Source organism: Pseudopipra pipra, chromosome 9 (assembly GCF_036250125.1).
Source record: "Pseudopipra pipra isolate bDixPip1 chromosome 9, bDixPip1.hap1, whole genome shotgun sequence".
Classification (NCBI taxonomy): Eukaryota; Metazoa; Chordata; class Aves; order Passeriformes; family Pipridae; genus Pseudopipra; species Pseudopipra pipra.
In genome coordinates, this window is record NC_087557.1 from 10,927,099 (window position 1) to 11,071,277 (window position 144,179).

The following is a 144,179-nucleotide window of genomic DNA, read 5'->3' on the forward strand; positions in this document are numbered from 1 at the left end:
GGTCAAGTAGTTTTCCAATTTACAGTACAGTGACTTGTGGAGAAAGGCCACTCTTGCTTCCTTGTCATCCAAGGGTCTAATTGGAAAGGCATCTGTTTATAGTACAGTTGCTGCAACCTGTGAGGTTCCTATCACTGGTGCTCTGATACTCCTCTCTCACCGGTGCAGCCTGTTTCTGGGAGTTCAGAAGCAGACAGGCCTTTTCATCTGCTGGAACATTATTGTGTTTATCAAGGCTTGGCATACCAAGAACTCCATGTTTGAGGACAGATACTGGGAAGTTAGCTGACCGTATGGGATGAAAACAATTGACCTGATTCATGAACAAAATCAGAATTTGGATCTTCTGTGCATCACTGTCTTCTGTATATGCTGTTAGACTGGGCACATAGGGCAAGGCCTGACAAGATGGCACGAGGGAGCAACAGGTTCCTCCAAACTGAGCAAGTGGAGTGGAACTTGGCCCCTCAGGTCCTGATGCAGGAGGCAGAGCTGTAGTGGAGTGGAGAGCATGGACTGTGTGGGTTACCCAGCCAAGCCCTGGGACACAAGAGGAGTCACTTCCATCATTGCCCTGCAGTCTTCTGAGGCCAGCTCTGCTCTCCCAAACTTCCCACGGGAGGCACAGCTCTTCTTACCTGCTGTGACTCTTTCTGAGCCATTCAGCATGGAAAGGTAGCAAATGGCTAATGAAGAGCTTCTGATGGCTATTTGGAGGGTAATGATTAAGGAACACTTTAGGAAATAAATCTGGTCTTCAGCAACTCTTTATTTCAGCTTAGAGAAAGGAAAAGGCTGCACAGGAAGCTGTCTAAAGAAATGACACATTAAAGGAAAACATTTTGTGCTTGAATAAAAACCAGTATAACTTAGTAACATCTACATGATCATATTGGACACTGGTCTTTAGATCTCAGTCTGCAACCCTAATTTATATGAAAACATGCTCTGTTCTCTCCACGGATGTATTATGTCTCAGATGACAAATCCTGAAGTGGGAAAGGTAATGAGATGCTATTCCGGAATTACATATTTTGTATTTACAGAGATCTTCACTTTTTAATTTTTTTTTAACTGAGGTTAACTGACTTTTTCAAACAACTGAATAACTTATGTATTTTTTTTTTATTCTTGATAGATATAGATTAAATATGATACATGCTTTTCAAAACAATAGCTAGTTTGAATTAATTTTGATTGAGGACATTCAATTCTGTAAATAATTACTGTAATTTCATGTCATACTTTGGTGTTTTGTTACCTCAGGAAGTAGAAAAATTATGTCCTCATTTGGCCTTCACAATTATTTCCTGCCTTTTCTTTTGTGCCATCATAATGCTGCAGGATAGTCTCCCTGCTGCCATTTCTTGTAGTCAGTGAAGATGAGAAGCATTGTTATGCTAATGGTCCTTTCACCACAATATCTCTGAAGATTACAGTTGTGAATGATGCCCTCCTTAAAAAAAGTGCTGCTTCCCCTTCTGACCATCTAACTTGCCCTTAGCTATTTCTAAGGGGAACAGTATGATAATTGTTCACTGTATTCATTTTCCTATCAAAAGAAACATGATTGGTACCTTTTCTTTAAATGGCAAAAATTTTCATAAGATGCTATGTAATTGAAATTGCATATAAAAACATGTCAAAACCCCCCTGCTAATTGTGTCAAAAATCATTTCAGAGTGATGAGATGAGGAAATGATGCCTGCCATGGACCTTAAGTCACAGGGGATGTCTACGTAAGTAGGTAACTTGAGGTGTCAAACTGGTTTTAGTCTTTAACTTCCTGTAGAATGGCCTGTTACCAGAGTTTGTGACCTTAGAACCAGAATGACTTGCAAATGCAGGCCTTGCTTTTGCAATGCCTGGGATCCAGCCTATCTGCCATTTATCTCCTAAGGGACTTTGTGCATTGCCCTTGTAGGGTGGCTGGGATCTGGGGAGGATGGACAGGGTGCTTCCACAGGAGGAGCTGGTAGATGTGTTGCTGCACAGGCAGCTTTGGGAATGGGAAGGCTACAGCATGTGAGGATGGGATTTCAGTGGGGAATGTGGTCTTGGAGAAATGTAACATGGGTGTTTGATTCCAAACACCCTGGCCTATGGAGGACTGGGGGCTTCTAGCTTCATGCTTTGTTCAGTCAGTCTGAACACTAAATGTGGCTGAAAGACAATTAGATTCTGAAAACACATTCAAGTAAGGTGTATATGTTATGGGTGGAAATTTCCACCTGTGCTTTTGGTTATTGAGTTTATTATTTGCATCCAGTGAAGTCTTCAAGTGTGTCGGGGGAGGAATTACTAACCTGAAAAAGAAGGGCTGAACAAATCTTCTCTCTGTTTCAGTGGCAAAACTCAAACCAAAACCAAACCACTCCACCTCAAGCCAAAGAAAAAACTGCACAAACAGACCCAAGGAAACACCAAAAAAAGGTATAAACCAATCCTGCTCCCCCTGCCTCATCCTCATCCTGTGTCTGTTATTTCTTGTCCTGATGACAGCATTTCTGCCTGCTGGAAGTACCACTGAATGCTTTGTCATTTAGTGAGTAATCCTGGACCAAATTTTAGGCCGTGTTCAGGAAATGGACCACACAGGTGTCAAGTGAACCGGGGTGCCCTTTTCTGGACATGGGTGTAATTCCTACCTAGCTGGGAAAGAGGACTTGCTATACTGAGAGTCAGCAGTTTTACCCAGCTAGTTTATGAGGTCTAGTCTGTTCTATAGAGGCAGAATATACATTAGTATTAGATAAGCATTTTCTCGTATGCAGAGAATATTTGTTTATTTAATCTACTGTACATGCACACAGTTATATCTCTGGGTTTCTTTTGTAATTTTTTATATGGCCTCTTTTTTGCTGTGTAACAGCCTTCTTCAAACTATATTGCATCTTGCCTATGATCTATAAAGCTAAGAATTATGGAAAAATTCCCAGGGATCTGTAGACTTCTGAAAACTGAATCCTACTGTAGAAACTCAGTGAATTAAATTGCCCCAATGCCTGTGATTTTGAGAGTTTGTAAGCCTTCATTCTACAGAGGGGGAAAAAAATGACACATGAAGTAAGGAGAAATTGCTCAAGCTGAAGCCAGCAGAGCTGCTGTACTTTACCTATTGTTCTTCAAAAGATGTTTGATCCTTAGATAAAACACTTGTTAATACTTTCAAGAATTCAACATAACATCTTTAAAGATTTTCTCTTTTCTACAGTAAAAACCTAATAATATGTCATAATTTTACTTAAGTGTTAAACTTCTTTCAATATCTGGAGCTAACTATTCACCCTAGGCATTCAATAACAACAATGTAACACAGAAATCGGGAATCAGGGAGTAAGAGGAAGAAATAAGGCTGAGGAAAATGAGATGGAGGTTTAGCATCATTTCAGAGATTGGATTTAACTCTCTGACTCTCTGCTAGCAACATGAAAAAGATAATCTTTTTATGTCATTGATAGGCAAATTATGAGGAATGTGGAATGCAGGGCACAGAAAATAATTAGAAAAAGAATTAAAAGATGAAAATGTCCTTTTAGATATAAGGTCATATTATTGGATAAACTAAGGTTCTGAAAGCCTTATTTTCTCTTTTTCTTTCTTTTCATTTCTGTTTTTTTTTTAATCAGTTTGCCAGAAATGGAGCAAAGCAGAGCAAACAGAAAAGAGTGGAAGGGTGTTAATTGAGACCTGATAATTAAAGTGAAGCACAGTCAAAGAACAGATATTCTTCCAGCTTTCAGTATGAAAATGATGATAGGTGGCACCTATGGATGCTCAGCGCTGTTTTGATAACCCTGGGAAGCTGTAGTGAGAGCCTCAGTGACACACAAGTCTGTGCCTGACAAACACTAGCAGGTGGGGAGTTTCATAAAACTGATTTTTTAATTGATCTTTTTTCCATCTTTGCCTTGTTGTCTGGGCTGTTGATGGGTATGAAATGGAAAGGATGTACTCCCTTGGTGACAAAAAGTGTGGGTGAGCAGGCAGCGGTTCAGGGTAATGGCAACAGTGCCTTGTGCCAGTCACAACAGAGTGCTGAGAGATTAAATCAAAATAAATGCAAGCTAATTGAATGCAGTGATATAGGAGGTGAAATCAGAGCAGTATAAATTTAGGCTTAAGATGGGGATTACTATTTTACTTTTTGTCAGCTCTCTCTGGATTGCCAGCGTCAGGAGCTCTTTCAGTCAGAAATGAAAATAAAACAAAGAACCCACACTGAAAGACAACAAGTCACTTTCCTGTTTTGCTTTTATAACAAAACGGTTTTGCAAATGATTTGCAGAATTTTAGAAAAATAATATTTTGGGACAACTTATGCTGAACTGAAGTTGCTTGGATTTTCTCTATTTTTTTTGTTTTAAGTAAATCTGTAGGTATGTGTTGTGTTTTTCTGGACCTTGTATTTAAGAGAAGAACTTGAAGCAAGGGATGAAGGGTTTGATTTGAATATGAATGTCTGTCAGAGTCTTAGGAGCATGAAAGGGATAATTTTAGCAGCAGCTTTTGAATAGACTGGTTGGGTACTAGCTGAGATGTAAGTAGGCTAGACAGGCTATAGCTAAGATCAAGGATGAGGCAGGGGAAAAAACATGAAAGGCAGGTAAAATTCACCTGTGTGCAAAAAAGTATGTATGTATGACTTTCAGAAATATCCACATCCTCTTTTTTAAGTTTTATTGGAATACTAGGTTTTTTGGCAAACAGAAATTTCACTTAGGCAGTCAGGCTATATTTTATGGTATATATTTACATGCATGGTGCATTGAGGGGTCTGGTGAGGATCTGAAACACGGAGAAGGTTATCAGGGTTCTGTTCAGACATGTCACCAGATGAAGGAAGGTGATTTGTAGTAAAGATGAACTTTAGTATGTGGAGTCAGAGGTTATTGCAGGATACCCAAGAAAAGAGGAAAATACACACAACATTGTTTAGATCCAATGACAGATGTAAAGCAAAGATTTTGAAACTCTTTTTCAGATCTTATCCCTTCTTGTACTGTAGAAGTAAAATGTCAAAACAAATACAATGATTAGTGAAAAAGTGAAAACAATGAAAAGTGTGTAGCACTTTTCCCTCTTCTTTTGTAACAAATGCTTTTTAAATTCCACAATGATGACTTATTTTAGAAGAAAATACCATACAATGGAAGTTTAGTAGGCATAGCTTAACAGCGAAAAGGGGAGTGCACTGTAAAAGACTTAAAAAATGTTTCCAGCCAAACCATTTGGCAGATGAAATATTTTTCTCCACTGCTTCAAAATTTTCTGTCAGATGCACTTCACTTTTCTTGCTACACAGAAATTTTTATTATCTTTGATTTGAAAACAAACAAATAAAAACTTTTGTTTATTCACTTCCAGGTCTTACTTTCATTGTATAATGGGTGAAAACTGAAAGTATAAAATACTCTTTTTCTGATGAGTGCAAGTATTGAGATCTCTCAGTCCTCCAGTGAGAAAGTTCTGTGTATTAGGGATTTTTGTCTGTATGTCACTCTTGTTTCTCGGTAAGAAGACAGTCAAAAGTTTTACTGCTCAGAGGCTGAAGGCCTCATCCTTCTTCTGATCACAGTTTAATCCAAAGTGTTTTGGGAGTTGAACGTATGTTAACCATGTTTTTGTTTTGTTTGTTAAAACATTTAGACGATCTATTTACTGTGTTGGAAGTAACCAGTATCACTGCTTTTAGATCTTTTGGTGCAAAAGGAGGAATAAATAAAGACAAGGAAATAGGGGGAGTTTGCAGGCAGAGTAAAGAAGTGGAATTAGAACCATTCACTTTACTGGAATTTATTTGTTCCCATACATCTTCCTTTCAAAAAATGCTTGTGTGCAGATGTCAGGACAGTAAGTCTCAGTCAGATCTAGCAACAATTCCCCATATTTGGCCTTAGAGTCCATCAAGTGCCCTTGACAGCTTTTAGAAACTTTAAATAATTGTGAAGGAAAATTGAATCACCACTCACTAACATGGAATAAGAATGCTTCATTTTTGATGCACATTGCCCTATAGGTTTTGGAGCCATGTCTTTTCAATATGCTTTGTTTGACTTCTGGAGATATTCAACTGACTAAGAAAAATTCATACCACAGCCTAGAAAAAAGTATTCCTATTACACTCTTTGTTTTACAATTAGCCTTCATAGATTTTAGTAGCAGAAAAGTCATTTCTGCAGCTTAGATTAGGTTTCACATACTTGTCATGTTTAGACAGCAAGGTTTAAGTTATTACAGAGATGGGCAGTAGTATAAATCTTCTGGCAGTAACCTATTCTGGTGTATACCGTATATACTATATACATTTGCATTGTAATAACTCCTTTATTAATATCTGAGAAAATGAAAATTAAATCAGCATGATATCTGTTTAAAAAAAAGCGCAAGATTACTTCCTTCAAGGGTCTTTCATCACTTTTTTAGTAGCTTGAGATACAACGCAAGATGTGGATACTGTGTGTGGGGAAACAAAAAATATTTTGTCTCTTACTTGAATCTTCTTGGCTTTGATAACTGCAAAACTGAACAGGAGCTTTGGAGCTATATTGTTTGATGATATTTCCATAGCATTTGTGGCTGTCCAACTTTTTTGTGAAATGAAAGTCAGGAAATCTGACTGAATGCATTGTTAACTTTCAAGAGCCTACATTTTACTTCTGCAAATGCCCTGCGACATTTCAATCTTTAAGTATCCTTGTCATTAAACTTGGGCAGAAAGAGAAGGAACAGGAAAGGAACATAAAGGGTGACTGAGATTTAAAATTTCCCTGGAGAAGATGAGCAAGGTACTCTTTGGCCTGCCAGAAGCTGAAATCAGAAGAATGACTGTTTTTAACACGTTGGGTATGATTTAATTCCATCATCATCATCATCATCCAGATGGAAAACATGCTGACAGGCTTTGAGTTACCACTGACAGGATCAAAGGGCACTGGGATTACAGTGTGGTTAGCTGGCACAACAAGAGCACCTTTAATAACTAGCCATGTTACTAGTTTAGTGCATTAATTTGTGTGAAGAATTAGTATTGGCATTAATAATGGTATTTTAAATTATTTTTTTATGTCTGGCTTTCTGCTAGAGTGCTGTTTTTAGTATTGTATGTTAGGATTGCTCTTTTTATTACTATATTTTAGGGTCACATTCTGTCGTGTAATCATCCAGATGGGTGGAACTACAGGCAGAATTATTTGGCTTTTAATGCATAAATGAAAGACTTCCAGAAAAAATACTGAGCTCATGATATGATTCTCAATTATTAAGTACTGAGGAAAAGAAGGAAATAATATGTTAAAAATCAGTGTAGCCTTAGTGCTTTTGTATTTTTCTTAAGAAGGTTTTTTGTTTTCTCATGGTATTTCATATGTTCTTGTGGTTATATTGTGGTCTTCTTTTTCAGCTGCCCTAATATCCAGCTCCCTTATATTTTCCTCATTCTATAGATGCTCCAGGGAATATTCTGTTTCACAGCAATGCATGTGCCTCCCTGGCTGTACTGTGAAAAAAATGCATTATGATTTCTTTTGAAAAGTCCATGCATTTAAACATGTAATGAGGTCGAGGTGTTCTTTACGGATACTTTTATAGTGTCGTGTCCATGACCTGATATTTCCTAGAAGAGCGAAGCACACAGTTAACCATTTATTAGCTCTGCACGTGTATGCAGCAAGAGATTACAATCAGTCACCACATTATTAAAACAGTCTCAGCTGATCATTCAAGCCTTTTATTTGTACATAAAAATAAGACTGGAACATTTGTAGCTATCCTTCCCTAGACATCCTCCTCAGGTCTTCTGGCAGCCAGCAGTGCTCTGGGTTTTGGCCCTTGGCTTAGGGCTGTAATATTTCTGACCAGTTTATCTCACCTTTTCTTATGGTGCTATTTAAAAGCTGGTTCAACCATTTTGCCACCATTGTTAGTTTGCTGAACTAATCCTTTAATCCTATTCATAGTTTCTGTTAGAGGGTGAGGTCCTCATAATCCCTTTGGGAATTTTTTTTCCCTTTTATGATCTTGGCTGGTGTTCAGCCATTTATGAGTGGTTGCTAGCCATATATACGTAGTGAATTTTTAGCTAAATACAAAGGGAGTAATTGAAGGACTTTTGACTTCGAATTTGACTTTTCCATCAGTATGAGCTCAACAAGTCATGCTGCATGGCTTTTTTGTGACTGGTCCCTCAAACTGCACAGTTACATCTCCAGTAGTGGGAGGGTACGTATAATTTTAACGAGGGCTTGGAAATTTCTTCACAGATAGAAAGCAAAATATCAGAACTAGAGGATTTTAGGAGATACCATTTTTACATGTCGTATTACTACTTTGTTGGCAGCAGATCCAGTTTAAGTAAAAGTTCCCAGCTTCTTAGAACATATATGATTTTCTCTAACAGTGACTGAATTAAGAATCTGAAGCTTTGCCTCCCTGCCAGGCAAGCTAGGAGATCCTGATCAGTGTCGTTTACTGCCAAGAGGGAGGAAGCGGAGCTGACAGGAGCTCTCCCGACAGAACTGCTGGCCACCAGGACATGGACTGATGGTCTCTCTAAATACAGTCTTTTTTTTCTTTCAAGGAAATTCATTCTGAAATTTCAAGCTTCACTCTTTCTCCTTTTTCTAGCATGCAGACCATTGGCAGTGTTATATTTATTTTGAAATTTTGTTGTCTTGGCAGAGAATTCAAAAGTGTTTGCATGCCTCAGTGGACCAATGATAGACTAATGATGTGTAGCAACAGTAAATGTTTTTTTCTGCACTGCAGTCATGTTTCATAGGTGCCATGCTGGAAAATGAGATCGCTGTTTGCATCTACTCCTGTAGTTCAAGTTGTGGATATGCTATTCCCAAGAGAGGCAGCTCATACATAGAGTGGAGAGAGCCCAGGGACAGCCTGGCAGTTTTAGCATCACCATTTTTCCCATTGAAGTTGTTCTTTTACCTGGAAATGTATCTTGAACCATAACTATGATTGTGGATTGCACATACTTTGAGTGCCTGGCTGTGCTACAAGCTGTGGACAGCTCATCTTCAGATGATCTGATAAAATGGTGTTGCAACGGTGCTGCACAAGTCTTGCACTTTTCAACAACTAGGGGTCTAGAGATGCTGTGTTCAGCACAGAAACCTGAAGTCCTTCAACTGAATACACTCTGAAATCTGAGCTTTCTGGGTAGCACTATAGGAGGAAAAGCACCAAAAAAACCCAAACAAACAAACAAACAAAAAAAGGCCAGAAAATTTATTTTGCCAAAAGCTATACACGTGCAGAAAAACTTTGTACATATGCCTGGCACAGTGCATACCCTGCCTGCAAAACTTATTAGAATGAACAGCTGGTTAATGGAGATGTGTTTTTTCAAACTAAGCTTTAATGCCAATTAAAACCAGCACTGGCTTATTAAGAACAAAACTGCTACTTTTTCTAGAAAATTTTTGTCGTTCCATGGCAATCAAGAGAAAAGATAGAAAATATATAAAGCTGGCAGGTTATGAAAATTAAACAATGAAACATAGTTTTCTAAACCTCTGAAGAATTATAGTCTCAAAACTATCTTTAGTACTTGATTTTTGACCTACCTTTTTCTAATAGCTCTCTCAATTTTCTTAGAGCAGTTTTGCTTTTAAAAATATCTGAAAACTTGGTAGATATTAACATGTAAAAAAGTTCCTCCTTAGAACACAAAAATCTTGAATGATACATTATGAATGTATCATCACATTCCACTACATCATTACATTCCACTAATCAATTTTTTTTCCATTTCAGATAATGGCTTATGAGATTTTTAATTTGAAAACTTAGGACAATTTGAGCAAAAGAAACCCCCCCCCGAACTTGGAGCCATCGAGGTACATTGCTTCTGGCATAGAAAAGAGTGTAAAATACTGATACATTACAAATGATTTCACACTAAAGTCTGCACTGACTGTCCAAGAGCAGCAATTGTTTCAATTCCCTTATCTGGGCTGAGATCCCTGGGTACCAGACAAACAATCTGACCAAGGCATTGAGGCTGAATTTTTCACATGTGGGGAAAGGCTTCAACTTTTCCATTCCTATCTCATAGATCAAAAGAACTAGTTGAGCACCTCTCCATGCAAATTTTTTGAGTTGTTGAGTTGTAGTATTGTGAGTGTACCACAATGAAATTTCCCATTTTGTTTTTTTTGGGGTTTTTTTTATGACAGAAAGAATTAATGTTCTTTCAGTCTGAGTGCTTTGTGAGAAAACATGTATGTATGACACAGAGGGAGACCTGAAGGTCTCTGTTGTCTTCAGATAATGCTGGGGGGAGATCAGGTACAGTTGCATGAATTTTGTTGTTAACTGTCTAATCTTGTGGAAATATTAATTCAACCGGATTAAACATCTGATTGACTTTATCAGTCATGTGACATTTCAGGCTAGCCTTATGTTATAACTGCAGAAAGTCTGCCATGGAAGGTGACGCATGGATTAAGGATGGAAATGTGTTCTGTTCATCTCTCAGGCTTAATCCTCAACCTTAAATCTGTACCACATGATAATATTGCATGGCATGTGACATCTCCATTGGAATCCTGCTGAGGATGTAGCAAAGTGAGTATCCCACAATGTTACCCAGGAATAACAGTCACAGGGTCACTTTGGGTTATATTCTTCCATGTTTGTGTTTGAGGTCACAGAAATAATTGGAAAGCTTAGCTGCAGAGTATGGAGCATCCTCTGTAAGCATAGAATACAGATCTAAGCACTGTCTACAGAAACACCTAGATACCAGGGGGGTGTGTGTGTAAGAATAACTGCTTAATTATAGAACAATAACAAACACATCTGCAGGGAAACAGAATTCATTGCAGAGAAGTGTCACTGTGATATAATCTACATACGTTAATTGCTAGATAATATTTTATATTATGCAAATAACTAAACAAAATACAAACATGCTGTAGCCTTTTAACGAGGAGTTAAAGGCCTATGACACCTCATAGGAAATTCTGACAAACACTATTTAGAAGTGATTATGCCTCTATGCTATATTTTTTTAAATAGTTTCTATTATTAGGAAAATTTCAAAGGAACTGCAGTCTTTTTTCTCTGATGTCTAGTTTTCAGAAGCCTGCGTATAGCTTTCTGTGTGGCCAATCCAAAGTGAGCAAGAGTATGATTATTCAGGTAAGCTGTTATATATGTTGATTTTCAAAACTTTTAGTGATAAGCTGTTTGATTTTCTGCATTTCCCTTTTTCTTTTCATTTTTTTCCTCTGGTACATTAATCTTCTCCACTATACTTATGCTATAGCCCAACCACAGCCATTATATGTTCTAACAGACATAGCTCCTCTGGCAGTAGGCAACATTTCCACCAGTTTAATCTTCTGGATGCTTCTCAGATCTCACTAGAACAACATATGGAAATCATTCTACAACTAGCTATATTTTTTTGATACAAATTTCTAAAGAGAATGTGTTCCGTTTGAAACTTGAGACGAGGGGAAATAAGGAAAACAGAATATAATACAATATAGGGAAAGACACTTATCAAAAAACCTTATGATCTGGCTTCTAAGCTTCCCTGTTCTGATTCAGCAACTAGTTTTTTTTACATACAGCAAATCCTTTTACTGGATATTTCTTGTTCTTTAATGACTTCACTACAGGGGTTGATAGGAATGCATTCTCCAAAAATCCATTAACATGGTTCCTGAACATGGTCCAGGCATGTTAATCACCATTATTCTTCAAGAATGTCAGATGATTTAAGTTTACTATATGTGAATTTCATGTCTAAGAATTGATGAGTTCCTTATTTATACACAGGACTGGGTACCTTGCTGGAAATTATGGTACATTGTTAGTTTAAAAATCTGCTATAGAAAATGTGATAAAGATAAAGAAATCTCTTTAATGTTGGCAAAAACTTATATACAGAAATTAAAATTATAGTGTCATCTGTGCCTTTCTTCTCTAGATGATAGTACAATTCAAAGAAACATCCGCTTTTTTCTGTTATATGTCTTCTTTGACTCCAACACATGCATATTAAAGAGAAACTTCACATTTTTTGATGTGATTGCATCAGAAGAAAAGATATAGTATGATTGATGCCAGTGGGGTTTGACAAATAGCAACTGTACAGAAATTATACAAAAATTTCCTTCCATATTTCCTCTCAACTGTTCTGCCACTTTGATGAAATGGTAATCTCTCTAATCCATTTCTCCAGCTAGAAAAGTGTTTCAGAAACATACCCTTCCCTGCAGTTATTACCATGATGGAACATTTATTATCCAGCAAATGAGGCATCACATTCTCTGATAATTCTCCTAAAAAATCTTAGCGATAACTGCCCTTTATTGTGCATATCAATGATCAATTAAAATATAAAAAAAAGTATTGTATATTCTGAACAGGACAAAATGCAAACTGTTTCACTGATCAATACCCAGTGCAGAAATATGTGAAATCTTGTGTGGACAAATTTCTTCCCTGTGCTGGGGGGTGGTTTGACATACCACTCACGCCCTAAACTGTCAAGGCTGTGGGCTGGAGTCATGAAATATTGTTTTCACATACATGAGCCCTGGTAAATTTTACCTTGAAAAACATGTCTGTAAGGATTGTCGCTTTTGGGCCTGTGTGTTCCCAGGCTGTTATAGAAGAGTGAGAAACACAGCTATAAAAAATGTGTTACAAAAAACAATAAACAAACAAACTCAACCAAAAAATAAACAATATAAACAAAAAATCCATGCACAAACATCCCCACCCAAAACCAAAACAAAAACCCAAACAAAAAACATACCCAAACAAGATACTACAAAAATCATCAGTCTCTGTTACTTATTTGCTTTATTTCAAAAAAAGGTAGATCTCAAAGGCTAAATCCACATGGGAACTTCAAACCCCACCACACTGATTTAATAATAATATTTTTTGTTTAGTCGTTTATATTTTTGTTTAGTCAGCTTAAAACTAAAGGTATTAATGATAGTTTTTTTCTATGTATGAACACAGTGTTTTTTATAAAATGGCCTAAGAGTAAGATCAGAAAATATTTGCTGAGTGACATGGGTTGTTTACCTGTCTTTAATCTCATTTTATTTTGTGTATACACACACACATATATATCTATATGTGTACACACACACATATGTGTGTGTGTGTATCAGCTACATGCAAATGCAATCAAGTGTAAAACAGGTAGTGTTTTGATAACTTGGACCAATTTTTTTATTGGTTTCCTGAGAATATTATGTTCTCATATCCATATTGTTTCTGCCCTCTGCAAGTACCTTCAGAAATGTTTTTTGGCACTGTGTAGCTAAAAAAAACCTCACTGTGAATTATTGTTCTTTTCAAGAGAAATTTTCAAACATGGTTGAATATTATCTTGAAAATACAATTTTTGAAAAGTAATGATAAAAGTCTTTGTGGATTCTCTTCCTTCCTAAGTCTGATTTTTTAAAATAAATTTCAACTATACAGACCAATACAAAGCCATAATTACATAATGAGAAAATTTAAGTTATTTATTTTTTTAACGTTTGCTACTTCTCTTTCTTTCTTTAAGCTCCAAACAAAACAGCAATTTCTTTGCTTTTTTCTTAGCTAAGTCAGCAGGTTACATGATGTTATTTGTATTTTGCACACTTGCAGATTAATGTTTGAACACTGTTGCACCTCCTCTTCAACCACTATGTTAGGAACCAGCTTGCATTTCATACTTGCAAATATGTAATGTTTTTACAGAATAAATCATGGATGGAAGCAAGACCTGTTCCTGAAGAAATGTTTTATTCAACAAAACTTGCCCAACTTGAGCATTTTCCAGGTAAAGAATTTTTTTTTTTTTTTTTCAAAATGTTACCTGTTTGTGGAGTAAGTGACCTAAGAAAAGCCTGCTGAGTCAAAAGTGCTTTATCCCAGTGTCATTTGTGAGAAGGGAACAAAACCTAAAATAGTAGTTAGGTTGGAATCAAGCTTACCTGATAATGCCAAAAATTACATTTTACAGGAATATTTTTTATGGCAACCCCCCCACCCCACTCCCCCAATGATCTCAAATCCAAATAGTTACCATAGTAACTCATGTTATGGTATATTATTTATGGACATATTGCAACATAGAGAGTATTCATAATGTGTTGCTTTTTTCAGACCGTATGTTTCTGGTTGTTCACGTAACATTTGCACAGCTGAGTGAAAATGCCAGATCTTTTCATTTGTAGCAAGCTAACATTTCTCTATACTCTCAAAAAAGTGCAGAACGATGTATTTTTGAGATCACTGAACAAAAATAATAGTTTGTTTTTATTGTATTCAGATAATCAGTACAATACAGCAAAATAGTGCTGCTTTCTTTTTTTTCTCACTCCCCCATGTTTTAGGGGGTGAGGGGCAGGGGGGTTACACTGCAGCCACAAGTAGACCTGCTGATAGAAGGGAGTGGTGCTTCATAAGGAAACTCCGATTGAAACAAATGCAAAGAACACAAACAAAAGTATCACATGACTGGCTCTACCATAGTTTTCCATATATGATTTTTAGTAGTGTTACTTATGATGTGAACATGTAGATTAGTCTGTAAAAGGCAGATTAATTTTTTAGCCTGTGTTTATGAATTATCAAACTAATTTTAATCTTCAAGGATTATCTTCAGACATGTATTTATTGAAATAAGTACCTATGCATTTGGTAGAAGTAACTTTCTATGCTTTCTGCTCACATTTTGAGGCACAAAGAGCAGCTGGATACTTTACTGTTAAGGAATATTAATGAAACTGGGTCACCTGGTTTTGCCAATCCCAGCCAGAGGATTGTGGTAGGTGCTCTGTTTCTCTCTGCTCTCTTCTTTTCTATACAAATACTGTCTTAAAAAAATTGATAGATGTTGATATAACTGTATGTGAAAGAGTGCTATTGAATCAAAGGGAACAGTCTGGGAATCTGCACATCCAGGTCATTCTGAAATGTTTTGTCTGTGAAGCTGATCTCATATGTACACCAAATTGAATATTTGCATATAAATATTTAGTCACCTGAGGTGATTAATTTTACTTAACACTAATTTCTGTCATACAAAACAAGTTTTTCAAATGTGGTATTCCTCCCGCAAGTGCACTACTTCACAGACAGGAGCTTAGCTATCAGCTGATAGTCCCTTTTCTGTTTGTCATTGTTGTCGTTTGGCGCCTGTAACTATTTTGAACTCAATTTATGTCACTTACACATGAAGTGTGTGGCACCTAAATGCCATAAATCATGCATATGTATCATTGCTGGTGCAAATTTGCATCTGTAATTGTCTGTACTTAAAAACTGTCGTTGTTATGAGGCCTCGTTGGAGACTGGCTGAAGAACATGACACACTTCACCCATCCTCTACATCCAAATGACATTCTGTCCCATAATTTTTCTATTTGAAAGGTTATTAAAATGCTTTAAAAGAAAAATTAGGTAAAAATTGACATGGATGAAAGATAAATATTGTGTTTGCAAAGAGCATTTGTCAGCTTCCCTCTGCACTGCATTTTACTTCAGTTGTGAATGGACTTTTATGAAAATATATAAATATTTTATTGAAAACAGTCCTGTATCATTTACTACCCTGACCATGCAATTAGCCCACTAATGGACAAAAAATGGGTGTTTCCCCATAGAGATTTTATTTCCACCATCATTTACCTGGATCCTGCTACATTCTGTTGATAAATATTCTTATAATTCCTCAGTTTTTCATTGGGAAAAAAAAAGCAATAATCACTAGCCACTCTAGACATAAAGCTTCAAATACAGTGGTTGTGGCTGTACATATCTGAGATTTTCCTACTATGCTTATTTTTTTATATGAAGACAGTAAGTTCAGTCAGGTAAGGATGTATTTTTGCCCATCCACCGCCTGATTATTGATCCAGCTTCATTGCCAGAAACTCATATTTTCTGAGAGGGAGGGGAAAAAAAATCTTTATGTGTAATCCATGATTCTTTTGTTAAATTGTCTCTATGTGATAATTTAGTTGTAAATAATTCTAGTAAGTACAATCTTCTCACAATGGCAAAATATTTTTTTTCAGTCAAAACTGCTGATGTTTAAACAAATCTGGTTTGGGTACCGTGTATACAGTTGGAACTGTGGTCTGAGTGCTCGTGCACATGTCACAGGCTTTTAGTTCAATTATTTTGAAACACACTTGATTAGAATCCTTGAAGTGAAAATTTTACGTTGTCTCTCAGTTTTTTGTATCATTTTTTCAAAGTTTGCTCTTCCTACTCCAGTTACAGTCTTTGAAATAGTGTGTTTCTATAGCCAGCTGATAGAGTTTATGGTGATTTTGAAGTTGGGAGTACCTGCATTTATTTCTAGTATGTAGCTGGCTGTTGCCAGCTGGTCCTTTTTTCTCATGTGCTGATGAGTATTACTTATTTTTAACACCACTATTTTCTAAATGATAAGAGGAAGAAGAAAGAAATGGTGAGGGTAAACATCACTGGCTTCTTTGAGATTTTCTAATAGTAGAATATTAAAAGTTAAGGAAGGAAAGGTGAAGGGAAGGATTAAAAGAGGAAAAATAGAGCAAGTGAAAAAATTGAGTTGAAAGGAAACCCATCCACCCTCTGCATTATAATATTAGTGCTTCACACACTCCAAAAAGATAAAACAGAAAATTAAGCACTAGGTTTACAGTTCAACAAATGGAAATGAAAGTCATAAAGAAATTAGAAATTAAAATTATACTTTGGCTGTACATGTGTTTCCATTTTCAGTTGACTTCTGACACCTGACATATTTGCTTGTGCATTCACAAATAAACCATCTGCCAAGACCTTTTTTAAAGCCAGTTAACTTGTATGGCATTCAAGCTTTTAAGCCATCTCTAGGGTTCCATTTTGGGGTGCATTTTTTGGGGGGTGTGGGGAGGGCATAATAATTCTGTTTCCTGTAGTGAGCAGTGTTTCAGTCTTCATACAAAATTGCTGAGCTTCACTGACAGGAATGTTTCCAAAGGGATGTCACCACAAGAGGAACTCTTCAATATTCACTTCAATGTAAAATTGGAGAAACCTTAGCAGAGTTCATAGAGACCTTCCAGGTGACTCTTTCAAACTGTTGTTTTGCGTAAGTTAAAAGTACTCGTGCAAAAAAATGCTACAGAAAATGTTTAAGAAAGCACACTAATTCTCAAATGAAACTTGGTAGAAATGTTCAGCAGCTGGTGTACAATCTGAAAAAGGTTCTTTCCTTTATTAGAAACACATATTGTTGGCATTCCCATTACTGCCAGAAAAGGTTATGCTCATATGAAGCAAAGAGAAGGAAAGAAAGAAGATTAACAAGTTTTTCAGCTTTCCATTTCTATGAAATAATGTCTTTTGAAGAAAAACAAAACTAATGTTCATTGTATAAAGGGAAATGCCTTTTTTTTTTTTTTTGATTCATCTAGTCTCAAAATAGATTTTTGAACTTGTGAAGGGGTTTATTGTGGTATTTTGGAAAACTGAACGGTTCATTGAAGACAATTAGCTGAATGCTGGCCTTGTATGTTCGGGAGGGCAGGACACAACAAACAAACCAAAACCCCAAACCTTGAAGGTTCGAGGCTTAGGTTCCATTTTAATTGTTTGTGTAGTTCTGCCATTGTCATCTTGACCAATCTGGCAGGTGAACACCAATAGAGCTTCACTGACCTCAACTTTGTCATCTATAAATTCGTTACCAAATCTAAAGTTTGGAATTGCAAAAAGAAAACATGCCAGTAAAACATATGCCTTTTAAATTCTAAATAAGCAGATATACATTTAATTTCATTTTCTAATTTCTTCTTCCCTTTCCAGGTTGGGTTTTTGGGGTTTTTTTTGTGGTAGAAGTGATGAAAGTCCAAGTATAGTCAATGAAATTAATTACATGGCCTTAATAAGTTGTCTATACTGAACTAATTTTTGTGATACGAGTCCAGTTATGACATTCTAAAAATCATGGTATTTCTATGGTGCTGCTTCCTATGATATACAGAGCAGCTAATTTTTTGAACTTGAGACTAAATGAACCAACTGCAGTACAGATAAAGCCATGTCTCATATAGCCTCATTTTCCACTGAGTTAATCAACCTCATTACCTTTGTCACATATTTTCTGTTTGTCAGTTGATTACTAACCAGCACAAACATAAAGATTAGAATCAGTGCCATTATTCTTAGGGCTAAATTATATTTGCATAGGAAACTCCTTTATTGTCCCTCTGACACACAAAGACATCTGACTTTTCAGCATGGGGATTGTAAACACAAACTATAAACTGGGAGGACTCAGCGAGAGAGACAAGGAGGAGGATGGAGCCACGAGCCTGACCAGCTGTATTCCAGGAATGCTGTGACCACTAGTGGATATTTCGAAAGTTTAAGGAAGAGCATCCTTTCTTTAGGGTTGTCAAGTTCTTTCTGTGCCTCTAATGAGGTGGGATTACTTGCACTCCTGCCTAGTGTTATGCAGTCTCAGGACCCATAATTGAACCCCTCAAGGTTCAGTTTTATCTGAACATATTGTGAAGACAACTTATTTGAAATGCTACCCTTACCTTAATTTTGCTGCAGACCAGTTTTTTTCGTTGCAGCTACCTTCCACTCTGTTGTCAAATAATTTGTAGTTAGATTTGGGCCCAATCAGTTCAAATAGAGATGTCTTCCCTTAGTCACTTAGATCCAATTTAGCTACCTAGAAGAGTGACTCTTAGCATTAATCACTTAACTAATCAACATCTTTTCAGAGTGGCTGAATATGGATGGCAGATGGAATCTTCCTTCCTGAAAGCAGATGAGTTAGAATATTTTGGCCAATCTTATAAAATCCCAAAGTCACATTGTCTTCATTGGTAGCTAAGTTAAGAGAGACAGGAGATGAAGTTCTGTGACCTTTTGAAAACAGGCAATTACAGTTGCTGGGAAATTAGCATATATGAAATTTGTGTAGAGTTGCATAATTGAAGCTGTACGAATGGATTAACATTGATACTACCGTTCCCCTGCACATACCTTTAGCACAGATTAAATTTATTATAGATCTTCTGAAATGTTTTCTCAAATCTGTGTGCTAATCTGAGTGTTTTTTGTATTCTACCTTTAGTAGATAAAATGAAATATCAGGGTAAATAAAGTAATAAAATATTTATTCTAAGCTGTCGATGACAGCATCAACAATGTATTAGAAGCCAACCCCAGGAAGTACTGATTTCTATCTCATCTGCTTAATGTGAATCTAAAATAAGCCATTAAAAGGTAAGGGATATGTTAATAAAGTTAAGTCAGTGTAAAATTGGCATGAAAAGAAGATGAAGATGTAATATTGAACCACTGGTTCAGAGCAAAATACAATTCCGGTTAAATGCAAAAATTCTTATGGCTGATGAATAGCATCTGCTTCTGGATGCAAGTTATTCCTCTGGTCCTGTTCACACCAACTGTTGAGACACCCTTGTATTTTGTGTATCTTGAATATTCATGTCAGGGAGCTGAAAATATCTGGGTGCTAGAAATTTAAAAGAGCAGTTCTTAGGAGTTATGCCAGGAGTTCTGCAAGGTTGTTTAAAGTTATCATGCTATTCCTAGTATGCCTAATCATATTTTTTTAGCCAACTATACATGGCAATTTAATATGACTAGGCTCTATTGTCCTCTGCATGACAGGGCATGGGAAAGGGTTAAATCTCTCAGGTTGTGCTGCATGGATATAGGAAGTCACAAAACTGCAAATATATGTATTCATATAAATATGTATAATATGTATAAATTTAAATATTCATATCGTATGATATGAATTAACAGAATTTTAAGGTAAGAAAGCACAAGCTCCTGCATATCCAGCTGCCTCATCATTCCTTTTCCATCCTGGCTATCTTGAAATGGCTTTAGATATATAGATATACATATATATAGTCACAGAAGTAAAACCTCTATTGCACTGACTTCCTGCAGATTCCTCTTGTATATCATATACGTGCTTCTGTTTGACACTTCTATAACCTGATGCAAAATGTACTAGTTCCTGTAATTGGTTGATAGGTGGAGAAGCCACTGATTGATAGGTGGTCTGTCTTGACTGCTAGGAAGCACTTCATGTTCACGTTGCATAGCTCACATCTTTGTTTCCTGTATCACTGCATCATGATTATGATTCTAATTAGTTTTTTTTAATCACGATCAATACACCAAGGAGAAGCATCAGACAGCTAATATGATTTATTACAGATTCCAAGAGCATTTGTCTCAGATTTGGCATTTCTCCAGAATGGCCGTGCCCGCTTGACAGCAGCCTGTCAGTGCTGTTGTGATTGCTCTATGCAGTGACTTTAACTGCCAGCTTTTCCTGCAGGCTCACTGAGTGATCGATCAGCACTACAACTACAGCAATGTGGAATATTTTAACACTTGCCTATGGCCCTGTCAATTATGAAAGGGTGGGGTATCAATACATATTGCAATCTGGTGCTGTACCATTTAAGGCTCAAACAGAAGATAAAAAGTAAATGTTGGTGACCATCTTTACGTATATCTTTCTCTCTTTTGAAGCTTTTTTCCCTTATAACTGCTGTTTTACACATGGCTCTGGAGGAAGATCAAGAGCTGTCTTTGTAACATTAAGGATTCTTGAAGGTACCGTAAGTACTGAAGTAGTGGTAAAGAAATGCAGTAATGCTAAGGATTTTCATAAACTGTCTTTCAAATGTGGGAAGGCAAAGGTCAGGTGAGGTGATGGTTTATTATTATTAATGAATATAGAAGCAAGAGAGGATATTAAGGTTTTGTTCAAAACATACAATATTCTACAGCTGAGTTTCAAGGCATCTTCTTTTTCAGAACCTCTAATATAGGTGACTTGACCCTGGTTTTATTGATTAAACTTTTATTCTTCCCCAATGAATAATTTAAATTATGAGCTGTAGTCTGGCATGATTAGCAGGAGCCTATGAAAGATTTTAAAGTAATAGACTGTATACTTCTCCTACTGCATTGGATTCCTTCTGCATCATGCCACTCTGGATTGAAAACTTTATATGCAACTTGGTAACTTGTTTAGCAGTTCTCTTTCTTGAGAGACCTAATAAAACACCAAAATCTCTACTTTTCTCTGGAGAGTTGTTATGGAACTGGTTTTAGTTTCCTGCTTGCCATGTCAGTCTCCAGCCTTGCTGGAGTTTCTAAATTGTGCTCATAGTTTAGCTGACCTGACACAGGTCTATCAGCTGTGCTGCAGTAAAGCATTCCAACGACCTTTACATGTCCCTGAATGAGATGTGTGCCAGTCCTGTTGGATGGGCAGAAGGGCAAGGCTCCTGGTTCGCCCCAAAGACTATTGCAATAAGTAGTGTTACATCACAGGGAATTTTTATACAGAAGGAATGGGTAAACTTATATTGTAACCTGCATAGCACAAAAGGCTAATGTTGGTGACCTAATATTCTGACTTAAATCTGACCCTTAAAAGCAGTTCTGAGATTCTGTATTTGTCAAGAGTTAATTTGACATTGCACATAGCAGTCATTATACTCTCACTAAGGTTTCTTATCCTCAGATATTTTTTTTGGTTCACACTGATATACCACAACATTAATTTTTGAGTCCTGAAAACAATTGTAGATCAATGTGGTGACTGCATGACTGTATTACATATAAGAGACAGAAAGATATGTGCAGGTGACACTGAAAAGCAATCTCAAATAGTAAATGATATTTAGAAATATGACTTGGAAATATATTAAAAAACCAAACAGAAAAACAACAACAAAAAAAAAAAAAATTCAAAAAGTTTCCTTTCCACAAATCCATAAACAGGCACTCAGATCACAGAGCAAGGAAAGTAAAGGGCATGGTCTGCTGTCTCAGGCGTGCTTGGTTTCCCAGCCACGTGGAGGAGAAAGAGGAGGAAAAATAATTTCTTGGGACTGAAGTGCTGTTAAGTAGAGGAACCACTCCAATATTTTTTTCCTTCTCTTTATTTCAAATGATGATTGCATTTGGGTTGGTTATTTACATATATATTACAGTCTCTGCCCTATTACAAACTCTATATTTCTTAAATCCTTTGTGGAACACTTCCTTTAGAAAAACTTTTGAAATCTTTTATTGGACTGTTTTTCTAACCAAATAGAAGTATATATTTAATAAGAGTATATATTTAATGAAAATATAGTACATTTTTCCTGCAAGCTGTTTAATGCATGGGCATATTTCAAGCATTAGAACTTGGCAGTTTCCAGATGGATTCAGTTTTAATTCAGTCTTAAACAACATCTTGTTAAATATTTTTAGGCATTTTAGAACTTGCTGGTTTGGGGTAAAATCTGCTGCAGCAGAAAGCCATTTCAAAGAACAGTTATTAGGGTAATCCCAGTCTTAAAATTCTAGAATTGATCTGAAGATGGTATATTGAAGACAATATGCTTCAATAAATGTTTCCTGGGAAGAGAAATATTTTAAAAAGAAATTGTATCACACAAAGGTTAAGACAGGACAATCCTACCTCTACCCACCTAAAATTTAGGAGGCTAAAAAAACAAAAGGAATGGCATGTTCATGTCTGCTAACCTTCATAACACCTATAGTATTGCAGTATTCCATTTGCAAGGTTATCACTTTAGAACAGATTTCAGAGAATAACAAGCATCCATATTTTCATCAAATTGTCAGTCTAATATGAAATCAATTGTGATCTCAGAGGCTTTTATTTTTATTCATTGGAGGATTAGATACACAAGCCAGGTATTCTAGTGTGTGTATATGGGAAAGAGGATTATGCCTTAAGTGGGTCACAGCTGATACGAGGCATTAAAAGTACTGATGAGATCCAAAGATGTGGCTCTCTGGAAGCAGTGTGCTGACCACACTGTTTCTAGTGATGCTTCTCAAAGAATGTTTAGCAGTGCCTATCAGCTCAGCTTTTTTACAAGTTACTGTTTGCAGTGTAAGGCCTTATCTTCAATCTTTTCTGATGGCTCAGGTTTAGTGGTTTAAAACTTTCTGACAACCATTATCCTTCAGCAATTTTTATAGGGGAAGAAAGTCTCTGTCCTAAATTTCAGAGCGGGCCTATCCCATATCTCAGCTGTGATGGATAAGGTTTACACATCTATGAACTTGTGATAATACACATTTTAATTTATCTTCCTAAACCTTGGCAGACCTATAGGACAATTTCTTAATCATCTAGGGAAATAGCAGAAGACCTCCTTTCATTTGGAGCCTGGGGCTGTAAATTGTTCACTTTTCCCCAATGATCTGCAGTCACTGTGAAAATACTTAAAGAATGAAAAATAAAATACCACGCAGAGATAAAAATGTGGTTTATGGATTGAATTTGAACTTGTGATATTGGTTGTTATGTATATATAGATTTTTTTTTTAATCTTTAGTGCTGTAATGGACTATAAGTGCATTTGTACATTGAAGCTGTAAAAAAGAAATTGATCTCTTTTTACAATGATTTGGTGGTATTTTAATACATTTACATCTATTCCAGCTGTAGTAAAGACAAAGAAACAAATTCCGTGCTGCTTTTAGCTAGCGCATTTTTAGTACCTGAAGCTGAAGAGCCAAATGCAGTTCAAATGCAAGACATTGGATGATTTTTACTAGGAACAACATGGAATTGGATCTAAAATTATAACTTTAGCTGTAATGAACTTTATCTTTTCCTATATATTTGGGAATTTGGATGCAAACCAAAAACATGCCTGGATTATAGAAACGAAAGTCAAATTAAGGCAGTTAAATTTGAAGGATGAAGGTTAATAACTAAAATGTGCTTATTTTTAAGGGGGAAATTGTTTCTGGTGCAATGTTTAGATAAGTTTAGGGTAAAGGCACCACTTTCTAATTAAAATACTTGAAGTTAAAAACTTCAGCATTGCCTGTAGGTTCCTTACTGTGCCTGGGGACTTTTTCCACTTTCACTTGAACATGTGAGTTTCTGCTAGTGTCATCTGAGATTAATAAGCATTCTCATTAATTGGCATTAATTTCTCTGTCTTGTTTCTTCATGTTAGTAACTTCCTGCAAGCAACAATGGGTTGCTTTCATGGGTTTCAGGATAAAAATGACAGGTTTACATTGTCCTGCATCTGAAATGTAATGCTATGGTGAATAATTATTGTTTTGGTTTCATGATTTAGGCACGAAATAAAATAAAGTTGTTCAGTTTCTGGAGTAGGGAAGAGTTTTCTCTCATATTTTGAAGTGAAATTACCAAACCTTTGATCTAAAATTGATTTGTAGAATTATATGTTTTAAAAGTAAGTGTTTTAAAAATTTTCTCTTTTTCAGATGAAACTTATTAGTAAATTTGAGTATTTGCTGAATTAGGTAAATAATTTTAATATGTTCATGATTCTGGAGTTTTTTTGCAAACAAACCATTCATTTGAACAATTGTGATTATAGTATCAGATAATTTTGGTAGTCATGTTCGTTTCTGCCTGCAGGCTCATGCAGGATGTCCTCATCATAGTGACATCAACATTTTCCTCTGGACCCATCTTACCACATTAAAAATGTTCCTCACATCCCAGCATTGGCTTTGAAAATTCCATAAACCTAGAGCATTTCCCACATATATTTAGGCACTTGTGCAACCTTTTGGTATAAAAACTAGATTTTTAGATTTTATGTCAGCTTCCTTATATTGTGTGAGCTTAACTGTGTCAAAACTATGAATCTGTTAAACTGAAATGTTTTAGTGATCACCAGTAATAATAGATCTGAAGCATTTTTAAGGACACTGCATGTGACTTCTGTTCCCAGCCTCTTTGCACCAAATGGAATCATGTGGTGAAAGTGTTTCCTGACTGCTACAGCCGGGAGAATGTTTGTAGCCTAATCAGGTGGCAGAGGACATTGGTGAGATGTGATTATAAATACATTGATATCACTTACACAAACATGTTTTTATTGTGTCCAGGAGGAACGCAGTGGCTTATGGATTTTCTGATAGATGGGACTCTTCTCTGCCAGAAGGTGTTGACTAGATAGAATTAAAATATTTCAGGGAAAATGGTAGATTGGTAGAAAATGGCATTTCACCAAAGTTTTACTTTAAAAAAAAAAAATCAGAGTTCCAAATTAGTTCTGATCACTGTGATTATTCATACTAAGACCATGTCCCTTGGTAGCCCCAAAATAAGGTAACATTCACAACTCTTTCTTGGTAATTGCAGAAATCTTTCTAACTATGTGCAGCTTTCAGCTCTTTAGTCCAAAAATTCTCTTTGCCCTTGAGTATTTTGCTTTTGTTGCTGGTGATTCTTTTCATATAGTGAATGGAGGGAAAAACAAAATCCAAGATGTGGGAGTTTTTTTCCTGTTCATTAATAAACGATCTCTTTTGCCCACATTAATTGCTTTATATCTTTGAAAATCCCTGAGAATTAATATATTATTTTCTTCCTGCTTCTATCTCTGAATTTTTTATGTTCGTATCTGACAGAAAGAATCCACCTTGCCCAAACTCAGAACTGAAAATTATGAACTGCTACAGTGAAGTCTTACAGTTAAGACTTACCTTTAGGAGCAAGAAACAATTATACTATCTGTTGACTATTACAGGAAAGAAACAGCAATACGTCAACCATTTGTAGTCTACAGATGTTACTGGTTGAAATGACAGTGAGCTCCATGTAGCAATATACTGTGAAGAACTAGAAATCATAAAGTTTTTTAAATCATGGCTTTTTTTAACGTATTTTTAAAATAGCCTAGCTTTTTTAGTTAAAAAGTTATGATTTACTGTGTTAATAATTCAACCATTCTCACTTTTGAATATAATAGGTAGATATAAAAAGTGTATGAATATTATACCACTTTTTTTGGACCATATGTGTATGAAAGGAATTTTATTAGAAGCTAACCTAATTAAGTTATGTAATACCCATGAAAATGGTGTGAGTGGGGGAAAGGGATTTTGATTTATTGTTTCACTATATCAATTTAATTTCCCAAGCTATTCAGAGGGGGGAGGATGGGTTCTCATGTAGATTTCTAATTTCTGTCTATGATAAATTTGCTCTTAAGTCTGAATATGGGATACATGTTAAAACATTGATGGGGTGTGTTACTTAAACCCTGCTTCACATTTCTGCCTGTTTGTAATGGATCCTACTGGCCTCCAGAAGACTTGCACTAATTAATGAGTGTCAGCTGAGTGTATAGGAGACTGTACTTTTTGACTTCCTTGTTGAGCATAACTCCTTTAGGAAATTACTTTTAGGGAATATTTTTGTGAGAAGTTTTTGGCCAAATCATTTCAGCTGACTACGGGTTTCTACAAAACTGATGATGCCCTTTGGGAACGTAGTTTTCAGAATTGTTTTTATCTAGCCTTGAGAAATAGAGGACAAGCATCAGGAGAGGCAGTGACTTTCATGACCATTAAAACTTCCGTGAACCTTTTAGAAGGATTTGGACCCCAATCACAGAGTATTAACTTCAGGGGCAATTATGCAAATTTGCTTTATCATCTGAGATATTAGTTGCTAGTTCAGGTTCCCATGAGCCATGTAATCCCACTGCATGAACCTCCTTTCTCTTCCTCTCTGCCTTACTTCCCTTCCTGTAAAATCCAAATAGGAGCAGCCAGTTGTTAGATCTGTAAGGAGAACTAACCATAACTCCTTAAATGAAGATGTGCAGTGTTCCAATAAAGGGCAAGCAGCTGTTATGTGCTGATATATAAAGAACTTAAATGTGGAGAATATTGTTAGAAGAAAGCAGTGAATATAGCATTGCAGAGTCAAAGATCAGCATCATCAAAATATGAAACTGTGATGGCATTTGGGATTAGTGCACCCAGAACTCATGATCAGTTTTTGTGGTCCTCTCTATTGTTCTGTCTAAATACTTTCTAAAGGGAAGGAATGATGAACTTAGTATTTTTGAGTGTGTAGCATGAAAAAGTAGAAGGCTCATGGCAGGGATGGTTATCTTAGCCTATTATGTGAGAAATTATTCATAATATGTTCAAGAAATCTCAATATTATAATTCCTTGTTTTCTATGTTGTCTAGATATCCATGGAGTTTTCCAAATATTAGTATATTTCCTGTCACACAGGGCTGAGTATTGTCTTTGGGAAAAAGAAAAGCTCTTGTCATTTCAATAGGATAAACAGATTGACGTTTCTCCAAATTCAGGATATAGATGTTTACTGCAACTTTATTAATGCTCTCCTAGTGAATGATTTTGTTAGCTACAAATACCTCTAGGGTATTTTGGCTGAGTGGTGTAATCTCTAATATCCCTCTTATGGAGCAAGGAAGATGGACTCACAAACATTCCTGAAGCCAGCCATGACTGTGTTCCCATGGTTTTTGAACCATAGCTGGTAGATACTTTTGATAGCTAATAATAATAATGACTTCGGTAGAGTTGGCAGTCCTAAAATCTAATCTGAACAAAGTTTTTCCTTTCCAAAGTTACAAGAGGAAGAAAGATACTGAATGCATTAGTAAGTGCAAATGTTTTATTACTTTAAATTGTACTCTCGCAATGGGTAAATCCAATTTCATTACTATTTAGAAATATCTGTGCAAACTGCATTATGCTATATGAGAAAAGCAGTTAGCAATCATTCATTTTATGGTAAGAAAGGGGCACATAAATAATTTGTATTCATGTTAACTGAAGGACCATTTTCAGGGTTTTTCTTGAAGCAACAGCAACAAGTGTGCCTGTTGCCTGTTGTGTAAATCTCTAATATGCTTTCTTACGGTCACTTGTTTTGATTGAAGAGGAATTGCCAGAGCTGTGAAGGCAAAGTGAATGCTATTATAGAGAACGCTTTAAGCACAGAGAAAAGAATAAAAATTAAAGTCCTTATGTGAGCCCTTCGTACGTGAGGTCTGCCTATTACTTCTACAACAGTTGAGTGAGCATCCATGAGAGCCATTTATAATGTGTGTGGCTGCGTGTCGGCTCCAATGGCACACTCTGATGATGGGTTAATTGAATCGTGTCAGGGAGGGCAGTCCTGGCCATGTAAAGAGACTGACAGGATGATGGTAGCAGTCAGTACTTCATTACTTAGAAACAAAATCAGAAATTCTTCATCTTAAAGGCAGGAACTACTGAGCAGTTCAAGAGCAAACAGTTTAATGTGTGAGGGTATGAGGTAAGGGGCTTTTATGTGTAAAGAGCTTCACTTAACCCTGTGACAACATTTCACTCTAGATCTCTCTGTGGCATCAGAGCAGACAGGCCAGTCCTACCCTTGCATGTCCAAGGATCTTTCTCACTTTCTTTAAAAGCAACCTTTTTACTCTTCCTACATAAATCATTATCTTTATGGCACAATGTTTGTGAAAGCGAACAGCCATGTGTGTTGGGTGCAGGGGCCCAGGTGCTGGCCGTGGGGGCTGAGGGGTGGCTGCTGCCAGGGGAGACAAGGACTGGCTCCAGAACAGCCACACAGCCGGGCACCACTGAGCCCTCAGGCAAAGCTGGTGATGCCTCTCTGAAAGCATATCTAAGAAAGGGAAGAATGCCCCACAAGCAGTGAAGAGTGATGGGGAAAAAAGTGTGAGCTGAGTTTGGGTTTTCTGTCTTTGTTTTCACCTGTGGATTGAGTTCACTAGCTGAGGAATATTTTCTATAGTTAGCACTTCTCAGAGGAGAAAGTAAAAATCACACAGACTACAAGGTTCAAAATTAGGGGTTTTTTTGTTGGTTTTTTTTTCTTCTTTTTCCTGAATTAGAACATATTAGGTATAACTCCATATTTCTCATTTCACTGTTATTTCATTTTTTTGGTGAAAACCATTGGTTCTCTACAGGAAATTCCAGAAGCTGTGAATGCTGGGAAGTGCCCAGGAAGGTGAAGAAGATGCTTGAGTAATCTGGAATGAGTGCTGCCACACTTTATACCTGGATACTTAACCCCTCCATCTCAGATGTAGCCATACCCACCAAAGGAAAAATACCTCCTTTTCTGATCCTCTTAGCCATGGAAGCAGGTTTGGCTGTGAGGTAAGGTCACAACAACAGGCTGGGATTTTAAGTCTTGTCCAACAGGTACTCCTGGATAGTGCTGGTTATTCCATTGATGTCCTTTGCTGTCCCTTTTACTATTTCTTGTCGCATTTTTTTGTCAGCCTTGTACCTCCCTTTCTCTGCCCTGATCTCCTCCCAAAATAAACAACCTACAGCTAGATATTTCTCTGCCATTAGTCTCAGTTTGCTACATCTGAGTAATTTCTCATGGTATGTTCAGTTTTCTCTCACATGTCTCAAATTCAAAGATTTAAATATTCAGAAAAAGGAATAGGAAGAAATTTTCAGAAGCAATGACATAATTCCATTACACAAATGGAAGGTCAGATTTCATGACAGGCTTTGTCCCCTGCCAAGGAGTTATTTTACAAATCTTACTACTTATTTTACTGCTTTCATACATGCTGAGTTCTTCTGAAAATATGGTTTAAATGGTCTTTGGAGCATCCTTTATAATCCGTAGACTGTGGAACAGGAAACTTCTAGACTGAAAGTTTGAAAAGCCTGCTTTTACTATCATTTTCAGTAGTAGTGAATGTCAGTATTCAATCTTGACTTCCTCCAGCTGGCCAATACAAGTTTAGTTTCTTATCAGCTTTTCTATTTTTATAACTTATTGGATTTGGATGAGTATTTAAGATTACATGTGAATTTTTCCATTTTACCTTGCATTCAAGAAGCCATGCAATTTTTGTTACCTGTCCAGTTGTTAAGGGTTGTTCATTGAATCAGACTTTTGGAAATTACAGTTCATGTAAAGACGAAAGGATGGTATAATGCAAATAAGAAGCAGCACGATAGATTTTGAAAAACTTAGTTTTAACTTCCAAATGCCTCTATCTGGTGGTTGTTGGTGGTGATTTTTCCTTGACGGTTTGTTTATTTATTTAAGATTAGATTTAATTTTAGATTTGAGGCCCAGATCCAAATGATTTCTACCATAGCAGCCTCAAAACTTTCATCCTGAAGAGGATGAACTAATAATAGAACAAAATTCTAGTGGTATTTGCTTAGGCTGCTCTTTCCTCATCTGCGACTTACCAGCATTTACCAGGATTTACCACTGTTTAATGAGTGCTTTTGGTGAGGCCTGAAAGACAGAAGTTATCTGTATTCTCTAAGAAACTCATGCACTGACTATTTCTTCTTCTGTTTCTTTTGCTTTCTATAGGAAATAGTTTCAAATACTTTATGTCTTACCATGTGAATTTCTTTTCAATCCTCTGGTTATATTCTGAGCCCCCACATTTTTTCGATAACCTTTCTGTGATAAAGTGACCAGAACAGTGTTTGAATGACTAACAAAATCACTGATGTATTATCAGATATGCATAAGTTTTGATATTGCATTCTGTCCTACTCTTTGGACCACCTAACATATCTTTGCTCTATGATTTCTTTACCTATTGGAGAGAAACTTTCACTGAGCTCGCACAGTGATAATTCGACCCCTTTCTTGTGTTGATTTTTGAGATAAGAGAATTCTAATTGGTGTAAAATAAATTTAAATTTTTCTCTCTCTTATTCTACATTTCTGGACTTGCACCTTTCACTTCCATTGTGTGGCCTTTTCCTGGAAAATGAAGAGTCTATGATATCAAAACATTTCTCAAGATTACAGAGATTACATCAAAACCTTCCATAGGAGTCAGATCTGGCAGGAAATCTGGCCAGATTGCATAGTTTCTAGCCAGCCTTTTCAGCTGCCACAGTGCCAGTCTAGAGAACTGCCACGTAGCTCCTCCCAGACTCTTCAGGCTGTGCTGATCTTAGGAACATTTCCTTTGCAAGACTGGATGTTGCAAGTTCTGCTCTCCCAGGCTACCCCAGCTTTGGCTGTCCCAGCTGCAAGATAAGCTGACATCTCCCTTGTGGACCTGCACCTTACACTGCCATACAGAGGAGACTGACTCACATTGTGCCCACTGACACTCCATCTTACAGCATGTCCAGCAAACAGTATTCCAACACCAGTAATTCATTCCTCCTTTCTCTCCTACCTCCACAGTAAATTACTGACAGGTTTCTAAGGGATATTTTGAAGTAAAAGAAATCAACCACTTCAAATTGCTAAACAATTGGCCCTTTGAAAAAGCAGGTCTTTGGCATCACTGCAGTGCACACGTTCAGTTGGTGGAAGGATGTGCTGGGCTTTCAGTGGTTGTTTTGGGTCTGGAGTAGAAAACTGTTTGCAGGAAGTTTAAATCACTGCTCGTGCTGCTCTGGTAGTTCTGTAAAGAAATATCCTTTTTCTTGGTTAATGAAAACTAGCTTTTTCATGAAACCTATGAACCTTTGACAGGTTTCTTGGATGCCTCAATCTGGAAGATCACCTGGCTCTATTGTTGTGTTTCATGCCCTGAGAAATCTAAGGTTACAGAAACTATTTTACTAGTTGCATCTTACTTGATCATGATATGCCAGGTATTTCATTTCTCTTAATCAGCCTTATAATTGTTTGCTGGGCTCATATGTAAAACTTTCTCATATGTTGTATTGATATGTGTTATATGTCACATATAACTCCATAACTCTATATTTGCACAATTTTTAAAAACTAGAACACAGTATTCATTATTTCCCATTCCTCTGAAACAATGGCAGTTCAGTATAGCTGTTGATTGAATTACTAAGTTACTCTGCCCACGTGGGAGGATAGTGAAGGACCATCTTCCAGTTTTAAAAACGAAAAAGATAACTGTGCAAACACTTTTGGAAGGCAGAGGACTGCTGAGACTCTCGAGACATAATGCACAGGATAGGGCTCTCAAGCAGAATGACAGCGAGGAAAAGGTTTGCATAGGGAGAATGCCGTGAGTTATATTTGTGAGCCTTATGGGAATAGGTGAACAGGACCTTAAATACTTGTGAATAAATGTTCTCATGGGTTTCTTGCCTATTGCAAAGATATTTTATGTATTTCATTGTGCAAAAAGCTATGATATTGCTGGAGAACATCTATTAAGGAGGAGGGGGAGGTGTCATTTACAAAAAATATGAGCAAATGGACCAGCTTCTCATTTCTCTCTTGCTAAGACAGGAAGGTATCATAGAAATGCATCAGTCCACAAGCAGACTTGTGAAAATATCCCAAAGTAGTCAAATATTCTTTAGAGTCATTTGATGTTTATCTTACTTGAATTCTAGAGCTGTAGACTCTATATAGAATTTGTAGTTTTCGAATGACTGGGATAATGTGGGAAGTTTTGTAATTTTTCAGGCAAAATGTTGGAATTTTTGGTGGCATTTTAATCCCGGGAATGGAAACGTGAATTTTATTTAAGAGAATTCTTTTTGGCTTCGCACCATCAGGTTACAAAATTCAGCATGATACATTATGCTAGTAACAATGTTTAATACAACAGAGACAAAATCTATTGAATATATTTAACTGGCAGACATTTCAAGAAAACCACACAAAAAATTGCTACATATCTGGTGTGTGAGTTAGCCAGTTCTAGACTAGTTTTAGATTAATGTAATTAACATCACTGTCATACTTTTCACGATTGATTTTTCTAAGATTTTGAACCAGAAACTAAAACTAAAAATAAAAGAAGCATTCTATTACATTTCATATTAACTTGAAAGTCAGGTCTAATAGTTTACAAGTCAAATAGTCGCATGACTAGGTCTTGTTATCCTCCAACCATCTCATATTTTAATTGATTTGATTTTTTGGTGATAAATGTCTTGTGTCACATATATAGCACAAAGCAAAACAAAACATAATGCAATTTCATCAAGGATCTTTTGTAATTGCTTATCACACATGGCTGTACATGATAGATAGAAACAATAAAAGAATAAATGAAAAATATTGAAGCCAAACCATGTTAGAAAAATAGTATTTTGGCTGCTTCTGAAATGTAGATTTTTTTTTATTTTTTTTTTTTTTGCAGTATGCCCTGACCTGAACACTCAGAAAACATCAATCTCTTCAGGAATGCATTAGGAACTGTGGGATAGAATTGATAAAGAGCTTACTTTCCACAGATTTAAAATCAATAGTGGAGACTTAAAGGAATACAACTGCTGGCTGCTGCATAGGGTGTAAGGCACACTTCTGAGTGCCTGGAGCAAGGTCATCATATTTATCCAGTGAATTCTTGCTTTTCATCTTGTTTGTTTTATTGAGACAGTGTTAGGAGAGCAGGTATAAAGCATCTTTTTAACTTAATGAAAATACATTATCTAAAAAGTGGTATAGTTTAAGAATCAGGAAGTCATAAAAAACTAATTTTAAAAAATAATTATTTACATATAATATAAGAATTTAAGATTTGTGTTTCAGAAACAAACTTCAATTTGTACACCTGGATAGCTGCCCCAGATGTGCTTGGATGTGGTCCACCTGTAATAGGCCTTCATTCCTTCCTAAAACCCAGGTCATACAGATGTAACTTAAAAATGTATCTGCCATCCCTCTGTAGCCTCAGTTTTCTAGTATCAGTAGTTCACAAAATACTGTTACATATAGATGAATGACCAGTCCCTCACTTTCTGTAGTCTGTGATAACCCAGACCCCCCAGTAAACTGAAATGTTGTTGGCTACTATACTGTTGTCTCATCTTGTCCCACCTGGTGCTGGGGAACCATTTCTTTCCCTTTAAAGAGAACCTGAAAAAACCTTATAACAAAATGAGATGTTGAATACTGAAGTAGCTTTTCACAGTCTTGTAAAACTCTGTCCTTACCACTGAGCCATGCAGGCTGGAAGGCACCTTCAGACGTCTCTAGTCCAGCCTAGTCCAGAGTTTGACCATCTTCACTGTGAAAATGCTTTCTTATAAATCAAGGTTTCCTGTGTCCTAACTGATGTCTGCTGTCTCTCCTCCTAGTGATGTGTGCTTTTGTGATGAGTCTGAATCCATCTTTTCTACACTTCTCACTGGCTTGTGGAAGAGGGGTCTCCACACAGGCTCTTTTTAAGACTACATGAACCCATTTGTATCACTCCTTTCTCATGTGTCACGTGTTTCAGCCCCTAATTGTCTCGATGGCAGGGCTTACTGCTGTACATCATCACATTTTGGGTTTTTTTCAGTAGCAATAGAAATATGTTCTTTGTCTGTAAAAAAAGTCCTACTACTTCTAGTGTTTGAAATGTGTTCTTTGCATTGACAATATTTGGTATCACAGGTCAAAATGGAAAAACAGTTGTCAATTCTGACTCCAAGATGCAGGATATCTTTTAACAAATTTTCAGTGTCTGTGATAAACTCCAGACAATACTCCACGTGGCAGCCTAATACACTGATACAGACCCCTCATGAACACTTGTAGCAGCACATTTTTTATAAGGTTTTGTGGGATTTTCTTTGTTTACCTCATTTTTCTGACACTGTAAGATGTCTGGGTTACTATCATGTTAAGGCTTCCTTAATGTTGTCTATTCATGGGACATGTTTTCTGAGCTGGGGACCTGCTTCGCTGTGGCTTACAATTCCTGCAGACATTCTTAGCATTAATATGTGATGTTCCTAAACTACTGACAGAAAGGAAACTTATGTTTACCTGACCCCACTTCTTGTGCCTTAACTCTTATATTTCATTTGACATCTGATTTTGGTCTCAGTTATAAATACTAGTTGTTGTGTTCTCTCAGGTTCAGAAGTTGTCTTTAAGTAAGGGAGAGTGCAGAGTGATGGGTGCTCCACTATGATTGCCAATTGCTGGATCTGAACTGAAAACTATAGCTAAAACCATAACTAATTCTTATTAGCTACAGCTTAATTCAGCTAAAATGAGGACTTGTGCTCATAGACAATGTCTTTTATTGCTCCCTGAATTCCTAAAAGTAGGGAAGAAAAGGGTTTGAATATTGTAACTTTTGTCCAGCTTGAATACACAATAGCTGCTAAGAGAAGCTGTCACACCAGTACACTATTGTGAATCATTGTTTACCGTGGTAAAGTCCCATTTTCTTCCATTTCTGAAGCAATATAGTTTATTCTCTAACCACCAGTCAGTTGCTCTCCTTTATTCTTTCAGAGACTCTGCTTGTTCAAGACTAGTGACTGCTTTTAATGTTTGGAGTTTTGCTGTTTTGGAGGTTTTTATTGTTTATTGGGGGGGTTGTGTGTTTTTGTTTGTTTGGGGAATCATCTGTTTAAAACATGAGACCATTTAAAATGTATAAAGTTAAATAAAATGAACAGTTTAGACCCCTATCACCTAGCTTCACATTTTGATTGAGTTAGTTTGACTATTTGCATTCCATGAGCAGATCTGGTATTTTTTTTTCTCTGCTGTTTCCATTGCTCTTGTTAATTCTACTGCTTTGGGCCATGTTAAATTTGCTTTTGCCAGGAATCATCTTTGAAATCTCTCATTATTAACAGAGCATTCATTCTCTCAGTTTGTCCTCTAGGACATTTCTAAATAGGCAATTTTCTGTTAGACTTTTAGGCTGTCACATACACAGTTATTGTATCATACAGCTACACTATCATATTGCCTCTTCCTATAATGAAATATTTCACAATGATGTTAGGTTTGATATGTATTACTCTTTTACAACTATTTGCACATCTTCAGAGGTTTTATCTCCTATTTTTTGATGCTGCCACAAACTGCTTGAGACAGGATAAGTTTAACACTTTATACTTTATTTAGGAAAATTATTTGTTCTCTGTAATCTCATATGAGGAAAAACACTGGCCCAGGGTTTCTATATATTGCTGCCAGTCCTCATTTTCTGCATTGAACTATTCATTTTTCCTACAAACTACCACTCTTTTGTTTGTTTGTTTTTAGCATTTATATAAAGAAACCTTTAGTTTAAAAAAGCAAACTGTGCTTACATCAATGAAAAGAAATTCCTGCTCTATTTCAGCAGCATGAAAAATACAGTAGAGGAAAAAACTCTGTGTAATTAAACAGTAAACAGAGATGGAAATGGAGAATTACTACCTTATGTCTTGCTTTTTGTTCATTTCCTGAGACACTATTTGTTAGCTTTCTGGAATATTTTGTTCTGGGTGCTACAAGGTGGTTGACCAGTGCGCCTTTGGAGGAGGTATCCTTAAAATAATTTGTTTAATGACCCTTTTCCATCACTAATTGCAATTTGGAGGAGTCAACGTATAAATGATCTGGTTTTGAAATTAGTGCTCTAGTAGATCTTTTGATGATTTATATGTATTTTTTATGTCATTTTTTCAGCACAAACTAGAAAGTTGCTCTGCAGGGCTAGTATGTCTATTTATTTTCTCTTCTGCAAAAGTCTTTGAGGTAGATTTCAGCTTTTTTGAAGTAGTTCATGTTTTCTTTCTGTTCTGAGTGCAACCCATCAATTTGCTTGGAGCTATGAACGTCCATAGTTTTATTTTATAGGACAATACCAAGCATGAGTTGTGGAATATACTGCCTTTAGGTCTACCAACTTGTAGGCTCTAGAGCAGATAAATCATTACCAAAGCCCCCAGTCTGGTAGCTAAATGTAGTCCATGAATGACATCAGCTGAGATCCAGCTACAATTCTTACAGTCTCTAGACAACATCTAAAGAGCAAGAATGCCAACAGGAACTTTGTGCAATAATAACTGTTATTTGCTGCAAAATTTAGCATATGATTTCTCTGTTCATCCCAAATCCATTTGCTGTAAGGGTGTTATTTAGGAGCTGTCCAGATTAAATTATCTTTTCTGAACATGTAAGGGAAGCCTGAGATCTGGACTTTGGCTGGGAAAAGTTTTCTGTGTCACCTTTTCAACAAATTAAATATTTGAACTTGGGATATAACAGGGGCTGGATATACCTCTCAGTTCGCAGTTGCTATCAAGGCCAGTGCCATCTCGACAGGCCTGCTTTCATGCCCTAAACCAATCTGCTTGGTTGCTCAAATCTTATGTGACTTAAGAGAGCTCTTTGGGACTGGACTACAACCTTTGTTGACAATGCACCAGCCTAAATCTCTGTGATGCCTTCTCTGCCCCGCTCCACTGGAGATCTCAACTAACTTGTTTGGCTCCCTACCATAAAACAGAGACAGAGAAAAGTTCTCCTGCAGAAAGGTACTAATCTACTGATGGAAGCAGCTTGTTCTTTCATTTCTTTAAAAGTCATTTATATTAACCCCCTTGAAACTTCCATTTAACCCTTCCATTATCAACCCCTCTTCTGGCTCCCAGTCTCTCTTCTGTCTCATTTTCCTTCAGCTTAGCCTTTGGGGTCTTTTTTTTACTCCTAATTAATATGTAGGAGCATTTTAACTATTGTTAGTTTACCTTATTTTCATGAATTTTTTTCTGAGTTCAGTCTTACTTTGTAGCTTCAACTTAGAGAGAAGGCTCTTCAAATGAAAAGTCAGGATCAAAGGTCCCTAGCCTTTGTAAATTGAATTTCAAACCCTAGCAGTACTTACCTCAGTGTTTTTTTTTACACAAATTGCTTTTTATATTAATTTCTGGTATTTATAGACATCAATAGTTTATTCGTGCAGGGGTTAAGGAGAAGAGAGATCCTGAAAATTATGCAAATTGAGGGGTACTTTCAGATCTGCCAGATATAATCTGGTTGGAACTCCAGAGAAGCACAATAGAGCCACTACATTTGATTTAAGGTAGACACATAGCTGAAGAGGAAAGCTATTTTGTCAAAAGTCTAAGACTTTTTCCGTACAGCCTAATATAGTCGGGCATCAGACTCCTCTTGTATTTCTAAAGAAATCAAGTTCCTATGTCACTTAGACTTCTGTCATAATTCTAATCCGTTTTTTGTGTATCTTTTATCTAGTCATAGGTAATATATATTGCTGAAATATGGTAGGAAACATTCAATTCCTTTATTATTTATTAGAAAGAAATATTTCACTATTTAAATGATAAAATTTAAAAAGATCAAATCTAAACCAAAGCCAGCCTGTAGTTTAGCCACTTGCATGGGGAAAATCATTTAAAGTTATTTATATTTTATATTTCTCTGCTCAGCAGTTTTTGTGGGTTCAATATTTCAGTGATTTACGTGCAATAACCTTGGGCTGTTTTCCAGGATCTCCCAAAGGCCTTTTTAGTGACCTTGGGCAAGTTCATGGCAAATAAATAATAGGATTGAACCTAATATCCTTTACAAAGGAAACCAGTGTGGCTATAAGTATAAATGTTTATGTACTCATTTCAGATACTGCAGTGAAAGAGTTCTGTTGACCACAAAACAGCATTATTTATTGGCGTGGATAAGATTGAATGATGAAGATGCTAACACTATCTACTCAATCTGCATACTTGTTAGTGTGACATAAACACAACACTTCCCATCAAATACACTCTTCCTGATATGAATCAAGCTCTTTTATTACAGTGTTCTACACTATCATCAATCTGCCTCCCTGGCCTTGACTGCCAAATACAAAATGCTTGCTGATTTTCAGGAATGCCACTTGATAGCAATCTGCTCTTGGTTTAGAGTAATGGACTATCAGCAGAACACATACAAAAAAATATTTACAAGCATTTAGAATTGAATTTGGGGTCCTTACTTTGTACCAGAAATGCAATTCAGGTACGTGCTCCTGCAGTGAATGGGCTTGCACTAGGTATACACACAGAATTTGGACCTTCATTCATCATTAGAAATTAAGTAAAGTGTTTATAGAGAATCACTATATGAGGCTTAGTTTCACTATCAGACATGGGAGGATCTGTTGCAATTGAGGATTTTATCTCTCCTTGCACACTGCATGATACTTGTATTTTCTTTTTTTCTCTGTCTAAAATGTTGAACATTTTGGATAGGCAATCCATACCAATACAGGAAAACGTCATTGCTAGCCATAAAGAGATTAACAAGAACTCTAAATAATCAAAGAATTCTAAATAATCAATAAACCCTATTGAAGATAATAATCAATCCAGTTGGCAAATACTTTTGACACTAAAGATCAAGATAGGCAGTTTGGAGGTTTTAGTACCCCCCAAAAATAATCATTCTTCTCTTGCAGAATTCTACCAGAAAGCAAAAATCCTCTGTTTAATTGGCTTTATTACTGTTGTTTTATGTTAATGAATCCATGTGTCAGCCCCATAATCCCTTAAGCGACTATGTCCAGTGCTGTACACCAGGAGCTGAGCAATCAATGATCTTCACCTTGTGAAAAATCACAAAAAGTGTGTTATGTGTGGGAGGTGCAAAAAGTCAAGGTTTGAAATACAGAAGCAGCTGTTAACATCACACTTTCCTAGGTGTTTTGTGATGATAGGAAAGCTGACGCGCTGTGAGGTTGTTGGCTAGAAGGGTACAGTAGCGTGGAAGATCTATTTATGTTTAATGCAGACAGACACATTTAATTGGATACACTGAAAAAATTTAAGACACTGAAAAAATGTGAGAATTGTTGTGCATTTTGTGCTCAAATTGAAGGAAATCGATGCCAATAAGATCATTGCATCCTTTTTAAAGGAATTTCTTTTTTCTTGAATGAACTTAGGATTCTTTTGAAGTCAGAGACATTAAATTCTCCTCCTTTATGTAAAATGAAAAGGGTGGTCTTTCAATCTTGGTAGCAAAGCAGGACCTTAAAAATGCATAAATAACTTTCCCAATGAGTTTCCCAATGACTGACTGTGAGGAAATTACTGATACTCCCTGTGTCTGTTTTATTTGACTAGCAGGAAAATATTAAATTTATATCTAGCGTTACAAACTTCATCTGTTCAAAAAGCTTTGTTTTTATTGTGTGTGTAGTAAGGGATCCTCCCCTGCATTGGAGGGTATGCAGCAGCAAAGAAGGAAGAAAGCAAATCAATGTCTAGGAGAAAATAGGTAAGATTTAATTTAGATGCCTTAAATCCCATGTTGTGACATCTTCTTATTCTTCTTCCCCCGCTTGAACTCATGCATGGGCATTAACTTCTTGATGAAGCATTTTGTTTAAGATTTCAGGGACCACAGAGACCATAAATACTGATTTTTAGAAAAAAAAACTGGTGATAAAGTTGTATATCATCATATTTCCTCTTAGTATGTATGATCTTCTCACACTGGTTTGAAAAAAGTCGAAATAATTCAGTTCCTCTAAAGTATAAATTGCTGACAAAAAAACAAAATCAAGGACATCCATATCAGTACTTCAGTTGTTTTTGTTCTTGCACTGATGCAAACAAAAAGTGTTAAGCCATTTACAGTCTGCCCATGTGTGTCATTCCTAGTACAACAGACACCTGAAGGGTTTGATTTTAAAACACCATTTAGATGGGAATTATCTGTTGGTCTAAGGTTGTAGCTTTTGGTTTTAGTTTTCTCCTTAGGGGAAACAGAACATAAGTGACCAATGAGAAAGATCTGTTCTTCTGTTCAGAGAAGAGCTTCTCTGTTATGCTGCCAGTTCAATAGCTTGACTGTGTTTGTTTTATTATATATATTGCTATTTAATCACTGGATTCAGTTTTAATCTTTCATTGGTTCTTTTCCAGACAGTGCTTTGGAGCTGCTTATTAGCTCTATCCTTATAATCCTAGATTTTTTCTATTAAACTGTTAAATGGAAATTTAGCTTTAAGACTTGTGGGAATTCATGTTGGCTACAACTGTGTTATCTGTACAGCTGACTTTATATGATCCTTGATCCTAGTGGAGAATTGAGAGTTGAGAAAGGTGGATTAGGAGAGATGCTGGACAGCAAGCGTTCACAGCTAGAAAAGTGAGCATTTTATTTTAAATGCAGTTCTAATGGCAACTGGGTTCCTCCAATGTCAGGACAATGTGCAGCAGAGACAGCATACAGCAGACAGTGTAACTGCGTCTGATGGATGGAATTGGGGTCATTTAGGGAATTTCTTAACCTATTGTTAATCTTTCTGAATTGAGATTCTGCCATAAACATTATTAATTCAGTTAGCATTTTAGTTCAGATTGCAAGTGGAAATAATCCCACCACCTTTTAATTTAATGAAAAAGGAACTAACTGTTAGAAATCATAGAGGCACACTGAATAGACAAATTCCACTGGGAAGAAGGAAAAATTTTTCCGTGAGGGTCTTCATCGTGGGAAGACTTTGAAAGGAAAATGCATGTGAGAATAAAGTAGATCTAGGTGACTTCGAAGGTGATTTTGCCAAGTGCTGATGGGAGACTATGATGTGAACCTTTCTAAAGGCTGTGGTCTGGAGAAGTAAAATATTACTTCTTGTGGTGTTAGTCTTTATACTGTGGTGCTAATTAACCAAGTTCATCTGACTAGGATAACCAGGAGCAGTTCTCATGTTGGACATAGAGGGTCTGTCCTTACCAGGACTTTGTGACTCTATATAAATCAGAGTCCCATTTGGCTCAGCACTAAACATAAATGTGCTGGCACCAAACCCAACACCACAACACAGTGGGGCAGCAAGTGTTACTGCTGTTGAGAAATGTGAAGTGAACAAGTGAAGAAATGCCAGAGACACCACTCAATGTACTCACACAGGATTCAGATAGTGTTGTCACTGTTGGCTGTGTTAAAATGTTGGACTGATCTTTGAAGTATTTGAGCTTTTTCAGCTCAAAGAGTTAGTTAAGTAAGTTAGTTAACACGAATTTTCTTACTGAAGCTATTTTTTGCCTACCCCAATAAAAAGGCAACTCTTGAAACAGACACCTAGAATAGGCTAAAAAGATTTTCTGCTAAGGAGATTTAAGTTGTTCTGCAGTGCAGTCATGTATGTGACTACAGAAACTGCTAAGCAAACTGGATACTACCAGTATGATATTAGGCTGTACAGGACAAATTTATCCTTACTGACTTCTGTGTTGTCATGGATACATTGCCATTGGTACCTGAGCTAGATACTTTAAAACTAGCTCAGCTATGTCAGTTATATTGTGATTTCTGCAAAGTTTTGGTCTAGTCTGAAAGGGAGTAGAAAAGGGATCTTGTCTGGTGCTAGTTCCAAAGCAGCAAAAGTTCTACTTTCCTCCTTCTGTTACCTCTGATATTACTGGTTTAATAATGAGAAATGATTTTGTTGTAGAGCATTGTAGGGCACTTTTAGGGTAAGATTTTTCCTGTGGGACATTTATTTGCATTAGATATTGGACAATATTCTTGATGGAAGTGTACTTTTTTGATACTTTATTCCCCACACCTCTCTTATTCCACCAAATCTGAGCATAAATATTCTGGAGAAATATACTTTAAATATTTGTATTTATTACTGTAAATGGAAATCACAGAGCTAAATCCTCATGCACTGGACTAAATATTTACCCTTCTGTGTAGATTTTAAGTATATTCAAGGACAGAACAATAATTTTCAATGTTCAGAAACAGTAGAAAGTGCCATTAAAGAGCTATGGACATTTTCTTATTATTGAGTAGGAGAATTTGAAGCTAATATGAAAAATTGGAGTGGGTTCTAAAACATAAACATAAATATTTTGTGTCTTAAAATATTTCAGTGATCATGTTATAATGCTGTTAATTGCTTGGTTATCTATTAGTCCAGCCGACCTCTAGGAAGCCCTTTGTACATAGTATCACATGTTAAAAACCATTCAGCTTACTGGAACAGCCCCTGATTAAAGACTTAATAGTATAAAGGGTCCAAATGGACAAAAATGTAGGATATTAAATGAAACTAAAATGAAATAAAGTTTCTTGCCAAAGTCATAAATCTAGTCAGGTAAATAAGAAATGTGCTTGTCGCTTTTTACTCCCTGTCCAGCACCTAATACACAGACCCAGACAGCCATAGCTTAAACTGGGAGCCACTCAGGCAGACCAGAAGGAATTGCTTGGGTGCAGAATCACAATGACAGGGTTACATGGCTTCTAGATTTACAATGATCCTACTTCTGGCTTCCCAAACAGTGCAGGAAGGTCTGTGCCTTTCATCATCTCCGCATGTCTGTCCTTTACAAAATGGTGTCAGGAGAAGTCTCTGCACCAGCCCAGGGGCTACAGCCTGAACCCATGAGCACATCAGCAGGGCTTGGACCCACGGGCACCACAGAGCAGAGAGACACCTGACCATTTGCCAGGAAATGGGAGGCCAGGTCACCCCTGCACCCTAAAGGAGGAACTCCAATAGAGATCTAACTCGTACAAGAACTTCTTTCCCTTTGGTGGTATTTTGAAGATGACAGTGGGGAAAACATCAGCAAACTTTCCCCAGAGTGAGACTCCAATTCCCTCTGTTATAGTCTATCCTACCTGCTCTTGACAGGGTAGATCAGTGCTATTGCGTTTAGGGATAAATTACATAACTTTGCATATACCTGTGCTAGCAGATGTGGCTTTTTTTAATAGAAAAATTGACAAAAGGGCAAGTATTGACAAGACTAAAGTAGATTAAATATGGAATACCTTGCTGAGGTTTTAGCTCACTAAAACCAAAACTATGTCTCTGATTTACTAAGCCAGGAAAATAACTTATAGTTTACACTTGTTTTTCTCTTCCTTTTGAGACCCAGGGAGGCTAATACTTTTATAATAACTGTTTATTGAATGTCTCACTTCATGATCCTGACCTAAGCACTGAACAGGAGACCACTACAGGAAATTTATGCCTCAAACCAGCATAGTATCTCCAACTATTATTGAATTGTAGCACTACAATATAGCTCACAATAAAGCTTGTAACAGTGGCGAGTTCATTGCAGCTCTTTCTCTTCAAAGTCTCCTGCTACACTTTTAAATCAATTTCTAACAGGGAAACATTTTTTCCCAGGGCAGTAAGTAAAATGTTTATGGCAAGAAGACTCCTCTCTTGCCCCGCTGTGCCTGAGCAATCCAGGAATTGCAGTAGATCAGGAGTCCCTCGCTTCCCCTTTGAGGGAAAGGATGAGTGGGGATATACTCAATGGTGGCCTTGTCCACCACACAAATCCTCCTCCGGGCTAGATGACCCAGACTTAGAGTCCACACAAATATTTATACCTCTCAGTGGTGCCCTTAAAATCCATCCTACCATGGGCAGTAGAGCTGTATTTTGTGCCATGGGATGAAGTTTTTGTCAGTTACAATATAAAGAGGAAAGATTATATAATTAATAAAGATTTAATTTTATGGTTACAGTGGGATTTTTTTTTTAAAATAACAAACTACTAGCTGTCTTAAATCAAACTAGTAGTTGTAAAACCTGGGAATAGAGAGAAATTCAGATTCATCTTCAATTTCTCTAGTCTGATCCTATCTTAAATAAGCTTTAGTTTAATATCAGATCTGCCTCTGAAGCCAAACATAAAAAAAATCATAACAAAAACCTCATACAACACTTGTACATCTACAGTAACATGGAGCTAGTTTGCTAATAATGAAAATAGCTTGAGGGGTTTGGAGAGGTAAATTGTATTGGTAGCTAAGTGAAAAGTGACAGTATCTATTTTTATGACCAGATTTGCTCTGAATCAGGGAAAAACCTCTGATCTGTTTTAACGAGCTAGACTACAGATGTAATCTAAATAAATTACATTTCTTATTCATGTAAGGTTCTTTCTCTATAAGAAATTTAAAAGCCATATTTCTTCTGTATTATTATGTAGTGGCTGCTTACCAGGATCATAATTTTTTCTAACGCCAAAGAAAAAAATGAAGAAATTAGAGTTAGGCATATTCGTTAAAGGAAAGAGGTTGCTCAGTACAGATTAAATTTTTAGGGGATTTTGATGTTGCCTTTTAAGAGCATGCACAGATAATAATTCAGAACCTTGCAGTTCAGTTAGGTCTGATTGGTAGAAAGCATATTTGACCTTCAATGCAGTATCCTCAAAATCAAGTTGCTGCCAAACTTTGCAAAATCCAATTGCAAATCATGAAATTGTTAAGCTTTCTCATAACCAACTGATTTTTTTTTTTTACATTTGAAAAATGCTCTGTATAAAAAATGGATTATTTTTCTAAAACTATTTTTAAAATTACATTTGGAGGGAGAACTTAATCTCAAATATTTAAAGTGTAGTGTAATGAGAGCAACTGCAAGATAGTTACATTGAGAAGCGCTTTCTTATAATAACTGTGGGTATTTCTATGAGCTCTATCTATATTGCAAATGACATAAATAAAAAAGTAAATGCTATTCTTCCTCCTTTTTTATACTCTTTAAATGTTCCTTCAAATAAGATTAATTTAATTTGTTTCTATAAGAAAACTAGGCTATCAGGCTGGTGATTTAATGGATAAATGTCTGTTCAAATGATTAATTTTACCCTGGGACTTCAGTAAGGGCTCCAGCTCATTGTGCTCTGCAATAGTATAGTACATTTCATAGCTGTGGGCTTTGATGGAGAGCAGCCTGCCCTCTGCTCCAGAGAATGCCTCTCAGGGGAATGTTCACCACAGTACTTTAGATGATAACCACTTCCAGAAATTGTAATGGATGACAAAATAAACGGCAAGATAGTTTGACCCATGCCAGTTTGAAGGCTTTAAAATTACTGACCTTACTCTAAACTTACAGGTTTTTAGTTTTTTTACTTCCCTGTGTAGAAAATGGAATACGGGTGTGCTGTGATTTCTACCAGAAAGGCTTGCAGCAGGATGCCCTGTAGCTTCTGTGCAAGTAGAGTTTCTTACATAATGTGTTTCGGTGAAGGCAGAAATGTAGATCACTGCCGTGGAGTTGTTGCCACATGAGAGAGATCATGTGGTAGAGAGTTGGCTCTGCTTTTGGATGATTATAGAGTTTTGGCTTCTGTTACCATCTGCACAACCAAGAGCGACAAGTGTGAAGTGATGCCCTGTACACATTTTGAAGTTGACTTTAAACTTGCTTGTATAGACCAAGTTGTGTTGTCACAAGAATATACAGTGAAAGTCACCCTGCAATGAGACCATGCTCTGTGCTGCCATGGCTACATTGCTCATGTTATCTCTGTGAGCAGCTCTGACATGTCTGCTAATTTATAGACATAGAAGTGACTGGAGTGTTGAGACGTCTTTTGGGTTTTCCTTGGTGCACAATATGGGGACAGAATTACGTGAGATACACACATTTGCTTTACAGCAGTACTGAGAAATTTTGCTGACCTAGACATGAAATACGCTTTCTTGGTTTTTTTAATAAGATGCCATTAGAAAGCCAGTATTTCACTCATGCATAAAAATGTTACTAAAAAAGATGTCAGACTTTGTGATGTAGACAAATATCAGCCCGTCTCGACTGGATGTACAAAATTTATTGTTATTTTTTGACTTTAAGTGTCAACATCAAGTGCAAAGAGTTATTAAGAAAACAGTATCCATCAAATGTATCCATTCCTACCAAACTTTTCTATAATACCTTTACTGGCATTTACAGATTTTCATAGTGTGGCAGACATAATTCATTTCTGGGTTTAACCACTCCAAGTTAATGAGGTTGTTCTAAATTTGTGCTGATAAAATCTTTATACCACCTCATGCTGCAGTACATGTCTTATATAGTGTGCAGAGAGGTGGATGTATATACATTAGCTCAGCTTATTTATTTGTCTTTAGATTTATGGTGCATAAAGCTTAGGATCTAGTATTTTTAATACTTCAATAGTCTTAAAATGCCCATAACTATAAAGGTAAATGACCTATGAAATTATATACTTAGCATTTGTAAAGGAATAATATGTTTAGAGACCCAATGAAATAAATCTACCAACATAAGACTACTTCAGAGAATCTGATTTCCATGAAGTTATTTTTTCTACAGAATATCAGGAAAGCTAATTTAGTTAGACAAAAAGCCCATTAGAGGGATAAATGGGGGAGGGGGGAAAATATGCATATATTACTTGAATTAAACAAAGGCAGTGAAAAAAATTCCATTTGGCCAACCCAGCCAATATTTGATGTAATACAAATTACCAACAAAATTCACTCAGCAATGAAAATAATTTGGGATTTCTGAGTGTCTATAAATGCTTCTTTGAAAGTGAAAAAAAATTCAAAGTACTTGAAGTTTCCACTATTAAGTTATTTTATTTTCTTGTGTGCTAGCTTTTATTACTAAACTCAGATTTGTTTCGAAGCATTTAAAAATGCCGGAATTGGTGGGGGAGAGTGAAATATTTATACTTATGTCATCTGAGTATTTTTTTAGTAATTGCAAAAGTGGCAGTATCTAAGACATCAGTATGAAAGAAAGCTTTACATTAGTTTGAACAGTAATATAGCAAACAGCAACAAGACTAAAGTATATATGCTATAATAGATACAAAAAGCTCTTACATCTAGAGGTATCACTTCTGCCTAAGGTAGTTTCTGAAATGCAAATTTTGAAACTGGGGAGACACGCTAGGAAACTAACCTATAGGTCTGCTCTGGTTTTAAAATTTCCCTCTGACAACATTAGTTGACCACCTTCCAAGTCAGGTCGGACTAGGCAGGCAAGTCCTTATCCTGAGGGGTCACTCATGTGTCAGCTTCTTGCATTGCTGGGAATACCAAGGTCTGAGTTTACAATAATTTCACCAAAACAATTGAGGACTAGGAAATTCCATCACACTAAATATTATTCTTGTACATAAAGCTGGACATGTGCTTAATGCCTTTGAAAAAAAAACAAACTAAGTAGATGAAGCACAGGATTATATTACTTGACTTAGAGTAATTGACCTCCTGACTGTGTATTTTCAGAATTTATTGATACTTTCTATGTGTAAGCCACCCTAGTGAGACATGTCATCCATTTTGGGCCAACCAGTGCACATGCTTCTCTTTTAAGACTAATATTTCAGAATTAAATATCAGATCCAATTCAATAGTATATTCAATTCCAAATATGAACATACCCTCAGAGAGTGAGAATAGAGGGAAAGGTCAGATGATATCATCAGTTGCTAAGAACAGCTACAGGGTTTGAGAAGTAGGCTGAAGAGAAGGCAATGTTACTTGAACAGGAGCCAAAATTCTGCACTGTGGTGAAAAATTTTTCTTTAAGTTCTGAGTACGTTATTTCCATTTTGTAAGGATCTTTGAGGATTGCACCATCCAGCTTTCAGGGATTAAAAGCAACAGCAGCCTTTTTAATTGTTAGAAATGCTGGTGTTAAGCTTCAAAGGAATAAGACCTATAAAGACGTGATCAAATGGTTAATTAAGATATATGTTTGCTCTCATCCTTCATTTAGAGAAGGAAAATGTTGTAATGAGATGTATTCCTGAATGGTGTAGCTATTATGTTATCTGCAATTATGTAGTAAGATTTGATATTTCAGGCCTATTCAGATATCTTTCAGGGTTTTTCAATACAAAAGCAGTTTAGTCCCTCAATGTATCTAATAAAGTGAATTCATTGAGATGATGTGTTGAAGATTAAAGAACTAAATCTTGCAATTATTGCAGTCATAAAACATGCTATGTAATAAAACTGAGAAGCATTTTATAGAATGATTTAGCACATTTGGTAGTCAGTGGAAAGAAACAAATGAGATTGGTCCTAATGGACTTTACTTGAAAATCAAGGAAGTCAAAGTGAGTTACGAAATCAGGGTGAACAAGGCACGTAACAGCCTTAAATCTCTGAACATGTCTATAATGCAATGCAGATGCTTGCAAGCATTTCTGAGGTAAAATTGGCAAAGTAAGCTCTTGACTGTGCGAGCCGTGTATCAGCACACCCCTGAGCTAAGCGACCCACTGAGCAACATGCTGGGGAGTCAGGTGCCATCTTTTCCTGAAGAAAACAGTTCACCTTAGGACATGTATCTGTATAGGAGTCTGTGCTTGAGCTCTGTGGACAGACCATCTTGGACATCACCACACAGCTCTCCATCCTGCCATGACAGGTATTCCCTTGGTTTCCAAGTTTTATGCAAACTTCCAAAGAATAAAAGATTCTATATATTCTCCACAGTGTTTATTCATTTCACATAGTAGCTTTCACTACTCTCACTGCCATTCCTCTTGGCAGCTCTTTTTAAAAATGTAACCTACTCAATTGCCATCTTTCATTATAATCCCAAATTTATAAATAGAAGAAAATGACTGCTTTAAAAAAAATCAAAGCACTTGGCTGACTATCAGGATGTGTTATTACAAATCTCTTTGTGTGCTGTGAAAGGGCTTGTCTTTTCCTTCCAAATGCTAGTCTAATTTTCATAATAATGATTTTAGCTTTGCCTTCCTTTTTAAAAACAGCGTTAAATTAAAAAATGAGTATGTTCCAGCGGTCAAATCTATTGGTGGCAAAACATACTTATTGTTAATGGGAGTATAACCTTGTTAAAGGCTGAGTGAAAACTAAATGATGTCCTTACAAAGAGAAAAATAATGCAGCTTGTTTCTGGCATAAGTAGGGGGAGGGGAAAAGAGGGGAAGTGTGAGCTATAAACAAATCTGTGCGATGGAGGCAAGCTTGGTGTCTAACAGGATAACTGTCTTATGTACAGAAATGACAGCAGGAGTAGTGACTGATAGAACTGAATGATTGGCAGAAGGGAGGCTGCTGTGGTGACTCTTGAAAAAGCAGTTTTCTTCCATAATCTGTGCTCTTCAGTATCCTTGGCTAAGGAAATAAATCAATGCATGCTTCCTAAACTGTATAACCATGGTTTTTCTAAATGGGAACCTAGCCTTTGAATATCCCTATGCACAGTAAGGGAGAACCTTTCTCTTGGTAGTAAATCACACAGTTAAAAAATTTTTGAATTTGGTATGCAGAAAAATGATTCTTAGGTGTTGGAAGATGAACTTTCATTGGAACTACGCTGATTTACATGAACTGGCAACCAGGACTTTAACTTCAGCAGCAATGGAAAACAATAATAGATGTGTCAAAAAATAAATTATAAACAATCATAGTAATTTCAGATTTCCTATCTGAAGTTAAAGCAAGTATATAAAATAGCAGTGAGCTAAAAATATTTGTTTCCCATAGATTTCAAAATGACCCTGTGGTGAGATTGATTTTTATTTTTAATGGAAAAGAGGTATAATGAGGGAGAATTTTTAAATTAATATTTTTAATTAACATTTCCATCTTTACAGAAAAGAGGGAGTGTGTAAAGAAGTGTTAAAAATTAAGTATGTGGACATCGAAGGAAGTAACCCTAACTTTTAAATATGTAGTCAAATCTGACCGAATCACAGATGAATTCTAGCTGTGGATTTTCTTTTCAATTATTCACTTAATGTATGGGGGTTTAGGTGGTGACCAGTGGTAAAAATTTGTATTGCTTGTGTACATCTGCCCAGTATGAAAGATGGCAGATACCTTGTTTCCATACAGGGGCGATGAATGGTTCACAACCGATTGCACATGAGTGGGCAGAGGGGTGGGAAGGGATGCTGGGCCACCTGCAGGGCTGCCTTTGGCATTCCTCTGACCACAGCTTGAAGTTGTGCTGCTGGAACACCCAACAAGCAGCACCTAATCATGCTTGCCCATGGGAGTGTTTTAAGGTGAGGCTAGAGAGCAAAAACTGTTACACATAAGTAAACCTCCAAAAGAAACATTTCTTGGGCTTTTTGGCAAACTATACACTAGCATGTAGGAGCTCAGTGTTTAAAGGGAGAGTTGTATCAGTATCTAAGGAAATAGTCAGCATAACTGGATATCATCATTGCTATGACAACAATTTTTTCCAGATCAGTGGAGAAAATGCTTCTTCCAAACTTGTGTCTCTAAGTTGTAAGTAGACTTATTTATCCTGTTTTATTTCCTCCTGTATTCTCAATGTAATTAACAATGAAGCCTGTAAAGAGCACTTGTAAAGAACATAGTATAACAATTGGTGAAGTAAGTGGGCTCAGCAGTTCATATATTGACACAGTGAATTCAATAGAAAACTAATTAATAATAATAATAATAATTAAAAAAAATAGTAGTTTACCCTCTATGGCTTCTTTCATCAAAGAAGCTCAAAGAGCTTTGCAAATATTAATTAAGCCTCAGAACACACTGATAAGCGTCTCTCTCTTCTTCTCATTTTCTCCCTGTAACTAATATTAATTTCTGGATTAAAGTGAATCAGACCTACTAATCAAGAAGAACTGAAAGGTAAAAATATCCCACCCTGTTTTAAGATCATCCACAGAGTCAAGGCCTGCACAGGTGAAACCAAGTGCTGCATTTGATGCTATGCAAAATAACCTGTGCACCTGCCTCTGCACTCTAATATTTATGAAATTTTACTTTGGTTCACAGTGTGTACAGACATCTAATCAGATTTTTTAATCAATATATAATCCTTTCCTAATCAGTAAACTGTATTGATTGTTCTTACTACTACATTTACAGTTTAACGCACAGATTTAGTCAAAGTGAATTTTTTTTAATTCTAATTTTAAGAAAGTATTCCCCAAAGCTTAATAAATAGTTCATATATTCTAGTGTGCAGAAGGCTGGTCTAGGATCTTGAGATCTAATCCTATTTGCAAATGCTTGAATTGTAGCTTTGGAAAAATATTTTAATCTTATTACTTCAATTTCCTGCTTTGGAGAAGAGATAAATAGTATTTGTTTATTTTCAGGGTTTCCAGAAGGATTATTTAAATGTTGTTTTAAAGACAGTGTAGCTGAGTGCACTGTCTCAGAACAGGAATAAGGCAATTATCTGTTTATTGAGGCATTTATTTTTTTATTCCCTAATTTTATGAACTTGGCCTGGCTGATCTGGGCCATTCTATAGAAGATAAGATTTTGATGAGAATTTTTTTCTACAACCTTATCAGAAGCTTCTGCTTCCTGGTCTCACTTTAATCACCTAGAAGAATGCAAAAACCTTAATTATTTTTCAGTGTAAAGTCAAACCTTGTCAGGCTTTTATAGCAAGTACACAATGCCATTTCCCAGGTGCTGTTTTCTTTGGTTCTTGGAATACCAGTTCCTGTTTCACATTGCTGTTCCTCACCTCATAATCCCTTTGTATTGTTGGGCCCCACACAGTTCTTCTGTCCAATAACTTACCTGCTGAATCTAATCATTCGTACTAGCTTTTGAAATGCAAGAATGAGTTGGTTTGATCTCTGCAGCCTGGCCTGGTGAAGGGGAGAATGTCTAGATTGAAGTTATTCACAGAAAGCTGTTTGATCTGGTTTGTACAGTTGTTTCAGACAGGCAAATGATTTCTGCTCAAGTAGACAACGGCGTGGTGCCACCGGACGAGCTGCGTGTGCTTGTTCAGAGCTGTGTGAAAGTCACTGGTTTGGCAAACAGTCCCTGGCGTCAGTCACACTCGTTCTCATCTGAGTTTTACGCAGAATTTCATTTTCTGACTGAACTTGAAGGTCTTAAACTAAAACTCCTCTGAACAGGGAAGCAAATGTGAGAGAGGGGAAGAGAGGTGAAGTGATCCTTAGGCAGCCTATTTCTCTGACAAATATTTCTCACAGTCATGGCACAGGTTCTGGCACAGCAGCTCTTGTCAAGAAGTCAGGAATGTAAACATATTTGTCCCTGTTCTCCTGTGGACAATTTTAGAGAAATGCAGTATTGCTTAATTCTAATGAATTATGTACAAATATTTGATTAGTCACTGCAGAGTAATATTGCAGATGGTATCTTTAAATGCAGGAAAACATTTGAAATTCTTTTGCTACCCATTCATAAGCCCAGAAAGGAGAGACTGTTCAAGACAGGTGCCCTTCCAGTGCCTGAGTGTGTACTTTTAGTCTCCTGAAATTTCTATCTTCTAAGGGAAGTTAGGAGTCTGACTTTGAGAAATGCAGTTTAATAAGACCTGTGCTAGTGAATACCCAAGTTACTTGGGTGTTTACCACCTGGGAGTACTCTCAGTGTCTCACCCAGGGCACTCAAAACTGTATCCTGGAGAAATCTCTCTTTCCAGTAATATTTTGAGAAATTAGGCTTCCTGACAATGCTCTGAACTGCACACAAACTGGTTGTTTAAAGCAGGTGGTCTAAATATGACTTTTGGGTCTAATTCTCTGTATTATACTAGAAAGGGGGAAAACACGGTATAGGGAAAATCTGAACTGAAATCCATGCTGGTTGCTATCAAGGACAAAAAAATGGCAAATAAAAGAAGTCAGAATCCATTTTCTGGATGGATTTTCTGAAACTATGAACATTAATAAGGTTGACATTTTCTGTTGCATTAGGTGCCCAAATAAGAATAATTATCTTTTAAGGTGATTGCACTTGTTGAGATTACTCATTTGTGCAAAATTAGGTACCTTAGTGATTCTCTCCAAGTTTGTGACCCAAATCTGTGATATTAGGAATTTTAAGCATATGTTCATGTATTTTAAAGTGTATTTCATAAAAAGTGTATAACAAATAGTTCCAAAAATTATTCACTGTTACATGAGTTCAAAGAGTAAATTTACAGTTATGTTCGCTCAGAACTTCTGTACTTCTTTGTAAAGCTGTAAATCAAAAATAGAAGTTCGCATGAGGACTGCATTCTCTTGAAATGGCTCTTGCAATTTAGAAGTTTTTTTAAAAAATCTTTTGACTTTCAAGGATAAAGTAAAGAAAAATTTCATCAGTTTAATTTACTGTAAAAAAATCTTAGTTAGCTCTTGCAGACTGTTGCATCTTACACAGAGATCAGTGTTGTAACACAAACACCATGCCAAAAGTGGTGCACATTTAGCAGCCACTTATGAATATAGTATCCAGCTAATGATTTTGTCATCCATTTCTCATATTTTTTCTGATCTTATAGGATAACTTATTTATAGCACATATATAAAATTTACTGTTTTGACTGAAGCACCTTCACAGAGCCATCTTTCAGCAGTTCCTTCAGGCTTCAGGTTTCATCACTGTGCTATTACTGTGGGCTAATTAGCCTTTCCCAACAGAATGCTGGTGTTAGAATATGAATGAAGTCCTGCAGCAATCCCTTTCAAGTGTGGGATCACTGGGTTAATCTCTACATGAAACAGTTTGGTTACTGAATGGAAGAGCTGCCATGTGGGCTAAAGCTGGCAGAGTCAATATATTTTAAGAGATTTAGTAAGACACACTCTTCAGAAGTAGCTGTGTGGTCTGCAATAATTTAATAAATTGGAATTACTTTTATATCTAATTGGAGTGCAGCTTTAATTTCCATCCTTTCCATTTGCTTATAACAAAGACCTAAAGAAATTGAGTGTAATCCTGGGCTGTCACCCTGGGAGCTGGCAGAGCAGGGAGGGTGCTACTTCAAGAGTTTTCCTGATATATTCCAGCTACTACAGAAACATTAAAAGAACCCCATTATTAGCCTGTGGTTTCGTTATCTTTTCTCTGACAGAGAACAGCAAACCTAACACAGGAGGCTGTACACAGATCCTGCACAGGGATCTGAGTTCAGCATCAGCAGGGCCCAGTTGTGATCTGGGAGCTGGTTAGGCTGAGGATCCTCTCCCTACCCCTGTTTGAGTTTTCAGTCAAGGGTACACACCTGGCTTCCCTTGTCTGCTCACTGTCATGCTTGTCACGTTTGCGTACTGTTAATGTTTTGGGCATCCTACAAAGTGCTAGTAACTGAATTCCTTCCACAAATGCCGTATGTCAAGTCCTCTAATGCTAAGATTCTCACGTCAGTGATTTTGCTTTGCTGACTGTCCCAGACTGGCAAAGGGGCTTGCATCTCTGTGCAGGGCACCTGGAGAGCGGTAACAAGGGAAAAAGCACATCAGTTGTATGAGCCTTTTCCTCAGGGAGAGCAGTCCTAAACTGGAGCTGGATGTGTGACTTGTGGCTGGAATGAAAGCAGAGAGAATGCGGTCCTTGTGTCAGAAACAACATGGGCATTTCTTACCGGACAAGTATTCTCAGTGGCAGCTTGCTTGATGTTCTTTCTCAGAAAAGTAATTTTTATGTTTATTTTTCCATTAAGTGGTCATTGTCTCACTGAGTTATATGCTCTCCATATTGCCAGAAGGAGAGAACTGTAAAGGGATTATTTCATTTTAAGTAAATATTCTTTGCTCTTATGTTTTTCCACTCTGAAATCATAGTTCAACAGCAGTGACTGAAGTGGGTCAAACTTGTTTTGCCTGATTTCCAAGTAAACTTAACAAAGTGGATTCAAACATCTAACTCAAACATTATTTAGTTTACCTTCCACTTAGAAAGGGCTGTGAAAAAAGCAGAGAGTGAAAAGACTGACCTCTGGAAAATATGAAAAAGAAATGAAGGCGGAGGAGAAGGAGGATTTAATAGTACCTGCATGCAACTTTCTATCAGTTAAGTAACCTAGTGAGTAGTTTTTATCCAGAAAGCAGAGTTCAGCTTGTAGATGATATTTATTATTCACGATATTGTCTTTTTTTTTTTTTTTTTTTTAAAACCTCAATACAGACTAAAAAGAAACATTAGCTGGAAGAGAAAAGCTGCCAATTAGTAACAAATCTTGCTATGGGTCCTAGCACCAAATTTTCATCTGCTCATGTCCTGCTTGTTGTTTCCCATCTCCTTTCTTTACTCTTGCAGTTGTGGAGGGCTTTCATGGGAGCACCTCCTTTCATTTGTATCAGGGGGGAGATAAGGATTTCTGATGGGATACCTTTCTCATACAATGGATACAAATTAGCAGAATTATGAGCTTTCAGTGCCAGAGGCTGCAAGAGGGTGGGTAGGGGGCACATCCTTTTCTGAAGGACCCTCAGATAGTCTTTCAAATCATTCCTTTGTCCTGTGCCCCTCCTGTTTGCTCCCTTCTAATAAAGTAAAGGAAAGTGAGATGGCAGCCTGCTCTTTGGGAAATATGTCTACTAGGGTAGCTGTGGAGGGCTACATTTGACAGGCTGACAGGATATGCATAGCCCAGATATACAATTTCTGCAGTTTTTACTTAAAAAAAAATATTTCTTTGTTACTGTATAACAAAGATACCAAAAATATCCTGAGATTTTTTCCTCGAGAATTGGCTTCTGTTAGAGCTAATTTCACTACACCTGAAGCATTGCCATCAATTTTTCTTTTCTTTTTTTTTTTTTTTTTACTGATTAGTTTCATTAGAATTGTCTGTTACCATTTTTTTTCCCCTTTCTATTTTTCTCTGACGTAGAATGAAAAATTCTTCTTATATGGAACAAGTGTACAGGAAGAATTAGTCTCCCTATTCAGTATGCAACGTAATTTAGTGCTTGTATTACCTGTTCTGTAATTGTGTATGTGTGTACACAGCTAAGTATGTACTTCTCAGTAGGGATTAACCTTCTTATTAACGTATGATACTGTAAGTCTACAGTGTTTGCATAATGTTTAGCCAAATTGCTAAAATTCTAAAATCTGGTGATATAGAAAACTTAATGTGTTTTTTAGCATGGTAAATGTGTGTAGAGGGATCATGAGATCAGCTGGAGTGCTGTTTGTGTTGTCTTGGCTCCCGTGGTGCTTTGAAGTTCAGCTGAGCAGGGGTGACAGTACTGCTTTGTGGTACTATTGCCAGTTCTGCTGCTCTTCCTCCACCATCTCTAAACAGTGTATTTGGAAAATTGACAGATCTCTGTTGAGTTTTAGCCCTACTAGATCTTGTAAAATAGTAGCGGCGTCAGATGATGCTTTTTATATTTTTTTCTTCAGTTTCTTGATTATTGTATTGGAAGCAGTCTGCAGATTTTAAATTTGAGCTGATGGATAAAATTGTGCGGCTGAAAAGACACAAGACAGGTTTGAGGCTTGCAATAGGTTTGTTCAGCTTCCCGTGCTAAATGCAGGAACATCAGCCATGGCAAAATAGCATTACAGATCTAGGCCTAATGGGCTGGCAAATGGATGTTTCCTGAGATACTGAGAGATGGGAGGTTTTTTGGTAGGAAATATTATTGTGCTGTTAATCTGAAGATGTTATGGCAAGAGATTTAGTGTCTGTTCTTTGTGGATTTAAATAGAAAGATTTAATTGTTCCATTTTAATTCATTTCGTTCTCCAGCCTAGCTTATAGAATTTGAAGAGCATAAGAGTGGATGAATCAAGTTTTATTGTCTTCTTCTACATTGGCAGGTTTCCTATGGTGGAAATTTTTTTGAGTTGTCAGCGGTCACAGATCTAAACTTGATTTTTTAACGTTTTCATTGGATGAAAATGCAGTTGACAGAGAGAGAATACTGTCTGAAGGAAAAGAAAAAATTACTTCTAGGGGAAAAAAAGGAATGCTATAAGCAGAAGGAAAAAGCAACAAAACTCTAGTGGGACTACTTGCTAAAGATAATGTTATTATACATCGAAAGGAAAGAAAAATCTTTAAGCATGTAATTTCCATGTAGTGACTCAACCCAAGAAAAGGAGAAAAACTTCAAAAACCCTCCAACTTCATCAGCTGTTTACCATTTTTGATCTTTAGAACTATATTTTTAATTTTTGTCTTGAAGTACCACAAGAACCATAAACAGAGCCATCTTATATATCTCTTTTCTTATAATTTTTGTTACAGGTCACGGTTACAATGAGATTGAACGAGTGGAAAAACACTGTCCACACACCACGCTACACGTTGTCTGTGGCAAGTGATTTACAAATAATGGTGTAGCCTGAAATGAAAATGAGTGAATTCTGGGTGCAAATAGCAGGCATTTACTGTTATACAAAGGAGAGGATATCTCCAAAATCTCTTATCTGAAGCTCTGCAAGTCTGACAGGCTAGTGTGCCAGAAGGGGATTAAACCACAGGCACTGCAGAGGCAATAGTCATGTGTTCAGTTCCTTCCATGGTGTGCTGAGAGAATAATTTGGCTAAATATTGGAAACATATGATATAAGGAATAAACTCTGTTGACTTCAAGGCATCTCTGTCAGCCTTTAAAAGCAGTGCATCCGGTTGTAACCAGGCTTTTCTGAATTCTTTCGGCATACATTCAGTTTCATCCAGGTTTAGAGTCTGTGTTTTGAACCAGATAAATTTAATGCACAGAGAAGTATAAAAAGACCTTTCAGATATATGCTCAAGACTCTACTTAGGTCTTACACTTTGCAGATTTCAGTACCATTTTCTCCAGAGAGATCCAATTCTCATCATGAGGAGTCACTAGAGCCTTGTGTTATAGAAATAGTAAAAGTGAGAAAACTCATGGGTTGAGATAAAGGCAGTTTAATAGGTAAAGCAAAAGCCACACACACAAGCAAAGCAAAACAAGGAATTAATTCACCACTTCCCCTGGGAAGGCAAGTGTTCAGCCATCCCCATTCCCAGTGATGGAAAGCAGGGTTGACTTGAAAAGACAAATGTTCCTGTGCTGAGCATGACTCCCTGTGGTCTGGGATATCCCTTTGGTCAGTTTTGGTCAGCTGGTCTAGCTGTGTCTCCTCCCAGCTGCTTGCGCATCCCCAGTCTCCTCATTGGGGGGTGTTAAAGGAGCAGAAGAGGCCTTGGCTCTGTGTAAGCACTGCTCAGCAATAGCAAAAACATCTCTATATTATCAAACTGTGTACAGCACAAGTCTAAAATGTAGTCCCATACCCATGACTCTTAAGAAAGCTAACTATTGCAGCCAAAACCAGCACACTCAAGGCACCACTGAAAAGAGTATTACTGGGAAAAAAAGGAAGTCCTTGCATACACATATACAATGCAGATGATTCCTTGCTTCATGAAACTGAATAGTCTGGAAAAACACAGTGTGACAGGACATGACAAAGAAACAGGAATGTAATTATATTTGCTATAATGTGGACCATTTATAATTTTTTTTTTTTTTTTTTTTTTAGAATGTCTAATATTGATGCACCCTTTGGCTTTCTGTATGAACAGGGAACTTTCATCTGACTTTTGGTGTATTTTGGTTGATACTTAAATTTTCCAGTTTGTAGCAAGGAAAACTATAGCACAGTGACTTTATGGAGGTGGTAAAATATGTATTTTATTCTTTCTTTTGAAAGACTGATCATCATTAAAGCTCTTCTTAGGGCTTTAAAGCAGATTGCCCAGGACATGAAACATGAGGTTTTAAGATGACATTGCTGTGCTGTAGAAAGTCTTTATAGAAGTGCAGGTGTAAGAAAAATTTGATCTGTGATTACCCTATCAAGTCACATTTGTCTGCTAGCTTTAAAGCTTCTTTTAATCACAGGTCATAGTCTTTGATGTGCATGACGACTTTTCATCCCTTTTCCAAAATTTTTTTCTCTACCTTCCTTGCATGCCAAAATCATAATTCTCAGTACTGCTAAATCCACACGTCAGACATTTTTATTTGGGTACTCAGGAAGAGTTTTACAATTTTAACTATAAATTATTTCATTTAAATTCTAGTCTTAGTATAAAGAGTGACTGGACTTTTGTTTTTAATCTTTGTCTTTAAAATATTTCTCACTATATGCCTAAGGTTTGTTTTTATTGCTTATTGGGTAATTATGTTTTAACTGCTCATTACGCTTCTAAAAGAGCTAGCAAAACTTTTTAATGACTTGTTAATTAAATGGTAACTCCTCCAAAACTTTATAAAGGACCTGTAGGTAGGCTAAATTCTGCCTTTTGGACTAGAGTGCTGTGGACATCTTCCCCATGGTGCTGATGCCTTCTCCACTTCTTGTCAAGTTCCCATCTGTCATACCTGGTGCTCTTAATCTCATGCATGTTGCTCTGATTTCACTGGGATTACTTTCAGTGTGAATTGTGGTCTAGCATCAGGTAGACCAATAGGATCTTACTCCTCCCTCACTCTATAAGGATACATCCAGGCAGCAAATGAAGCACATTCACAATGAATCAGCATTAGGGGACTACAATAACTTGTCACAAACCTTCTGGGTCTCGTGGTCAAAGCAGTGGCTTGATTTGATTTTGGAGCATGCGGCAGAAAGGGCAACAAACTAGATGGCCAGTGTATGTCTAGAAAGGCACAATGCTATGACTTCCCTGCCTATTTAAATTATCTGAATTTGTCCTTTATTGTAAGACATGAACTTGTTGAGGAACTACTAGAATTTTTGAAAAGATTGACTCTCTTAATCCTTCTGTTGTAATCATCCCTAACAACAGGAGCCGTGGAAAGTAGCTGTGCATTAAGTGTTTATTGCAAGAGAGCAGAAGTTATGCATTTCATTACAATTGTTCAAACCTCAGCCTAAATATGGAAAATGTAGTGGCTTTGCAAATCTTGGATTCATTCAGTCAGAAGTCTTTGGCACCAGGGATCAACTGATGAAAATTAGAGAAACAACAGGTGGCTTTGAGCTTTTTCGTTTCCTTTTTCCTACCCAGTTGACAGCAGAATCCTACAATAATAGAGTGAGCTACAATGGCATCTAATGATTTTCTGGGAAGCAGGGAGTACCCTTCGGCAGGGAACCAGAAGCCATGTCATACTGATGTTTAATATGCTGAAGTTTAAAACCCGAAGCCCCAGCAGTTGGTGACTGAGACATGCTGAGGAAGAAACAAGTAGCCCTGCATTTATTCACCAGCTTATATTTTACTAAAATTTATAGCATCCTAATTTCAAAACACTGAATAAGCATACATAAATGGGGAAAGACTTATACTGATTTTAATCCAAATGAAGATTGCAGCCTGCAGAAAGTTATTTCTTGGACACTATGTCAGACGTCTTTGGCTATTCAACTGAAGAAAATTTCCTAGGCTGTTATTTTCAGTAATTTTAAATAAAGGAGACTTGTTTAGTCTTTTTTAAACAAAACTTTAAACAAAATATATTAATAATAATTAATAGAAAATTTAATCATAAAACAAGCTGTGGAGCAACATAGAGGCAGAAATGCCAGCCTTTCCACCCAACTGCACTTCCTGGGACACCTGGAGGCAGGCTCAGGCTGCACTCCCAGCTTCAGCTATCCATTTGGCAGTTACCTACAGGGAATCACACCTGATAGCATGGACTGGTTTCTATAAGGCACCCATCCAGGGTAGAAGTTGCTTAAACCTCAGGGCTAGTACCTTGTTGGATGGCTTTGGTATCCAGGTTGCCTGCACAGGGCTGGCAAATACATCACGATATACAGATGATCCTCTGTCCCCTTGAGGAGGGAGTGTGAGGCAGGAAATCTAATCTACAGTACCCAAAATTGTGCTAGATGCTTGTGTTTTGTGTGCCAGGACCTAGTGTCGGAGACAACCAGATAACACCATGAAAAACAGAAAAAGAAAAGTCTGTTTTGGACAGTACTACTTAGGTCGCCTGTTATAAGCCTGGGATTAATTCTATTACCTTCAATTAGAAAGAGGTCAGGCCCATTACCAACGATCTTCTATATTTACTTCTTCCTTACAGGAAAAAAAAAAATCATCTTTCCTATCTAACTATTTTTTTGCATTTGGAAAATGTCACATTCCCCCCGTGCATTCCTCCATTTATTCACACAAAAGTACTCCATCTATATATCAATATCATTAAGAGGATATACATTTCTCTGAATAGAAGTCAGACATGTTTGAATGATACTGTAAAAGTGGAGTGGGGGTTTTGGACTACTTTTTTCTACCTTCTGGGCTTCAATAATGCACACAATGAATAAAAACATGTGGTCTCTGTGCTGTGCCTGCAAATAATGTTGTATCAGAATGGAATGATATGTTGAATTATTAAAATATATTTATGCATATTCTGATACATAAAGGTGTAAAAAAATCTATTAATACATATTTCCTCTATATGTAAAAGTTTAGAGTGTTTTTATTGTGCGTTGGTGGTTGCCAAATATGAGTTCTAAGTGTTTTATGAGACCAGTCAGCAGCAAGAGCTTGTACTCTTAAAAGAGATGAGGTTTTTCCTGCTGTTATAAACCTTATTACCCTTTGTAATAATTACCTGATTTAGCAGGTTTTGGATGTGGGAATGGCAGTTACAGCTTCATTCTGGAAAAAACCTGTGGATTTTTCATTTATTTGAAAATACTCTGTGAAATGTATCTTAGTTCCTACTTCTTAAGCTTTGAGGAAAAGATCAGGGAGGTCTGTGGAACATTAGGGACATCAGACTGCCACATTGACTATAACTCTTAATGTTTTAATATTTTTATGGGTACTGAATCATTTTGAATTGCAGGCCTTTGCATGCATAACTCCTTATACATGATGTTGATAATATAGTCCTACATTTTAGTGACAGATGGATTGATACAATTTGGATGAAGATGTGCTAATTTGAACAAAATGACAGGTGTACTTTATGCCTGATGCAGAAAGAGTATGATATATTTGTTTCTAGAAAGGAAAGAGTCATATGGTGTGTTAAATACATTTTTTTTATATGGGGGTATACTTTTTGATGTGAAAATCTGTAGGAGTGACTTGTTGGTATGTGAGTTGTGTTAATAACTCTTTCACAACTCTTATTGTATATTCTGGGTAGGTAAACCTTTTGTCTCAGGTTTCTATTTGCAAAAAAAATATCTAATTATCTAGTTAGACTTACTAACAGAGAGGAAATGCAAACCAAATTTCAATACCATGTAATTAAACAAAATACAGTATTTGGGTTTCGATACTGATTGAAAGGATAAATTATGTCATCAACAGTGGAGTACATTCCTAGCTGTATTTCTTTGATTTCTGGATAGATTCTTGAAGCTTTTTGTACCGAGTGAAGTGCACCACTGGTAGGAAGATTTATTGTATTTCTTAACTCTTAAACATCTAGCAACATTATAAAACCTGCAGAGAGGAATGAACCCTTAGGGAGTAGCAGGGGTACTTACTTCTCATGGGGGAGACCTGTGTCTGCAACTTTTGTCTTCCCCTGAATCCCCAAAGAGTACCCTGCCCGTCAGCCACTCGTATCCTTGGAGCTATTCCACTTCCCCGCTTAACCACGATTTCTCAGGTGTGAGATCTCAGCTGTCTCAACCACCACTGCATTTTAAGTAAAAATCTTCTTTGCCTGAACAAGCGGAGAAGATATCCAGACCTTTGCAAAAAAAAAAAAATTGTAATAAAGCTCTACTTCCTTGGATAGGATTAAACCTGACTCCTTTTTATCCATGACTGGTGCTTGTGATCCAGGAACAATAGCTTTTTTGTAGTTAGTCTGTGTTAGATGTTTCTTGGGCCACAGTTTGCAAATATCTGTAGGCCAGGGAGGAAAGCTAACCATGCAATATCTGTGCACACATCAGAAGCACCCATTAGCACCACCTGAAACATTAATGAAGTGTAAAATTGAGAATGTGAATATTTGTTAATTGAGATGTCACTGAAGTTTTTATAGTGTCAGCTTTTATTCTTCTATCTTTTTCTTGTAGGTGACTAGGGAGCAGTAATATGCATTTAAGCAATAAGAATGAAGATAAATATATAGTAAATATGAAGTGAAAATAATTTTATAAAAGTACTGAAATAGAAATACAGTGAAAAATCAGTACATATCTACCCTAGATCACTTAGAAGTGGTGATCTAGAAGGAACAACTTTCTGAAATCTAAAGCATTACACATCCTTGAGTTTCTCCTTTTTAAATTTCTTTAAAAGCTTATGGGGAGATCTAAGGCTTTATCTCAGTTAATCTGAAACGATCTCAACGTGGTGCTTTAATGTTACATCACAGACAGAAAAACTGTAAATTTAACTACTATGCCTTTTCAAATAGGAGTTGTCTTTTGTCATACAATGTTTTCTGTCAGGAAATAGTAGCTTTTAACAAATGAATGAAATGTTTTAAAATGTTTACTTTAAAAAAACCCAGCAGATGTAATAGAAAAATAATATATATATATGTATATATACATATATATATACATGTATGTAAGAAGTCCATTTCAAATTATTGAAATTCAAACAGTAACTGGGGAGGGAGGGGAAGTAGGGGAGAGGCTTAGGAAAAAAAACAGGAAATCTACTTCTCATGTATGCATGAACTCAACTTCTTAAATGGTTAGTACATTGGTTTCCCATTGCAAACGTGAATTACAACCCTGTTTCTGTTGACAAGTAGAAGTTGTATGCTGATGATATCAGTCTTTCTTTTCTTTGCTCATCTATGGAAATGAAATTTGCAATACCTGCTGGTATGGGCAAGTGATTACGACACAAGTGTAGTGTGAAGTGTATTTTCTGAGCTGTGCCTCCGCTTGCAGTCTTGTATTTTCTAACATCTGATCACTGACTCGTACATTTGTTAATGGGAGAAAAAATGAAAAGCCAGTCTTCTTCAACTGAATTGGAAGAGTGAAGCTGGCAGGATCATACATCTTCCTCTCACTGAGGATGATACTTAAGGCTGAATTGCAAAGAGGGGAGGTTAATGATTGGAAACAATAGGAAATGTAGCAGCAGATTTGGTTTGATCTTCATTTGCGTTACATCTTTGTCTGGTTTTCAGAAGTTGTTCTATTCAGGTTGAATGATTTTGTCCTGAAACAGAAAGGCTGTTTCATACATGGGCTTGGTGACTCCAAAAGGTGGAGAAGTGAGTCCTGCTATCTGAGGCTGTGTTTCCCAATGGAAGGGTGCCTATGATCCTTTTTAAATGAATGGCACACTTGACTTGATGTGGCACAAATCATGTTCTCAAGTTGTATGGGCTGCCCAGTGCACATAGTCTGCCTCTCACAAAGTTGGAGAGGAGGCACTCCATTTATTATTAGTACTTGTAGCAGGCAATTGTATGATTTTAATAGTGATTACTCAAAATTAATTAAATCCTTTGATCATCCTTCCAACCTTTGAAAATCTTGGGACTAAATGAAAGATATTCAGCACCTTAACATCTGTTTTCTGGAAGTCAGTTATCACTTACTCAGCAAATTGTTTTGGCCAAGATATGTAATCTATGTAAATAAACACAAAATAAGGAAAATAATTATATTCAAAATGGTGATAGTCTCAGCTTAAATAATTAATGTGTCATTTTTTTTAGTAACTACAGTGGGAAATGTCAGTAAAACTAAGCATCTATATAGAAGTCAGCAGATGTTCATACTAACCACACCATTTTTTCTAGAATTTATCTTTTTCCCTTTTTTTTAAACTATTAGACATATTATTTGATACATTATACAATTGTGATAAGAAGAATATTGCCCTCTATTATAGTGAATAGAGAAATAACTCATTAACTTTATGTTAGTAATACACAAGTCTCCATTATTAGGATCGGTTCTCTAAATAGATTTAAACCAGAAAAATAAGCCTAGCATAACTCCTGAAGTAATTTCACATTATTCTCAAATTATCCATAACCTTATACTCCCTGCTTTATGACTGCTGTGCACAATTACCGTTGTAACTGTGAAGATTATTTTCTTTATTCATTTCAATTTCACAAGAAAAAAAATTAAAATTATATGATTAATCAAGATACATTGGTCAATATCAGCAGCTTTAAAGGTGTTTTAAGCTTTTGATTAAGTTACCCAATCAGAGTGTTGCTGCACTCAGAATTTCAACAACAGTGCTGTGTCAATACATGATCAAGAACTAAGGCTTTGTTGTTCGAACTAGCAACAGAACTGCAACAGAAATTTATCTTCCTGTAATTGGCGAGTTCATGGAGAAGGACTGGAATTATTAACTAAACATCTTAATAGAAGTTAACTCACCTACAGAATTATTTGGGTTTTTTTCAGATCTTTCGGACTTCAATAGAAAAGTATTTTCTATTACGCTTGAAAGAAAGGCTGGCTAGTAGACATGACGGGGTCAGATGCCTGAAGGAACACTAATTATCTCTCTAGTATTGTGTTGCACATGATAGCAGGAGGCAAAATCTGTTCTCATTATGTTTTCATCACTACAATTTGAAAAGCATATCTCTTGTGCTCCTTCATATAAAGCCATCAAGTATTTTAAAATGTTAATGGGTCTTAATGAGGATAGTTTCATACAGCCTTTTTGTAGTTTCTTTGGAAATTAACTATTATTGTGTTCTTTAGATCACTTGTATCATTCATTTTGGTGACTTATGAGAATACTACTAGTAATACTGCTTCATTTCTTCATACTGTTACAAGCAGGTTTTCAGATATTGATATAAATCTACATCCTTTCCAGGTGGTGAAAATTACCCTGTTTGTCTCCCTCACCAGAGATCTTAGAATTTCAGTTTTGTAAATTTGCACATTGCTCTTTTATTCCTTTGATTTTTGATGGCTTGATCACCTTTCAGATAGAGGAGGAATAGGCAATTTCTCTGAATGTGTTTGCTATTCTGTTAGATTAGGCCCTTATGAATATCTGATCTTCTATGCTTTCCACCCTTGGCCGTGATTCTAAGCAAGCATGTCAGATTCCCCATCTGTATTTTCTGGTGCTAAGATAAACTTGTGTTTTCTATCAAGGAAAATACTATACATTGATGCTGTTATGCATGTGAATATCAAACTCTCATCACCTGTCTCTTCTGTTGCAAAATGTTTTTCAAGAAAAATATAAAAGCTACTGCAAATCATGGTGAAAAAGCTTTTGATTTTTTTTTTGCTATAATATCTCTGGCAGTGTGTCTTTGCTATCTACTTTGGATGCATGTTTTTAAGCATCGAATATCACATGAAGTGTTAACATTTGGTAGAATCTTGCAAATTTAATCTGATTTTCATGTGGGTTGTGGAAATCAATAGAAAAATATATATGTTTACGTAAAATGTTTTAACATCAAATAACAAAGGTCTATTGATATGGCAAATGCAGAACAAATTCAATAGGAAATACAAAGGGGATGCAGAGAGATTTGAAAACATTCTCATGTTGCACAGTGTCGTGTTAAATCATATTTCATAATGGGAGGATAATGCAATGATAGCTGCAGATGATGTCACAGAGGTAAGTGATTTGGGAACAAGTATTAGCAGGACTGTCTTGTCAATACTATTTTGTGCTACTGCCAGTTCTGAGAAGAAAATATAAGCCATGTTAAGATGTATGCATGACTGTTATTTGGTAGAAGAATCTTTTTCTGAAATGGGATATAACTTGTTTCATGCTACCAAGCTTACATTTCTGGTCTGATAGAATTGCTGTAGAAAATTACAGATTGTCTGTGTTGTTATACTGGACCAGCTTTGTTTTTTCTGTCAATTAGAATGACCGAAATTGTTGTTTATATGCATCCTAAGGATTTTTAGATATGAAAGGTGAAGATAAGCGGTACCACAGGGTCAAATAAGACCTTAACTCTATCACATGCTATTTTTTCTGATTTAAATAGTAGAAAAATACAAAAAGAATTGCCAGCAATATCTATTTGATTAACTCTTTTTTTCTCTGTGAAATTTCTTTAACCATTTTCTTCTCCCAGCTAGAGCCATTAATTTTACTGAGTATCATATTTGAACTTTGCTAATGCCAAAATCTTCCTTCTTAAGTCTTCAAATGTTTTCTTGAAGATATATGTGTCTATTTGGATACACACTTGGGCAGAGTTATGAAACTGCAACTTCTTCATAGAAGGAAATCAAATTATTTTGTGAAAATTATTGGAATTAACATAGTCCGCTTGGATCCAAGCTAAGAACAAAACTTTATGGCATTTGTGGCATTCTTTTGCTCTTTTTCTTGTTTTGTTTGCTGTAGTCATTTGTTTGATTATACTGAACTGTGCCACTAAAAAAGAAAATGATTGAGCAACTATGTTTCTAACCATCAGTACTCCAGCACCAATAATTAGAATCTCATGTAATGCCATTAATTTCACATGCCCAAAGTGCTTTAGTAACTTTAAATTTGGATTAGTTCAGTTCTTCCTGGATGAAACTTTCACTAAGATCAAATAATCCTTACTTGCTTAAGACAAGAAACAGTAAAGCATGTCTTATTCAGATGGGAACTTACAGGGGACTTTGGGGAAGGGGCACTTATTTTCTTATTTAAAATTCAAGTATGACATAGCTTCTACTGCACATACTCTGAAAATGCAACAGACAATTTTTAATGATCATGTAAGTGCACACTGATGTGATGTCTTTTCTAACAGCAGTCTCTTTCTACCACACTGAATATCTGTCTAAGCTAAGTGCACCCATCCTCTTGGCTCCTGGGAGCAGAGAGGGCTGCAGTCCCCCGGTTGAGATACAATAACTCGTGCTTCTTTTCAGTCTTTTAAGTGAGTAATATAAAAATTTAGATAGAGGTTGAGCATCAACTTTGAAATACAGATGTGCAAGCTGATATGGATTGGGTTGAGAATTATAATAGCAACAAAAAGACAATGTACTACAGAAAGTGCTAATACTTAAGTATATAGAGAAGATGCCAACCTAAAATTAGGCTGAACTATACTTTAAAAAAATCAAGATTTTTCTAAAGCTTTAAATAGATTATTTTTCAGTTTCGAACTCTGTCATAGTTGGAGACTGTACAACAGCCAGATCCACAGCTTGACCTGCTATTATTTCCTCAGGAGCCTTTTATTTGAACACAGCATCCTTCAACCATTCAAGAGAAGACCTTGAACTCTGCTTCTACTCATAGCAGAGGTTATGCTGAGAATACTTTTGATAACACGTCTTTTCTTCTAGGGATGCTTCTAGAATACATATGCTACTGGTTTCCTTGGAGACTGACATACAGTCAGCACAATGGTTCTATAGCACCTGTAAATCAAACTTCAAAAGGAGACACTGTCCTTGTTAGTGGAAATGGTATGCATGATGGTGAATGAAGAGAGTTTTCCTTTCTACTTGTCTTCCAGAGAATGATGGCTGTAGTGCTATAGAGAGACTGAGATTGTGTCAGATGGTGAAGGCTGAGTAGACTGTGTAGCAGACTTCAGGCTGCCTGGAGATTTTATCAAAATAGAGCATAGGACTGTATTTAATTTTTAGAGAATAAGGCCTTTTTTTGCAAGTGATTTTGTGAATGGCAATAATTGTATATGTGTCATTAACTGTTTACATATGAAAAGATACATTAGTAATTCTGATAAGCTTGGGCATCTCTGTAGCAACTTCTTTTATCACAGATCCTGTAATCTTCATGTATTCCTTTTATGTACCCTTCCTGCATGAAGAGATAGGGCCAAAACACTGTGAGGAGGTGAGTTTGGATCTGTTTTCCACAAGTCAAACACTTTATATTTCTCCTCTGTTTTTTGCTGGGTGGTTAAAAAATATGTCCTAATGGTTTCCTACTTCTTTTCCTTATTTCAGTGTTTTAAAATGTTATTAGCTTTGCCAGTTAGAAATTTGGTCAACATTCAGCTTCCCAGCTCTCACACAGAAACAAAATTAAAGGACTCATTTGTTTTTAGATTAACCACTGATTCAAAAAGGTCTAAAAATAAATAATTGGAGACTCAGCTTGGGAACAGGTGATGTACCACAAGTGAGGCAAAGGGCTTCCCGTTGGAACAGATGCATGGGAATTCAGTTGAACAAAACTTGGTCAAATAACAGTGTTATATATAATCCTTTTTATTCCAACTTTATATAATAAGTACTGTTACTGCCAATGTCAACAACAAAATTTCCTGTGACTTCACTTCTAGTGTCAAGTTTCTAGAGTAAACCCACAGCTAAAAATTGCCAGCAGTAGATACAAGCAATTTAAAAAACATATCAAATGTCCTTCACAGTCTGAGCAAATTTTAAGGGCATGATGCTCAAATGTTTGATTTGATAGTGCTGTGGGCTGTTCATGTGCTGAACCTGCTGGCTGAGGAGATCCTTTAGACTGCTTATGCTTTGCTTTGCAAGGGAGGTGGGCAAGGGAACCCCACAGTGAGAGTAAATGGATATTACAGCTTATCATGGCATTTCCGAGTGAAAATAGAGGGGCACAGTCAACTACTCTGTGATTTTTATAATCCATAGCTTCAGAATCTGGTATATTAATGACTACAACAATGAGTAAAGCTACAGTTGAATCGCATTTTATCAAATATGATGTGTAGCCATAGGGCAGTTCTAATTCTTGTGTTGTTTTCTGTGGTCTCCCACTGTTCTTCGATGCTGTTAGGACATGGCCGTATTTTCTTCTCTGCTCTGACCTCCCTCAGCCACTCCTTATAGTCTTCTAGGAGTTATGCAGAATTAATCAGATTCATCTACTAAGAGGTTTTATCATGTTTGCATGATGAAGTTGCATATCTGCATAGTGAGTTAATCCTCACTTTGCGTTTCCTCCCAGACACTGTAAAAAAATGCCTGATTCCAGTTTATGTTACCACTGAGTGGGTAGAGGTATCAGACCTTTTGTTAGCAGGTCAGCTTTGCCTCAATTCCTGGAGTAGCAGCTGTCCAGCCGAATTGTTTTGGACAGCAAAACTATCCAAACAGCAATGTCTCCTGTGAATTATGTGAAGTGCATCATAATTTGTAATGTACTGCTAAAGACCATCCATGGCTCTCTTCTAGAGGAAGAGAGGACTACAGAGCCAGTCTACCAATACACACTCTACAACACTCCTCCGACATGATTTGGGACACCTGAACATAGATCATATGGCAGATGCACATCTGAGTAGGCACTTGGAAAGATCATTTAATGTCCTTTGGATGAAAGTAGAAAGTTAAAATTTGGGACTCCAGAAAACCTCAAACATCTTATAATCTTCTTGCAGCCCAAAAATGAGGCACTAGCAGAAGGTAGGATATAGTCAGATGAATTGTTTCTCAGACTGATTTCAGCATGATTAACAGGAGCCATTCCAGCCTCAAAAGAGCAATGCAGGAAGCACAGCTCAGCTCCAGCTAAATCAGCAAGCTGTCCCTTCTCAATTACCCTCTGGGTGCTGTTCAGCCCTACATACTTTTTTCCACTATAATTTTATTTTTATCATTGTTTGCTTCAACGCTCAGTGCATGTGCACACACTGTTGCTAAGAACTCTGGTATGTGATACTTATCAGGACACAAGAAAAAATTAAAGGTGCTCATCACAAAATATATAGTTGGTAAATCATTGACGTAGGCTGAAAATATAGAGCCCCAAACCCAGCTTGTCTATTAGATTCAAATAAGACATAACTGATGGTTTGGAGAACCTATTATGAGTGTTGCCTGGGTGAAATGCAAAAAGCTCTCTAGAAATTAATTATACCACCCTCTGTGCCCTGATTTTGTAGCTACATGAATCTGAGATATTTGTGAACTTACGTGTACACTCTTATTGTTTTTATTTTCTAGTCAGAATTACACCTTCTATTATTTGCCTTCAAATTTTTAGGTTGTTAAGTATGAAAATCATTAGCACATTATAGCACACATGAAACTCTTTAAAGAACTTTAAATAAATGTTCAGCATAAGAGTGCTTTGTCTTCCCTTGATGTACAGACTAAACTCCCATTAGCATTAATAGAACTTACATGTGTTTGATGAAAAGAAAATGGGACCACAGTTTGTAGGAGGAAAACTTGAAAGAAAATTAGTTTCTTAATTATCAATAAAATCTACATTAATAATGTTACAGATATGCCATGGAAAAAAAAAATCTGAAACTCACAGTTTGCACTAAGTAAAAAAATTATTTTAAATTAAGTACTTAGATAGTAGTAGCTTGTTTCTAATTCTTTTATTTTTCATGTATTCATATATTTTGTAGTATCCACAGATCTTATCTAGGGTGGTGTCTTTGTTATTGGTACTGTATAAATATGTAATGAAATTACTGACCCAAAGATATTGCAGTGTTAATTTATAGCCCAAGTAAACCCTACTGTCTATGACATTGAGTTCCTACATAAGCAAAGCATTTGCTATCAATTACAGATAAACTTCAGTGAAACATTAAATAAACTAATCTTCCTTAGTAGGATTGGTTATATGAGTTAACCACTAATATTTATCCCTGTTTATTAATTAGTATTCCTAATGTGCCCTTGGATAATCATGTATAGTTGGAGCAGTATCTGTCGCTTAGCTCAAGTCAAAGTTGACAGAACAAATCTAGTTATTTCAGTTGTTAGTTAAATAAGCATTTGGATTATTGAAATTTTTCAATTCTATCCTGCCAGAAAAAAAGGCATTTTTTTATTTTCTACCTGACAACTAGATGAGCAGGACTAATTCACAACTGATTCTAAGAGTAAAGAAAATTTGTAGTATGTTTTCCAGGATGTAACAAGATACAATTCTGACCCTGAATCAGGAATTTCTATAATTTGAAAAGATTGTTTCATGATTGGAATAAAAATCTTGTAATGATGGAATATTTCTGAACACTAAAGAAATATTTTCAGTGGGTGATGACAGTTTACTGCTATAGTAAGGAATCCTTTTACTTTTTAACATCTTATATGGCAACAATTCTTTAATTTTTAAAATGCAAAATTTTTTTTTCTATGGTTACTCTTTCATTTGTGTGTATCTGTTAATTTGCACAATCTATGGGAGAACATCAAAACTGGACCCATAATCTATATGAAATAATGTCTCAGTTGGCCACACAATTTACCACAAAGGGAAACAAATATATGATTCCACTTTGATTTTTGTGCCAAAGGATTGTGGGGTGGGTTGATCCCCTTGGTGTGGCTTATTAGTTAAATATCAAGGGTGTGGAATGCAAGTCAGTGTATAGCTTCTATAGGAAGCATTGTCTGCTCGGAGGAGGCACTGATGTTCTTGGGGAAAATTTGCCAGGACAGGACAGGCACAGCCTGTGCCCCTGAGCTCAGTCATGTGGGACAGAAGGAAGGGCTATGGAGCAGTGAGAGACTGGTAGTTGCAGCAGCAAAGAGGAAGCTTTAGAGCTTTTTCTCTAGTGATTATGCCCTATTGCAAGGTTGGAACTCATCTGCCTAACTACTGGACTAGGTCCAAAGAAAGAGGAAGCCTTCAGAGGCCATATGTTCCATTTTTAAAAAATACCAGGCCAACAATTGCCAAGTTCTTCCTGTTTATATCTCAGGGCCTTCTAGGGAGCTTGACATGTCTGAGTGATTCATGCATTACTTCAGCTACCACATTTGATAAACCAAACAGAACCTCATAGTTAAAATCTCCCTTTCTGCACTGCAGCTACTTTGTGCTTTTTGTGGAAACCTGTTGGGACACAGTTTCTATTAAGCTCTCTTGTACCTCCTGCAATTTGCTGGCAAGATAGTTGCGCTAGGGGGATGCTGGTGGCACATAGCAGCTATAGGATTCCTCCAGTTATCCTCTACATCCTTCCCTGTTTCCATTTGCACCTTATAGCAAGAAGTTGTAAAAGTAGCAACAGAGAGTAATTTTAGCAATTCTGCTCTACTGTGCAAGTCCTATTAAGCCAGCAATATGATACACCTTAGACTCTCTTGTTTATGGATTATAGAGCTGGGACAGAACACCAGAACAACAACAAAAAGATTTCTTTGCAGCCAGCCACTGGCTCAGTCAGTAACAGGGATGGGTTTCCCTGGATCACTGAAGCCAGCAATGACTGGGGTCAATTTCTGAGCAACTCTGTCCTTCATAAAAGTAATTTCTGTTTTCCAAAAGCTTTCAATATTAGACACAAAAAAAACTAGCCAATAAGACAGAAAAAGAGTTCTCTTTAAAACTGCTCATAGAACTGAGCTTCTAAATTATTGTATTCATGCACTCCTTGCTGCTGGTTGTTCTCAAGAATCAGGACAAGCTAATTTGCCCACAATTTGCTGAAGACAGAAAGTAATATAAGTAAAGTACGAAATTCCAAAGTACATTGCTGACTTACAACCAGTTTAGATAGTTTTTACAAGTTGTTTACACTATTATTCCCAATGCCAAATAATTGAATTGCAAAATTCTTATTGATGCTGTTGTAACTAATATTTTCCTCTCCAGGTATGTATGTCTCAGTGTTGTGAGCCTCGGCTGTTGCTTTTTTGGGTCTATTTCGTTGGATGACTTGCATATTTATTTAACAACTTTTTGGAATTTTTTTCTCACACTGTGAACAAGTTTGGTTTGAACAGATGTATAGATGGTGATGCGCAACTTAAACCTCTGAGCTTTATTTTAATAAATCTGGCATAAATACTTGGGATTTAAAGATTTCCTTTCAGTACTGTGTGGTTAATGGATCTATATAGCTGTCAGTTTTCAGTATAGCTCTTGAAATCAAAGCTCACTAGCTGACCTGCTCACAAGAACTTGCTTATAAAAGCAAAAACCTAAAAAAATGCATTAGAGGACGAAAAAAAAAGATAAAAATAAATGAAAATAAAAGAAATAAAAAGAGGGGAAAAAAAGGAATTGGAGGCATCAGTGGCAGTGAAGTATTACTTAATCTTCTTGACTTTTTAGGATAGTATGGGCACTGAAGGAGAAAAAAAGGCTGCACACACAGAGTTTGATTTTGGGACTTGCCCACTGACCCTTTTTTGTGTTCCCCTTTTGTTCATATTCTCTCATAAACAGCACCCAGTGTTTTCCTGGTAGTTAACTGGAATTCCCAGGATTGTCCCAGACCAGTGCCCTGACCCCACACATTCACACTTGCATCGTGTGGTGGCTGTCTGCAGCCAGGAGAGAAAACCACATGCTTATCCTGCAGGCTGGGTAAAGGGGTTTTCTGCTTTGAGACATAACATTCTCTCAAAGCGCTTAGCCAGGGTTGGTCCTGCTTTTTGACTCTGATTGACTAAATGCAGGTGCAGAGTAACTCAGCTTGTTCCCACAGACTGCTGCTGGAACAGGTAGTGTGGTTTTTACGCTCATCACTAAGCAGCAATTGCAGAGTTAATTAGTCTTCAGTGTTAGCAAGTGGGTGGCATTTACTTTTATAATTACAGGTCTGTCTCTAAAAAGGAGATAGCACAGATCATGACTGTGTACCTTATCTTTTGAGGCAGGAACAGTAAAGACTCTGTAAATGGGTTTAAGCAGAAAGTTAACTAAAAGCATTTTGCTCTGTCCCAAGAATGTCATTTGTTCTAATTATAGAATGGCAAATATCAAGTAGAAATGATGCTGTGCTGGGGTGGTGATGGTGACTCAGTGTTCGCTACTCACTGTAGAGCAGGCTGTCAGAAAGTGCTGCTTTTCTGACTCACTGCATCTTGTAAATGAAGAAAGAAACATGAACTATATTCATATTATATTCATACATGACATGTTATTTAATTCTAACAGTGTTTGGAGTATTTGCTCAGTTACTGAGCCCTTTGAAGTGTTAGGCCCTTACTTAGTAGCAATGCATAATAAAGTTACTAGTATTTTAGATTTTCCTGTGGGATTAAGTGCCACACTTAAGCAATAATAAGAATAATAGCAAAGATAGTATCTTATTATAATGGAAATGAAATCTCATCTATGACTCTTTTACATGACTTTCAAACAAATACAGAAGCACATACACAACACTAAAAAGAGTTTTAATAGAAGACTTACAATAGAAATAATTTCAATGATTCTATTGTGCTAATTCAACAAAGAAACAAACAACTAATAATCCGGTGAAAAAATATTCTTTTTGAGAAATACTTTTTTCTAAAGAAACTTATCTCATTTCCTTTTACATCAGAAAAAGAGTTGTAATTCTGTGATTGTCATTTGTTATGATGTAATATAAACTATTAACATCTATTTTAGGCTTTATATAAGAAGAGTTTTATTTGTAACTATCATTTCAACATTTGCTCACATTTCAAGGATGTTGAGCAAGACTTATCACCTACATGAAGTAATGGATAATTCCGAGCTTTTTCAAAGGGGGCTTTTTACACTAAATTTCCAAATTTTTTTGCAGTATCATACCTAGAAGTAATAGGGAACTTTTTTCTCCAGTTTCAGAAACTACTGATAATTTTGCTATAAAGTTATCATAGATATTTTGTGGAATTCTACTTAACTCTGCTTTTGAAAACTGGCTGGTTTTTTACATTGGTGCTTTAAACAAGACAGTTTTGTTAACTAATTGTATATTTTGTTGAAGAGACAGTCAATAGCTGAGTGGTATAAAACTTTCCCTCAAGAGCCCTATCAGCTCTTCTCAAAAATCTTCCCCTTCCCCCACACCATCAATGTAACACTTTAGTATTTTTCTCCAAATTTTAGAGTACTGTCCATAATAACCAATATGCGGGAAGACCTCCTTGGAATAGGTCTTGGGAAAAAATGTGTAAGGGATTTATTTCGTTTTGTAAATGGAGTGTATAGGAGGAAACTGCAGAACAGATGGAAGAAATGCTATTACAGATTTGCCAACAGTGCGATCAAAGACACAGCTAGTTAGTGCCTGGCAATATTTTGGCTATGTATTTTTGTTATTTGAGAAATCTCTTGCTAAGGATGGGTGAACTGGTTTTAAAAGTGAGATAAGAACTAACATATTTATGTTACTTTGCTGTTTTATTGCTTATTGTTCATTACATCCTGTTGCAGTTCAGTGTAGTGGTTTGGTAAAGGCAACATGCTAAAACACAGACCAACTCACTGAATGGAGTCATTTAGCAGACTGTTTACTACTACTAAGGGTGCAACTCTGAGGACCTTTAGTCTGTTTTCTGCTTGCTTTTTTATTTCTCTGGTTGTAAACTGGGCTCAACACTGAACAGTTCAGAGGCTGATCTTCAGAGCCTTCCTTTCTGCACTACGGATGCTTGGATTTAAATGTGCATAATGCATATGTGTATATGTATATATCCATAGCTATTTATATTTACAAAAAAAAGTTGGGGAGCTGCATTTTAGCTTAAGACAAGACTAGTATACTGAGAAGAACCTGAAAAATAATATAAACTATTCTTCATTTTACTTTAATCTCATTAAGACTGAATGCACATTTTTGAAAGTGCTTTTGAACTTTCAAAACTGACTCTGCCCAATTCTCAACCATTTAACTTTCATGCAAAATCTACTTACTCTACAACTAAGGCATATTTTTAGTTTCTAGCTTCCAGGTTCTTTAGAGCCACTTTAGAACAACAAATTCACTTGGTATTATTTTATTTGTATTAATTATCAGTAATCATCATGTGCCTGTTTAGCTGCGGAGCTACATTGTCTAATGGTCTGTCATGTCTTATCAGTATTCTCTTTAATGAAAAAGCACAGATGTAATGAACAGTGATTTAAGAAAAATAATTATACAGATCACCTGTGCAGACACACACACAAAGAATCCAGCTCTCAGCAGCATTGGTTCCACAGACATAAAAGCAGGAATATGTAGGAACAATCAGTAACTTCAGGCTTACCAAAAAAATATGACAGAAAAGTAGATCCCAATTTCTAACAAATCCAGGGAAAGGTTAACAATTATTTTGATGGTGGTGGATCAGGGAAGAAAGAAAATATTAGCAGCTCTGTGAATTTTCCTGTAATGTTGGGGTTTAGGTGTTGTAAAAGTGTTCGAATATTGTGGTAACAGGATAAACCCCTAAGGGATGTTAAAATGATGAGAAATTGCTGTAAGAATTTTGTACTACATGCTTCCAAACATGTCCTTCATATCAATTTTTTTTCTTGTGCTTCATTGTAGAATAAACATTTTTCTGGTCTCATCTCTTATATTGACATGTGTTGCTTAGCAAACAGCTGGGGCCCTTAAACATGCTTCACCCAGAGGTTGTCAGCGCTGAGGGGGAAAGCACAGGGCAGAACGTTTGAATGTGCTTCTGAGTTCAGTGAAATGGCCAAGAATAAGAAAAGGGAGATTGAGGGAAAGATGGTAAGGAAATCAAACAGCACATCTTTACAAAAAGGTAAGCATGGAAATCCCAGTGTGCCAGCTTGGCCCTGCAGCTGACTCAACACACCGCTGGGGAGTGCAGTCTGACACCTTGACACTGACAGTGCTGCAGCGTGTGTGTCGATCCCTGCTCCCTGGGATACAGATTTTAACACCTTCACTCCTAAAACAGTTGGGGCAAGGGCTGTGGGTCATATCACCTCTCTTAACTATTGCACATAATGGCTTGTACCAATTTGCACCTGTTAAACCTCAAGCCTCTATTTCCCGGGAAAGCCTGCAAAACAATTTGCCCAGACAGTGACAGAGTTCTCCCCCTTCCCACACTCCCCAACCTAACCCCGCCCTCCATTTTTCATGAAAGAGCAACATTAAAGTGTGCTTTTTATAAACATTACTGGTATAAATCACATGCATATGCTGAATGGTTCTATTGGCTAATTTTTAATACAAATCTCTTAAACAGAATCCCAGAGAATGCATTTCTGCTTTAATCTCTTATCAGTCAAGCAAAAATATGTATTTTACAAGCTTTCATGAACAAATGCTTAGATTGAACTATAATTTGCATGTTAGTACCTGTGTTGTTTCTGACTTTAATGACTTAACAGTTTTATGCTATTATTCAAATTGTGTTTGGAGTCTTTTATCAATATTTTTCCATCAATATTTTTATCAATATTATATTGACATTGATGGGACCTTGCTGATATTGTCTTCTGTTATTTTGGCAATATAGGTGTTCCACTTTATGGCAATAACTGTAGACCTGTAAATTCCTGAGAGGAAAAGGAAAAGAATCCACGCTTTACTAGACGTTTGTCAACAGTTTCTGTAAAGGCTTTGGACTAGATCATCTTCTTTGATCATTATAGGTCCACCAAGTTTAGTTGTGCTGCTCTGACTTGGGTGATTTTTTTTTTTATTTTTATTTTTTTTGGTTGGTTTGTTTTTGTTTGTTTCTTTGTTTTGGGGGTTTGTTTGGTTTTTGTTTTTGTTTTTTTGGTTTGGTTTGGGTTTTTTGGTGTATATTTCCTGAATAAAAACATCCCAGTGATTTCTTAAGCAGGTGGATTTTGATTACCCTTATGGTGATGCTAACAGCCTGCAGGAGGTCTGCTGTCAGAACAGTGGACTGCTCAGTTAGAGGCAGCAGAATTCACTCCCACAGATGTTTGCAGCTAGCATGGAGAAATAAGTTATTTTAGCCAAAGGTATGGAAGACAGAAGACTAATGGAAGACTATTCCTCACCACGAGTACTGAAAGTGTGTATTACTGTGCTGATTGCTCAAAAAAAATTCCCTTGCTCAAGTAAAACAATAGGAATTTTGAATTAACTTTGTTAGAGTTTGGTTTCTTAACCTATGGCTTTGGAAACTTTTTCTACCTTTTCTGTCTTTTTAGAAATTCTCAAAGGAAAAGTCTTTATCTGCAACAGATATAATATAAATTTTAAATAACTATTACAACACAATTCTCTATAACTTCTGACATGAATTTCAATGCTAATCTCTGAATAGAATGAACTTCTGTCTGTTATTTTGCTCTCAGATTGATGCTTAGTTCCAGGTATCCAGTAGGGCAGAAAAATAACTTATCAGCATTCATTAGATACATGAAACTCTCTGGAATATTTCCTGTTGCCTATGAAAGTTGCTTTCTAAACTAGGAAAGGATGTATGAAAGGAGAGAAGGCAAAACAGAATTGGAATTGGACAGGGAGCTTTTCACATAGGGGTTATCAGTTATCAAGAGCTATTCTTACATGATGGCTCACTGGTATTCTATATTTAATACCATATGTGGCTGATCTCATCATTGCTTCTTGCTTAAAAATTTAACATCTCTCACATCTCTTATTTTTTTAAAAAGCTACCACTGTTGGGACCTTGGTTTCTTGGTTGTTTTGGTTTGGGGGTTTTCTTGTCAAATGTTTCACCAAACAAAAGTAACGTTGTTTTTCCACAACTATATTTTCAGATTTAGACCCCTTTTCTTCACAAAGTTTGTGAGAAGAGCTGGTCTGGAGAGGATAGACCACATCTCAAGGAGAAGGGTGAACAGAGTCTCTCCTATGCCCTTTGCCTCCTGGACCCAATGGGAGTGCCACATCAATTTCTGGTTTGCTTCAGAGATGTCCATAAGTATAGGTGAGTTGCTAACCCTCCTCTTGTTCTATAACTGCACTTTGGAATAATTTGTTTTCACTTAGGGTGATTTGGTTGATCTGAGTCAGAATGGATTTTTTTGGTTTCAGTAGCAGGAGCTCTATGCTTTTTTTCCTAGATTTCCTCATAACAATACCAAGGCAAAATTAGATGAAACAATTCCAGCAATATAAAACTCAAGAACAACTGAAAAACTGAAAATCAGGTGCCAGAACTGTGTCAGACTTATGATTCCATTTTCAGACCTTCACCCATGATCCACATTTTCTTAAATGTTGAAAACAAGAATTTTGTGTGAAAGGATTATTTCTAAAGGTAGGATGTTGTTTCAAACCAGTAATATCTTGCAGATATCCAGCGAGTAACATCTATGTTTTCTATAACAAATCTAAGTTCTTTTCCTTAACAACTAAACAGTAACATCCTCACCTCGAAGCATCCTTCACCCCCCATGCCTATCTTTGAAAAGCACGAGACTGACAGATTTAAAGAAGAAAGCATGTTATTATTTTTCAGGATACTACTCCAGTAATAGTTAAATAAGATTCCCCGTATTGATCTGGACATGAAAACAAACACCGAGATGGCTCTGTTAACTTAATGTATAAATTTAGTGTGTGAATTCAATTAACAGGGTCATAAAGAAACAGGGAAAGATTAGCTCACCCTCATTTCTGGGTTACAGATGTAAAGAATGAAGACAGAAGACTTAAAAGGAATCTAATTTTTGCCCTTACCATATTTAAGTCAGGGTAGAGGACTTGTAAATATGCCATGAACTTTAGACATTTCACTGTGTCTGGACTTCTGAAATACAAGTATTCGTAAGGGATTTTAGAATTCTGAATGTTTTAGAGGCCCTGAACCTCAGAAATTAAGTATGAAAGTGTTCACATTCCTCCTTACTGCTAGAGTGACTTTCTAAACTGCTTTGTTTAAAATTTCTTATATTGAAAAAATATACATGTGATAAACCTGATCCATCAGGCATGTTAAACTGATGTTGGTTCCTAAAGTAAATTCTGTAATTTAAACCAATTATCTTCATTAGATTTTAAGTGGCAGAAATTAATTAAAAGCTGCTTAATTTTAGGGGCTTTTTATGTGATAAACGCTGTGAAATTATAACTATGACTTCAAAAATATAGTAAAAGAATTTTAGAATTATTTTGACTCCCTGGACTCGAATTGAGCTTACAGAATGCATTGTGCTGTTTCAGACAATTTTAGCAAGGAACATGGAACTCTCTCCTCCTGATATTTCACGTATATGAGGGTAAGTGTAGTCAATGAATATTGTGTTTAAAGGGCAGTTTCAGTTTAAAGGAGTCCAGGTCTAGCACTGTTCTACAGACCTGATTGTAGATTCATTCCTACTTGCTATTCTTGCAAAATACATATTTGTAAAGATATGCTTGACTAGAACATACAAAAAAGTACCTATTTTATTATAGAAGTTTTCTTTGTTTTAAAAAAAGTTTTTGTTTTATGTAAACTTTTAATGCAACTGAGCAGAACAAAATGAAACATCAGAATATTTTTGCTTTAAGGGTAAACAAATTTGATATTCCTATATGAATTCTCTATAAAAGCATTTGAAATGAACGATCACGCAACTTTCACAGAAAGAAGGGTTTTTAGTACATATAAACCTCTGTAGAGCACATTAGTTATGTTTCTATGGCTCCAGTGCCTTGTATTTAGAGGGATTATTTCAGGGACAAAAAACCATTTTAATTGTTTTGTGATGTAAGGGATCATTGCCTAGTTAACTTGCTATTGAAAGAAGCTTGTAGCATACCCAGGAATTCCATTCTAATTCAAGCAGAAGAATTAAAATTTTAGCCTAATGATTCACAAAATAAGAATTTTTTGGGGGTTATTATTATGAACTGATATGTTTGTGGGTGATTTTAGTTGAACAAAATTTGGTCTAATGCATAATTCTAAATAATAAAGATTCACATACTAACTACTAGGATGTACATTTAGGACAGAATTAATACAGAGAAAATTAACATAACTCCAAATATGAAAGAAAACATAATTGAGTTTACATTATTTATGATTTTGAAGTGCAAATGATGAGGCTGAAGAATCCGTATCAGTAAATCTGGGTCTAACCAGGTATCAAAATGGAGAAAAAAATCTGAAAAAGGGTTACAAGAAAAAAGGATCCACAGGTAACCAAGAGCTGTCTGAAAAACCATTAAATATCTTTCACATTATAACCTCTCTGCTTAGGAAAATTTAAACCTCATTATCAAGGTACATGGTTTATCTCTATGACACATTCATGTTAGTGAGGTCTTCCCAGTTTATAGTAGCAACAGCAAAACTGTGGTGTTTTAGGACACTGAAAGAGCTGTTGCCATGGGTGAGACACAGATTTACTCAACAGAAAATCAAATGCTGTAGAAGTTCTTTGGGGTTTGGTTTCTTTGTCCTTTTTTACTTTTGGAGGCTCATTCTTGTATTTTATTGCTCTTTGGAGAGTTGTTTATACTGTAAATTCACTTTTCCTAAATCATTGGTCAAGTAGTGGTCCTTCTTTGAGCTGCGTAATCCAAATTAAATGATTCCTGTGTACCTATTTGCCTACCCTCTAATCTGCAGTAGGAAAACCTCCATTCACTTAATGGGGCTACTTCAAAATCATACCTGAGATTTTGATGACTGACAAAAATAAATAAGAGATTGTGAGCAAAGGAAAGTATGCACCACTTGCCCTTCTAAAGGCACCTTGAAGATATGGATTTGATTGACTAAATGTCATCCGCTAGAAGTATTCCCATGTCTTTGTTTCCAATGTTGATATCTTTCTACTTTATTGGTTCTTACTGTTCTTACCTGCATTCATAGTATAGGTGCAACCTAGAAAAATATGCACATTTTTTTTGCCTGGTACCCTTCTTTTTTAATTTTTGTTGCACATTGAATTGAGCTGTTCAATAATCCATCTATAACAACATTCAACTTTCCTGTCTAAGTGGTTACAGCACAGTTTGTTTGGGACATAGAAATGTGTAAAAGTAAATGACATTATTGCTTCCCAGATGCAATTATTGCTTTGCAGATGGATTATCTGACTTCTACAAACTTCAACCAGACCAATTCTAGTTTTCTGACTCTTGGCCAACATTTATTTAATGACAAAATATTAGCTTTTATCAGAAGTAGAATCACAATTGTTTATAAAGAGGAGAGGAATCCCATACCACAGTGCAAGAGGAAGTCAAACTACTTTTGTTGAGGCACAGTCTGTGCTGATCCACTCTTCTGCATTCAGAATTAGCAGTGCAGCAATGAGAACGGTCAACCACCTCTTCAAAGTAAGTGATGGAGCCTGTGAATGTCTGTTCTAGTCAGTGGACTGAAAATGTATCTGAGTAGAATCTCCGCTCTAATCTTGTGTCTGGTTTTTTTCTGCAGGCATCTAATCACTGTTAGCTCAGAGATCCACCTAAATCTAGCTGTCTATTATACTCCTGTGATTAAACCCTGCAGTTTTCTGTGACAAATGCACAGAGAGGTACAATCAGTAAACATCTTCACTCCAGCTGACTGAATAGCTATTTGCTCTTAGGTTGATAGGTTTTTGGCACAAACCTAAAGTCAGGATCCATAGCAAGATGCTTTCAAGTATCCTTTCCTCCTTCCTTGTCCTGGATTTTCTGGTGCTTTCTTGTACTTGATGTACTTGAAAACATGTATCTGCATATTTCACACTGCTTAACTAGTTATTCTAGAAGATCTTTCATTCCATGACGAAATACAGTGATTCTTAATTTCCTCCACCTTTAAATCATTTTCATATTGGCAGCTAAAAATATTCCCCTAACAATACATATACTATTTATTACTCCAGTGGAGTAGTTCTAAATTTTCTCTAACTCTGATCCAGTTCCTTTATCAAATACTGTGTTGCTTCAAAAGGTTATTTTATGAAGTTGCGCTTTTGGTTATATGTTTTCTATCAAATGATGTAGGAAATACTGCAAATAGGGGCAGACTGTTCATGTCCATAACTGGGGAAAAAAATTTTCACAGTTCTGACATCCCACTGTTCCGTTTATGATCAGGCAATCTTGATAGTCCATCGCTGAATACACTTGCATCTTCTAACATTTTGGGCATTACTGTGTATGAGAATCCTACTCTGCTTCCTGTTTTCCGTAAATGTCAGACCACAACTGTGGAAGAAAGTTGAGGATTCTTTGCTCCTGCTCAGAGATTTCTCAGGTCTTGACTTTCTAAAGATTTGTGGTTAATTGACACTCTCTGAAACTGAAGTTCTGCAAAGTACAAACGAGAAGCTTGTGTTTAAAAAGTGTGAGATAGAACTCAAAAAGCTTTAGCAGAGAAAAAAGCTAGGGGTTGTACCACCAATGTGTCCAGGAATCTGTACAAATATGACCTGTTGGTAAACAGGAGTCTGACTTAATTAGACATTAATGATTCTTGAACTGGAATTCATTTAAGAATCAAGGAGCTGCAGTGAGCAGACTGATGCTATTTCCACATTACCACCTGAAATTTTGTATGAGTAACCTTTCAAAAATTAGACTTTCCAGTTGTACAGATTTAGACTCTGAAAACCCCAGAGTACTTTTGTAAAAGTATATCTGGATGTTTTACATTATTTTAAAATAGTTGTTAAAATAAACTAACCACTGCAAAGTACAGAATGCAAACACAAATGGTACATGTGTGAGCACAGTTCTGCCTATTTGTTAGTGCTGTATCTGTTGTCAACCACAGGCTGACAGAGCAAGACTTAATCTAAAACTTGCTTATTTAGTTGCATTGAATTTCTCTTCTGACCTGCAGCTGAATAGCCCAGTCATACAGCATAGATATTTTATGTGGTGCCTTCATCCTATCCCATTAGGCTGAAGATTTGTGCTTAATGCCAACCTGAGATGGTTGAATGGATTTTAAAAAATATAATTCTGTAGTTCTTATTTTGTTCTTTATATTTTACTTTGGTTTCTGGTAATCATTCTTAGGTTTGCACACTGTTTGCACTTTACTCTGGCTGCTGAAGAGCAGCATTCATTCTCCCAGAATATACAGGACCTGCAGGTACAAAGACAGCTACTTTGCAGCTCTTCTGCAAAAATGGAGATGGAAATACTGTGCTCTTTCCTAGCAAAAAAATACATGGAATTAAACAAAAGAAGATATGAAGGGGTTACAACAGAGAGAGCGATGCAACCATAAAATTTCCAGAAATGGAGAACTAAAAACCTTGACTAAAGCAGGCTTTTCCAGGGAATATGAGAATACATTTGCATGTGGGGGGGTATTTCTTATCATTTTATACTATTCATAAAATCTTCCAGGCCACGACGGAACCTCAGATCTGGTCTTCCCTACCCCAATTTGTTCAAACAAATGGAAGGGTAAGCAACACAGACCATAAACATGCTGCTGCTGCCCATCTTGCATCATGTTTGCAATCAAAAATCTTCACAGTAAACGTGTGAAACTATCACCTGTTTCCTGGACCTGATCCACGTTGAATGTAACAATTCTGTTCATGTTCCTAGGGTAATTTATTTAGTGTGAACTATGTCTTGCAACTGTGATAGTCTTTGCCTCAATTCCTGCTTCAGAGAAGCTCCTATGGCTACTTAATGATGGGCTGGGAGAGAAAATCTCAACTAGAAAGTACCAAAAAAATTGATTTAATTTGTTCTATTTTGTCTTCCCCTAAACAACCCCTTTCTCCAACAAACCATTGTGTAGGGGTGAAATTTAATATCTGATATGAGAACAAGCATTGGTAATCTTATGACAGCACATGAGATTAGGAACAATGAAGAGATTAATTTGATGAGGTTTGTTCATATCTTCTCTCTAAAACCTTTTCTGGGAAATTCTAAAGGATTTTTTTAATCTGTGATTAAATTCCAATATATCTCCCACAGGGTTCCTATTTTCTGTTTACTTAAATAACATGTGTTTTATATAAGAGCTGTATTTTCATTTTTCTTTAACCTAAAATGTTTCAGTTGGGTTATCAGTGTAGAGAGAAAACTTATTTTAATAACATCAATGCTACCTTCTCCAACATATACTGCTCTATATTTTGATTTTCTAAATGTTTTACTTTATTATGAAGAAATTGAGAATACTGTGACACTGAGGCCCAACAACCTTGCCATGTCATCACTGTAAATTGTGAGCAAGAGCTCAGCAGCCCTGTGTGTGTCAGTGGTACTGGATTGTATTGCCCACAGCTGGATGATACACTGGGACTGTGTATCCACAGCATGCACTCCTCTCGGTGTGCCAAGATCTTAGGTCTTCCAAAGGATCTCATATATCAATAAGGCATCTCTCTCCCTGTAATGTGCCCATATAGCTGTATTTCCATGAGCACATGAGCTGTCCTACACTTGAGCTGCATGTAATCTTTGGGTATGCAACTGTGGAAATGTTTCCCCACAAGATAACTGCTCTGGAATCTCTCCACTTCTCATTCACCTTCTAAAATCTTGCTCTTTGCTCAACTGTTTTGAGAGGTTGGGAGGCAACCACAACTGCTAAAATAAATGTAAAAGAAGAAAATGAGGATAAGATGACAAAAAAGGGCAGTGAAAAAGGAGAAAACAAACTGATTTTTTTTTCTGAGACGTTAGGTCTCAGAAAGATATTTAGGTAATCAATTTAAAAACAAAAAAGATAATTTTGTGAAATTCCATGATCTTGTAATAGAACAAATTTATGTAGAAAATACTTAATAATGAGACCTGCCTTATACCTTAAGACAATTGATTAGATACCTATCTTGAAAAACCATATTCTAAAGTAATTCTAAAATATGCATCTGGGTGAGACTTTAAATTTGATTTTTTCATTTATTTCTTTGATGTGAAATAAGAAAAAGAAAATAAACAAAAGAACAAAAAACCCCACAGTTTGTTTTTGACTGCTGCTATCAACGGGGAAAAAGCCATGGCCGGTAACACTAAGTGAATGTTCCAGGTCCAGTGAAACAGGGAACAGGATGTGACATTAATTAAATTCATGAATTTTTAAAGAATGAGTTGATTCAAACATCAATTTGCAGAATGACGTAGCAAAAGAGTCCAAAAACTCTTTCCTGAAGGGCTGCATAAACACTCAATGGAGACTGCCACTGTGCCTACTGGAGACAGAAAGTAAGGTGGAGGATGGGGAGGGGGGAGTAGGACTGGTGTAATAGATGTTAAATGAAGTGTGACTTTCATGTGGTTGTGGCCTCTGGTCCTTTAGTGTTTGAATGCAATACGTTTTTTTTAGATGACAAATGTTAGAGAGCTGTTTATTGCCCAGGGTGATTTAGGTGCCAAAAGACTTGCAAATGAAGGATGGCAAAGAAAACATCAGAGCGAACATGAAACTATTAAAGGAGTGGCAGTCCACATATACAAGTACAGAAATAAAAACAAAATTATGTTAATATCTTCCTCATTATTTTTCTCTGGAAATAAACCTTTACTCATGTGTCCTTTCTTTTATATCCTTTAATTAAATGTGCTTAAATAAATAAAAAGCCCTAAGCATATGTTATGACTAATGATATTACTCTAACGTCAGTTCCCCAATAGCAATCGTAGCTGAATTGTTAGTACATTTTCAATGAGGCCATGGTTCTCATTCACCAGTTCTTGTGAAAAAGGGTAGCACTGATTCACCATATAGATTAAATTATTATTACAGCAAGTTCTAGGTTATAACAGTGTGTATGTCTATGCATGTCAGGAGGGTGAATACTATTTTTTTAATTAAAACAAAAGGAAGGAAACAAGTATTTTGGAAAGTAATATTTTGTGTCACATTTTGTAATATATAAATAGATATAAATAAATATATATAATGAAATGTGTGGCAGAGTTTTCATGTATATCAAGGCCAACATTAATACTAATATTTTAAGTTATTTGCTCTATCTCTGCTAAAATGTGTCTTCCCTTGTTTATGATTCTATAAAATAGGATTGTCTAGCTCTGAGAAAAAAAAATAGTGGAGTAGTCTGCCCATTGGTACAAAATAGACCCAATTTTACCTTTCTGTACCCAGCCTCATAATTCTGAAAAAAATAGAATAAATTTTTAGTTAAATGTTATATTTAACATATTAGAAGTGCAACATATATAAAATTTTATAAAATCTCCACTTCTCGCACTCAGATTCTCCATAATACTCAAGGCTAAAAGCTTTTGTATAAAGGTATAACAAGTTATGCCTTATATTTGTATTATATGGGGATTGGGGGAAGGAGAAGGAGCCGTTTGAACTACTGGTGAACTACTTATTGTAACTCTAACAACTTTCCTGGGAGTCTATTAGCACTGGCATTGTCTGCAACAGGACATTTTATGACTTTATTATAGATTCTCATTTACTTTAATGCAGAGACAGAATGCAGCTGGTTTGTTCCATATTTAGCAGTTTAACTATTAATTGTCTTGGCTCTCACCATGTCCAAGTATGTAACACTGAGTGCATTCAATTATACACTAAGAAATCTCTATTAGCCAGCATCAGGGTCATTAACACAGCACAATGAGTTTAACTAATAAAGTTGAAAACAACTAATAAATCTACCTGTTTTTCTTGTCAATTAAAATCTGCGTACATACTATGACATTCATTAAAAATTAAGTAGATAGATGCAATCAGAGATAATCATGCATGCCACTTATTACTGGGAACATGACGCATTGTTAATTCACAGGAACTGAAAACCTAATTACTTCTATCACTGTAATTGATGGGCTTTGTATGTACTGCTTCATCATATAAATTAATGTGAAACAAAATTTCCTCTGATTTATTGACACTTCTGAAATAAAAGAATTGTAGTTAAATATGCAGATTCTGCATATGTATGCTGTTGGAAATTTCCATATTAATGTTTACAATCTTCCATAAGTTTTTTCAGCATAGTATTTAAGTATATGGTAATTAGTTCATTACCTAATTGCCTAATATGTTATTGACCATGTAGTAAAATTAATTTTTCATTGGTGAATATGTTCACTGACCATATGACCAAACATCACTATGTTTGAGATATGAAGTAGCTTAAGGTATTAAATCATCCTAGAGTAACCTAATACTTCAAAAATATATAGCCAAGAATATATTCATATTCAAACATTAATTTTTCTACATCTATGATGTTATTGGCATTTCTTTCCTTACTCCCTTTTAAGTACATTGAAGGTAGGAATGCTACCTTCCATGTCTAACTTATTTTCTAATATTACTGTAAATTCAGCAACATTGGTCAGGTTAATCTGATGGTAGCATGACTGATAAAATTCTGCTCGCTTGATGCTATGGACATGAAATACAATTCAGATTAACTTGCTGGAGTGAATGTGCTCCAAAATTATGTTGTGGTTTGGTTGTTTTTGTGGTTTTGTTTTTACTTTCAGCTCACTGCTGTGGATTTTTAAAATATATTTTTAATATATTGAGCCAAATATTTGCTCTGTTATTTGAGGTACTGTTTCTAGAATAAATGAACCATTTGCTAGAGAGGTGACTGTCTTCCCTAGTAACTGTAAGGCGGAAAAATTGTAGTGTGGGGACTGTGAGGGTATTTTGACTTCTGTTGTAACCAAAACCTTAAATTAATGGTGGTGTTTAAGCCTTTAGGCAACACTGATTAGGCTTCTCTTCTGAATAACTTGGGAGTTGCCTCTTGTCCTTTCTCCTGCTCTTTCTGGCCTCCAATGAAGTAATTCAGCAAATGAGTATCTCTGTATTCAGGTTTTAGAGCACGCTTGGAGAGTCTATACTTTACAGCTCACAAAACTGACAACTGGAAAGAAAACACCTTGTTCAAGTGAAAAATGAATCAATCTTATTATGTGTAGAGTTTGAGGGCAAAATTATTTCCCATATTCAAGCTAGACCAGATGTCTTTGTGCTAGGATATGTAAGGTGGATTGAATTAAGGCATGTTGTTTAGGATTGGTTTTGTTGTTGTAATGCGTATTTTTAGACCTATAAAGATGTGCTTTTGATGAGATTGAGTTGCTTTCCTTACCCTTCTAGGTGCACTATTTAATCTGCTTTCTATGTTCACTTACTATTCCTGTATTCCAGGAAACACAAAAATCAGTTACTTCTATAGTTTTATGAGTTCTTCAGATGGAAAGAGTTGAAGGATAGTGTAACTAATTGTTTAATGGCAGCTAAAGATGGGTTGACTGGTTTTTGCAAATAAAGGACCCTGGCAATCGATGGAGACCTGTCCCATACATTCTGTAGGTGGTTGATGAGTCCCTGTAATTGTGTATTACAGGATAATGATGCCCCATGTTTGATCCCATGACCCCTTTTAGAGCAATGGAAGCAGCTTAGAGTAGTGTTTACAGAAGAAATTACTTACTCTATCTACACCTTAAGTCACTTTTCTTTACCCAGAAGCTGCAGAGCTGCAGAAGAGAAAGAGCTCATTCTCAGATGCTGTGAGAAAAAAAAAAGTATTAAAAGTGGAAAAAACAGATGTCTCTTGGCTCAAGGGAGGGGGCAGAGTTTGATTTTTTTTTTGTTTGTTTGTTTCTGCATTTTTTATGATTGTAAACAAAAAAATCAGTTTGTATTACCAGAATAATTCACTAAAAAGGAAATGCAGAAATGTAATCCCTTCCCTGGTTTTATTCATGTTGTAAAAATAAGTTGTTTTTATACACCTAGGTAAGCCTGGAAACTTGTCTAAGAATATGCTCTAATTCAGCTGAAAGTTTCACAGATAACTGAGAAGACAATAATAAGGAAAGGAGATATTTTTCTCTCAGTAATATTTAAAAACTGTCTTTGATCTGTGGGATTTTATCATTTGAACAAATAAGCAAGAAGATATTGCTGTGAGTAGGTATTTATTCAGCTTTAACAAATACTGATTTAAAATGTAAAAGATCTGACATTACCCTCTCGAGAAATCATCAAAAAGATTTACACTAAAAGCTCATAAACATTTACCATGGAAACATCTTTAAGAGGCAATGATGTAATTATAGGAAGAACATGGATGACATACCTGTGTGGAGACCCACTGATGTCTTGCCTTTCTAAAACGTGATATTACTTTAGAATTTGAGCAAAGATTTTATTCAATTTTGAGAGGGGGAAAAAAAAGAAACAAAATTGACTGTTCTGGAAAGATTTTTCCCGTATTTCATTTGTCAAAGATTTGTAATAGCCTAGGTTATGATCTCAAGAGAAAATTTTGAGGAAAAAGAAATAGAAAAAAAGAGTTTTGTAAATATATTAGTAATTTACCCATAGTTTGTTGTTTTTATTCAGATTGCTTTATCTAAATGCATATGAATCTAAATACATATGAAAATACTTTCAAATTAAGAATTTGCAATAAACTAGGCTTATTGTTAGGCACTAATAACAAAGTATAGAAATATCTTAGAACAAGGAATAGAACAAGGAGAACCCATAGGCTGTGATAGTTGACAATGACTTTTTTCCATCAAAGTCATTTAAACAAACATAGATGGCAAGATATTTGAATGGGAAGGATTGGTGCTCAGTAATGGCAATAAAAAACTGGGATTTATTTGATGGATTTCCTATTGACTCCTCCCCTAACCATGAGCAGATAATTTAATTTTGGTGTCCCAATTTCCCTTTGTTTTTGTCCCATTTCCATGTTACCAAACCACAATAATTTCATCTGCCTCTTCTGTTTGGTTGCATTTTCCAGCTTACAAATTTCTGTCGGGAGGGCATATGCTATATGAATATGCTTGTTTAATGGAACTTTGGAGTTTCTAAAGACTATTCTGATACAAACAAATAATTATAGTTTCAATAACATTTGAAAAAATTTAGTGCTTTAAATTTCACTATGATTAGTTTTACTCCAGTGTTTCTGTGAAAAGAACCACATAATAAGCAATTAACTAAGACATTTAGCACTGAATTGCTTTTCCATGGCTCCCTGCTTTCATCAGAGAAAAATATGTGATTTTTTTTTTTTTTGGCTTCTCTTCTCTCCATTCATAATGGATAAACTATATTGATAATTCTTCATAGTTTGTACTGGTTGGCTCTCAGCAATTGCACAGTCATTAGCCGCTGTAACTACACTGGTAATACTAAACTTAAGATCCCTCTATTTTGTTCCTAGAATGTCTTTATTACACAGTCTGGTTAGAATAGGTTTATTTCATCCAAACTGTGAATATTTTAGCTAGAGTGCAGAATGTTTTTTGAAATTATTATATCACTCCTTCATACTGCTTGAATGCTTCAGTAAGTCAGATTCAGACTTCATCTATTGGCACTACATTCAGTTTGCTGTTATCTATGAAAAATAATGTTATTTATTAATAGAATTTCTTGGTGAAAGAAGACTCAGCACTTTTTACTAAGCCCACAATCTCACCAGAGAACACTTTAATTCCACTGTAGCTCAAACTAATTCAAGACAGCGCAGTGTTGGAAACGAGCATATCTCTAAAAATGAACGTCTCTAAAAGTACCATACGTTTGTGGGAAAATTCTTTTAAATGGGATTTTCTAATCTTGCAGCCTCAATCAGAGATTTGACAGATAGCAAAAAAACTCTTCCAGCTACTCCTAAAGATGCTAAATTTCTGGTAGATCCTACAGCTATTGTTGGATAGAAGAAAGTAACAACAATATAAATAAGCATTTCAACATAGAAAGTGAAAAACTTTCCTGGACCCAAAACAAAAGCAAAACTTCTAATGCTTTTATGACTGAAAATCTGAAAAAAAAAATTAGTTGCTTTGAAGGGGAGAATATATTCACAAGAAATTCTCCACTTCCTGCGTTAAAACCCTGGAATGTTAGTCTTTCTTGCTATACGTTCCAGCCTGGCTGGACTCAGAAGTTAAAAGCATGAAGATCTATCTCAGCAGCATCTCTGTCTCCCATTATAGTAATATATCTAGCTTTTTTTTTTAAAAAAAAAACAAAACAAAACAAAACATAAAAAAGCAGCATATTATATCTATATGCAAACTGCTGGGTTCTCTCTTCTGCTGTCAAAGTCTTCCCCAGCCCGTCTGAGTGTGTCCTCTGATAAAATTTATTCAAACTTCACAGCCTCTCATGTAATACAGCAGAGTGCCAAACATTTCTTCCTGTTTTCACAACTCTCTTCTAACAGTTTCCTGTCTCAGAGCTCTGCTTTGGACTTAGCTGAAGAGATCTGTAAGTCTGTATATAGTTGTGTGACAAAGGCCTGTGGGTCTTGTGTGTCTTCAGACCTGTGGGTCTTCAAAGTATTATTTGAGTAATTTATTTACATTTACTTACAATGTCACTCTCCCTTGACAAGAATACTAAGCAGGCTAAATGACTGTGGTTTTATGTACAAAACCAGTGATTATTTGCTAATTTCTGTCCCTTTACTGAAAGTTAGTATCTTCAAAGTTGAGACTGAAGAGTAGAAGATTCCTGAGAATCCTCTACCTCTTCCTGCAGTGCTCCTATTGTTCCACATGATTATTTATCTTCATTTTCATTCTAGAATATTAATCTATTAATCTAACTAAAAATTTTGTCTGCTGTATGTTTCTGAAAATATTAAGAATTAACAGTAGGGTTCAAAGTGTAACTTGGAGGATTTTATTTTCTCTTTGATAATTGCATATGTATGGACCAGTATCAGGTGTAGCCACATCTGTAGTTGTACAAAGAAGTGTAATTTAAAGGGAGTTATATGGTTAGGAGCCATTTAAGTGAGGATACAGTTTCAGAAATATTTGCAGGTTGAGACTTATTTATGTATTGGCATATTGTCATATAATTGTTCTAATAATCATGAATTCAGTAATATCTTGAAGTCTGCCACAAAATGATCATGAAAAGGGAACAGACCTTGATCAAAATGAGACATAAAGAGCAATGGAGGAGCAGAATCAAAAACAGATTTTTCACCTTGAAGGAATGATAGAATAAGCTTGAATGTGTATTACGAGGCAGTGCATGCACTTTGCTGATTACCAGAAACTGCATGGCTCTATCATATGCAAATGCAGGAGATTTTGCTTGATAAGGGTTTGACCTGATTAGGATGCAGAAAACCCAGCAGCAACACAGGAGTCATCAGCAGGAATTACAGCTGGAATGAAAAATCAGGCTGGCATTGGAGAGGGCATAATACAGGGTTGTTCATCTCTGCCATGTGCCTTTGCACTCCAGATTGGTCATAGAGCAGTGCAAATTGTGGCACATGCTATGCATAGAGCTAGGCATGAGATAAACTCCATACTGAGGGCAAATTTTACAGCTTATTATTGTATCATTCTCAGTGGCATTGATATTTGCCATCTGTTAGCTGAGGGCTGATAAAAATAAGGTTCAATCTATGGAATGATTATCCAACAGAGCAAGGTAAAAATGTAGATTAAGATTAAAGAGGTTTTCAAGGAAAATATTCTAATACTGAGATATTTACTGAGATGAAGTATTTATAATGATTTGCATATTGGACCCTATCCTAAATTTCATTTCCATACCTTGTAACACCTAAAAAGCCACAAAATCCAACTAGGAAAAGCTGTGAGGCTAAAAACAAAGATTTTAAACTATGTTGACTTACTAAAACAACAACAACAACAAAAAGGAAAAGTAATCACTTCAGAAACACAGTATTGGTCTGACCTGAAACATCAGTGTTGAGGTACTTTGGTTAAGAGAACACAAAGGAAGAATCCAGCAAAGGGATTCCAGAAGAAAGGTGTTGCGTGTGGAATAGCAATATGTAATTTGCAGGTAAGAACCTCAAATAAGTTAAAATATGTTTTTATGTTCAACAGAAAAGCAGAAATGAGAAAGGAATTTGCCCCATTGGGTAATATTGATGAGTTAGAAGGTCATGAAAAAGGTTAGAGCATTGATTCAAGTCAGGTCCTGGAGACAGAATTTATAATGTGTCATATCTTAATTCCTTTTATTTAAAGTGTTTTTACTTCAGTCTGCAATGTCTGATTTAAAATGCAAAAAAGAATCAAATATAAAGGGGCAAGTCTCCTGAATGCCTGGTAGTGCCCAGGCACAACAGGCATGCCTGTTTTCTGGTGGCCATCATTTAAGCTTTGCAAAGATGTAGAGTGAAAATAATAAAAAAAGAACCCATCTAAAAAGCCCCAATGTACTATCATTTACTTCAGGCTTTTGTGCCTGGTGTGGTCACATGAACATTGAGGGCCATGTACTTGCCTGAGTGCAGGTGACTAACTATGAAAACTGATATTTTTTAAAAAGAAGGGAAAAGAAATAATTTGCAGACAATAAGAACTCCATGATAAAAATAACTCCAGGGAAGCAGCACTAATGTGGCATTTGAGAAGTACCAAGCTCTACAGACTTCACTCTCACAGTGCTTGGTTTCCAAAGCTTATACACTGAATTTTGGTAAAACTTTGTCTCCTTGATCTGACTGCTACTGCTTCATTTCAATTAAAAAAAGGTGGGGATGGGGGGCAGAAAGTGAAGAAAACCCCACCTTTCTGAATTCCAGTGCCAGATTGGACTTGTTAGGGTAAAACATAATATTTCAGGAAATGTTGATTTTGTTATTTTGTTTCATATCATTATGAGATTTATCCTCATTTAAGGACAGAATAATCTGTTAATAGCCCCTAATAAACCTGTTATTTTCCATCACAAATTAACATAGAGCTTGAATTTAAAGGAAATGTTTCTGCAACAACTCAGCAGGAAACTGTAACAGCCTACCTTAGAATTCCAGGCTTACAGAGAGTAAAGCACAGTCTGTTCATGTTTAAAATGTGTTCTTTGGGAATTAATTGGAACATATATTCAATGTCCAATAATGAAAAAAATTGCAACTTAGCAACTCCTTTCATATGTTGAAGCCATGTTAAATGCTTGTTTTTTGTTCTCTTTCCCAAAGTACTCTTGTATTTTGCCCTTAAAACCAGTGAAACAGAGGTTCTTTACCATTTTTGGAAATCGTAACCAGTACAAACAATTATTCTGTGATATTGTATGAGTTCTACTGATGTTAAGCCTGATATCATGATTCATCAGTGGGAATGATGTATAGTTACATCAGTACAACTGAGACCAGATTAAAGCCCTGACAGCATCTTTGAATATAGCAAAACAACACCATGAAACAAATATACACCTAAAGAGCCTCAGAAACGTTTCTGGAGTTCCTTTGATATGGGTGGGTCTTTTCAGTATTAATATTTGCAAACCTGGGATTAAGGCACAAGGGATCATCTCACTGTTTTGGTCAAATCACATTCTAATATTCAGAAGCGTGTGCATAATCTGCACCCTGGAAAAGCTACAGGCAGACAAGTTTTGATAGCAGACTGCATTGGAAATATCCTCCTTCTTTTTGACCTTCTTACATTGTTGAATGTAGTGACAGCTTTTCCTTATTTCAAATAATCAAGCAGTGGTATCTGTCTGCTAAATAAAATAATATTTTTTTTTTTTTAAATGATATTACTTCTAACTTAATTTTAAATTGAATTCATTTTAGGTTTTGTTCACCAACACTTAGATATTGTAAAAACTCAGCCTGTTAATACTCTAGAAGTATTTTGTAGAAGAAAACCACAAAGGGCTTTTTATTGTGCTGGTTTCTGCCTTTCCAAGCAGTCTGCCTTTTGCATGAAAATGGCTGCAGTTTCCTTGGCAATATTCTTAGGAAAGCTGTTTCCCTCAGGAATAGGAGAGCATTTAAACACATTTTTAGCCAACTCGCATTTTACAGATTGGAAATTTATCTGTGATAAATGAAGGTCACTATTTGGCCTACAGGAGAGTAGAGCAAAGGGATTTTGTAGCTGAATGGCTGTCTTTAATGGGGTTGTTTTGTTTCTGGAAACACTTTGTTTGCATATTTCTAGGCTTTCCAAAGTCTTCCAGTGCTGTCAGGTGTCTCGCAGGGAAGCAGAAGTCACTTCTTCCATCCTTCTGACGGGAATGAAGAGGGAGGCCCATGGTCAGCTGTTCCCACTCCCACGTCTGTCTTGGTAGGGGCTCATGTGAAAGTGCCTTGTTGAGAAAAGATGAAGAGCCTGCTTCTTGCCACTGATCCCAAATGGACACAGCAGGGAAATTGTGGCTCAATCCGTACAGTTTCTGGCCTGTTCAAAGGGAAAAATGTCAGTGCTGCAGTTTAAAGCATGTCATAAAGTCAAAATCTGCTTCAAAATAAGAGGAAGGGACTGTACAGCTGATTTCTCACACTCCCTTCCCATGTGGCCTTTAGTGGGCAAAATGTACTTTAATTTTAGGTATGACGTGCAGCCTTAATACAGAATCAGAGGTCTGTGAAGTATTTCTGGCAAGTGCTGCACTGGATCAGCCTCACACATGCACATGCTTTGTTGCAGTGTTGGCAGAATAGATACAGACCTTGCATAGGATAAATTTATCTCTTTAACTCTCTAACTTCATCAGCTGTGGATGTCAAACTATGGGTTATTGGTTATTTTAAATGCCTGTTATCTCCTAGTACAAATTGGACACCAACGTGTGGTGGATGCCACACTAATGAGACTATGGAAAATATAGCTTGTACTTTGCCTTTCTCTTAAACTTTGTAGTCCCTTTTGCTTTAAGGCATTGAAAGAATTTAATGTAACAGCCATTTTTGGCTTTGAACAAGAAATTAATATCTAGAATTGTGCATTAAACATAAGTCATGGTGCTATTCCTTCTTAAAACCCAGACACATGACCTCCTCTTTCCTCAAATCTGCACTAATTGCGTGTTAGCTATACTTAAAAATTAGTAATAAAGAGTTTGGCTAGCTAATTCTGTTCAATAAAATAAAGATAGGTCCACTTTTTATTTTCTGTCATTTATGCAGAAAAGTAAAATCCATATGGCAGTAGAATGAATCCCAGGATATAAAACCAAATAAAATATGTTTACTATATTTAACTATCCAGTGATTCAGCAATGGTTTGCATTGACTTTGGTCTGGGCCTGATAGGGAAAAATGTGATATGTTGAAATAATAGAAAGTGTAATTATTGTTATCATCATAATTGATACTAATCTATCTCCAGGTCTTGTAGATAGTGAATCATATTTCTTTTTTTTTTTTAGTGTAGATAATGTTACTATTCATATGTTAATATAATTTTTCTTACATTATTTTAATAGAGATTTAGTCCATGACAATACATAGGAAATTTTGAATATCAAAACATTAATTAGGGGAAAAAAAACCTTCAGAAAATATAAGATTTTTTTGTTGTTGTTGCTTAGACTGAGACAGTTGTTATTCTGTTGTTTATTAGTTCAAACTGGGACAGTTGGGGTTTGGCCTTTGGGCAGTTAGCTATAGGAGTCCTGTATCTTTTGAATTATGATTACATGATTATAACAATTGGAAGTATACATTAGTCATGGGGACTGTAAGCATTTAGAAAAAGAAGGAAACAAAAGTAACTTTACAAGATGCAGAAGAGAGGAGTTTTCTAAATTGCCTACAATGGATTTTTTCCCATTTCCTCTAACAGTGTAGGAAAAATAAATAAATAAGTTGTAGTAGAGAACAATTGAAGTGTAATTATTAGCTGGAGCATATTTCAGGAAACATACCAATATATTTCCCAGTTTTTGCTTGAATCTCTTTTTTCTACCACTTAAGCCAAAATGAGTGTTCCCATTTTCTTCAGTGGAAACTAAATCAAACCAGGTATTTTAGGTTTATTAAACACTTTCAGAAAAAAGAAAGCATTGAGGATGAGGCATCAGGTACCATCTGTGCTATTCATCACTGAGAAGTAATATAAGATAAAGATTCAGGGGTGACAACCATTTTAATCTATGAAGTTAGTATAAACACCATTGGAAGCATGCAGTCAAGTACTTCACAGCTTGGAAATGTCAAAACAAATCTGCAACCTTAAAATTTCCCCATTTTTCTACATGCTTTGTGTGTCTACGTAACAATGATGTCCCTATTTACATGATTACTTACAATTTCCCCCAACAAAACGTCTGATGTGATCAGTATTTTATTATATGACTAAGATCTGAAAAGACACATTTTAGAATTCTAGTTGAAAGATCTGATGTACCAGGAACACAGAGATCCTCATCAACTTACATTTTAATTGGAAAGATGGATTTTTTAATCTCCAAACCCTAATTCTGAAAGCATATTGTATATTAATAACTACCTTTTTGTTCAAAAGCACATATGAACAAAGGCGTTTTGAAGTTAAAAATGCAATTATTTTCAGTGGAGTTCACAAATTTGTAAACTGTCACTCTGATGTTGCAGAATTTTCTTTGATGGATTGGATTATTTTTTACAATATTTCTCTATATTGGTCTATTTGTTGGTCAGCTCAAAAAACCAATAACAACAAATGTTTTTTATTTTTATTGACTGTTTTATGACAGTAACATGGAAATATCCAAAGAAGATTGTGAAATAATAAAGATAGGAACAGCTTTGCCATGGATTTACATTGTAGAGTAGTTAAGTAGCATAAAGCCTGATTCTGTTTTGTAGCTTGATTTCATAGTTTATTTCTGATCTTATTTAAGAATTTTTTTTTCTTTTTGTAATCCATTTTCTTTAGGACAGTCCTCAAGAAGAGAAAATTGGACTCTGCCAAACTTCAGCTGAAAAGTTCACTGGATTATCCTTATTTTGAATACTTTCTCAGTATAAAAGGTAATCCTTGGAAACTAACAGATCAGTTCTAGAACTTTAACAAGATAACTCAGAACATTGTCTGACCCTAAACCTATAGTAAATTCTTCTTCCTTCCTCTCTCACTCTAAGTTTTTACATTTAAATTATGCCTACAAGATCTATTTAAAGAGACAAGTTACCATGAAACCCTGTCCTACCATGTCAGTAGGGAAATATGCACGTGTGAAGGGCTTTAGAGAGATTCATTCTGCAGATTCTTCTTGGCTGGCTCAACGAAATGCAAGTTCTAGGCTGCTACTGTGGCATAGGCTATAAGGAGGCTTTTTATGATGAAATTACTTTGATATATAGTAAGCTTTAGCAGTGTGGAATTTTTAGGACAAAGAGATAAGGAAGGGATAATAATAATAAATTGGAGACGGATTTCATTGAATGCTCACAATTGCATTATAGAGAATAAAAACATTTCATCTTATTTAGTTTTCTTGGAAGATTAAGAAGCTAGAGTCACTTGGAAAGTTCACAGGTCCTCATATCTTTTGTACAAGGACACCTGGGAAGGTGAGGCAGCTCGTGAGGGAATTCACCTGCCAACCAGAGCAGAAACCCATTTCCACTTCCCTCCATCTCTAAGGTCCCCTCCTCCTGGCTGGTAGTGAGTGGGCAGGGGATCCATTGCTCCTTGTGAAGTGAATGGTGGGCCTATTTGTCTATGGTATTACAACCATTAGTTTTTCTTCCCAATATAAAACCATTTTGAAAGCAAATGGAAAAATTAAGTTTTCCTTGCAAAGAACGACACAGTTTTTTATTTTGTTAGCAAGTTGTCCACTAGTCAGCTTAGACAGCATAACACTGTAATAATTTAAAACTATATTCTACAGCTTATTCACAGTGGGTTGTTTTGCTATGCCACATTAAGATTTAATTTATGGAAGTATGTTTAGGTATTATAGGCTTGCTTTTTTCAGTTCGTGGCTGGAAAAAAAGATAACAAAAGATGGTTAGAAGAAGGAAAAAACCAATATTCACATGTGCTGGATTTTTATTCTTATCTACCTTTGCACCCCAAATTCAGTAATATGGTAATCCTGAATTCTTTATACAAGCCTACTGAAATGTCCCTTTCCTCTCTTTTTTGTTTATAGGTATGCACATACTTATACATGAAAAATAATATAATCACAGAAAAACATGGACCAATTTACCAAACTTTTGGCTTTTTTTTAGCAATGCAGAGAAGTATTCATTTATTTTAATGGTTACTTTTTTTCCATTGCTTTTAAGTATCTTTTGCTGCACTTTATTTTTCTTTTAGTTGCATACTTCATCCTTCTAAGTTGTTTTTTTTTTCACACCCTCTTCATCCAGTTAGTAAATGCCTTTAAAAATGCCTTACTCTTTAAAAGCAGAACGACAAAATAGAACAGTTTTATTCCCATCTATTTTTTCACAACTCTGTTTGAAGACACTCTGGCCCTGATTTACTACAGTGTGTAGGCTCTTGTGCCTATTCAGCAGAAAACTTGGAACTTACCGTAGGCATTAAATAATGTCTGTGTGTTTTGTATCTGGTTGAGTGTGGGCAGCAGAAAGGTGAGCACTTCCTGCTTGTGTAGGGCTTCTTGTATTTGCATAATAGTAATATAAAAAAATGACAGTAACAGCAAAACCTGTTGGTTTATGAAATAAACCTAAATATTCTAAAAATACAGTATGACAAGACATAACCTACCATCTGCAGGCTTTTTCAGTCTAGCTGCTTATGTCTGAACACTACATGACTGGGTTGTATTGACATCTATGATGGAAACAGCTTCGTCGTTCGTTATGACTTTCAGAGTTATGATGACTATCAACTGATTTCATCCCACTTGTTCAATACTGAGTATTGTGCTCTGGAATAAATAATTCATGCAAATAGTACAATCGGAAGGAACTAATACTGTAATTTTATTTTTTTTTACCTGCAGGAATGATTTCTTTTGCAAGTTGCCTAATAGTATGTATTTGTACACAAAAGTTTACACATCACAAGGCACAGTGAGAAACATCTTTCTGTATAAGCTACTACCAAAATGAATGAAATTCAGACTTGATATTTCTGACAGTCAATTCTTTCACAACATTTTAATCCCATAATGACCTGCCATCATTGTTTTTCCAAGACTGACAAAAAATTACCTCCTTTGAAAAAATGACTTGATTATGTGAAGTCCCTATTTAGACATCCCATGCACCTCCGAGGCATTTGAAATGTTTGATTTCTTGTCATAGACATTTTAAATGCAACAAACCCTCCAGTGCAGTAAGTTGCCTCTGCCAACAGCACCATGGCAAGGAAAATATTAATGTTCTTAATGATATTTAAGGTTTAATTATATAGTTGGCATGTAGAATGTATGGTGATGGGTGAAACAGAGAGGGAGTGTGTTTTTCTGTTGATATCCATGCTATGATATACTGCTGCTGCAGAATTTCAGTAAAATTATTTGACAATAAGCAAGGCTAATGTATGTTCTAGAATCCAGAATTCTAGAATAGATAAAACTAGTATTGTGTCAGGTACTTCCTAGGATTTGGATTAATAATAACCTTCTAAGGGAAAATAGGTTTCTAAAAAACTTTTTGTTCTCAAGGTCATTCCAAACTTATTTTTATCATAATTTTTTTTTAATATGAACTGAAATTTAGTTAATGATCTCTAAGCTAAGAGATGAAGAAATTTCATAAATGTCTTTGTCTCAAATGCCAACTTTTTCCAACATAACATGGTAATTATTTGATTTGACCCTTTTCTGGAAACATTATTCTTTTCCTCCAGCTGTTTCTGAGAGTGCTTTAAGCCAATATAGATGTAAATCTACACTCCCCTCCTCCTAAATATGTTCTATTCCATTTAGTAACAGGACAATTTGAAATTAGTTTATTGCAAGTTGATCATACAAATCCTGTTAAAGGTAACTATTTTTAACCTCATAAGCTAGAAAATCAAATCCCTGGAGCCATTTAAGAGGCGATCCAGTAATGCAGAATGTACTAACAGGTTCTTCTTCCATGCATCCTCCCTGGGTTCTGATACATTTCACATGTGTCAAATATGGTGCAGACCAATTTTTTGTTCTTTAGTAAATATGTAATAATAATTTTAAAACTACGTTTTGTTCACTTGTGATGATTTTTTGAGTTTGAAAGAATCGCATCCCTGAAGCTGTCTGTTCAAGTTGTGGTTTGTGACAACTGAACTATTATTTGACCTTATCAATTTTCTCTTTGCTCTGAAATATTTGTTTGAGGCCATTGCTTCTGATGGGATATTAAAGTAAATGTTCATGGATCTTGTTTGCTGTAAAAATTTCTTTGCACCTTCATATCTATTCCATGAAAACTGGTAACTTTAATTTCTTTGAGAATCTGATCCCTCAAGGTGCAGATATCAGAGTCATTTGTAAAGTGGACCAGACAAATTAATATATTTCAGTCTTGACAGATGTTGAGTTTGTACTGACATGCTGTTGTTGGCACATGTCCACACTGACCAATCCATTTCCAGGAACTATTCTTTGATTCAAAACTAAAATCTATTTTCAGTACATTACTACATGTACTGAAGCTCTCTTATGAGAGATGCACCAGCACCTGCATTTTCAAATAGAAAATAAAAATTGAATAAAATAAAGTGAGAAATATTCCATAGGTCTCACTGAAATGTAAAGTTATCTGAAAAACAATATGATTTTTGTGTTGTGTCTTCTACCGTTGGGACAGGAAATCTCAATGAGATATGACTGAAAAAAAAGGGATTCTTTGACATGTAAACTCTGCTAATATATTGAAAGGTCCTTTATATAATATTAGTTTTAGAGAATATATAACATTAAATGTCATGGTATAACTAGAAAGTAACAAACCATGACATGTAGACTGAGAATAAATGTTGCTCTTAGCTTAGCATGTAACAGGTTCTGACGAACCCTCTCAATGTCCTGGAAGGGTAGACCATTTTCTAGCTGGACTACTCTATATTAAAAACTGCTTTAGTGCAACTTAGTATGTATCTGTTTTCCCATGTATTCACTCATCCTGTCTTATTCTGTATCATTGAAGTACTAAAAAATTACTTCAACAGACATTAGCTATACTTTTTCGTATTGTGCATTTTAGTTAAGGATGCTTTCTTGTAGGCTTCCTTGGGAAAGGGCATAAAGAGTTATTTTACTGTAGGTTAATTCATAGCTTTTGTCTGATGGCATTCCTGACTCTAGTCTAAAAGTGATGCAGCGTTATTTATAATTTCACTAATACAATATTTTAAATTGTTTCCTGTTTAAGGATTAGACATCCTTTATTATACCATTCTAGGGAATTATCTACCCATCTATCACAGGGAACACTGTATGTTGATGTAGATGATGTATACTTCTTTTGTATGAGGGACTTATTCATAACACAAGTAATTTTAGCCATCTGAAAAGTGTACTAACCTCCAAAAAATGTGTTGTCACTAATGTCCTATGACCATTAGCAAACAGATTTTATGAATCTCTTGATCCATGCATTATGGATGCATATGGGTGAGCTACTATGTGAAGGGTATCACATCAGTAGAGCTGAAAAGAAATCTTTATTTATACCATAGAAGGATGAAGCCATTTCATGACTTAAGGAATTCTACCACTAAATGATTTTTCTAAAATATGGGGGTTTTAAACAAAGATTGTTTGTTGTTTCTTCTGCATGTCTTTTGTATTCCTAAGATTTTATACTTCAGTATTTACTTGTATACTTTTAATTGCACTTCTCCCTGTTTTTCACATTTTTAACAATGGGTTACTTCCACTGTAGCTCAAAGAGGAATGTGTTCTCCCTTTTACCTACAACTCAGTGTATTTGTAATGTATTTTGTTGCTATCTGACTGGTTTAGATGCAGAAATTTGTAAATAAATGTTTGTCCTTAGTATATTAACACATGAACAGCAATGTTTGTGGTATTTGAGTGTGATTAGCTCTTGAAAAATTCATCAAATGTCCTGAGAACTGCATTGCTTTTTAAAAATTCATACGAAGTTTTGAAGAGTGAAAATGGTTTGACAAGTAGGCAGGCCACAAAGAATCTGACACATCAAGGGAGGAAGATCAAACAGGAATATAGCAGGCATATTCATACTGTAGGCTGTAGAGCCTGGCTGCACTCCAAGGAGGTTGAAAGAACAAGTAGACATGAAATATGGAGAAAGAATAGAGACAGGAATCTCAAGGTGGGGAAATGAAAGACCATTTGACATTCAAAAAGGATTTTTTAAACATCTTTGACATGCAGTCAATAAATTCACCTCTGCTTTGCTTATTTAACTAGATCCAAAAGTTTTCTTACAATGGAAATGTATGAAATATATGAACACTGTATGAAATTTTCAGGAAAATATCTCCCATTTAGGAAGGAAATACTCAAGGGGTTTGGGAAGGGGCTCAAAATAATCATTGTGGCTTTGATGTGGGGTTGTGAGTTGAATAGGCTCTACAATGAAGCCATCCCTGTTACCTGATAACTGTGATGTAATCTTAAACCTGTAATGATTTATTTCTACTACACTAAACATGAACTGTATCTTTTAAGTACTGGTTATTAAAAGATCCCATTATTTTTATTTTTTTTATTAAAGATGCTGTCATATTTATGCAGAGAAAGTCTATTAGTTATATCTGTATGAGTATTCCTAATTTTGAAATTAATAGGAAACCAGAAAGAAAATGTTTCATTAGTAACATTTAATTTATTTCTTTTGTATTAAGCAAGCATTTAGAAACATGTCATAAAAGAGATATCTATGTAAGTGTCAGCGTAAAATATGCTTAATGATGTTTAACAGTGCTTTAATCAATGGCTATACCTGCCAAGCTACAGGGATACTCATCCATTCATAACATTTACCCATATATGGTATGTGAATTGGACAGAAAATTGTTCTTTTGCCTTCCACACTTGTTTGCCACATATCTGTTATGCCATTGATGCCATCCATCAAGGAATTTCAAAGGGCGATTGGTAAAAGAAAACATAAGGCATTCATCTCAAGAGGCCTGATTCTGTTTTATTAGATTCTCCCTAGGTTTTTCCCATGCTTTGAAGCAGAGGTAGCAGCAAGGGATCAAGCAGTAAAAGCCTTTTAAAACTTCAACCTCCTCTCCAGCTGGGTTTCAAATCAATTCTTTTCTCACAGGGCCAGCAGTAGTGCTGTATGAGTGTAGGGTGCATTGCAGTATTAAAAACTCGAAAAAACTTAGCTCACCCTTTCTTATTTGAGGGGAACTTCACTGGGCCAACACAGCAGACAAAGCATCTGTGAAATTACAAATGTCAGAATATATGGTTTGGTTTCGTTTCCAGAATTTTATGTGTGAATCTGGAAGAATAACCAGAATATTTTATTCTTGAAGGTGAATCTCCCACATGTTCTTGGAGATGCTTATGCAGCAGTGACTGCAGAAAACTGGGCTGGGCAATTCTCAATGCATGCTCTAGGATGGAAATAAATAATTTTATCCACTTGATAATTTTGAGAATCCTGTTATGAAATGTTTTTGAATTTCATTTTTATAGAAGATCTAAATGAGTCAGAAAATTTACAAGACCCTCACAAATTTGGAATGAGGCATGGTAATTTTGTCTTCTTTCTCTTGTAAATCTCTGTGGTACTCCTACAGAAAACAAGCCAGCCTATAGTCCCATAAGCTATTTACATAAGAAATGTACTCTGTGATTCTGACAATAACAAAACAATTAAGTGACATAGCTCAAAATATTTGAGCTATGTTTCGGTGTATTGTTTAAAGTAAAAGGTATCAGAATAGAGAATCCTTCTATTTTGCTTTGTAATTGTTTGAGTTTATTTCTTTCCTCTCGTCAGTGGCTGCCTGGCCTCTGGAGGTGCGGGTGAACGGTTTGTGCCTTCGCTGAAGGGCAGCTGGGACAAAACTTCAGCGGGCCAGAATTTGTGCCGCAGGTGCGCGGCGGGGGCCGGGACTGCCACAGCTTCAGGTGCGCTCAACCCCAGCCGCACCCAGGCGCAATTAACGGCCTGATTAATTAATTGCCTGCAGCTGGGGTGGGAGGTGGGGAAATGCCTGGGCCTTCCTTACAAAGGGAGGTCGCAGGAACAAGAGCTCTTGTGCCTAAGAGTTGGTGCTGCTCCTCGGGCTGTGCATTTCTTGATACACTCAGGTAATTTTTTGTTGTCCGTAGGAGAGTTGCTTAGTTTTAGTCTTAGTGAAGGAAAATTCTCCATAGCTGTCGGATCTCATCACCCGAGCTGTCGGCTTTGCCTCCGACTTCGGGTCCTCAGCTCCGCGGGGGCACTGGGACCGAGTTCCGCGGGGAGCGCCCTCCGCCCGCTACTTGCTCCGCTCAGCTCTCTGGAGTCCTGGGCTTTTTTCAGAGTGTATGTGGTGGCTTGTGTATTGTGTATATATACATATATATATATATACATATATATAGTCAGGGTTTTTAAATACAGGAGCAGTTTTCCTGTTAGATCTCTGCAGACAGACGGTAACCTCTCGGCTCCTATGGGATACGTTCGTACCATAGCTCTATGCATGGTACCGGCGCTTCTGCCGCCAGCACCGCCCTGCGAGAGCTCCCGGGACACGGGGCTCCTGGTCCCGGCCCAGGCGGGAGCGGCAGTGCCGCCTGTCCCGCGGCCTGGGAGCCCCGAGCCCGAGCGGGAAAGCGATGGGCAGAGACTGACTTCCTTGTCGTGCCGTTAATGGCTCTTCGTATCCTTATTCTGGGAGGACAATGACTGTTGTTCCTGGTCATTATCTTCGTGATCGTTACGATTCCCGTCTCTTCTGAGCTTTTATCCTAAATAGGTTTTTCCCGCAAATCACCTCTTCTGCTAATGTGTCATTGGTAGCCACTCGGGAGAGCCGAGTCACGGTAGGTTAGCCGAACCCTTGGGAGCCCTTTCTTTGCAATTAACTCAGCTGTGTGCCAGGTTTTCATTAGAACACGATAATTGGTAAGCTGAGGTATTGCAGGACGCTGCACTATTTTCATTGCTTATGATTTATTTTCCTCTGAAGGAGTGGTCATGTTGTGTAGGTCATTTCTGGCTGGAATGACAGAGAAGCTGTGCTACAGTCAAGTGATTTACCACAGTCATAACCACGTGTGTAATATACTTCTAGTCTCTTTGTCATGTATGCTACATGTCATGAAATATTACTGTCGAGTGTTTAATATACCAGAGCACAGCAGGAGATGATATCAGATTAATTACACTCGTGGAGTATATAAATCATGGCTTTGAAGCTGCAGTTGTTCAAGTGCATGTGCTACTTTCTTTGTATGCTACTTCTAAGGGTGTCAGGTGAGCTGCCGCCTGCACTGCTTGGGTTTGTTGCTTTCCATAGAGGTCAAGTACTCACATTTCTCAGCTTTACTGAGGTTTCCCATCTTTACCGTCTTTGAGATAAAAGCAGCACGAGCTTGTTCTAGAAAAATATATTGTTAGGCCACAGCAAAGCTGAAAGCAAGACTAATATTGTAATGCCATTGTGGAAGTTCATGCATTGGGGTGACTGTGAAGTGTGTGTGGTGTTGTCTTCTCTTCCATTGAGTTACAGCTCTCACTATTACAGCCCTCCACTGCATGCATTTTAGAAGACTTTTTGTTCTGGTTGCTTCTTCCATATTCTGTATCTGACCTGCACATTCAGAGTCTTGAAGGACACTTTGTACTTTTCCACCAGCACTTGCTGATCGTTAGAATCTGTCCTTCCTACCAAGGGCTTTAAGGTAACCATCTCCTACTGCACTTTGGTTCCTCTTCTGTTTTCCATTCCTTAAGACTTTGAACAAAGCTAGGTCCTGTAAGGTGGGAGCTTCAAAGTACCTCTATATCCTTCTCTCCCTTTTTGTTTTATCCCTTCAAGAATAACATTAATATTCCAAACTTTATAGTACCCCTTTGATACTGAATTTAGACCACACAAAGGGCCAGATAATGGGATTTAGGTCTAGCTAGTGTCTGCTGAAAAATCAGTAGTGAATTTTTCACTGGAGAAGAAGGAATGTTTTGGAAGTGAGAAGGGAGTTAAGCCCTTTCCTTCATGCTTTGTTGCATTTGTTAGCTGGTCTCAGGGTTGTGTCAGAAATTGTTACACATGTCAGTTTGCTTCCTAACAGCAATTCTGTTTTGTTACCAACTACGTAAAATTGTCATATTTAGAAGAATTTGCATGTATAATATGTATTTCACATTTAATTCAGGGAGTATGTGCTGCTTTATTCATAGCTTCCTCTTGCTAACAAGTTTTAACCTGTTTTTACATGAACTGTTACACTGGTCCCTTTATTAGCAAAACAGAAAAATTCAGGTATACATACCTAACCCATGTGCTTAGCCTTGCAAGTAGCAAACTTGCAAGTCAGTGCTTGGTTAAATCTGGTCACAACATGTATTTTACAGTACATGTGTACAGAGACCTTCTGGAACACCTTTGTGTGAAAACAAGGGGTGAAAGCTTCACACTTTGCAGCAGGCAAGATTTTGGCCATTCTGTGATGTGTATGTTCCTGCTAAACTACTTCTCTGCATCTTTTTGCAACTCTTTTTCTTCTTCATAATTTTTCTTCCCTCCCCCCAAGACATCTATTTATGACACTTTTTACATTTTTATGACCAAATCATCATCTGGTGTTATAACCACTAGTTACCTTTAGATGAAGACTAAAAAATAATAACAGCCTGTACGTACTATGAGAAATTTCTCATGTGCCAATCTGTTGAAGTCCTTATGGCCTAGGCCATTAATACCAGAATTCTTTTTCTTGGACTTGGTAGCATCATAGCCAAATTTTACTAAATCAAAATTGATTCTTTCAAAAACCATTGTGCAATACTTCCCTAGAATTCAGCTGGTCTGAACCGTCAGACTCAATGCAGCTGTTTTCTGTTGAGTTCGGAAAACAAAACTTTCACAAATGTGTCAAGATATTCAGAACAAAATTAAGCCATTCATGCAGTCAGTATCAATGGCACTAGTATGTTCAGGAGAGTCTTGAAAGTCTGTGGATAATCACCTGTCAAGGAGAAGAGTAGGATGGGAGCTGACTGTCCACTATATGTAGCCAGAACTCCTCCTTAAAAGTGTTTATTATTAACCTCTACTCACTTTTATGAACTTAAACTTTAAATGCTATGAAATAGAAGCTTCATAAATGTCAAAACTGAGCATCTCTGTAGGGGATATTCCTTTGTTCTTGAACAAATAAAGGAGAACAACAAAAGCTTATAACAATTGCTCAGTATGATTTGATTCAGGCTTAGGTCTGTGATTGTAAAATTCCATACAAAAAAAAGAGTATGCACAGCTACCTTATTAGGAGGATAATAATTTTTGCAGGGTTTTTTTGGGCATCTTATATGTGCAGAAGGAGCAGAACAGCTTGTTCTCCTCTTTTTTCAATGAATAATTAAGTGTTGAATTTTTATAGTTTTTATAATTCAGGAAAAAATGACATTAGAGGTTTTGAAAGTTAGAACTGTTTGTGTGATGTTTCAGATATGCGTAAGATACATTCTAATGTTTGTTCCTAGCTGTGGTGAGCTGATCCTGCCTCTTGAGTATGAGGATGCACTGGTCTTTTGTGCCTGGGATACTTCATGTTGTAAATGCTTACCTTTGGCCTTTAGTTCTGTAACCCTACGTATTAACATGTCAATATGACAGTCCTTTACAAATTGGGACATACCTTGCTGCTTTTATATTATTTTTATTTATTTAAAATTATTCTGACTTTGCTGTGAAATGTGATTTTAATTCCTCCACCCCATACATAGGAAAAAAACCTTAATAAGAATAGAAAACTATTGTTTAATGAAGGAGGATTGTCTTATTAATTATGAAATAAACGGTATTCCTCGATGGTATAAACTACCTGTTTTTCCATTTCCAAATCTGAAAAAACTGAATATCTTGCAGCCTTTTGGCCCAAAATTACATTTTAGCTTATATATTTTGGTCTCAAATTAGTTTTTTCCACAGGATGGGGTTTGGTACTTTTGTGCAAGATTGTGTTCAACTACTTTGTTTTGGATTTTTCCAGGTAAAACTCCTTTCTTGTTTGTTGTGACCTTTTCTGTTTCATCCAGTATGCTTGCTTTCCAATTTCCACACTTCTTGTGGAAATGTCTGTTTTCCACTGCTATTGCTTCATTCCAGTATCTCTGATTACTGAAGTTCTTTCATCTGTCAATATACACCACATCTATTATATCCCTCTGACTGTGACTTTCACCTCCTACTTTTTTTTCTATTGCTGATGACTTTGTCCTTGTAATGATGTTGCTTGATTTACTATTGTTAGCTGTTACTCAGCCCTCAAACTCTACTTCAATTCTGTCTTCTTTTCTTCAAACTCAAGAACTGACAGTTTTTCATGTCTTTTTAAAGGATAGGCTATAAAAATTAGTATGCTTAATCTACAATTACTTTAAATTATAACAACAAAAATGGCTACATACCTGTTTTCCTTTAAAACAAAATTGTTCTAAAATAAACCCTATATATATATATATATTTACAAACACTGATCATTCAGTGTGATTTTACCCTAATCCACCCCAAAGGATTTTTTAACAAGAACCTGGGTTACACTTTCCTTCTGTGTTGAGTGTTGAGTCTTTTGAGTTTGCTGCTTTTAAACTTTTTAAAAATGTCTTATTTCTGAACTTAAGTGTTGCTGTAGTATGCTAACACTTTACACTTGTGTAAAAAGAGTCAATACAGGATTGCCTTGTGTGTCTAATTATAAATTTTCATACATGGAGGCAAAGATCAACTGTTCTTTTCTCATCAAAATACAGTAGCTGATATTGCACTGTTAGTAAGTAGGTGCCACTAAACTCTGCTAGTAATAAGAAGAGGCTGAATAACAATTTCTTTTGTAGAGGAAGCACAGTAATTTGGCTGTTGCTAGACTACATTATATATGTCTTATTAGCAGAATGCAAGTGCTTCCTGCAGATAGCTGATGATAATTGCAGATGGTGGAACTGCTCAGGAATTAGCTTTCTTCAAGGATAGAAGAGCAAAACTAAAATTCCTGGATAAGAAATATTCCTCAGCAGACAGTCTGTCCAATGTGTTCATAACACATTATTTACTCTTTAAAGTTCCTTTAGCTTAGCATTGGAGGCTGCTTTATCACCTTAATACTACTCCTGAGATTAAATAAATACTTCTTTTAGGGAGTGCTTTTTTATACCTGAGTAGTGCAGGATCAAAAGTATTGCTTATACACTGAAGTCAGGCAAAAGCAAAGTTATGCTTATGCTTTACTTCTCCCTAAATCCTTCTCTGCTTACTTGAGTTTCTGTTAAAAATATATGCAAATGAAGCACGTCTGGGATTTTTTAATGAGAATCTCACAGGTGCAAATCTCTTACTTACCTGATACAAATTATGATTTAATCATAATTTAAATAATAGTATTTTAAAGAAAACCCTTTCTGCTAGTGTGGAATTTGGGCAAAAATCTGCTCTCTCAGTCTGAGAACTGATGTCTTTTTTTGTGAAGATTGTGGTTTAAAGTATCCATCTAGTGCTTAAAGAATTTTAGCTTTCTTGGCCTATAAACTACATGCCATTGCCCTGAGTTCACCAGTGTTTCATAGAATCATAGAATAGTTTGGGTTGAAAGGCACCTTAAAGATCATCTAATTCCAACCCCCTTCCATACCCCCCGCCAGGGGCAGGAACACCTTCCACTACATCAGGCTGCTTTGGGGCCCCATCCAACCTGGCCTACCAGGGATGGGGCATCCACAGCTTCTCTGAGCAACCTGTTTCTGTGCCTCAGCACCTCACAGTAAAGACTTTCTTCCTAATGAGTAATCTAAACCTTCCTAGTGAGTAATCTAAACCACTTTCAATTTGAGTCCTATCACTGCATGTCCTTGTAAAAAGTCCTTCTCCAGCTCTCTTGGTTCCATTAAGGTACTGGAAAGTGCTATAAAGGTCCCCCTGGAGACCTTTACAGACCTTCTTCTCTCCAGGCTGATCAACCCCATCTCTCTCAGCCTCTCTTCACAGCAGAGGTGCTTCAGCCCTCTGAGCATCTTCATGGCCTCTTCTGGACTTGTTCCAACAGTATTCCAAAGTCTTTCTTGTGTTAGGGGCTCCAGAGCTGGTCACAGAGGTCCGGGTGGGGTCACATGATGACCCAGTCTTTTCCAACCTTAGTGATTCTATGGTTCTGTTGTTCAATGTGATGAAGAGTAGAAACATCATTGCTGAGAAGACAATGGCATTGGAAAGGGTGATCATGTTTGAAATGAATACAAATATGCATTTATTGGAAATGAGGACTGTTAGCTGTTCTGTGTTTGGTAGGCATCTCTAAAACATCATAATGAAATATCTTTGTCACAGGTTCATTGTTGGACTTAAGATGCGAAGGTTGAAAATAATTTTGAGATCTAAAGTCACTTAATACAGTAATTTTGGTATTTTCAGCATTCATATTTGGCATAGCTACAAGGAGTTAGACTGAGTAAGAAATTAAAATCTGTGAATAATAAGAAAGAACTTCCAAAATGCAGGAGCAGGGCTGAGACATGCAAGAAGCTTAGAGAGAAGCATGTACTAGGACATGCTGATGGCAGCTCTGTACTCTCTGGGATGGAAATGGAGCTAAAAATGGTTGGCTAGGGACCAGTGACAGAACTAAACAAGGACAGAAAGAGAGGTCAGACAGAAATATTCAGGAATGTAAAAATTCTAATAGCCAGGGGAAGCAACACTGTTTCTCTGAGTAACTACTCGTTGGTCACTGAGCAGTATTACCAATTATCCTGCACCAGGGGTATGCCGATTACTTTTTTGTTTGTCTTTGGAATTAGTTGGAGGTACTAACAGCAAAAAACTTCTTTGTGTTGGAAACAATAATACTCTTTCCTCATGATCTCCCTTCATCAGTGCTCCGTATGTCCCATATATAACACAAATTATTATCATCATCACTACTACTACTTTTTGGTCAGCTTTTTGTAATTTGTGCTACAGTGGGCACTGAACAGCTCCAATTGCCATCCATAAGGCAAAGTTAGATCAGCTCAAGATCAGAAGTTGCTTATTCACCATTTCAGTGGCACCAAGAGAGTATGAAGATACTTGGAAAACTCGAACTTTTCTTATATTGTTCTTTTTTTCTTATCCCTCAAAGTGTTAAAATTTTTAGAGGGACAAATCTGTAAAAGATCCCTGCTTGTCTACTGGCTGAAAACATATGCCTTGTGCTTTAAGTGTGATGTGCAAAAAGGATGACTGGCAAAATATATTTACTACTTAAGCTGAGTACTAGTTTGGGAATGAAACATGTTTTTCACTGTCAATATTTACTGGTTTTTAAATGCATTAGGGGTGATTATTCTACTCTCAGTGGATATTGAGTGAGAACTGGTGGCAAGTAAGACAAAGTAAAATGTTTGTGTAGAACCAAGCCAAAAGTGAGTGACTGTATATATATATGTCTCTTAAGCCTTCTGCTCTGTAAGACCAACTGTTCTTGTCTTTTCTGCAAAGTAAACTTGTGTCACTTTAGGGGTCTGAGGCTATTGCAGGAGAATTCTAGTGGATTAATTTTTTTTTCATTTTTTCTTTTGTTTTCTGAGTAATTGCTGTAGTTTTTATATTCTGCAGTTACAAAAGAAATACCATATTTTATACTGGGAAAGCATACTATTTTTATAAAAGTATAATGTTATAACTTGAAAGCTATCTTTTAGAGTCTTTGGAATTTTTTTATGATATTTTCTTACTCCTTGTGCTGGAAAATCTATAGTGTATCTTCAAAGACACTTATATCAAAGTTCTCTTCTGTTAAGAGAGATGGCCTTGGTACCATTTGTGATTAGGTGACAACCAGCAGCCAGTGAACTAGCATTATTAACCCAATGTCACTCTGCAGAGATAATCCTCATAGACTGTTAGTAGGACAGGTTGGGTTTTTAGATGTGTTTTTACAAAGAATGCTTTAGTCATATGGTGTGAATAAATGATATAAAGACATCACTAAAATTTGTGAGTAACAACAGTTGAGATGGTAATAAATAATGAGAAAATGTTGCAGAATTTGGTATAATTTGATAATATTTTGTTGCAGTCATGTACATGGTACTGTGTTCATTTTTTGTACTATGTCAGTGCATTCATGGGGATACTTAGAAACCAGTATTTGTGTCAAGGTTTATGAATATACCCTCATTCTTCTTAATAAGTGTGCATTCCTTTCAGATGTCTGTTTTAAGATGCAGTACAAAACAATATTATGCTGAGATTTTTAAGACCTCCTGTGTTGTATTATCAGTATTTTTTCAGTTTTGAGCATTCCTTATTTTAGGTTAAAGATCTTGTTACTCTGTCTCAATCAGTAGTGCTAGTCAATTTTGTACAGCAAAAATGATTATTCAGACTAGAGGTCAATAGTACAGAAGTATTATAGATCACATTGCCCTGTCCTAATCAATTGAACTATATTAAACAGTTCAAGATTGTAATAATACTTAAGCATGTCTAGGATGTAAAGAAAGTAGACTTTGGGACTTATACTACGTAACTGTGATGGGATTGATTATTCTGTGTTTTATTCAGGAGTATCAAGAATGTATAAGTAGATTGTGCAATTACAGTCAACAGGACACAGTGGCAAAGGTGTTGCCCAAAGACAGATAATCCTGCCAATATGTCAGTTTGTTACTACTGACTGCAGTGATATTCCTACTGATTTGCACTGGCCTGAGTAAAGGGGAATTTAACCCACGTTTCTTGGTTACTGAATCAGTTTGTTCCTTAAATGCAGTTAGTGACCCTGTTGCTGCTGCACAGCAATAAGAACTCATGTTTTGTTATAATGTTCCTTGAAATATTGTAAGAATATTGATTGTTTCCACTGTTCTGATTTTTAAGAAGCATGTTTCAAAAAGCTCCCTAAACTTTCTAATCTCTTTACATTGACAGACTTTATAACACTTTATTACCTGACTTTTATGCACAAAAGTCCTTTGAAGAGTGGAAAAATAGAGAGGCTTCATTTTTAAGATTAGTCACTTTTTTCAGCATCCTTTGTTTCACCAGTTTTAATACAGTCTATCAACCCTGTTTATCTCTTACAGCTGACTCTTACAGATAGCTTGCTGCAAACATATGTAGATTGTCTAAGCTTTTCTCTGCTAGCATTTTCATACAGCTTTCTATGTTTACTGCAGAGTCTGACTTAGATTCAAATCTACTAATTACCAGAGTCAAGAAAGTCATCAGCTAACTGTCAGTTTTACATATGTGTTTGCTGAGGCTCACTTTCAAAATGAAACCCACATTCTTTTCCAGATATCTTGCTTGACAGTAATTTGCAAAGAATTTAAAATAGATGCCCTGCTTAGAAATGAAATAGCTCCAGTGTCTGGTCTGGCTTTACAGACCAATATGCACATGAAGATTCTTGAGGTAAACAGAACAATTTAAGTATTTGTGACTTCTTTTGAACGGGTAAATTTTATAAAATCTAATTAATTGTAACCAGAATGTGATTTTCTTTTTTTTTTGTTAAGTACATGTTATTCACATCTTAAACAGATACTGACACTGATCTCTTGCCTTGTTTGCTGTTACCGAGGGACCCACTTAATTGTGTTGCTTCATCAGGTGTTTTCTCCTAGTTTGTACTTTCAATCAAAACCACAGTCTGTACTCTTGCTTATATCTGTAGATTTGTTGCCAATATGTGAGACATGGTTTATATTATACTCTTCTTTCTTCTGAAAGATGAGACCTATGAAAATTAAAGCTGATGCCAACTTTGCCCTTTCATGGGTTAGCTGAGGTGTTTGAAGTGTGCAAAGAGAGGTAATAAACCAAATGGCCAAGCTGCCAGTTCCCCTGTTCTTTATTGGCAGCTGTGTCTCTCAGTTAAAATATCCATCAGAAAAATCAGAGATGTCTTAATAATACCGACTTGATGTGCAAGAAATGGGTAATGTTTGCTGACATGATTTCATATGTGAAGCATGTATCTTAAAATATCATTTTGAATTGTATGGGAAATACATTAAAGGGGAATAAATTACTTGTGAAATCAGCAAACGTGTTATACCTAAGTCCACCATAATTCAGAGGAGCCCAGTTTTCTTGTTTACTTCAATACGGACTGGAGGAGAAATGTGAACTCATCTATTAATGGGGAGAGTAATATAATTTTCCTTTGAAACTATGTAACTTTCTTCTATAACTGAAATTATAAGCAGATATTATTTCTGTAATTTGCTTTGGGTTCACCATGTGAAGACTCTGAATCTCCCTGAAAAATACCAATATAGATCAGACTTTTGCTCTTTGTTACCTTTTACATAGACTTGTGTAATATTCAGCCATTGTTCTTTATTGTGTTGGTACAGGTTATGTTTTTTTGGTACTATGAAAGATTCTAGCACACTTTCTGGCCAGCAATGAGACTGGGTAACTTAATTAGCCATGAGTATTTTTGGGTACTTGGATTATTCAGATATTCTACTTACTGTACAAGTGAAAGCATAAAAGCTTTTAAACCTGACATTCCTGTAATAAAAAGTCTGATTTAAGTAATATTTTCAAGAATTGCAGAAAATGCCTTTTTTTTTTTTTTTTTTTTTTTTTTTTTTTTTGAAAGAGTTAAGATGTAATCATGCAGGCAAATGCAGAGTATGCTGGTGTGTACGTAAGGAACCCATTTACTGAATCACTGTCATTTTAACAGCAGGGAACTTAACTCCCTGAGGTGGTTCTAAAGCATTTCAGGTTCACTGAGTCAGGACTAAATAACACCCAGCTGGGTAAGAACAAACACCTGTCAGATAATCCAGCTAATAGTTGGTTTAGTTATCAGTGCCCTTCTCTACCTGCTTCTTCTTCCCAGCCTTTCTGAATGTATGATGCATTTCCTACAATATCATGTTTAAAAGCTTCAATAATCGTGTAATGGCAGCAGATGGAGGCCTTTTATATGTTGATTCCTTTTTTTCCTTGGTTTTGGAAAGATGGCAAAAGTTTGCATGATGAAATCCTGTTTAGAATGTTTCTTTTTGTGTGTAGATGTATTTCAGATGGGTTTTCCTCTCTTTGGAGGAGCATAATTCTGTCAGTGTTAGTAATTGCTTCTGGAATACATGTCATCTTTTTCCTCAGTGAGACTATAAGTATGCAAACTGAATTCTTCAGTGAGTGTGCTGGTTTCATAAAGATGGCTTTACACTGTACATTTAAGGTCAGTGATACAAAGACGAGCACATGAAAGTTGTAGATCATGAGTATAACGAGACTTCTAAGTCTGCCTTTGTAATTGAGATAACTGCATCCTTGCCAGGAAACTGGCCAAACAGCTTATGGTCAGCTTTTTTTTAAAGTTGTTTCAAGTATGTTTCCTGTTTTCTAGGTATACAGGCAGCCCTAATTCTGGTACTTGCTAAGTCTTTAGCTAGTTTGCAATCTTCCTGCTGTCCTAGCATAGTTCTGTGTAATGTATATTTTACATTCTGCTGTATCTGGGTGCAGTACGGTATTGTCAGCTTTGTCAGTTTGATCTTCAGTGTTGCTGTAAAGCATGTCACTGTTAGCTAATCTGATTGCTTAATTAGCTGAATATTATTAACCTTGTAAATTCAAATAGAGGTTTTTCTATTACAAACTGTCCAGCATAACTGTACTTCAGAAAACTGGTTTAACTATTTTTAGTCTTTTTTATCGAAACTTTAACCAAGCTGAAAATCTGTCAAAGTTCAGTCTGAATCAAATCAACATAGTTAATGCCTAGACTATGCTATTTCTCTGCTCTATTGTGCTAAAACATGGCATGCAGTCCTTGAATTTGGTGTCTGATTTGCAGTGTAGGAAGTGGCTTTGAGAAGACTATGGGCAAATGCACATAGCCATAAAGGGAAGGAATACCTTGCTGTCACCCTGAAGAAATGAGAAAGTGGTACTAATGGGTTCGAGAAACATTATCAAACCATATTGTTGTGCTGGCAGAAAGGGGATGGCAGTAGGCAAGATCTGACGGTGGGTGTAAGTTAAAAGGTATCACGTGACACTTGGCAGAGTGGCAGACATATGTTGTAGGCTGATGGAAGCAAAGAGAGGAATCCATTGTGTGTATATCATATGCTACCAGCCTCTGATGCTCCCACTGAAATGCCTCATACACCTTCTGTGTAAGTTTTCTCTTGTAGCTTCTCCCTAGTTCTCCATCGGAATGGAGGCTTTTCCTTCCTTGGCACCTTTCAGTCCTTCAGTCCCAACAAGTGTTCTACTACCTGGCCTCTTCATAGCTGAGTTCAAGGCTACTCCTGTTCTCTAATGCTTGTTAATTATGTTTCAGCTCCTCAGAGGTATTTAGGTGGGTTCTGCAGCTGGCTTCTCTTCCATATCCCTTCTTTCAAACACATGTCAGTAAGTGGTTTCATACAGTTGTGTTTTGCTTACTGAAATCTCTCTTAAAATTTAAATCTTCCTCAGAGCATTATTCTGTAACAGCAATAATGCAGGAGAGAATAAATGTGTCTCTGGAAAACTCTGAAATCTGATAGGCAATCCCCTGGGAAAGTGTCTTATTAGTGCTTTTGGAATATAATTTTGCCTTTACTGTGACAGGACTGTGAACTTAGAATTGTAAGCAGAAAGAAACTGAATTTGTAGGATCTAGAAATTTCATTTTTTAAATCATGCTGACAAAGGAAGCAGGACTGGGTTTTCTGGCAGACAGTGTGTCGTGAGCAGCTATAAGCCATTATTAACAAAAGGGCCTAAAGGAGGCAGCTTGCTGGAAATAAAGCTGATAGGGCAAGTGACTTTAATTTCCAGGATCATGGGGAGTCTGATTGGGGAAATCAGGTCAATGCCTGTGATCATCTGTATTTAATCTGCAGACACTGTGTTGCTTTAGAGTTGGAATATTTTGCTCTGCTGGTATTAAAGAAAAAAGATGCATCTTGTTAGGGGGCACTTCAGGATGGTTGATTAGCTGATATAGGATGTTGTACCTTGCTCTGGCTCTGCCAAGTCATATTATAATGGTGTTGGTATATTAGGAGCTGTGAGCTTCAGTATCATGGAATTTGGATGAAATGTCTCTGACAAGCTGACAGACAAGGCAAAAGCTAATAAACAGCTAATCCCAAGACAAGTTACCTGGCATCTGCTGAGGCTGGCTGGGTGTGCATGTGAACAATTGACTCCCATGTTACAACTTCTTATTCATGCAAACATACTTGTATTGCTGTTGATATGCCAATAAAAGAGATTATGCTGCAGAAATCACTTTGTATTCAGCATGTAATTACCTTGAACTCTTCTGATGGTACAAACTGAAGATATCTTCCCTTATGGAAAGCTACTAGTTAAAGCTGAAGATATTATGCACAAAGTTAATCAGGATGAAGGCTCTAGGCTCATGTATTCACCGTGGTTGGTGAGATGCATTTTTTTTTTTTACCATTTTTTGATATATTCTCTGTGACATATCATTGATTTGTCATTTGCTATCTTCAGGATTTAAAGGTACATAATGAATCTTAGGAAAAAAATGTTGGAAGATGCTACTTATATCAAACTTGATATTTCCCCAGTTAGAAATGCTCTACCTGAATTTCACTTTCAAGTAAGAGGCAGGTGTACTGGCTACAGGGCACAGTTCATTCTGGGCTGTGACTGAGCTTTGGGAATAGTCACATTTAAGGTGTGACACTGTTACCTTGCTCCAGAAACAGATTAAGAGCAGGATATGGAGAGGCGCACAGCTCTTACATTAATACACCTACAGGAAAAACTAGAGGCAGGCTCTGAAAACCTTTGTGCAATAGGGAGGGGTTTGTTTCCCAAATGCAGTGCCAGGAGGTATCTTGCAGTAAAACAGTAATTGTGTTGTCCTGTGCCTGAGTGATGTTCAGAAGAAGGAGAGGCATTTCCCTGCTGATACAGTTGCTTTGCACGGCAGTTCAATATAGTGGAGGTGTCCTATCAGTTGCAGTGTAATGTTGCATTATCATCTCTTCTTTTACTATGTAGTAGCATCATTTCTCTTTTGTTTGATCTTCCAGAAAGGTTGGATTTTCTTGTTTTGCCACAAAGGGTTGTATGGCTTTATAATATGCTGGAAAAACTGAGGTCAAGAAGTTAAATCTGTGATTCCTCTAACATTGAGAACATAGGTTTGTATTGGTTTAGTTAAGTGTGACTTTTCAAGGAGATGAATCAGTAGTGCCTGGTTTGCACTGGGGTAGAAACCCATTTTACCCCCTGTTCCTACTAACCACAAAATAACTTTGAAAGCTTGAACCTCTCATTGCACTTTTTGTAATCTTACATCAAAGCCTATTTCCAGCTGTGCTAAATAATACTTTGTTTTATCCAGATATGAATTAACTTTAATCATTGCCCTTATTCTCTGTTCTTTCTTGACCTGTTGGAATTTTAGTCAGTAGCAGAATTGCTGCATGCTGATAACTCCATTGCCATTTTGCCATTGACTTTTTATTCTTTTTTACTAAAAAAACCCCAAACACAATCTTTTGTGCTAATTTTCATTTTGAAGCCTTGAAGTATTCCCACAGACTCTTTGCAGATAACTTGTACAATGTTTATCTTGCAGACTGTCTTCTTACAAAACCAAAACTAAGACCTGGGTTTTGGGGTGTGCTGCTGCATGCCTACGGAAATGGGCTCACATGAATTCTCCACAGCACTGTTAGAGCTGTTCCCTGAGCACAGAGATCAGGATGCTGTAGTTTTCAGTATTATACAGGGTCTTTCAGATTCACAAAAGAAATTTAAAGTGCCCGGGTACCACTAGTGAACTGACTGTGCCCCATATGCCTTTGATGAAGCTGGTTAAGCTGTTGGCAGGTGTCTTGGAAACTTGTTCCTCTGTAATTGAGCATAAGCCTTCCTAGACACTCCCTTTCTTTACTCAGCAGTGTCCATTCAGGAGCTGAAATTAACTCTATTTTTTGGCTTAGATATCCTGCTGATCTTTATAATTTTTGGGCTTTCACATTTCAAAGCAATGATAAATTAGACTTTTGATACCAGAGCACTTTCTTTATGTACAGTAGACGCTGTACTTTGATAATTGTTTTTCTAATTTTTTTTCCCATCTTTGCAATTTGAGGCTGCTTGGCATTGCTGCTGATGGGCTCTAAGAAGCAGCCAAGGATAACAAGTTCAGAGAAACTGATTGCTAGCTCTGTACATGAGACTGAAAACACGCTGCCATGGTAGTGTGCCATATGGTCTGCAAAGTATTTGGAGATTTTGGTGAATTTTCCCAGCTACCAGCAGAAGGCCACACACAGTGGTCCTGTACCACAAGGCCCCAAGAGTTGACTGGGCTTGTGTTGGCCTGAGCTGGCTGGGGCTTATTTTCCTGTGCCCAGTGGCCGTGTGCCTGTGGCCTTCTTAGGGTTGGTGTGGCACAACCCTGGGGGGTTGGGTGTGTGGCAATGTGCAACCTGGCCTTGGCATGTGGGCATCTGCCTGGCTGTGGTCACAGCAGAATGTGATAAGAAAACATGTGGAAACAAGTGCCACGTGACCGAGACTGAGCAGGAAGAGATGTTTCCCACCGGTTCCTCCTTAGGCCGTTGGACACGGCCAGCTGTAGACCCAGGAATGCACCGGGGTAGTGAATGCACCAGGTTTTCTTTGCATAACATTTCTCTCTGTAAAAGGCCTTGTCTTTCTAAATAGTATGAATTTTTTAGCTCCATTTAAATGTTGTCCACTTTTACCCATAATAAGCTTTTGATTAACTCTAGAAACTCCTCTGTAATTGCACAATGCTGAAGAAATAAAACTACTCAGTGTTTGCTCTTTGCACATATCTAGTCTTTTGGCACAACAACCAGTAGTTTAACTGCATTATTTATTATTTCCCCTGATTAATTACCTAATTATTTTCTAATTTCTAAAAAGAGGTGATTCTTTCATGTTTCTATTTTTTTTTATTTTCTGAAATAAGCTTGGTATACTTTAATTGTTTTTTTCAATTAGATTCTATTGAAATCTTAATAGTTATCAGAGGAGTAACATAAGATAAATTAATTGTCTCTTCAGACTTTATTGTGAAATATGTTTACACAATACGTAACCCTTCATCATTCATTAAAACTTTTTATAATTATATACATGTATTTTAAAGTATTTTTCATTTAGTGTATAATCATGAAGGTATAGATTTGAGGTAGGAACGTTAGCATTTTGAATTAAATCTTTCTTAACCTCAAACCTCAAATGAGTTCTTGAAGGATTTAAAGATTTGGATTATCAGAATACAAAAGGATGAAAGACAGGGTGACAAATACTAAGGATAATAACAAAGAACTGCCACTTTAGCTTTTTAATTCATGTCTCTTTTTAAGTACTTTATACATCCTGCTGTGAAACAGATACTGCTACTGTATAATAATAAGCGTATTTAAAGAAAGACCCATGAACTATTCTTGTCCTGTTTATTGAAACATTTAAAGGTGTCTACATTTTAAACTATTGGCATAAGAATTTTGAGCGAGTTGCTGTGACAGAAAGTTACAAAATAAACAGCTGCTTTGAAATGCAGTTTTGCATTGGATGGATGGATCCTGTCAACAAAGGTCCAATTGCTTTTCAGAACAGGATCCTTCCTCTAGCTTTGAGCAGGAAGTCCAACTGGGCTGGTAGATATCATGGCATCTTGGATGTCCTTTACACATTTGTACATGTGAAGAGAAAGTCTACACACAGGACAAGACAGAGGAAAAAGTGGTTTTTTGGAAAGCAGTCTTTACTGGGAGTGCTGTTCTACTGATCTGCTCATGCAGTATGTTACTTGCATTCAAGAAATGTTGGTCTACCATTTTTGTGCAAAGCACATTGCAAACAAGTACACTTTCAGGAAGTATTGACCTGAAAAAAATATCTGTGAAACTGATTTATCTGTACATGCATAAATCTGACAACTGAGATTTGTTCCATGTTCATATTTAATCTGTGCAGCCCATGTATGAGTTTCTATATGTCAAACTGTGGATAGAAGTAAAATGGGGAGCAACAGCAATTCTCAAAGCTCTTGTAAGAAAAGTACAAGTTAGGGAGTTATGTTGTTAGCAAGAATTATGTATAGACTGAAAGAGTGTCCATCACACATTTTTGTGAATAGTCATTGTGTAACAACCCTCTGGTTGCTGCTTTGCTCTAAAATCACAATACAGGGTAGGTCCTGGCTAGTGCTTTACATTATTGATCTTTCTTGTACCTTCCTATAAAATACAAAGATATTTGGGGAGTCTGTGTGTAGTACTGCACATGTGGTAAAGTAACCAAGTCACTGACGTGTTTGAGGCTTTTTTTGGTTGCTGTTATTACTTCAAATCACCGCTTCTGAAGTGAAATCTAGCTTCACTTATAAGCGATCTCCAGTGATGTTTTTATTCTGTCTCAATGATTATGAATCCTTTAACTATATTTTAGTGGATAACAGCAGCACAACCCATGCTGTGTGCTCCTACTCCCTACACCATCTTAGTATATTCACTCAGTACCTTTATATTAAAAGAAAATTACTGTAGGGGGGTGCCACTAATGCTGTGAGAGTATTGTGTGGTAATTGCACAGTGTTCTAGAAAGTCCCTTGTGAGGCCTGCAAATGAAGAGGGCAGAGCTCTGTCTCGGTGGCAAAATGTGGTCCCAAGTAGGGCTTTCTGCAGTGGAAAACTCTTATTCAGTTCATGTATGAGTAAATTATACAATTCATTTTGTGAAACCAAGATTTCTGTTAGGCTTGTCATCTAAAAATAAATGAGCAGAAAACAAATAAGTGTATGCTGGTTAACTGTGTGCACTTCAGTATGTGCTCTATATTCCTTTGATTTGAAAAGCTCTGCAGTGACTGTGTTCCTACTCCCAAGTGAGTGGCAGACCTCCTGGTGTTTGTTACGTTACTGTTTATATTTTCTTTCTAATTTTAGTTTGGACAGTGCATGTCAGTCTTTCATCATTAGTTCTATATTTTTCTCTAAGTATGAGTATAAAAACAATGCTTATTTTCAGCATCTAAGGAAAAGAGTGAATGAGGTTTAGTACCTCTCACGTATGGGTATATGCAGGCTGAGTAAATGGGCTGACAGGAACCTTGTGAAGTTCAAAAAGAAGTGCAAAGTCCTGCACCTGGGAAGGAACCATCCTATGCACCAATACAGCACTGAGGGCCAAGGCACTGGAAAGCAGCTTGGCAGAAAAAGACCTGGGGGTGCCAGTAGGCACCAAACTGAACATGAGGCAGCAATATGCACTTGCTGCAAAGGTGGATGATATCCTGGGCTACATTATGCAAAGCATTGCCAGCAGGTCAGGAGAGGAGATCCTTTTCTTCTCTGCAGCACTGGTGAGGTCACACCTGGAGCTCTGTGTCCAGTTCTGGGCTTTTCAGTGCAAGAGGGAGATGGATGTACTGGAGAGTCCAGTGAAGGGTCTCAAAGGTGATGGAGTGGAGCATCTCACATGTAAGGAAGGGCTAGGAAAAGTTGGAACTATTGAGCCTAAAGAAAAGACTCAGGAGGGATCTAATTACTGTATATAAATACCTGAAAGAAGAGTACAAATGCAAAGTCCTGGTAACAGGACTGGAGGCAATGGGCACAAAATGAAACATAGTAGGTTCTATCTGAATGTTAGGAAACACTTTTTTCGCTGGTGAGGGTGACTGAGCACTGGAGCAGGCTGCCCAAGGGAGTGTGCAGAGTCTCTATCCATGGAGACACTCAAAATACACCTGGAAAGACGTATGGATAACCTGCTCTAGATGACGCTGTGCAGGGTGATTGGACCAGATGACCTCCAGAGCTTCTCTTTCAGCCTTGTGGTGCCATGAGGTCATGATGTGTAATTCTGTGATATTAAGACAGTTGAATTATAAATGGAAATTTCTGGAAATAGGTAACTGTTTTGCTAAGTGTTCTAATCAATTGTTATTTGACATTCAAATTGAAAGTTTATGATAAATTTCTGTAATGATTATTAATGTTCAGCATATATATCTTGTTAAGCTTGTGACTGTCTAAAATATTTTAGCTTTTAAATTGCTATATGTGCTTTGGATACATGACTTTCTTGGATATGTTTGCCGGTGCCTGAGCCTCCAGATGATAGCAATGATTCCAAGTCCCTCAGGGGCAGTTATGCAAGTCTTATTAGCCATGAGCAGTAATAAATGCTCTTAATGCATGCAACCAGCTGGAATCCTGAAAAAATCATTCAGGGTGTTCCTGCCTTAAGCTGATAAGAGTGATTGCAGTTCCTTTATATATATAAGTCAGATTTAGTTTAAATAAATTGATAATATGTTAGTCATAGCACTTGGGGTTCTCTACAGAATGAAAGACCCTTAAAAAATATTTGGGTGCTTACTCTGTGGTTCAGGCTGCTGTGATTAAACTGCTATCAGGAGTGCAACTGGCAGAAGCAGTTAACATGACCTCCAATAGAGTATAAATGCTGCAGCAGCACCTTCTTCTCTAGACTATGCATGTTGTGTTTCCTGTCACCTTGAACTCCAGAGTGGGCTGTCTGAGACTTTAACTTGAAACAGCTCAAGATAGTCTAGAGGAGCTTAAAAATGCAAGAGACAACATTTTTAAACAAATTGCAAAAAAGAGCTTTAGGAACCAACCTCTGAAATGAGCTTGAACCGATGAGAGAATCCTTGTTATTTCTTGTTCCAGTTGTCCTCTGCTTGTCAAGAACTACAGCCAAGTCTTTCTTGATTTACATGTATTTCTTAGATAGAAAGATAAAAAGGAGAAAATATGGTAGTAGCTTCAAGGCTTATCAGCTTTCCAGGTGTTTTGAAAAATCATGGAAGTGGTTTGCAAAAACATTGTGTGTAGGAAGCAGTAGGTGTCAAGTTAGCTGTGTCTTTACTTCTGATAATATAAAGCAAACTTGAAAGCCCCCTATAGTTGCTATTTTTGGTTCAATATATTAGCCCTTATGATGCATGCAATCAAGGCAAGATTTTACAACCATGAGCAAAATTATACCACTGGGATATTTATTTTCTAAAAAGAATTTCTGTTGGGTTTAACTTAAATTTTGGGGGTAAAAAGTGCATTATTAGATTTTCATGTTGTGCCTAATTAAATATTTATGTTAAAGTTACAGTTTATGTACCTGCACAAAAGTAACAATTGAGAACAGCTTTCTTCTGGTTTAATCAGTAAACACTTATCTACCAAGTGAGCATCTATGGGGGCGAAGGCAAGTTGTGGTTTCATTCATTAAATAGCACTTTTGCCATTATCACTCGATGATAGAACTTAAAGGGGTAAAAATGACAGGACTTTTGCCATTCATGTAGGCTTGTATTGCCCTGAGCAGAGTCCCAGGAAGAAGAGTGGAATAAGATGATGTGTAAAACAAACTCACATGCAGGAGATATTCCCCCACTTCTACTTAAGGACAGCTGAGTCTGTCAAACCTTTAACTCTGGATGATGTGGGAAAGGAGGAGCATAGCTCCAGAGGATTACCTAGATGCTAAGAAGCTTTTTTTGAATAAGTTATCTGTATTAGTAATAAGACTTTTTAATATGCATATTGGCAATGATGTTGCTTAGGTTCCTCTAATGAGACTGTAGCCTGGACTTTTGGACTCATAAAACACTGTTGAAGTACCAGCATGTTCTTGGATCTATTTAAACAATGCGTTTTCTGTTGCATGGTTCTGAGTAATGAAGTGCAAGAGATATGACAACATACCAAGGGAATTTATTCCTGACTTGTTCTCAGTGAAGCTTAACAGTTATGACTAATTCTTACATTGTTTCCAAAGGTATGTGGAATAGCTTGTCCATACTTAAAAGGCCAACTTGCCCTGTCTTCATATGTATTTTTAAACTGAAAAAGTAACTTAGTTACTTTCCATTTAGATTGGAAACAAAACCCAACCCTGATATACCATTTGTTTTTAATTATTGTAAAAAGGAAAAAAAAAGGAAAATTACTGTGAGCAATACATTTTCTAAGTGAAGTAATTTACAGCAGTGGATATATTTTGTGTCAGTGAGTATTTCTATTGTTATTAGAAATTGTTAGTTTATCTTGACAGTTGTAACATAGTAGGAATATGTAACACTGCCAAGTAACAAATGTATTGTTTAGCCATGTTGTCAACTTTTAGCTTTTCAAGCTTTCAGTAAGAATTAATCCCCTCTTTCCCAGTAGCGTGACCAAAGAAAAGTTATGAACATCTGTGTGAGAAATGAAATGCAAGAATATCTAGGTCTTGATGCAGTATGACACCAAAATATATGCCTGTTTGTAAGACTGCACAGCAACAATCACTTTGTGAAATTATGATAATGTGACGTATTAAACTTGCATGAATTGGTGTTTAACTAAACATAGAGCACTCTCAAAAAAAGAGTTAGAAAGTAGGTAGTCAAGTGCTGCATTAACATTGGCTGGACTACTTGTAAGCTACCACTCTATTAATAGATTGCTGAGAGAGACTTGAAAAGTTTATAAAGCTCATTATTACAAAAGTGAATTGAAGTTCTTATTATTTCCACTTATAAGTTCCACTTATTTCCACTTGCTGCTCTCGTTTGAGCAGCACCTTCCAGTCCTGGCTGCCGGTACGTTTGCAAATGACAGCAGAACAGCAGCGTCAAGCTTTTACACTACTTTAACCTTTACATTGTGTTTGTTTGGAGAAGGCAACCATTCCATTTCTCTGTTGCTCACAGAATATTAAGGTTGCAGACAGGAAACAAAAAGAATGCCCAACAACTAAAATATGAAAACTCTGAAAAGGTCAAAATAGCATGGTTTAGGACTGTTTGTATGCTTTCTTTCCAGCAGATGACAACTGACCAAGTACTAATAAATTACAAGCTATATATATTTTTAAATATCCATATGAAAAGTGTCTCAGCAGTCAGTTTAAATGGCACTCTTTCTGTTCTGTTAGCTTTTCAGTTGTCGATACCCAGAAGTTATCAGATTTAATAAAGGCATTTTACTGCTGTAGGGTTTACTACTTCTCCATTTTATTGGCACATGCATGTTTTTATATGGCAAATGTGGTATTGTAGCAAAGACTTCTGGGGATTGCTCTTAACAGTATGTATGGAGTTTCATGTAGTATAAAGCAGCATAGATTAACACCTTTTGTTTTACAAAGCATTGATTCTCTGAACAGCAAATCACCAGCAGGCTACTTGCCCATTCAAATACTGTACTTCAGTTAGGCATGTTAACCCATATGAAAAAAGCACTTGGTGTACCTATTCAAATGAGAAATGTTTCAGAGGGGACAAAGATAAAGAGCAGAGTTTCATAAAATTGATGAAAGCTGAAACCTCCCTGAAGATATCCCTCTGCAGCAAGCTTGTGTCGTGGATACCTCAAAACCTCCAAGGCTGTGGAGGCTTTAGTCTCAGTAGGCAATGCTCCTGGCTACTGCCTTGTTGATTAACGTCACAGTGGTTTTGCCTTGTTATTCAATCTAAGTCTCTTGCAACACTGAAATATTTCCTGTTCTGTGCATGGTGGTTAGTGAAAACAATTTACTTCCTTCATCCTGGCGATTTTCTTTTGTCTTGTTTTCCTACGGTGTTCTCTCCTGCAAGTGAAAACCGCCCTGGATCTATATGTATTTGTTTCCTAATGATTAGAGTGTGATCCCACCCAAGCTTAGCATTTGAAACTTTGAAGTCTAGTGTTAAAGTTTGTCTTCCAGCCTTCTCTTTTTAACAGACAGAAATAGATGACTTCAGGAGGTAATTTGTTGCATTTCCCCGAGGTTGCCAGGCTGTGGCTGTGGAGGTGGACTAGAACAGGAGCAATGTACCTTTTGGACCTTTTGGGATGATTATACATGTGTGAGACTAATAACATAGTTGGTTTGGATGTGTATGAAGGTGGTGTTATAGACACCTTAAAGCTAGTGGGCATAGAAGGTGTTTGTAGACCCTTAATTTTTATTGCTCTAGATTCTTTTAAGCCTAGTAGACTGAAACAATTGCTAATTAGTGAGTGTTACTTCTTTAAATGTCTCTTTTTTTGAAAGACCCAGGAAGTATTATATGCTATAATTAGTTCCATATCACTTAATCAGTGTACAGCACAGCATATCTTGGAAAAGGGTTTATTGCTCCCTTCCATTTAGCAAAGCAGTCCTCTGACAATGTGAAGGTCTCTGATGCATAAAGAATTAATACATTCTTCCCAATGAACTGTATCCTGCTAAACTGCTGACTTTATTTTGGATGCGTGACCTTTTACCTTCTTCAGTGTTAGCTCACTTCTGTGTTGAGATGAAATGAGAACAAAGCCTTAAAAAGAGAAGGTCATTAAATGCAGATGGTCTTCTATTTTAATGCAAACATCTGAGACAATAACCCAGCTCTTACCAGGAAGGTCGTGTTGTCAGGGAAGAGGTTACCTTGGCAACAAGGTCACCCTGCAGGGCCTTCCGCGTGGAGTGATGGGGCAGCACGTGATGGCAGAGCCTCAAAGATGATGAAAGAGCAGGAGGTCAATCCCTCTCACTTCTCAGTGACTTCGCTCAGCTCAAGGTGAGTTACTCCAGGAGTTTCATAAACCTGGCTTTCTGAATACAAATGGTCTGTGTGAATTGCCAAGGGCATGGAGAAGTAGAAGAAAGGACTCTAGAAATTGTCATCAAAGACTTTTTTTTTTTTTTTAAAGAGGAAAGAATTATTTGTGAAGCTTGTTTGTGGCTACATGCTCATAGCACTGAACTATGTATGCTCCTGGAGAAAGATCACAGGCCTTAGATGTTGAGAAGGGAGACTCGGGATGCAGCAAGCACAGGGACGGGTGAACTGACAGTGGGTTCCAGTTCATAGCTGTTGGTGCCAGGGCAGTGTCCTTTAGGATTGTGTCTAGCAACCCTAAGATGAGCTGGAGCACAGGCATTTGACAGTGAGCTCATGACAAGCCAACAGTGTGCTTAAAAAACAGACACAAAAAAAGGGATAGTTTCTATCTAAGGAACAAAGGAGAAAAGCAAAACAGAAAAAATGAAGATAAAGCATGTGTTTTGGAAATGATAGTTTGTATTCTTCTGACTTACTCCTTTTTTTTCCATACTATGAGAAAAATTAAATAGGGAAACTAATAGGCAACCTACTTAAAGCAGATAAATCAATACAGAACTGTAATTAACAGGTGGATCTTAATCACTCCTTATGGTTATCTTTTATGTTTTTATTTTCTTTACCAAGCCATTAGTTTTGTCAGTTACTGTTGGATTGCTGGGTCCGGAAGAAATTCACTGCCATCCTTAAGGCACTTTTGGTTCAGGATTTTCAGTGAGGTAAAGTCGTTTTGTTGTTTCTTTGTAATTAGTATGCCTGCTAACCATGTCTGCAGTCTAAACTAAATTGCTCAGTTGGAAGCTAATGAGACAATGTAGTGATCTTATTCTGTATTCAGTGCTCAACTCTGGGTCTGTTTTTCAGTCAAAGAATTGCCAGCTTTTTCCATTTTGAAGGCAGCATTCTGCAAAAGTGTAAACGACACCACCTCCTCTCTTGCGTTGTGCAAGACTGCATGTCTAACTGCAGCAAAGAGAGAATTGAACTTGTGACTTTGTTAGTGAGGAAATGATGTTCTTGATACTTTCCTCGGTCCTCCTCACCCATCACCTCAGGCAAAACTAACCTACTCCTCCACAATTCAGTTAAATTGTTAAATGAAGATATTGCAGAAAGACACAGTCAGTGCTGATAACAGAAAAAGCAAACAGTTTAGGAACTGCTAAGTTATTCTCTGCTGCTCTTAATTTTCAAGGTCTATTTCCTTTTTTGTGCTGGAATTAGTGATGTAGCTAAAAAATCATCTCTCAGGATTTACTTATTTTTAACTAGTGCCATGAATATTTCTTTTTTCGAAGTTGTTGGAGGGTAATGGTCATATATGCAATGACAATTGCAGTGACTCCAGATGTGTTTGAAACTGTTTTCATGGCCATGTTTATACTTCTGCTGCATTTTAAAGGCACAAAGAAATTATGATATTACCAAATTGATGTTAGTTGATGTTCAGTGAGGACTGTTCATGTCCAAAGATGTGCATATTTTCATATATTTCCTCCAGGTTTGCTTCCTGAAAAAGTTAGCTCAAGATTTAATTGTACTTGCTGTGTGCGCAAATTGGATAAAAGCTCAAGTTACTATATGTGCACCACTGGTTTTTTTTGAATAACTAGAAAACATTGAGGAATGCTGTGAAATTCACAAAGGAAAAGTGAATACTGGAAGCTCCAGAAGGAAAATTATTACTAAAGAAGTAGGAAGGAGTTTAGGCTCAAGTTCTCAGAGCTTTCCTTCTGAGTTTTCATCTCACCTTTCCATGTAGTATGTTTGTACATTTTAGTCTAGGCATCGGGCATAATCCAATCTCTCAGACACACCTGTCATTTGTTCACCATGAGAATTCAAGGAACATTAGTCACCAAAGAAGCAGCAAGTACTTGTGCTTGATTTTTGTCTAAATAGTGTCTTCTGCCTCAGCTTGTGTGAAGAGCAAGGGTCCACGAATTGAAGAATTAATTCTGGAAAAAGGTGAGTTGTGACTGCAGTTGCAGCAGCAGTTGTACTACAATTAAAGAAAATACTGGCTCTTAAATGTGAGTCTAGAAATAGTGTGCTCTTTCTCCAAATGAGCTGCCACTGTTGTTCTGATTATAAAGATGGCAATTTCTTAAATGGCATTTAACAAAACTACTAAAGCAAGATAACAAGATAACAATTTATTGCTAAAATACTAATTGATATTTTGAAAAGCTGTAACTTCCTTGCATAAGCACTTTTGTCAAATTCTAATTAAATACATAGACATTCTCTTTCAAATTTAATTTAATAACTTAACAACATCTATTGTGTCTCCAGTAATTGCTTGACTGTGTTCTCCTACATATTATTCACCTAGAGTACATAACTTTCTAATAATTGATTGCTGTGCTCCTATGTAGTCAGGCTAAACAAAACCTTGCATCAGAGGTTTTGTGTAAGAGCCCAAACTGTAGGACTCACAGCAAGGCTGATGGGCAAATCTGATTGTCAAGTTACCGCTCCAGCCACAGTCATCAATAGCATGCTCAGCTATGCACCACCTACTGCAGCTGTGACCACCTAATGAAGGCTGCTTGGTGACAAATCTAAAATTGCAACAACTAGTTTTCTGTTTGGGCAAGGTACAGTAATAACATTTCAAAGTTACAGGTATTTGAAAAGGTCCAGCATCTCTCACCTGTAACTCGCTTTTCTTCGAAGCCATAAATGGACATATAGGACCCATAAATGAGTAGTAACGAGAATGACTAATGATCTTCCACCCACATTGCTGGCTGTAACTTGGGCTCGAAGCATCCACGCCGCACTCTTGAGCTCAGTATATCTCACAGCCAGCTCGTGGCTTGTGCTTGGTGTGTCTGTGTTGAACTCGGGTCTGTGCAGATGTGGGGTGTGTGCTGGAGCACTGCTGTTCTGAGTAGCTCTGATGCAGATGCCTTCTTAACATTTGCTTTGGGGCTTGAACAGGCATGTGGGCTGGCACGTTGGGGAGCAGGGTCAGACATCTGGCTGCCTGATGGCAGTGGCATGCTTTTAAAGAATGTTTTCAAGAAGTGGATCAAAAACTTGTATTAATAATGATTGTGTAATAGCTGAGAAGGGAACTTAATATTTAGCCCACCTGAATGTTGTCAGCCTGTGTCTTAGGTGGTTTTTCTTGCTATTTATAGAATATTTAAGGAACATAGGAAAGCAAAATATGATACTTGGAAATATTATGTTTCTTACCTTGGTGTTTAATATTTTTTTTTATTCTGTGGGAGTTTAAGTTGATTGCAATAAAATAGCTCTAAAACGTTGACAAATGTACTTTTGAAGTTCTGTATTTGTATTTTTACAATACTGTTAGACTCTCATCTTTAGCAAAGGTGACTTTTGATGTTATACAAGACTGCTAATAATTTATTTTTAAGGTTGCATGCTAAATACAACTGTACAACTTGATTTGGTAAACATATTTGCAATTAAAAGAGGCTTCAATTGTTCTTATTGCATAATTACTGAAAGCATTAGGAAGCTTCAAATATGAATTGGGCAATTTCATATGGATTAAGACAGGCTAGATGGATTTGGCCCTTGGAGGAGAAAATGTTGCTTGTAGGCAACTTTCTAATATTTCTTTCAACGGCTGTTAGCTGTGTTTTCATTCTTTTTTTTAACCTTGTTAACATTCCCCATTTTCATAACTGTAGCTGTGGCTGCTGCTTCAGGAACAGAGCAAACTTGCTTCCCAGGCTCAGAGGAATATCTTACCTGTTGACAACAAATTACTGTTCTGTCACTTGTGGGTGCACTTTTCCCTGTTGTGAGATAGTGCAGCATCTTCATTCTTTGTGTTCACCATTAATCTTTTCCTGTTGGGAAGCAGGTCTGTGGCTGTTAAGGATCTCCTGCATCTTTCCAGCCTCCCAAGGGTTCTGGGACACCCTGAATCCCTGGGATGGGGCTGCATTGGCCCTGTGAAAGTCAGCCACATGAATGACAGGCTCCCTGTTTAGGATAATGGGCTTAGTGGAAGAACTTTTCAAGATTGTTTTTATTCTTCCTTTTACCTGAAAATGAGACTTTTTTTTTTTCTTCCCCTCATTCAGTGTCTTCTGGAGCCATATTTATGGGTTAAAGTGTCCTTTTGTCTTATTGGAAGCAGCATTTGGTAAAGGTTTGGCATTCAGATGATTAAAAACATGTGAATGCAAAATTATCTACAACCAGTCTACTATATTTAAGTTTGGATGCAGAAACAATTGCAAATATTTATTTTAATCAGAAGATTTTTTTTTCTGTCCTCTCCTAGTTATGGTCCCAGGAGGTTCCTGATCCTAATTTAATTGTACAGTATGGAGCTATACTTTTCATTATGAATGAGCTAATCAAAAGATTTAAGTACTTATACTACTTAGACTGTATTGAAGTTTTCGGGAAGAAAAAGATACTAATTTTGAAAATGAATAAATGTGCATGCAGACAGACTATGCAGAAAGTCCAGTTAAATCAATACTACCATGATTTATGTACATCAAGCTTTTTTCCTCCAGTTCACCATTGGGAAAAATCTCCAAATTAACAAAAATGAACACAGATTTACTTCTAGAGCACTGTATGTTGCAGACCTGTGCTTTAGGTGAATTCTCAAGTAAGATCTGTAGAATTCAAATTATAATTTGAAAAAGAAAACTACTTGATCAATTCAGTATAAATAAGGTAGGATTTTATCATCCCTAGCATGATGAATGTTTTATGTATTTTCAGAAATTAACACTGCATAACTTTGTGTTAAAACTTTAAACATTTAAATCAGTATCTGTAGGTAGAGGTAGTAAAAAAATTGCACAAGTTAAAATTATATCTTTGACCCCAGTTTTGAGGGAGAAATTATAATTCAATAACGCTGTGAAGTGCAGTGCAACCCATTTTCAACAAAGGATAGAAGTCCCATCTAATTTGCAAAACTTTATTCAATCTGTGTGGGTAAAGGCAGAAGCTCCTGCAGGACCAGTCCATAAAACACCTTGCAAGAGAACAGGGAAAAACCAGTTCTCTTCCTTTTGATCTATTTCATAAATATAAAGGTCATTTTTTAAAAAATAATATTTTGAAGTTATAGTAAAAAAAGTCATATTTATGTAGTCTTTAAAAAGTTCTGTTTTGATATGCAACTGAACAAAATACATCAGTGTTGTGACACTATTAATACTGAGTGATGTTAGAAATGTATGGTAGCTTCTTTCTTTTCTTTTTTCTTTTTTGTACGTTTTATTTCCTCCTTGCTTCTTAGGGCTTGCAGACAGGAGAAGTTGCCTACCTGATTAATTGGTTTAGAAGTGTATTCAGTACTGTCTACTTAAACTGTGCACAGCATTGGAAGTATACACAGAATAATGTAAATTAAACAAGCTACCATTTATGAGTTTTTCAGACATATCATACCTGTAAATCAAGGTTTTATGTGCTACAACTACGAGGCCTCTGTATTTGCTTTTGAATCCTTTTTTTTTTGTGAAGCAATCTGAAATTCTTTCTGCGAGTACTGTCTCTGGCTAACAAAGCTGCAGGTGACTGAGCTGCAGTTCACTGAGACCCTTTGGGGCACGTGTAGCTGTTCCATGGCACACCCAAATGGTGTCCAAAAAGGCACCACATCCAATGGAAGTTTCTTTGGGGAAAAAACTGTCCATATTGGATCTAGATTAATCTATGTCATGAATAAGCACAAACAGGACTGTCACGACAAGCAGTAGTATGTGCAGGGAAGGAAGGCGACTACTGAATGTGCATGTCTGGCAGTGAAGGCTATGGGGACTATCAGGTACCAGATTCAGTGCACATCACTTTTTACTAGTTTTGCTGATGCACAGAAATGCTATTTGCAAAGGCTGAACTTTCTTCTAGATTTTGTTTTGAATTTTATGGGACCTATTGAGGTGGTGTGCAACTCAACAGGCTAGTCATCTGCAGCCGAAAGCATGCTTGGCATATGTTCCTGAATTTTTACTCTTGGAGGTGTTTTCTGATGGCAGCACTGTAGGCCCTGCAGGTTTCTGTTTGGCTTCAATAAGTCCATCTGCAAAGCTGTATATTTTGGAGCATGTTACTCTTATCTTTAACATTAAGTAATCTTCCTGCTTTCCCTTTTGCCTTCTGTTCTAATTAAGTTCTGAGTACTTCCATTTTTGAGGCCACAAGTGCAATAAACTTTTTATTCTTTGTGGAAGGTGTAGTAAGTTTACATGTTGTTGGGCTTGCACTGGGCCAGCTAAAGTCAAAAGTAGCTAATTTGTAGGAAAAGTGATATTTAGAATAAAGTCAAATTACTATATATTCAGTGTCTATGCATGGATGCATACATGCAAAGAACTAGATATTCCCTCCTAATTTTGAGTGATGATCTAGGGTGTGGTTTTTGGAGCTGCATCTACCTTAAATTATAACTTCAGCTGGTGATAGTAAATGAAGCAGCAGCAGCCACTGAGGGAAGTGGTTCAGTCAGCCTGTGTTTTCTCTTCCTCTGGGGATTGCTTGTCTTCCTTCATTTGTTGTGTATCCAGCCTAGGGTAACTTCCTGCTTAGACACCTGACACAACAAACATTATTATGTCTTTTGGGCTAAACCAATTTCCTTATACCAAGTCTGAAGCAAAAGTTGCCTTAAAATATCTATCCTTTGTGAACAGCCATGATTATTTTGTTTTGATTCAGCTAATTACATTTCCAGCTCAAATAACTAAAGATCACTGCACTGGATTCTCTCTGATTGAATGTTAACTGCCTTATGAATTTTTAATTTTTGTGATATTAATTGATTGCTGCTTCATCCTGTAATTTACTGATAGGGAAATTTTAAATAATTACTTTTCAGGCCAAATTTCAGAATGTATTTGAGTACTTTGCAGCAAGTTATAGTTGTTTCAGAAGCAGCAAGTTGTTGTGACCAAGTTCAAATGGCTTATCACTAAAAATTTTCAGAGAATCAGTTTACATTTCCTAAAGTAAGATCATTTGAAAGCCTTTAGAAGCATCGATGTAGTCCATTTGAGGATTTCTGCAATTGGAAAACTAGTAGGAAAAAAGACATGTAAAACTTCACATTGTCTTCTCTGCTGGAATGCAGCAGTTTGGGAGCAGTGGAAGATTCATCATCCCTTAATAAAAAACTCATCACCCAAATTGGTTTTCTTTTAATTGTTCTGGATTTCTAGAATTGTCTTTGAAACGTTTTTAAGAACAGACACAGTGCCAATGTCCTGACTTCGTGTAAATCAGTTGCAAGATTTGTAGGAGAGAGAACTGCAAACTGTTCAAGACGTTAGAGAAAATCTGCAAAGTGTTTAAAAATGAGGATAAATGGTCAAAGTACTGCACTTTGACTGCATCTTAAATGTGGAATTTATGGCTGTTGACCTTGGAGCTGACAGTTCTGAAAGCAACCTGTGCTTCTGTAGGTGTTTCTTTTAATGACATGTTACCACAGAAGTTGTGTTGGGCTTGAGTGGGAAAACCCAATGGCTGTGCTGTTAAAGGACCAGTTTCAATACACTTTCTGGCGCACTGATATTCAGGGTACACAAAACCCCTCTCACAGCTGCCACTCTGTAAAGCTGGAAGGCTAGGTCTTGGTGGTTAAAGCAGTATGAGCACTGAAGTTATAAATCTAAACTAAAGTATCTACAAAATTCTGTCTCTAACCCAGCAAGGATTAAATACAGAGCAACCTTCTCTTATTTCTCTGGTATGTTTTTAGAATGCTTTTAACAAAACTCTTGTTGCTTATGTCATTCCGTATCCGTTTTGTGAAAAAATTATACTGTGTTCACAAGTTTGTCTTCTACAGTTTGGAAATATTGAAGAAAGAAAAAGATAATAGCTGTTTACACTAAATTAAGGCTTGAAGGAGCCTTTTTTTTTTTAATTTCAGACACTAAAACTTGTGATTTCAAGCAAAGCTGAGAGATTAAATCCCCTGTCAGTTGAAGAATAATTCATGCTTTATTTATGAGAAAATGCAAATATGCTAACTAGAAGATTATTCATCTTGGGATGAATATTTGATCTCTGATGTACCTTAGGACAGGCAAAGCTTTTCATCTAGAAGAATCACACTGAAGTGATGGCCAGAAGTTCGAAGTTTGGTTATCCTCAAGTGTATAAATGAAGTATTTATAAATTTGCATAAGTAGTATTTTTGTTAGTTCTGCATTAGACAGTTTTTGAACAACTCTAGAAAGCAACAGGGCTTCTTGTTATGTTAGACATCTGTGCTTCAAAATACAACTATTATGTGAAGGGCAAGTGGTTGTCTTAGCCCAGAACTAAAATAAAAGAGCCTTCATTAGGTGAAAACACAACATGCAAAACGCAGTTCTGTGACAGATGCTCGTTTCCAAAGGCTGACCAACCAAGTGCTAGTGTCCACATAGCACTGAAAATATACCTTGTACAACTTCTCTTACACTTATTGGTACATTTGGTTTGGGTTTTTTTTGGTCAGAAGAGATGGATTTTGGCTGTGATCATGTTCTTGCTGCTGGATTCCTGACTGCCTGCATGCTGTTTTTCATGGTTGGCAGTGCTGGAAACAAGATTTAAAACACATCTGTTAGTTCAAGGGCTGCTTCTACAGTACTTTTGAAAGAATAGGGTTTTGGTTCTTAAAACATGTCATAGGACTTCTCTACATGAAGCATGTTTTACAGCACATTGTATATTTTCTCATGGTTTGAAGAGAATATCTTTTTTAATCACATAGACTCTAGAATAGAAAATTTTGGGTTTCTATGCTTGGTTTTACATTTCTGTGGGATTGTGTTTGTTCGTGAACTGCTATTCAAAGGATTTAGGTCTCATTTCTCCCCAGTCTCCCCCTATGGTCTCCTGTATGGATATCAAACAGGCTTCACATAGATAGTGTGGATTGCATGTGCTGTGTATGAATGGCAGCTGTTCAATACCCTTTCGTTATCCAAGAGTATTATGTGTGAAAGGTCAGAAGCTCATGTATCTTAAAGAAATAGAAGAATGATACGTTCAAGATAAATGTATGTTCATATGTATTAATAAACTGTAACTGGCTGAGGTTTGAATCCAAGCTGTTTTGCTTCTGAGAAATTTGGTCAAGTCATTTATAGTGGATAATCTGTATGATGAATTTCTTCTCTTTTCCTATTAACAAATCTTCTATGAGAACATAATATATCTTCTCAGATGTACTTTTTGTTTTAATTGATCATTTTCATTCATTCTGGTGGTTGCTTTGCAGCCATGAATTGCTTGAAGATTATTAGTGTTTGAAATGCATTGATGGATCTCAATTGAACTTTGACTTTGTTATTTAGGAGGGTAATTTTTTTAACATCCAGGTGGAGATGAAATTAGTTTTTGGTGTGATCCTGCAATCTATAAAATCAGTTTTGGTGTGTGTTTTGTTTTCAGTGTGGGAGATGCAGAAATTTCCATTAAACCTTTGGAACCACTGTAATTGATGGCCAAAAAAATAATTATGCAGCACCTTTCTCCTTCACCTATGTGTTGTCAATTGTTTCTAATCCTTTTTTAAAAATAAATGTTTAAGGTTAGTGGAGCAAAAGATTACTTCACCTTTCTGTATAGCTTTCTATTTTTGGGGATTTCTTTTAACAAAAAAATGCATTACTTGGTCCAGGAATTAATACAGTACCTGAGAGCTACAAGATAAGCAGAAAAAGAAATCTACTCTTTAGAAAGTTTTATCATGGGACTCCTGAGAATTTCCTTTTGCTTTTTGTAACACTCTATATATTTTGCTATTAGGGAGCAAAATTTTACATTTCATTTTAAAGCCCTTTATGGATTCAGAAGTTTATTCAGTTCTAATGTTATCAAGTATCCATTAGAGTTAGGAAAATCACTGTGGAGGGCAGGAAGGGGAAGGAAATGAGAATAGGAATGTATTGATTGCATCTATGTAAAAAAAACCCCAAAAAACTCCAGCCAATAAACAGCAACAACAGCCCGCCATCCTCACAAAAATAACAAAAAGAACATTAGTTAAGAAAGATACATTAAATATAGGACCAACCCTTTCATGTTGCTCTTGGAATGCTCAGGTGAAAGATGAAGTAAGTATATAGTGCCTGAGTAAAATAATTTATATGAAGTTAGTTTTGTGGGTTGTTCCCTACCATATTTCCCTCTGCCTCCCTTGCTCACATGCAAAGGTGCACAGTCTGCAGATCTTCAGAGCCCACAAAGTTCATCTCTTCCCCTTTATGCTGAAAATGCTGACCAGAAATCAAAGGGGAATAGTGAGTTCAGGCGGGGGAGCTCCATCTGTGACTCATTGTTTTTCATCATGTACAGCAGGAAATATCATCTCAAATTTGAAGCCTGCATCTATACTGAGGAGTAACAGATGCCATGTGCAGAGACCTGCATCCAAATATATGAATTTGCTTGCTGTCAGATACTTTTGTTTGTTGAAAAAAACGTTTGTGATGCAGTTGCTTAGTTTTTAGGAAAAAAATTAATTATGTCAACACAGAATAAAGTTATACTAGTTGGTTTTGCAATTTGTTAAGCTAATAGGATTTCTTCTGGTGATATTCTTCATATGCATTCTCAGCATATCCCATTATAAAGTCCCATGAAAGCATTATAGTGTGTGCTGCAAATGTTTATTGCCAGTATGATAAATTGTTTAACAATGCTCAGACAATCATAACAGATTTACTGAACAAGTTTAAATCTCATATTTTAACAGAAGCCCTCCTGGAACCCTCAGAAGAAGTAAACAAACCTTCAAACCATTCCAGGCACATTAAAAAAAAAAAAAAAAAAAAAAAAGACAGCAGTTGGTATGTCTGATATCTTTATATTTTTCCTATGATACAACTAGGAAATCATCCAAGCGATCTATTTAAGATATTCTGGTTTTTCCTAGTATTTGCATAACACAAAGTGATATTGTAACGATTCTATAACAAGGCATAATAAAGCAAGGTCAATTATGCACAAGGATTTTTTTTTTTCAATGTGGTCTGTGAAAGCTCACAGCTTTTAATTTATGCTTGTTTATATTGTTTCTTGTGATAGCATTGGCACCTTTGTGGTGGCAGGAGCTTTGTGCTAATTCATCTGTCGGGACTTGTAAGTAATCAGAAGAACTTTCTAACTTCAGAATAAGACAATGAGACTCTCCTTGTGAGTATTTATGCATTGGAGGAATAAACTTATATGAGCATTAACTTATATCAGCTTCACATCCCTTGTATTTTATAGAGAGTTGAATCTTTCTCTAAGCCTATTCCAAAGCATGGTGTTACAACGCAGGTTCACTTTGGAAGGTAATGTGCCTTCACTTCCCTTTTGTGCTCAAATTCATGGACCAGATGGGATTCACTCAGTGGTGGTGTAAGAGATTGCCTGTGTGATTCCAAGGCTGAAAGGTCACAGTTAAGGGAGGTCCTTGACAACTCGAGAAATGGTTACATTATAGCCATCTTAATAAACAGTAAAAGGAAGACTTGGGGAACTTAGTTCATTCACTGGAAAGGTCATGGTAAACATCTTTGGAGTGCCAATTGCAAACATAAAGAACAAGTACATAATTAGTAGTCAGCATTGATTTACTGATGGAAAGCTGGGTTTTGCCAACCTTATCTGTTTTCTATTTCAAAGGGCCATCAATATGGATGAAAGGAGATCAGCAAAGGTATAATATGGTTTGACCTTGTTATGACTGGTTTGTTTTGCTGTGTTCTCATGTAGAAACTTGAGAAGTATGGACTGGATAATGGTAGGCTGAAAACTGACTTGTATGGTCAGGCTGAAAGGGCTGGTGGATAGCAATGAGCAGAGTGCCCCAGGACTTGATGTAGAGGCCAAATTTTTTCTGTAAGAGTTGTAACATCAAAGAAATACTGGTTGCAAGAGACCTCTGGAGCTTGATATTGTCTGGAAGAGTTTGAGCTCCATCTTTGATGCTGCCATCAAAGCTTGGAGGCACTTTTGAATTGCTCCTTACCCTCTTCTCAAACAGACTAAGTAAGCTCAAGTCCCTCAGCCTTTCCTTCTAGATCATGTGCCTGAGGCTCCTGTCCACAGTGGTAGTGCCCCAGTGCACCTTCTCAAGCTTCTGACCGTTCTTTTTGAATTAGGCTATCCAAAACCAGGCACTGTACTCCAGATGCAATCTCACCAGGGTTGAATAATGGCCATAACCTGTGTTTTGAGAGGTTTAGGTAGAGCTTTAGGGAGACAAAATAAAAATTGCTACAAGAGTAGTGCAGCATAGAGAGAGATTGCCAGACATTCTGGAATCTGTGTGCTTGGAGGTTCTCAAGACTGCTACTTTTACCTGTGACTGATCTGATTTAGTGATGATTATACTCTAGTTTACAGTGGGAGATTGGACTAGATTACTCTTTGGGGTCCCTTCTGAGAAGCATTTCTATGACAGTATCATTCATTCAGTATATGAGCTGATTTTGATATTTAAATTCCTGTTTTCTACTTTGAATTTCTTTCTTCTATATTGTTAAGTGGTACTCCAAAGAATTGAATGATAGAACTAAATATCTGTTTCAAAGTCATATTTCAAACTAGTACTGTTCAGTTAACTCTTGACAGAACAAAATTTCTAGTTTAAATGAACTTGTATGAGATTTTTTTAAAATAACTCAGGATGATGTCAGCTGATCAGTTCATATAATTCAAAGGCACATGTCTTTTCTCAGGAAAAATTCCATTAAAAAATCCCTATTTTTCTAGAGCCCTAATCCAATTTTGGAAAAAGGAGGGTGCCAGTTCACAGAGTGTATAGATTTCTTGCTTTTGTATACTGGGGATGTGTTGAATTTTTTTATAGTTTAATTTCTTTTCATAATACTACTTGAAGTTTCAGGTTTTTTTTTTCAAAGGAAGTACTAATTTCATTACAGCTGCAGGAAATTCCACATTGAAATCATTAGGCTTGCAGGGAATGGAAATTAAAGAAGAATTTGATCTGGAATACTTTCAAATACTCCCCATCCTCATAAATAAATGAATAAAAGAAAACCTCAGAACTGTGTAGAAGTTCATATGTGTCTGCTTCTGTGGGAGCCAATATGGCTGGGGTTTTCCAGTTTCAGGGCATAGATTTCAGTCATTGGGAAGACTGTACTTTGTCAGGCTTTGAGCAGCAGGCTGGGTTGAGGTCCCTGCCAGCCTTGGTTATTCTGTTGTGATCCTATGCAGTGAGCCAGGGGACCTTCTGTATTTGTACCCTTGGGTGCTGCTCCTTGGAGGTGTCTTTGTGCTGCTGGATACCTTGATGGCAACAAACTGTTCCCCAGACGTTATATGGGGAAGTGTGAAGGTGGGCATTTAACTGTCAAGCACCTTTTCCTGTGTCCTTTCAGGGTATCTGCTGTTTGCACATTCTTACCATGTAACGTGAAGGGATGCTTGACACTTTGCAAAGCAGAGGAAGCAGCAGCTTTCCCTGGGTTGTTTACTGTGTAGGACTTGAAATATAATACTGAGTGGGAAAGAGCAAAGTGAAGTGAGACTAAAGCAGGACTACAGATAACATCTCAGGAGCAATTTAGATTGGGTGTGTACTTGATTCGCTTTAAGAAAAATAAGTCTTCCATACACATTTCTGTAAGCAATGATACTGGGGGTCTATTGTATGGGGAGTGCTAAGCAAAATATTAGCAGGATTTTGGATGGAAAATGAGCAAAGATGTACCAGGACTGTCAGGTTTTGGAGGAGGGAGTTTGTGGAGGCCAGATGAATGGTGTCTCTTAAGTGCCTTGTTCCAAGCCTCCTCCAGCTGTGCAGTGTGAGTGTGGGTTGCTGGGACAGCTGTAGGTGTAGAGAGAACCTCAAATAAAGAGCAAGACCTCTTTAATTTATACTTTCTGTTCTCTAGCTACGCTTCATGTATACTCTTATACATAATTTTTGGTTATAGTGTATGAGTTCTTATATGCTGCAGTTCCTTACCATCTGTGACCATTTTCTGACTAATTTACACCCACCTATATTGTTCCTTAGCCCAACAAATCAGCTTACTTAAATATCTGCTTTTGGGGCCTTCCTCTCTTTAGAAAGAAAGCAAGCTGTATTCTGATTTTTCTACATAGCAGTCACATATTGTAAATGGAATGTGAATAATTTGTTTTTCCTCTGCTGAACAAATGATACTGTGTTTGTTCAGGAACTTATTAAAAAAAAAAAGCATATGCCAAGGAATATGTAGCAGTGAGATAACACATGCCTCAAGGAACTCTGTGAGGCACATACCTTTGAAAATATTTTATTTCTATATTTCTCTTAGAAAAGAAGTGTCAAAATATGGAAAGCCAATAGAGAGCTCTCACTAATGCACCAAACAGACTTTATTTACAACATATTTGCACATAGGTCCTTCCAGT

The 144,179-nt window shown here is 36.5% G+C and overlaps 1 long non-coding RNA gene across 1 annotated transcript; it reads left to right on the forward strand.

The window, feature by feature from the left end:
- Window positions 1–28,713: 28,713 nt before the first annotated feature.
- Window positions 28,714–80,781, forward strand: LOC135418553 (uncharacterized). The gene is made up of 3 exons (XR_010432515.1): window positions 28,714–28,987; window positions 79,264–79,433; window positions 80,672–80,781. It is a non-coding gene; the product is annotated as an uncharacterized LOC135418553 (long non-coding RNA).
- Window positions 80,782–144,179: the final 63,398 nt, after the last annotated feature.